The sequence below is a fragment of the Schistocerca piceifrons genome, chromosome 1 (assembly GCF_021461385.2).
Source record: "Schistocerca piceifrons isolate TAMUIC-IGC-003096 chromosome 1, iqSchPice1.1, whole genome shotgun sequence".
In the NCBI taxonomy this organism is placed as follows: domain Eukaryota; kingdom Metazoa; phylum Arthropoda; class Insecta; order Orthoptera; family Acrididae; genus Schistocerca; species Schistocerca piceifrons.
The window spans coordinates 201,916,889-202,061,067 of record NC_060138.1 but is presented as its reverse complement, the minus strand read 5'-3'; the positions used below and the strand labels follow the sequence as shown (position 1 = coordinate 202,061,067).

The window sequence follows — 144,179 nt, the reverse complement described above, 5'->3', positions numbered from 1 at the left end:
ACAGTTCGAGCGAATCATTTGGCCACCCAGATCGCCCGACATGAATTCCATCAACCATTTAAGGTACATAATCGAGAGGGCAGTTCGTGCACAAAATCTAGCACCGGCAAGACCTTCGTAATTATGGACGGCAACAGAGACACATGGCTCAGTATTTCCTGCAGCGGACTTGTTGAGTCCAAGCGATGTTGGGCTGCCGCAATACGCCGAGCGAAAGGCAACCCATCACTTTTCTCCTCAGTGTAATACATGCTGTAAGCAGTAAAGTCCCTATAGCAATTCCTTGGAATACTTCTGAAGTTATATTTACATCTGTCGATTTTGTTTCGTCGGGAATGATATGTTGTTTTTCCCCTCCAACAATGTCCTGAATCCAGTCACAGACATGGTCCCATGGTCCAATACCCGGTGAAGTATTTTGTCAGTAAACGACAGTGCGGAACAGTTTCGAATGCCTCTCTTATGCTCGGCTAATCTACTCATCTCTTCAGCTACTTCACACTCAAAATCCTTTACAATCTTTGCTGCATATTTACATTTCTTTTTCTCCACAGGTTGAGTAGTTCAAGACGTAACATGCTTTCTGTTTCCTAAGTAGTATACGGTGTACGAGGGAGCAATCAAATTAAAACGAGACAGATGGAAGCAAAGTAACTGTTTATTACCTCAGAAGTAATCGCCATATCTGTCAACACATTTATCCCACTGTGAGGCAAGACGCTCAGTCTCTTCGTGGAAAACTGTTTGCGTTTGCCTGCAGAACCATGATCGTAACCAGGCGTGTACCTCTTCATCCGCAGCAAATCGACGGCCACGAATGTGGGCTCCAAAAATATGGAAATCGCATTGGCAAAGATGAGGACTGTACGGAGGATGTGTCAGGGCTTCCCAGCGATACGTCTGCAGTGCAGTCGAAACAACCTTGGCAACATGTGGGCAGGCATTACCCTGCAGCAGAATCGAGACGTCCGTCAACATGCCGGGGCGTTTTCACTTGACGGCGCGTTTTTGTGAAGTGTCCAATTACCGCTATGGTTCAAATGGCTCTGAGTACTAAGGGACTTAACATCTGAGCTCATCAGTCCCCTAGACTTAGAACTACTTAAACCTAACTAACCTAAGGACATCACACACATCCATGCTTGAGGCAGGGTCCGAACCTGCGACCGTAGCGGTCGCGCGATTCCAGGCTGAAGCGCCTAGAACCGCTCGGCCACCTCGGCCGGCCCACTTACCGCTGTGCTTTAGTTGAATAACGATAAGCAACAGTAATACAAGCGACAAAACGAAAAAGTGACATTATCACTGAGCCGTGTGCGGCTCGCATTGATGCTGTTCATAGCTTGGCATCTTGTCATAGCGATAGTGGCGTCTCGTTTTCTGAGTGTGTTCACTGGCGCCACTGCCTTTGCTCGCCTTGTCTGTCCGTGAGTAGCAGCAGCAGCAGCGCTTATCGATAGCGCGTACTGTGGTACCATCTTTGGAGCGGTGTCTAGTATTTCCGGATCGTGGTGTGTCGAGCAAGGGGAGTTGGGACGGAGTAACAGTTAGGTCCGGACAGCCAGTACTCGCCCGACCGCTGGCGACACACAGGCACTGTCCGACGGAAGGATGTGGTCGCGAGGGTGCACGACCACGTCAAGGACCGGATTAGGCGAGTTTTAGTTGAATGGACAGTGATATTCGAGTAGTACAACTTTCACCTGTGTGTGTGTGTGTGTGTGTGTGTGTGTGTGTGTGTGTCCGCCTGTCGAAGCGACCTCTTGGCAGTAAGTTGTCAGTCGACGATTCATACTGGGATCTTTCCCGTGCCTGACTTGAGTGGGGATGACCGTTGGTTGGTCGTTCGGTCGGTCGTCGCAGCGGACGACGGGCATTTGGTCTTCCGACCGCTTCTGGCGTCTCTGTGTTTGGGCCGACTTACAATTCGTCCGTGTTGTTTCACAGTGACTGGTTTACGAGGGCAGTTCAATAAGTAATGCAACACATTTTTTTCTGAAACAGGGGTTGTTTTATTCAGCATTGAAATACACCAGGTTATTCCCCAATCTTTTAGCTACACAACACTATTTTTCAACGTAATCTCCATTCAATGCTACGGCCTTACGCCACCTTGAAATGAGGGCCTGTATGCCTGCATGGTACCATTCCACTGGTCGATGTCGGAGCCAACGTCGTACTGCATCAATAACTTCTTCATCATCCGAGTAGTGCCTCCCACGGATTGCGTCCTTCATTGGGCCAAACATATGGAAATCCGACGGTGCGAGATCGGGGCTGTAGGGTGCATGAGGAAGAACAGTCCACTGAAGTTTTGTGAGCTCCTCTCGGGTGCGAAGACTCGTGTGAGGTCTTGCGTTGTCATGAAGAAGGAGAAGTTCGTTCAGATTTTTGTGCCTACGAACACGCTGAAGTCGTTTCTTCAATTTCTGAAGAGTAGCACAATACACTTCAGAGTTGATCGTTTGACCATGGGGAAGGACATCGAACAGAATAACCCCTTCAGCGTCCCAGAAGACTGTAACCATGTCTTTACCGGCTGAGGGTATGGCTTTAAACTTTTTCTTGGTAGGGGAGTGGGTGTGGCGCCACTCCATTGATTGCCGTTTTGTTTCAGGTTCGAAGTGATGAACCCATGTTTCATCGCCTGTAACAATCTTTGACAAGAAATTGTTACCCTCAGCCACATGACGAGCAAGCAATTCCGCACAGATGGTTCTCCTTTGCTCTTTATGGTGTTCGGTTAGACAACGAGGGACCCAGCGGGAACAAACCTTTGAATATCCCAACTGGTAAACAATTGTGACAGCACTACCAACAGAGATGTCAAGTTGAGCACTGAGTTGTTTGATGGTGATCCGTCTATCATCTCGAACGAGTGTGTTCGCACGCTCCGCCATTGCAGGAGTCACAGCCGTGCACGGCCGGCCCCCACGCGAGAGATCAGACAGTCTTGCTTGACCTTGCGGCGATGATGACACACGCTTTGCCCAACGACTCACCGTGCTTTTGTCCACTGCCAGATCACCGTAGACATTCTGCAAGCGCCTATGAATATCTGAGATGCCCTGGTTTTCCGCCAAAAGAAACTCGATCACTGCCCGTTGTTTGCAACGCACATCCGTTACAGGCGCCATTTTAACAGCTCCGTACAGCGCTGCCACCTGTCGGAAGTCAATGAAACTATACGAGACAAAGCGGGAATGTTTGAAAATATTCCACAAGAAATTTCCGGTTTTTTCTACCAAAATTGGCCGAGAAAAAAAATGTGTTGCATTACTTATTGAACTGCCCTCGTAGAATTCTGAGTTGTTGGTGGAATTGTTTTCCTGGATCCGTGTGTATCTTGTGGTTTTGAATGAGCAGTTATTTTAATGCTGTTGCGTACTGGATTTGGTGAGAGTTGCGAACGGACATCAGTTCGGCCTCGGATGGAGCAGCGAGGAGGTCCGCAGCGTGAGGGCAGGCCGGGACCACTGGCAGCGTGCAGGCACTGTCAGACCGAGGGGCTGTAGCCGACGACCGAACCCAGGACGTTTGAAGTTGAGTGAACCGTGTTCAGTACTGAAACCTCCACTGTTTGAGATCTCGCTGTTGTTTGAGTGTTGCTGCTCCCAGGGTCAGTGAGACCAACTGCAACAAGTGGAATCTGTCAGGTTGGCGGAAACTATTAGCCGCCTTCTATCCCTTGATGTCAGTTTGGATTTAGTATTATTCTTATTAGCGAAGTGCAACCAGCGGTATTTTCTGCCTTGGGCCGCTAGTGCCCCAGTTACCTGCCCTGGAGGTTAGCGTACTTTTCCGACAGTGTACCTTTCCTCGTCGTGTTGATGCTGTCCGACACGGCGTGTAGTTCGACAGCCTCTTGAATTGTACTGTGCATATGATTTGGGAGGTCTACCTTGGTTCTAGTGTTTCCTTCAGCCTTGGATGTGTTTCTGAAGACGTGGTGCTGTCCGTCTCTTCTCCCTTGCCTAAAAATATTCCATCGTTGTACCGGTGATAGGATGTTAGGCGGATTTGTTAGTCGGTCGGTCGGCGCCTAAGCTACCCCTAGTCTGAGTTACCGTCCTGTTACGCGTGTACAACTCTTGACTGCCTGTCTCACCGCTTACACAGCAGTAGTCACCTTCCTCATGTCAATCCAGAGAGCACTGTCTGCGGATCACTCCGTCTTATTTGGACAAGTTCTCACACTTGTTTAAAAATTACCCTAGTGTTTGAACATGTTATTGCCTTCCCCACTTTTAATTCCGGTCTTCAGCCGTTAATTGTTTGTAACACCGCTTGTGACCTTCAGCCGACAAATTATTTTCAATTTTCTCTTAATAAGGCCTGCAGCTGTCACTATAGCCTGTTACAGTTCGTTAAGATTGTTGTAAAAAGGTTTTGGTATTTTCACATGCAACTGCCCTCCTTACTTGTAAATAAGGCCTTCAGCCGTTAATTGTTTGTAACATTGCTTGTGGCCTTCAGCCGACAAATAATTTTCAATCGTGTTTTAGTGAGGCCTTCGCTGGCCTGAATGGCCGTGCGGTTCTAGGCGCTACAGTCTGGAACCGGGCGACCGCTACGGTCGCAGGTTTGAATCCTGCCTCGGGCATGGATGTGTGTGATGTCCTTAGGTTAGTTAGGTTTAATTAGCTCTAAGTTCTAGGGGACTGATGACCTCAGAAGTTAAGTCGCATAGGGCTCAGAGCCATTTGAGGCCTTCAGCCATCACTATAGCTTGTTACAACTTATTAAGATTATTAGAAATGGTTTTAGTATTTTTAAAGTGTAATTGTCCACCATATTTGTAATTCAGCCCTTCAGCCCTCGTGTATTCTGAAATTACTTGTGGTCTTCAGCCCACAAATAATTTTCAACCTTGTTAATCTGGCCTTCAGCCGTTGATTGTGTGTAACTTTGTTTGTGGCCTTCAGACGACCAATAATTTGCAATTTTTTTCTTAATAAGGCCTTCAGCCGTTACTATAGCTTGTTGCCGCTTTGACTGTTAAGAAGAAAATATCTTAGTATTTGTTAATGTGTAACTGTCTTCCTCACTTGTAATTCAGGCCTTCAGCCGTTATGTATTCTGAAATTGCTGCTGGCCCTCAGCCATTAATTGTTTGTAATATTGCTTGTGGCTTTCAGCCGACAAATAGTTTTAACTCTGTCTTATTAAGGTCTTTAGCCGTCACTATAACTTGTTACAGTTATTAAGATTGTGAAAAGGGTTTTTGGTATTTTTAATGTGTAACTGTCCACCTTACTGGTAATTCAGGTCTTCAGCCATTGTGTATTTTTTAAATTGCTTCTGGCCTTCAGACGACGAATAATTTTGAACCTTCTTAATTAGGCCTTCAGCTGTTGATTGTGTGTAACATTGCTTGTGGCCTCCAGCCTACAATAGCTTGAAATTCTTCTAATAAGGCTTTCAGCCGCCAGTGTACTAAAACCTTTTAAAATGATTGTTGAGAGATTTGTTTTTTAAAAATATAGTTTATGTGTTTTCTGTGCAACCAACAGTAACTGATTAGGCCCCGTCCACACTTTTCCTGCTTTCCCCAAGTCTCACGTCTCAATCACCTCACTGGTTGCGGATACGTGTATTCTAGTTTAGAAAAAAAGATCCAGGCAACATCTCCAATGTGCTACCATCTAACGGCAATTTCTCCACTCTGTGCTTCCATTTTAGCAAAAGTGAATCAAGAGCCATTTGTTCTGCAATAGCGATACAAATCATTCAAGTGACATCACTTACTGTGGTAAAACACTGTTTTATTGTTTCTATCGTCGTACAGTCTCAAACAATATTTAATCGTAGACCTGGGAAGGAATACAGTTGAGGAGGAATCGAGAAATGGACCAGAATTGCCTAAGATATGCAAAGGGCCGAAAGAAGTTGAAGGATTTGAAACAGTATTGTTCGATCTTGAGAAACATTGCTGTTGCCAAGAATCCCAAACAATATAGCATTTTATAAATGACTGTTGTGGATTTATAGCTGTCTAGTTCACTGTGGTACTAATGGAAAAGGGTTTTGCTTTGTTTGGTCAAAAGCGCCGCATGTCTAGGTGCTCAAGAAGTAGGCTCGTGTCTCGAGAAGTATATAGAGAGCAATGTGTAAGAAAACAGCTTATTTTGTGAGCAGATTCACGCGGTGGACGAAACATCAGAATAACGTTGATGTGGAAGGTTGTTATGGAAAATCAGCCATCTCTTAGCTGTTCAGTTTCTCTAAGGTTCCTAATTCCTAGGCACATATTTCTGCCAAATGATGCCAATGCAGTGATGTTGAACGAGCTTTGAAAATTCGGCAACACATGTAACTACCACGCGACTATCTACATGTTATGAGAACTTGTACGAAAAGAAATCATCTAGTTTTGAGTTTAATAGAGACCAAAGACTTTGTTGGATGTTCCAAAATTAGGAACCGCATTGTGTAATGTTGACACCATGTGGAGCGGCGGGTTAAAAGTAATAATGATTAATATAATTCCTATCTCATAAATCATGGGAGTAAATATGATAAAGTGGAAATATTTGAATTCCTGTAAATATTGAAATATTGTTCGCCGTCTTTTACGTGAGCTTGGAAACTATTTATGTGGTCAGCCAGAAAGCTATGTAGAACATACTAACCATAGTTCCCAGTCTGCAAGTCCACATTCTTGTCCAGCCCACTGAAAGAAATGTTTCTATTCTCTATTTGCTCAGCGGGATCAGGGCTATGATTGTAAATGAAGATTCTGAGTTCTAATTGATAGATATATTTGGTAAAGTTTCACACACTCATCGTAATAATACTCATTGTGTTACTACTGACAGAAAAACTCTCTATCCTAAACAGCACTATGAGCAGTCCAGAGGCGACTACTACGGTAAGTTCCTATTAAACTGTCTCTCGCCCTGACTTCTGATAATCAAAATCATTGCTCGCCTCAAAAGTGGAAAATAATTGTCACAACTTGCCACTCGGAATTTGTTAACATTAGAGAGCACGTAAAAACGGAGGAAAGATGTGCTGTAAAGAGTAACCGCTAAAGCAACAAATGCATTCACACGTAAGTTTGTTCAAGGAACTGAAGTTGGCTCCAAAAGCCTTGGAACAGACGAAATTCTGATGCAGGTGCAAGCGGAGGCGTAGGAGCGTGGTGTGTCATGGGAACATGAATCCCTTCCCAAAATATTTACATTTTTGCGTACACCGGCGTGCAAAACTTACAACGAAACTAGCTTTCACATGGTCACTGTCAAGCAACACAGCTCGATGAAATTTGGACCATACGTAGAAAGAGCCTGCAGCTCGTGGTCTTGCGGTAGAGTTCTCTCTTCCCGCGCACGGGATCCCTGGTTCGACTCCCGGCGGGGTCGAGGATTTCCTCTGCCTCGAAATGATTGGGTGTTGTGTCGTCTTCATCATCATCATTCATCCCCATTACGGTCGGAGGAAGGCAATGGCAAACCACCTCCGCTAGGACCTTGCCTAGTCGGCGGTGCGAATCTCCCTCATCGTCCCCCTACGCTCGTCGGAGTGTGGGACCTCATCATCTACATCTACATCTACATCTACATCCATACTCCGTAAGCCACCTGACGGTGTGTGGCGGAGGGTACCTTGAGTACCTCTATCGGTTCTCCCTTCTAATCCAGTCTCGTATTGTTCGTGGAAAGAAAGACTGTCGGTATGCCTCTGTGTGGGCTCTAATCTCTCTGATTTTATCCTCATGGTCTCTTCGCGAGATACACGTAGGAGGAAGCAATATACTGCTTTACTCCTCGGTGAAGGTATGTTCTCGAAACTTCAACAAAAACACGTACCGAGCTACTGAGCGTATCTCTTGCAGAGTCTTCCACTGGAGTTTATCTATCAACTCCGTAACACTTTCACGATTACTAAATGGTCCAGTAACGAAGAGCGCTGCTCTCCGTTGGATCGTCTCTATCTCTTCTATCAACCCTATCTGGTACGGATCCCACACTGGTGAGCAGTATTCAAGCAGTGGGCGAACAAGTGTACTGTAACCTACTTCCTTTGTTTTCGGATTGCATTTCCTTAGGATTCTTCCAACGAATCTCAGTTTTGCGTCTGCTTTACCGACGATCAACTTTATATGATCATTCCATTTTAAATCACTCCTAATACCTACTCCCAGATAATTTATGAAATTTGTGGTGTCACCGCCAGACACCACACTTGCTAGGTGGTAGCCTTTAAATCGGCCGCGGTCCATTAGTATACGCCGGACCCGCGTGTCGCCACTGTCAGTGATTGCAGACCGAGCGCCACCACACGGCAGGTCTAGAGAGACTTACTAGCACTCGCCCCAGTTGTACAGCCGACTTAGCCAGAGGTGGATCACTGATAACTACGCTCTCATTTGCCGAGACGATAGTTAGCATAGCCTTCAGCTACGTCATTTGCTACGACCTAGCAAGGCGCCATAGCATTTGATATTATTTTATATTGTGGTTATAACATGTACCGCCAAGAGAGATGTTCTACAATTGTGGATTAAAGTTAATTATTACATCAACTACGTACTTTATTTGCTACTATTAATTCCTTTAACTGTTCCAGACCTCACGCCAATCTGCGTGAGCTTAACGCGTGCCTTTCGGCTTCCTCTCATTGTGACTTGGCTGTCTTGCCAAGTCACAACAAAATTAACTGCTTCCAGTTGCTGACCTGCTATATTGTAGCTAAATGATAAGGGATCTTTCTTTCTATGTATTCGCAGCACATTACACATGTCTACATTGAGATTCAGTTGCCATTCCCTGCGCAGTGCGTCAATTCGCTGCAGATCCTCCTGCATTTCAGTACAATTTTCCATTGTTACAACCTCTCGATATACCACAACATCATCCGCAAAAAGCCTCAGTGAACTTCCGATGTCATCCACAAGGTCATTTATGTATATTGTGAATAGCAACGGTGCTACGACACTCCCCTGTGGCACACCTGAAATCACTCTTACTTCGGAAGACTTCTCTCCATTGAGAATAACATGTTGCGTTGTGTTATCTAGGAACTCTTCAATCCAATCACACAACTGGTCTGATAGTCCATATGCTCTTACTTCGTTCATTAAACGACTGTGGGGAACTGTATCGAACGCCTTGCGGAAGTCAAGAAACACGGCATCTACCTGGGAACCCGTGTCTATGGCCCTCTGAGTCTCGTGAACGAATAGCGTGAACTGGGTTTCACAAGATCGCCTTTTTCGAAACCCATGGTGATTCCCACAGAGTAGATTTCTAGGCTCCAGAAAAATCATTATACCCGAACATAATACGTGCTCCAAAATTCTACAACTGATAGACATTAGAGATATAGTTTATAGTTCTGCACATCTGTTCGACGTCCCTTCTTGATAACGGGGATGATCTGTGCCCTTTTTCAATCCTTTGGATTGCTACGCTCTTCTAGAGACCTACGGTACACCGCTGCAAGAAGGGGAGCAAGTTCCTTCGCGTACTCTGTGTAAAATCGAACTGGTATCCCATCAGGTCCAGCGGCCTTTCCTCTTTTGAGCGATTTTAATTGTTTCTCTATCCCTCTGTCGTCTATTTCAATATCTACCATTTTGTCATCTGTGTGACAATCTAGAGAAGGAACTACAGTGCAGTCTTCCTCTGTGAAACAGCTTTGAGAAAAGACATTTAGTATTTCGGCCTTTAGTCTGTCATCCTCTGTTTCAGTACCATTTTGATCACAGAGTGTCTGGACATTTTGTTTTGATCCACCTACCGCTTTGACTTAAGACCAAAATTATTTAGGATTTTCTGCAAAGTCAGTACATAGAACTGCTACAGTATAGTACAGAAGGTAACAAAAAAATACACGACCAGACGAACATAAATGACTCTTATATACAAATACAATAATTACATTGAAGTCATCGCGATTCATGATGGTCCCCTGAGCGTTACGAAAGGTGGGACATAGTGATCACTACAGACAGCAATGCATGTTTTGCAACGTGCTCCACCTGCGCAGTTTGTTGCGGTCGCGAACTGTCAGCCATAAGAATCAAGCCAGGCTGAATGCACTTCCTGAAAAGCCGCAGATGGGGAAGGAGTACAGCGTCGCAATAACATTGCCCAGTGAGTGTACCGTGTTGAAAGATTTTGGTGGTCAAAACGCCCATGCGACATTATGCCTCCCCACATCATAACACCTGGACCACCAAAACGATCATGTTCGCCAGTGCTATAACACCTGGACCACCAAAACGATCATGCTCGCCAGTGCTGGACGTACTCTCATATGGTGAGAGGCGGGAACACGTATGGCATTCAGGAACATTGTCTAACACGATCGTCCAGGAAGTGAATCCACATGAAGGGAAGATAGAAAGGAAAGCACCCACTACTTGTCTGTCATAGTCTTCTGACTGGTCTGATGCGATCCACCACAAATTCCTGGCCGGTGCCAATCTCGTCATCAGAGAGTAGCACTTGCACTCTGCGTCCTCATCATTGTTGGATATATACCATTCTTTGTCTTCCCATACAGTTTTTTTCCACTCCGCAGTTCCCTCAAGCACCGGGAAGTTATTCCTTACTGTTTTAACACATGTCCTTTCTTCTCCTGTCAGTGTTTTACAGACACTTCTGTCCTCGCCGATTCTGCAGAAAACGCCTTTATTATCATTTTACCTAATTTTCAACATCTTTCCACAGCGCCACATCTCATACTTTTCGATTCTTTTCTTTTCCGGATTTCCCACAGTCCACGATTCACTACCATACAGTGATGTGTTCCGGACGTGTATACTCATCAATTTCTTCCTCAGATTATGACCAATGTACGACACTAGTAGACTTCTTCTGACCAGGAATCCCCTCTGCCCATCTCATTTCTGCTACTCTTCATTATTTTCGTCTTTCTTCGATTTACTCTCAGTTCACAGTAAGGGCCCGGAAGATCCTTCGCTCATCATGTTCACTTCCATTGAAGATAACAATTTCAACAGCGAATCTTATCATTGATACCTTTCCACCCTGGAAGTTTATTTTCGCTATTGAACCCTTATTTTAATTTCATAATTGACTCTTCGATGTATAGATTCAAGTAGTCGAAAGACTACATCCCTCTCTTATACCTTCCCTATTCCGAGAACTTCGTAAAGCTTGATATTCCGTTCTTATTTTTCCCTATTGTGTTCTCAGACTTATTGTATATTACCTATCCTTCCCTATAGCTTACACCTACTATCCTGAAAATTGCGATCATCTGCAACATTTTACACTCTCGAACGCTTTTTCTAATTTGACAGATCCTATGAATGTGTCTTGATTTTTTAAAATCTTCTTCCGCATCAAGTGCAACGTAAGAGCTACCTCTCTGAGGCATTCACCTTTCGTAAAACCGAACTGATGGTCATCTAACAGTCGTCGTCCAAAATTTTGTACATGGCTGCACGTTCAGAGACCGTGAATAGTTACAACTGAAAGAGAAACAGCCCTCGGTCACTATTTTTAACAAATTAACTTGGTTTCAACACTGCTAGAAGTGTCTTCCTCAGAATTTAAAACAAAGAACGGTCTATATTCTGTGACCATGTTATAGAATAACAACACTGCTAGGAGTGTCTTCCTCAGAATTTAAAACAAAGAATAATCTATATTCTGTGACCATGTTATAGAATATAGACCGTTCTTTGTTTTAAATTCTGAGGAAGACACTCCTAGCAGTGTTGAAACCAAGTTAATTTGTTAAAAATAGTGACGGAGGGCTGTTTCTCTTTCAATTGTAGTCGTCAGTCTTTTTTTCTGTTCTTCTGTGTGTCACTCTTGTCAGAAACTTGGATATATGAGATGCTAAAGTGATTGTGCTATTGTTGTCGCACTTATTTGCTCTTGCTATCTTTGGGACTGTGTCGATGTTTTTTCTGAAATCTCCAGACTCATAGATCGTAGATTTTATAAATTCTACGTAATCTAATCGCAAGATGTCCAAATCTGTATTAAAGTCTGACTATAATAATGGTTCCCCTATGTCTTCCATATTTATTCCGTTTCTTCTTCTATCTCCAGAGAGTTCTTCCTCCTCGTAGAGGCCATTGGTGTTCTCTTTCCACCTACCCGCCTTTTCCTCTGCGTTTATCACGGCAATTTCTTTTGTTATCCTCAGGTAGAGGCCTCTGCTTTTGATTTCAGCAAGATTGTTTCGACTTTCCTAAATGTTGAAAACGACCATTCTTTTTCGAGTTCTTCGAATTTCTCCTGCAGCCATCCCGCCTTGACTTTCTTACACTCTTCAATGACTCACCTTGCTGTGTTCCCGGTTTTCCCTGAGCATTTTTGTGGATCAATTGAAAAATTTCTCTGTTACTTAAGGTTTCTTCGCAGTTACCTACCTTGCACCTATATTCGTCTGTCCAACTTCTGTGATTAACGATTTCAGTGATATCCATTCCACTCCAAATGTATAGACTACTATGGTTATCTTTATCACAGTATCTACAGCCTTAGAAAACTTCAAACGCATTTCATCAATGCTTCAATACCCCACTACGTTCCACATTCAGTCTTCCGGATGATTCTCTTAAGCCTACTCTTCACTCTTCATCATACCGAGCCTATATCTCCTCCCAGGTACGCCTTACAATCCAATATACAGGGTGGTCGGAAATTCCCGTTACAGACTTCTAGGACTTGTAGAGGGGAGTGAGTACATCGTATTTTGAATAGGAACCCATCTCCGGAAACGTCATCCAACGAGGCTACAGAGCGTCAAAGTTACACTCGCGGGCATCTGTAAATGTACGTATACGTACACGGGTTGATTCCGTGATGATGTTACAGACTTTCTAGGATGATGGAGAATGATAAATGTATTAATTTGAAGTAAGGATCCCTGTACCGGAAACGAACGAGTCGAAAGTTATAAACGAAAACCGTTCTGATACCTCTGACAGATACCTCTGTACCGGTTCTTGTGTTGCGAAGAATTGGTAACTTTCAGTGGTGGTAGTGTGGACAAAAACGAGAAAAAATGTACAATAAACGTGGGCTCTAAAGTGCGTACCTTAACAGCTATGAACACTTGCTCAGTAGAGGAGATGTGTTTCACATTAGCGAAGATGAACGAATGGTCATAGCTCCTGAGGTATGCAATTTAGAGCCCATGTTTACTGGACATTTTTTCTCGTTTTTGTCCACACTGCCACCACTGAAAGTTACCAGCGCTACACTCTTCGCAACAGAAGATCCGGTACATGTATTCAACTGTCAGAGGTATCAGAACGGTTTTCGTTTATAGCTTTCGATTCGTCCGTTTCCGGTACGGGGATACTTACTTCAAATTAATACATTTATCGTTCTCCATCATCCTAGGAAGTCTGTAACATCATCACGGAATCACCCCGTGTATACGTACATTTACAGACGCCCGCACCTATAACTTTGACGCCCTGTAGTCTCGTTGGATGACGTTTCCGGATGCTACGGTCGCAGGTTCGAATCCTGCCTCGGGCATGGATGTGTGTGATGTCCTTAGGTTAGTTAGGTTTAAGTAGTTCTAAGTTCTAGGGGACTGATGACCACAGATGTTAAGTCCCATAGTGCTCAGAGCCATTTGAACCATTTGAACGTTTCCGGACATGGGTTCCTATTCAAAATACGATGTACTCACTCCCCTCTACAAGTCCTAGAAGTCTGTAACGGGAATTTCCAGCCACCCTGTATGATTTCGGATTCTCTTTCTGACCGTGATGCAATCCATCTGGAACCTTCTCGTGTCTCCAATTCTTTGCCAAGTATAGCTCACCCTCTTGTGATTTTTAGACCATGTATTGGCTATTCCTAGTTGAAATTTATGGCAGAACTCAATTAGTCTTTTCCCTTCTCATTCCTACTACCAAGCCCATATTCTCCCGTAACTCCTTTTTTTTATTCCTTCCCTGCAACAGCGTTCCAGTCCACTGTGATTATTATATTATCATCTTCTTTCCTCATATACACTAACTGGTTGGTTAGTTGGTTGATTTGAGTGAGGGAACCAAACAGCGAAGTCATCGGTCCCATAGGATTAGGGAAGGATGGGGAAGCAAGTCTCACGTGCCCTTTCAAAGGAACCATCCCGGATTTGCCTAAAGGGATTTAGGGAAATCACAGAAAACCTAAATCAGGACGGCCGGACGCTCTCGATCTCCCGAATGCGAGTCCAGTGTGCTAACCACTGCGCCACCTCGCTCGGTTACACTATCAGACGTAGAACTGACCACTAGATGTCTCGAGAAGCGGATGTGCCAGTGTAAAAGGAGGAGGAAAGTACTGCATTGCCAGCAGAGAAGCAGTTACAGCAGAATGAGTTGGTCAGGATAGCTAAAGACTTTGGAGACCTTTCAACCATTCTAAAGCTGTGCAGATCGGCAGTTGATGATTTGATCAAAACGAGGCAGACCTCAGGTAGTGGCGGACAGGGACCACCGAGAATGGCCGAGAGGCTCTAGGCGCTTCAGTCTGGAACCGCGCTGCTACTACGGTCGTAGGTTCGAATCCTGTATCGGGCATGGATGTGTGTGATGTCCCTAGGTTAGTTAGGTTTAAGTAGTTCTAAGTCTAGGGGACTGACGACCACAGATGTTAAGTCCCATAGTGCTCAGAGCCATTTGAACCATTTGAACCATCGATCATTGTGAATGGTGGCTGTAAAAAGTCGCATGAAATCAGCCGAAGGAATTACTCGTGAGTTCCTCAAAAGCCACATTTCTGTATTCAGTGCTAAACGACGCTTGAGGTGATGGAAAGAGCGACGCAACTGGACAGTGGATGACCGCAAACGGGTGATTTTGAATGATTGACTCACGCTATACGCTGTGGCAAAACGATGGAGGGTGGTGTTTGAGAAATACCTAGAGTACGTTATGTGCCATCAAGTGTAGTACCAAAAGTGAAGACCAGAGCAGGTGGTGTTACGTTATGGGGGTGTTTTTCGTGATTAGAATTTGATTCCATTTTGAGATTAAGAGACGCTAAATGCGGAAGGATGTGAACATATTTTACAGCATCGTGCACAGCGTACAGTAGAGCAATAGTTCCGAGACGATGATTATTTGTATCTGCACAACAATGCACCCTGTCCTAAAACAGCATCTGTGGGGCAGTTGTTTGTGGACAATATGTAAGGGAAAAATGAACTGAAGTTTGTGTTGGGGAGGGCACTCAGCTTGGGTAGAGCAGCAATCTTGACAATCGCACTGCGCTGGTCAAATGGTTAGCATTTCTGCCTAGCAAGCAAGCAGACCTGGGTTCGAGTCCCGGTCGCAGCACAAATTTTAATTAATTTCGTCTGCTTCGATCTTTATCGTAGACAATAACATTGTTGAAATGGAGACGCCTACCCAGAGTCGGAACTGAACCCAATGGAACACATTTGGGACGAGACAGAATGCCGACATCGCTCCAAACGCCATTGTCAAAAATCATTACCTTTTCCGGTTTCTGGCCGAGCGGTTCTAGGCGCTTCAGTCCGGAACCGCGCGACTGCTACGGTCGCAGGATCGAATCCTGCCTCTGGCATGGATGTGTGTGATGTCCTTAGGTTAGATAGGCTTAAGTAGTTCTAAGTCTAGGGGACTGATGGCCTCAGATTTTAAGTCCCATAGTGCTTAGAGCCATTTGAACCATTTTTTTCCGGTTTCGGGCTGTGAGGAAAATGGGTTGCAGTTCCTACACAGAGATTCAGACACCTCACTGTAAGTGTTGCTAGCAGAGTTCAAGCTGCCATAAAGGCAGAGGGCGGACACATACCTATTGTCTACCAAAATGTGTCTGGATATCTTCGACAAAATAGTACTCTTTCCCTATCACTTTATCCCCTGCTTGCGACGTCTGTATGTACTCGTATACCCGGACTATCGTTGCCGGTGTTGGTTTGCTGTTGATTCTGCTGAAAAGTGCTATCACAGAACTGTTTGCAGTAACTCGCTCTCCTCCTTTTTTCCTGTTCACAATGAATTCTACTCCCTTTATAATCTTTCCTACTGATGGTGATATTACCCTATATTCGTCTGTCTTCTTTCCATTTCCCTTCACTGACCCTCGCTATATCTAGACTGATCTTTTAATTTCCGTTTTTTGGCTATCCTACTACTCTCAGACTTCTGAAATTACAAGCTGTGACTTGTAGGATGCTACCGTTTCGTTGGCTGTTCCATATTTTTTCTCATAGTCACTTCCCTCTTGGTAATCGCCTTGCATGGATTCGAGTGAGGACTAATAGGTAATCTTTTGTCAACGGAGAGGTCAACCTGAAACTTTATGAATTACATGCCACATGTCCTAAGGATACATATTGCATGTTTTTAATTCTGTGGTTTGCATTGCCTTATTAATCCTCATATCACCGATCATTACTGATTCTTCCACTTCCTAGTAGCAGTTTCCCACCTCAAGGGCAAGAGGGTGCCGCGAATCTGTGTCCATTCCTTCGCCCTCTTTAACAGGGCTATTGGTAGAACTACGGTAACTGCATACACCGAAATTTTCGGCTACCATTGCGGTTGATTTTTATTAAAAACTAGCTGTATCCGGCTGCGCTTTGTTGTGGCTCAGTCTGCTTAGATGGAAAAGAAGAGTGGTAAACAAATGGAACGTTCTGTCAAAATTTCAAAGCAATCGGTCAAGAACTTTCGGACATTATTTTGAGCAAACCAATATTTGCATTATTATAACGTTTCCCTCTTTATATAAACCAGATGGCATTCCAGTATGTATATAAAGACACATGACTATTCGAATGCACTGTTATGGCAAAATTTCGAAGCAATCCGTGAAGAAACTTCGGAGATCTGAGTTACTGAAGAAGCGAACTTCTACATTCGTCTTTATTTAGAAACCGTTTGAAAGCTTTTGACTGAACGCTTTGAAATTTTGACACATAGTTGCATTGGAATATGTGTGTGTTTCCATACACCCACTTTTTTTAAATGTGTGTAATATATAATTTTTACAAATTTAGTAATATAGAAGCGCCGCAACACGAAATGCCATGGACTCGACTAAAGTCTGAGGTAGTGCTGGAAGGAATTGACACGACGAAGTCTGCAAGGCTGTCCATAAATCTGTAAGAGTACGAGAGGTTGGAGATCTCTTCTGGACAGAACGTTGCAAAACATCCCAAATATACTCAATAATGTTCATGTGTGGGGAGTTTGGTGGCCAGCGGAAGTGTTAAAATGGTTCAAATGGCTCTGAGCACTATGGGACTCAACATCTTAGGTCATAAATCCCCTAGAACTTAGAACTACTTAAACCTAACTAACCTAAGGACATCACACACACCCATGCCCGAGGCAGGATTCGAACCTGCGACCGTAGCAGTCCCGCGGTTCCGGACTGCAGCGCCAGAGCCGCACGGCCACCGCGGCCGGCGGAAGTGTTAAAACTCTGGTGACCAGCGGAAGTGTTAAAACTCAGAAGTGTGTTCCTGGAGCCACTCTGTAGCAATTCTGGACGTGTGGGGTGTCGCATTGTTGAAAAGAGACTCGTCCGACCAGGCAACATGTTTTCGGTCATCAACAGTCCAATGTCGGTGTTGACTGACCCGGGAGAGGTGTAAAGCTTTGTGTCGTGCGGTCATCAAGGGTAAACGAACGGGCCTTCGGCTCCGAAAGCCCAAATCGATGATGTTTCATTGAATGGTTCGGACACTGACACTTTTTGATGGCCCAGCATTGAAATCTGCAGCAATTTGCGGAACGGTTGTACTTCTGTTACGTTGAACGATTCTCTTCAGTTGTCCTTGGTCCCGTTCTTGTAGGATCTTTTTTCGGGCACAGACATGTCGGAGATTTGATGTTTTACCGGAATCCTGATATTCACGGTATACTCGTGAAATGGTCGTACGGGAAATTCCCCACTTCATCGCTACCTCGGAGATGCTGTGTCCCATCGCTCGTGCGCCGATTGTAACACCACGTTCAAACTCACTCACATCTTGATAACCAGCCATTGTAGCAGCAATATATATATATATCAGGGGCGGATCCAGGGGGGGGGGGCAATTGCCCCCCCACCACGCCCCCCCCCCCCCCCTGCTGCTTGACCGACCTTTTTTTCCGACTGCTTTAGGGGCTGATTACGTCTGCCTATCTAGTACGTTTTACTTGAAGTCGAAGATGTAAGCAATGGCACGCAGTTTGATGTAACAATTCAAAAAGAGACCTTGAAGCCTCTTCCATTTAGCGAATAAACTACAGAAGAAACAACTATACTTACGAATAAAATGATAATATTCGCTGAGGCATGAGCGATGTGTGCCTTTTTTACCACTTTCCCTGCAGTGCGTATGTAAGATTTTGTTTCTAGTGGCAATTTGCAAAGAGGTGGTGTTGGTAATTAAGCGATGAACACCGAAGGAATACTTGAAAATATTCCCATTAGTTGCAAATAGTGAGAACCTTACGACAGTCCCTTTTACTCTGCAATTGCACGTTATCGATCTGAATGAACGCTTCTCTCCCATTTTGGCTTTCTTCTCACTTTTGATGCGGAATGTGAACAAACATTAATTAGCAAAATGTAATAATGTACACGAAAATAACGTCTGTGGATTCATTCACAATCCATTCTCTCATACAGTAAGAATATAAATGTTACGGTCAGCAGATTCAAACAGATATCGAAATCTAGAAAACTCAGATTCATTTCTCTTTCTCCAAAGTGCAGAGGACAACTCTGCCAAAGACTGAGGAAGATGCTTTTTCCTCATCAATATGATTTATTCTGAGGTACTGAGCGTATGCTTCTGCCGCAATCTGAAAAAAAAGCACGCATTTCATAATAGTGTTAGAATTTAGAGTTGAGGCTTTGTTCTAAACTGCTTGCTTATTTAGGAAGTCAAATCTTGAAGAAACGAACTGGTGTTTGCAAATAGCCAAGGAAACTGCTGGAGTAGAAGGAAGAATCTGCTCTCGAGCTTGCTAAACTGTCATAACTGTATGTAAAGAAAAAATTAGTTCCTGTTGCTAGTTCATGAATTTTTATTGTTTACGTCCTGTTTCTGAATCCTATAATGCCATCATTCCCCACCTGCTTTCCTCCCACATGATTTTATTGATAATATACACTCCTGGAAATGGAAAAAAGAACACATTGACACCGGTGTGTCAGACCCTCCATACTTGCTCCGGACACTGCGAGAGGGCTGTACAAGCAATGATCACACGCACGGCACAGCGGACACACCAGGAACCGCGGTGTTGGCCGTCGAATGGCGCTAGCTGCGCAGCATTTGTGCACCGCCGCCGTCAGTGTCAGCCAGTTTGCCGTGGCATACGGAGCTCCATCGCAGTCTTTACCACTGGTAGCATGCCGCGACAGCGTGGACGTGAACCGTATGTGCAGTTGACGGACTTTGAGCGAGGGCGTATAGTGGGCATGCGGGAGGCCGGGTGAACGTACCGCCGAATTGCTCAACACGTGGGGCGTGAGGTCTCCACAGTACATCGATGTTGTCGCCAGTGGTCGGCGGAAGGTGCACGTGCCCGTCGACCTGGGACCTGACCGCAGCGACGCACGGATGCACGCCAAGACCGTAGGATCCTACGCAGTGCCGTAGGGGACCGCACCGCCACTTCCCAGCAAATTAGGGACACTGTTGCTCCTGGGGTATCGGCGAGGACCATTCGCAACCGTCTCCATGAAGCTGGGCTGCGGTCCCGCACACCGTTAGGCCGTCTTCCGCTCACGCCCCAACATCGTGCAGCCCGCCTCCAGTGGTGTCGCGACAGGCGTGAATGGAGGGACGAATGGAGACGTGTCGTCTTCAGCGATGAGAGTCGCTTCTGCCTTGGTGCCAATGATGGTCGTATGCGTGTTTGGCGCCTTGCAGGTGAGCGCCACAATCAGGACTGCATACGACCGAGGCACACAGGGCCAACACCCGGCATCATGGTGTGGGGAGCGATCTCGTACACTGGCCGTACACCACTGGTGATCGTCGATGGGACACTGAATAGTGCACGGTACATCCAAACCGTCATCGAACCCATCGTTCTACCATTCCTAGACCGGCAAGGGAACTTGCTGTTCCAACAGGACAATGCACGTCCGCATGTATCCCGTGCCACCCAACGTGCTCTAGAAGGTGTAAGTCAACTACCCTGGCCAGCAAGATCTCCGGATCTGTCCCCCATTGAGCATGTTTGGGACTGGATGAAGCGTCGTCTCACGCGGTCTGCACGTCCAGCACGAACGCTGGTCCAACTGAGGCGCCAGGTGGAAATGGCATGGCAAGCCGTTCCACAGGACTACATCCAGCATCTCTACGATCGTCTCCATGGGAGAATAGCAGCCTGCATTGCTGCGAAAGGTGGATATACACTGTACTAGTGCCGACATTGTGCATGGTCTGTTGCCTGTGTCTATGTGCCTGTGGTTCTGTCAGTGTGATCATGTGATGTATCTGACCCCAGGAATGTGTCAATAAAGTTTCCCCTTCCTGGGACAATGAATTCACGGTGTTCTTATTTCAATTTCCAGGAGTGTATATTTCGCCACCAGTTCATAAGTATTTCACAGGACTCTGAAAACCCAATGGTCGCTGTAGCGGAACAGCTTTAGGCGTTGTCATGAGCAGCGCGTACGCCAAGACTGTGTTCGTGTCCCCCCTTGGGTATCGGTGTTAGTGATGTCTGTAGATTAAGCTACAATAAGTTAGCACTAAGCTGTCTCAAATGACCACATTGTCAACAGGACGTAAATCAACAACGTAAAAAAACGTAGGCTTCGCATTTTTTGCTTCTCATATTCAGTGAAACACGATAGTGATAATGTAAGTCACCACTGTAGTAGGACTAGAAGCGTGATTTGAGAGAAAAAAAATCATATATTAGAAACTACTGTGAACCGCTGAAGTCAAGAAGGTTGTGTTGAGGTGCGGTTTGACTGTTAAGAAACTGACAGCGTGCGAACGCTTTGGGTGGCCACCGGCATCGAGCTCAGTATCCCTCGCATACCTCGCCACGGTCGACGCCAAGTTTATCGTGACAACCCTCAAACAAATTCGGCAGAAGAATATTACCGAGTAACAGTCTATGCTCCCCTACTGGACTTTATGATAACTGATTTACGAGAAAGATTCTCTGCTGAAACTTTGGATGTGTTCCACCTTTCTGTTTCCAGTCCAGAAAGTATTGTGAAGATCTCTGCAGGTGAAACTGAAAAAATTGCAGAGTCCCTCACCAACCGCTTCGGTTCGTTGCTTGACGAGGACAAAGGCATTGCTTCTCTCATGTTACGGGATGAAACGTTGTTGTGGCGAGAGAAATGGAATCAAGAAAAGGAACGACAAAAAGAGCTTCCAACCATCGCCCCTGATATATTGGCTAGATGTGATAAGGATGCATAGCCTATAATACGCAAGCTTTTATTGGTCCTGGCAACGTTTCCAGTGACAACTGCATCTGCTGAAAGATCGTTTTCGTCGTTGCGGCGCCTGAAAACTTATTTAAGAACATCGATGAATGAAAACTGCCTCCTTTGTCTTTCACTTACGCATATTCATTACCAGATTCCTGTAGATGTAGAAAAAGTAATTACAAGATTTTTAAAAAGTGGGCGCAGAAGGAAATTAGAATTTAATATTTAAGAGCAGTATTTTGAATATACATATTTAATATTAAATTTTATTTTATATATACTATTGCATTTTTATTTTATTTCTTATTTTTTTTACAAGAAGAAAGAAAGAAATTTCTTGTTATTATTTACATTCATGACGAAAAACAGCTTATTATGAGCATAAAATGGCGTAATTAACAATATAAGATGATTTCCTGAACACAGTCAAATATCCTATTGTAACTTTTCGCAGTCGTATCGTCATTGCTCCGTATGAACACATGCGCGAATTCGATGGCAACATTCTGTCAAATGAAAGAAATTGGTGAACTAATTTCGAAGATTTAAGAATGGAAACAAATGAACATTAGCATTTTTATAGATTATTTTACATTAGCAGACAAAAACAGAGTTTTTCAAGTGCACGTGTCGTATTTGAAGAATATTTTATAGTTAATGGAGTAAGTTATTTCATTAAACACACTTAACACATAGCGATACGCAATTAAACTAAAAGCAGAATAATATATATATATATATATATATATATATATATATATATATATATATATGCGCGCGTATAGAGTAGTAATGGTTTTATTTGGAATTAATTTTTTGGAAGGCAGGTACCAAAAAATTTGCCCTCCCCTGGCCGAGACGCTGGATCTGCCCCTCATATATATATATATATATAGTCAAGAGCACATGTTTTGACGGATGGTAGCATTAGTGATTCTGAACAAAAAACTTGATGTGGACATACGCCCTGTTCCGATTGGTTTCCGAGATAGAACACTTTTTATGTGCAATTCTATTATTTTCTTTATTATTCATTGTCATTGTTTACAATGTACCACAGTAGTATAGAGGAAGCTGAGACCGACATTTTGATACAGGACGCTTGTGGTCAATCAAGTCGGAAAACTACCTCAAACTGGCCTACAAGAAGTACCTAACCTATTGCGCACGCGCGTCGCGCGAGACTTTCAATATTCTTGCGAACTCTTCGGGCAAACTGTTAGTCATAGACAAAAAATAAATAGGACCTTTGTGTAGCAAATTTAATTTAGTTTAATTGTGTACTGAGACACGTTTTCGTTGGATGTGGGGCTTTCGAGTTATTGAAGAAAAACGTGTAAAAGTGATAAACGTCTTCTATCTCAGAAACCATTCGCGATAGGGCATACGTCCACATAAAGTTTTTTTTTTTTTCAGAATCATTAATACTATCGCGTCTCAAAGCAAGTACCTTTCCTCCTGACTGACCCTGTATATACTGTTTGCGCACGTAAACTGTACTTGCATCAAAAGTAGTTGCTTTGGCCGTTGGCCCATTTACCCTCACACGAGGTTTTATGTTTCTTCCCTTAACAATGCTATTGATACAACCGGTAATCCTACCATTTACTACGTCATCTATGTACTGTAACAAAACTACCGAACTACATTAAATTATTCGCAGTTGCGAATATTTATAACCATCATCTGTATAATGGAATGACGACAATGAAAATTTGTGCCACACCGGGACTCGAACCCGGATTTCCCGCGCGAGCGGTTACCTTACAATTTCTTTTTTTTTTTTTTAATCTGATTTTGTTCGCTTTCGTTCGTTTCATCTGCTCGGGGCGGACGTCGCAAGACACCCGTTTCAGTTCGTCGTTGATCCGTTAACTCAGTTTTTTTATTACAGAGTGCAGCTAACCCTCTGACCGAACACGCTGAGCTACCGTGCCGGCTGTACCATTAGGCTATTCGACCACGACACACGGTCAAACCCAAACTTCCATAAGTCGTCAGCCATGTACCTACAACCTGTACTCGTACATCCATTATGTATATTCCTGTACACGGTAGACATTTTGCTTGACAGCCGCTTGTCCGGTGTCGGCGGATAAATACGATATTGCAGTGCCTATGTTATTCCGAATTACGATGCAATATTCCTTCGGACATGTATTCATGGAACATTGCATGGTAATTCAGAATAACACAGGCACTTCAAAAATTTTACCTGAAGCATGTCAACCAATTTACAAGGTTCTACATACGAATCACTTGGAGTTAAGAAAAAGCACATGTAATTATACTGCGTCATTTTTGTCGTGTAAGGCGGTTTCTATTTCTTGCATGTGCAGCACCCTCGTCGCTCGATCGTGGGACTCGGGAGACCTCACTTTTAGTCGTATAAACTAAAATGTGTGTAAAGAAACCACGTACATGAATGTTTCCCTGTATGTACAGTGTAATGGATAAAGTAAATGACTAGAGAAAGAGCTATTTTCTAGCTCTAGTCCACATGACACCAAGACAGTTCGTTCTCCTATGTAACAGTGATCCTGAAAATCACGGAAACTACGGGCAACGAACATAAAATTACCTCTAACGCTTGGATGAAGAGGAAGAATTCGAGATTAAGAGCAATTTAGAAGCGCTACGTATCAAAGAAATGGTGTTATTACAGTTGTCGCATTTATCAGGCCGTATTTTCTTCTCCATTCTTATGATAATACTTTCCTTGAAATTTATAGTATTCCGTTCTTCTGCAGGTTTTAAACACCGTATCAGTACAAGCCATAACGTCAGAGAATAGGTGCGGGTGTAAAAGGATTAATATTAAATAATCACTTAATGTGGCAAGTCTTGTGTATAGCTGCCACGCTTATCTCGGGATATCTCTGCGTCGTTCTCGCTTCCGACACGACTTACTTGGAATATTGCTAGTTAAGTAATTACGGGCTTAGATAAAATGAACGAAGAGCGAAAACCTCAATTCAGAGAGGAATTTGGCGGACTACTTACGACGGTTGAGCGGGAAAAATTCGAGAAACTAAGTAGCTCCTGAGTATATCTCGTCGGAAGCAAAAGCGGAACGACAGGTTCTTTTATTGTGAGTGAGCGGACTCAGTAGGGAACGAATAGGATGATTATGGGAGACGGGAAGCTCTTTAGGAAAGCGGAATAAAAAATTTACGAGCACTCCTGCGCGTTATTACGTTATATTTCTGTAGCCATAAAACAGCTTTAAGCTTTTTACGGTTCCGCGCCGTACTGGCAGCGTCGCAGAGTATCTGAATATTCTGAGAAAGGTGTAGCCGTCCTCGAGATTTAAATTTTACACGTCGCTCGAAACGTGCCTGCACTCCGCAAAATCGCATTCGGCATTTCAGGCTGCTTCGTACCGAAAGCGGGAATAATCGCGTCTGCACTTATGAAACTTATCCGAAGATCATAGTCTACCAATGAGCGGAGGTATGGGACTCCATAACCCATTCAAAACCCTAGGTTTATCTTGACATTAAATCTCTTCAACGTGTCTTGTTGACTTTCATTATTTGACATCAATGCTTCTATTCCCTTTGCAGCATCAGAGTGCTGTTCATACAACGCCTAACGCGTTGATAAATAATTCCTCCGCCTCTTCTTTTGATGTGTAGCGCTTTGAGCCAATTATGCTGCAAAGTACCTATTCTGAGAATATGGTACACAAATGAAAAACGAATTAAGAAAAAATTCTTATGCTCTTGGCGGAAGACCCACTCAAATGATCAGCAGTGGTTCAAAAGGCCTGCTGTTTCAATGCTCCCAGTCATACCAACAAAACAGTCAAACTATTAGCGTACATAGACCAAAAGTTGAGCTGGGATACCCACATAGGGGAGTTATGTACCAGACTAGCACGTGTAACCTACCTGCTGCACAAGGTGAAAGACAGCATCAGTGAAGAACAGCGTATTTTATGCATATTTTGCATTCTTGCACTCCCTCCTAATTATGAAATACTGTTATGGGGTAATTCTGCACGCTCAAAATTAGTGTTACAGAGTTTAGCCCAGGCAAATCATGAAGAGGCAATTAAAGGTAGTGATAGCATTATACAGCCTGTATATCTGCATTCCCTGGCAAAAAAGTGAAACACCGATAAGGGAAAGAGAAAAAGGAATGAAGTTTCTCGGACTGAGAGGGTATGTGGTGTTATTTCTGTGATTACAGTATCAAGTCAAATTTATAAAAAAAAATAGGTAACACGATCCCACTTATTGTTATGTTGTTGGGCGCTCTCTGGCCTGGATGCACACACTTATTCAGTTGGGAATAGTGTCATAAGGCCGAGTATCCTCTCCAGTTTCAATCCGGCCCGAAAATGTAGTAAATGATCATTAATGTCCTGGATACTGACACTGAATGGAGTTGACATCCTAACTGGTCCCACACATGTTCTATTAAGGACAGAGCGTGGATCTTGCTGACCACAGCAGAACCTCAACATCGTGCAGACAGTTCACAGAGACATGTGCCATGCGTGTATGAGCATTGTTCTGCTGAAAAACATCACCACAATACTGTCGCATGACGGGTAACACACGAGGGCGCAACGTGTCCATGATATTCACTGTGCCATCAGCGTATGACATACTGTGTAACTATTTTATTATTGTCAATACTATGAAAGAGACAGATTGCTACGCACCACAGAGAGGAGATGTTGAATAGCAGATAGGTGGAACAAAAAGACTGCAACACGTTTAAGCTTTCAATCAGAAAGCCAAATTCTAAAGTAGAGAACACATACACATTGATACAACCACAGCTCACACACGCATTACCACTGTCTCTGGCTACTGAGATCGGACTACGTGCAACAGCAACTGATGGGAGAAGCAATCTGTCAGTAGTGGAGGTTAGGAGGTGGCTGGGGTTTGGAGGTGGAGGGATAATGCTGGTTGTAGGTGCAAAGTAGGGCTGCTAGGTGCAGTTGGGAGGTTGGTCGGGGGGGGGGGGGGGGGGGGGGATGGGGGAAGCATCGGAAGAGGAGGAAAGTAGGAATGGAGAAAAAAAGACTAGTGGGTGCTGTGTAGTGCTGGAGTGGGAGCAGGGAAGGGGATAGGTGTGTGAAGATCAGGGACCAACGAAGGTTGAGTCCATGGTGATAACTGGAGGATATATTTCTCACCTGTGCGATTCAGAAAAGCTGGTGTTGGTGGGAAGAATCCAGATGGCACAGGCTGTGAAGCAGTTGCTGAAGTGAAGACAATTGTCTTGGGGAGCATGTTCAGCAAATGGGTGGTCCAATTGTCTCTTGGCCACAGTTTGTTGGTGACCATTCATGTGGACAGACAGTTTGTGGTTGTCATGCCCATTTAGAAAGCAGCATATTGGTTCCACCTAGTTTGTAGATCACACGACTGCTTTCACACGTAGCCTTGCCTTTGACGGGATAGGTAATGCCTCCGATTGGACTGGAGTGGTTGGTGGTGGAGGAGATGTGGGCATGTCTTGCATCCAGGGCTTTTTCAAGGATATAAGGCATCAGGCAAGATTTTAGGAGCAGGGGTGGACTAGGGATGGACAAGAAAGTTGTGTGGGTTTGATGGGCAGTGGAATACCACTGCAGTATAGGTGGGAAAGGTAGTGGGTAGGATATTCCTCATTAAAGGGTACGATGAGAAGTATTCAAAACCCTGGCAGAGAATGTGATTCAGCTGCTCCAGTCCTCAGTGGTACTGAGTTGCAAGGGAGTGTTCCTTTGTGGCTGGATGGTAGAAATGAGGGAGGTGGTAGGTGAAAGGAGAGATGAGGCATGAGAGATCATGATCTGTACAAGGATGGAAGAGAAATTTTGGTCTTTGAAGGCCTCAGTGAGACCCTCAGTATATTTGGAGAGGAACTGCTCATCTCAACAGATACTAAGGCCACAGGTGGCTGGATTGTATGTATGGGACTTCTTGGTATGGAATGGGTGGCAGCTGGTGAAGTTAAGGTACTGGTGGTGGTTGGTAAATCTGATGCGGATGGAGGTGGTGGAGGTAATGATGTAGCCACCTGTGAGGTGGAGAGCAAAATCAAGAAAGATGGCTTATTGGGTTGAGGAGCACTAGGTAAAGTGAGTGGGGAGATGGTATTGAGATTGTGGAGGAATGGGGATAGGGTATCCTCATCCTCAGTCCAGATCACAAAAATGTCATCAGTGAATCTGAACCAGGTGAGGAGTTTGGAATTATGGGTGGCTAAGAAGGATTCCTCTAGATGGCCCATTAACAGGGTGGTATACCATGATACATGTGGATGCCCATTGATATACCATGGATCTGTTTGTAGATAACACTTCAAAGGTACAGTAATTGTTGGTGAGTATATAGTTTGTCATGGTGACCAGGAAGGAGATTGTAGGTTTGGAGTATGTCAGACATTGGGAAAGGTAATGTTCAATAGTAGCAAGGTGTAATCTCCCCCCTCTTTCCTAATTTCAGTTATCGTCCACAGTAAGCAAAGTCTTTTATGAAAAATTTGAGAGGAGGAAGGATTACAATAAACTTTCTAGTTTGCTTAGCATTTTGCATAAAGTTGGCTCCAGTTCTTCCTGTCTAGGGGTCTGATTCTTGAAACTGAAATTCTCATATTTTAGGCCCTCATTGATCTAAATAAATTTGAAGTGTGTTGTTGCAAAATTTTTTTGTTATGTTAATATATTTTGTCACATTTTAGTATATCATACAGTTTTTTGAATTTTCACATTAACAAAGCTGAAATTACATTGTTCACCCAAAATACAAAAATGTGTCTGATCATGTCTAAGGCAAGCTTACTATTACTTCACTCTGCAGTAATAACCATATTCCAAAGGATTTACAGTTTTTCTTGGCAAACAAATTTCTGTTAATTTCAATTGTTATTTCATAAATGAACCCAGAAATTAACATAGTAAACAGTACTGGATTGTGTAATTAATAACATAAACTTTAAGTGTGCCAAATAATCTGTAATTTCAAATCTTTCTAAAAAAAATAATTTTAACTGCACATTCAGAATTACAACATCAAAACTAAATTAATTCCTTTTCATAAATTTTAACTTGAAATATAACATACTGTGTATAAAATTATATAAAATTTTTCAGAAAAGCAGCTGAGATAATACTGACCTGTCCAAAATTCAAACTATAATACTGGTATCAACAACTAATGTTGAGGAAAAGTAATGCTAGAGGAAGATGTTCTGTTGGGAATGTTAGTAGTTGGTGGACTTGCTATCCAACACTATGTGCTTCACTTAAGTGACTGCTTCACAGCCTGTAGCACCTGGATTCTTCCTACCAACACCAGTTTTTCTGAATTGCACAGGTGAGAAATCTTCTATGTTCCCATAACCCCCATGGCTCAACCTTTGCTAATCCCTAGCCCTGCTCCCACTCCAGCACAATGCCATCTTTTATTCCACCAATGCACCCACTAATCTGTTTCCCCATCCCTACTTCTCTCCTTTTCCACTCCCCTCCCCACTCCTCAAACCTCATGACTGCACCTATCAGCCCTAATCTGTCCCCACCACAACCTTGCATGCCCCAACAAGCAGCACATCACTTTTCCCCACCCTTACCCCACTATCCTTCCCCTTCCCACACAGTCTCCTCCTTACCCCTAACAAGCAGAGATTGATTCTCCCTTCAGGTGTAGTTGCTCGCAGTCCAACCTCAGTGGCCAGAGACAGTGGTTGTGTGGGTGAGAGTTGTGCTTGCATGAATGGTTCAAATGGCACTGAGCACTATGCGACTTAACTTCTGAGGTCATCAGTCGCCTAGAACTTAGAACTAGTTAAACCTAACTAACCTAAGGACATCACACACACCCATGCCCGAGGCAGGATTTGAACCTGCGACTGTAGCGGTCACTCGGTTCCAGACTGTAGCGCCTAGAACCGCACGGCCACTCCGGCCGACCCTTGCATGAAGGTGTGTTTGTTTTCTACTTGAGAATGAGGTCTTTTGGCCAAAAGCTTAAATGTATAGCAGTCTTTTTGTTGTGCCTGTCTGCAACTCATCATCTCCTCTATAGGGTGAGTAGCAATATATCCTTTTTCATAATATTGTCATTATTCCATCATGGATTTTCCATTATTCTATTTTATTACTGTCTAGTACTTATTATCATTTACCTGTTTAATTATTTATTACCTTTGTTATTCACTTAACTATGAAGTGCATTTATTTTAAATTGCTCTATCATGTAATTGTTTATTGTTATTGTCATTTACTTAATTATGCAGTGTATCTATCTTTTATTATTTTCTTTTGATTAGTGACATTTGCCTGAGTATCTTTCTTAACTTTTGATAACACTAGTTGTATGTAAACATGAACAAAGATAAATAAACCATTCGTATTCGTGTTTGCAGAGGAAAAACATAGCTAAGATCTGAGTTGAGGGAGGACAGGTGGGATAATTGGTGTAAGTTTTGGAATGAATGTGAAAATAGTTTGGAGATTTCGCAGTAAATAGCTCTGTAAATATTAAATATCCTACACATGTCCTTGCTTTCGCAAAGTGAGACTGAATGCATATGTCTGTCTGTTTGGCAGGATAGGATGAGAGTTTGGACTGTGAAGATTTTTTTTCTAGTCCATCCTGGCTACACCCCTTGGGGATGCAGCCAGGATGGACTGGACATAGACCGGGGCATTGACTGGGGGCCTTCCGATGTATGAATTTAAAGCTTTGTCCTGTGAACAAAACCTCCAAATGATTTGGTAAAATTTTGATGCCTCGCACTCCATTGACCTGTGTATTTTGTCTCTTCCAACCTAGTGTGTCAATATGCTGCTCCATCTGAGGTTGAGGCTGCTGCTAGTGATGCTGCCAGTCTGCTAGTCTCTTGTGTGGTGCTAGTCTTTGTACAACTGTTCTTGATAATTCCTTATTTCTTCCTATAACTCTGAATTTTCCTGACATAGTAACACTTTCAGCTATTCACCTCGTGTAATATGGCATGAGCCATACACATTGTAGGCTGCACTACTCTTGAGTCTTGTCGACTGTTGCACCAGTAGCACTATGTTGTTGCTGATATGTGAAATTGTAAAGGGAAGAAAATTTGCATGCTGTTGCTCAAAATTTCTGACGAAAGCAACATATGTTCTTCAGTGATGAGCCACTTTTATTTTATGTGATGTGCTCTCTGTGCAAGGCTGAGAACCTTGGGTCAATGTTCTTCTGTCAGGAGGAGCCTTTTGTCGACTTCTGCTAAAGCTCAGTTAATCAGCATTCTGCATTGTCTCTGTGAATCCCATGACCCTTCATATTAGACACTGCCAGTCTCTTTTGTCTTTTGCGTTCATAAGTGTTCATACTTCTCTGGAATCACTCCTGTCCTGCTGCAACAATGTCGCTCCCTGCATAGTATTAGTAATATTTTTTAAGTGTGAATCCGCTTGATTATTGTAATTGCTATATTGCTTGGAGTCTATCAGTCAAGTGTAATTTGACATCTATAGTCTTGTGCTCTCTTCAAATAAGTGTAGCTTGCAGAGACAGTGGAGGCCTGAGGAGCCGTAGTCTCCATAACATGTCATCTGAAAATATATCGAGTCCCACTGTGTGCCTCATGTATCATCATAGTTGCAATGTTGTTTTGCTTCCAATATTCTCTTCATACAAGGCCTTGTGTATTTGTTGTTCAGATGCAACAATAATGCCCTTCTTTAACACATCAAACTTGTTTGAGGTAGGTGGAGCGGCAATAATATCACTAATGATGTGAGTGGCAATTATGTCACTAATGATGTGAGAATGTTCAGCTAAAATGTTCAGCATTGCCATAAATTTATATGTATTGTACACACTCCTTAAATTTGTAAAATGGATTCAGTTGTTTGAAACCAAGTCTGTGGGTGGGTGGGGTCAAATGTCGGTAACTTCGGAATGATTCACACTTGCCATTGTTCAGCACTAACCACTCACTTGAGAGGCATTGTATTGCCAGATTCATATGACGATAAGTATACTCATATTGTGTCCTGAATGACCAATGCATATTTCATGTGACTGTGCAGTTTAAACTGACATCACTCCACTCCAATAGCCACAGAGGATAATGCGAAGTGGGTAGAAATGTCAGATTATGAACCGGTGTGGTAGAATTTGGCATGGTAGAATCAGGCACAGTTGTCTCTTACAATAACACTGGCGGATTGTAAAATTGACCCATCTGTGCATATATGTAAAGTTCACTGTACATAGTGCCCTGGTGTATGGTTGTATCCACACTATAACACAGTGGCTGTCCATTGCTTTGTTCACATATTGTTCCACCATTATCACCATGGACATTGAAGTTAATAGTCACTGACTCTTTCCCACTCTGATCTGAGTCTTCTTGTGTTGATGAAATAATGATGGTGTGAAGATCACAATTTGATTCTTCCATCTGAAGAAGGAACCCTTCCTCCTACTGATGACACAAATGTACCATTGTGAGCAAATGTTCCACGCTGGCCCAGTGTCAAAACACTCAAAGTTATGAAGAATCCACAAAGTCCGAGTCACCACTTTATTCATCAAGCTTAGGCAGTTGAGCCAAGTATGCTCAACACCATTTAAACACATAGTAACTACATTAGTATTTGTAAATCTGAACAAGCACATTAACACAACTAACACAAACCTCAAGAAGTCAAAAGATAGTGAGAGCCAGCAAACACAAGGAGCTCCCAACCTCAGCACATTTATGTTGGAAAGTTTGCCAGTCCAAAAATTCAATGATATTTCCAGTCCAAATTCAACGATACTGCAAGTGTATTTGCCTCTAGTGCTTCACGTAATTATAATATGCAAACAAGTTGCGCCACAATCCATTTGCATCACCTACACACTTGAGACAACTATACATTTGAGGGTATGATACTGATTAGCCTCGTTAGCCAGAGAAGAGATAAACAGGTTTACCTTACTCACTTTGATGTAAAACTATTGACGGAATGGATGCAGATATAGTTTCAGACTGAACTGGTCAGGTGCTAAAATGCTTGTCCTTCTGTTGTACATAAATGTGGCATCAATTTCTACCCATAGGTTTTGCAACTAAACGGTTCAGCCATAGATATTCAAGGACTTTGGTACACACTGATGGCCAATATCAGTTGATGTGCAGTTGACAATAGTGCCAAAGCTACTACAGTACATGCCTGTTGTAATCACCACAACAATGATGTCACAACCCTTGTGGAAGGATGTCTTTATGATGATGGTATGTATATAAGGTGACAGATCACATGTGTAATGTTCACCATTTATCACAAGATGAATTACTTACAGATGACATGTCAACATTTTATAAACAGAGATCACTCAGTTTACAAATGAGCTCCATTTGACCTAGAAAAGACATAACTAAACTAGTTGTCATTCATCAGACATCCATGAAAGGAATGCCTTGGAACAAGGAAGGTCAGGTGAACAGCAACTCATCTTTATGTAAACAAATAATCTTCCATGTTTCTTTTAGATGATATTGCAGGTCTCTTAAGATCACTTCATTGATGGCCTTGTAGTATATGTCCTAATTCCAGTGCTTTTTCTTATGTTGTCAGTCTTTTGCCTGTTTTGATGCTGTCCTCTGTTTTTTCCTACCTTTTGTTGATCTTTTTATCTCTATGTTACTATTACACCCAACATCTAGAATTCCCAGTTCTTTCATCCATAACGGTCTTTCACAGACTTCTTTCCTCACCTTTCCTCTTTAGCACTTCCTCATCTCATATTTTGTCTGTCCATCTAATTTTTAACATTCTTTAAAAACAACACATTTCAAATGCTTTCCTGTTTCTTCTTCCCCCAAATTCCAACAGGCAACATCTCAAATCCAAATAATGCAGTACTCCAGATATACATTTACAGGAACTTCTTACTCAGTTCCACATCAATAGCAGATATCAATAGATCTATTTTATTATTTTATTGAACAATCCTTTCTTTGCCTGTGTCTATCTACTGTTGATATCTCCCTGGTTTTCACCATCCTGTGTAATCTTGCTTCCCAGATAAAACCAGTAAGGCCCCCCATTCCCCCAGTTCTTTATAGAAACAAACTCTCATTCATTATGCTTGATGCTACAGTTTTACTGCAGGAAGAATGAACATTTAGTAAGCAATAAACTGTTTTTCTTTTGGGGTTGTAAACATGGAAAAGCATACAAAAGATTTGAAATTGTATTTAAAGTTCATTGGAAGTCACTAAGTGCTCTTGTTATCAAATGCTGGATGTATAAAATGTAGGTAATTTTGCACTACTTTTTAAGAGAAGTTACTTTTTCAGGCATCTCAAAATTTATGACATCAGAATATTAGAATATGTGTTGTTCAATTAAATAATTTTGCAGGTTTTTTACTCATCTATTGATTCATCCTTCAATCACTGTTTAGAGCAATATTGGATATGTTAGTGTACATTTACAATTTCAGCTGTAGAGCAAATTATAGTCTGAGAACTTATATTATTATTTCAAAATAAATTATATGTCAAATAATTAAAGAAAACACACACCAAATAAAAATTTTAATATTAATTTAATTTACTACATATAGGCAATCAATTTCAATTTATGCTGCAATGAATGAGACATAAGAAGAATTTTCAAGTTTACTGTCTACAAAATGTGTTACAAATAGTTAGTAGTAGAGAAATAATAAATCAAAACATCATGACTGATGCTGAATTTTCATTGTATGAGCAATGAAAATGTAGTAAGTGGTGGTGTTTTTTTCATTTCATTATTTTGAGGGGGGGGGGGGGATGTCATCAAGACAAAGTGTTAAAAACGTCTGAAATTATATGTAAATTTTGTTGGAAGTCACTAATTGCTCTCATTCTCAAAATACTGGCTGACTATAGTCTGCGTAATTTGTGCTCCTTGAGTTATGCTGTCTCAAGTCACGTATATAGTTTTTAACTTAAATACTTGATTTGTTGTGCCAAATGTAAGATTATATCCCTTAATGAGTAGGTTATGACAGGATTTTGATTTTTTTTAGTACAGTCAATAATTGTATGAAGTAATGAAAATCAAATTTATTTCCCCTGGAAGCTATTAGGTGGGCAACTTGTGACTGGGTTCGCAGTGGCCATTTTAACAAGTCAGGAATATAGATTCTATTCTTTCGCTACTGTATCATTCCCAATTTTGATGATAAGTACAAGGGGTGTTCAAAAAGAAACAAGCCAGAGGCATAATTACAGAAATCAGTACCTGTATGTTAGAAGGATTGAACCTGACTATTGAGACACTTGTCCCACTGTGACACAAGGCTGTGAATGGCCATCTCATAAAATTCCCGGGGCTGCGATGTTAACCAGTTCCACAAATACAGCTGGAAATCATCGTCTGAGGTGAATCGTTCACCCCTCAGAGCATTTTTAACATGACCAAAAATGGTGTAATCACAGGGGGAGAGATCCGGACATAGGGACGGTGGCCAAGAACCTCCCATTCGAATTTCTGCAGGAGTGCCATGACTGTGTTGGCGTAAGGAGGGCTATGCATGAAGCATTCAGTGAATTCGAAAGTAAAATTCTATGTACCGACTTTACAGAAAATCCTAGGAAATTCTGGTCTTACATTAAATCAGTAAGTAGATCGAAACAGCATATCTAGACACTCTGGGATGATAATGGCATTGAAACAGAGGATGACACACATAAAGCTGAAACACTAACACCTTTTTCCAAAGCTGTTTCACAGAGGAAGACCGCACTGCAGTTCCTTCTCTAAATCCTCCCACGAACGAAAAAATGGCTGACATCGAAATAAGTGTCCAAGAAATAGAAAGCAACTGAAATCACTCAACAGAGGAAAGTCCACTGGACCTGATGGGATACCAATTCTATTCTACACAGAGTACGTGAAAGAACTTGCCCCCCTTCTAACAGGCATGTACCGCAAGTCCCTAGAGGAACGGAAGGTTCCAAATGATTGGAAAAGAGCACAGGTAGTTCCAGTTTTCAAGAAGGGTCATCGAGCAGATGCACAGAACTATAGGCCTATATCTCTGACATCGATCTGTTGTAGAATTTTAGAACATGTTTTTTGCTCGCGTATCATGTCATTTCTGGAAACCCAGAATCTACTCTGTAGGAATCAACATGGATTCCAGAAACAGCGATCGTGTGAGACCCAACTCGCTTTATTTGTTCATGAGACCCAGAAAATATTAGATACAGGCTCCCAGGTAGATGCCATTTTCCTTGACTTCTGGAAGGCATTCGATACAGTTCCGCACTGTCGCCTGATAAACAAAGTAAGAGCCTACGGAATGTCAGACCAGCTGTGTGGCTGGATTGAAGAGTTTTTAGCAAACAGAACAGAGCATGTTGTTCTCAATGGAGAGATGTCTACAGATGTTAAAGTAACCTCTGGTGTGCCACAGGGGAGTGTTATGGGACCATTGCTTTTCACAATATATACAAACGACCTAGTAGATAGTGTCGGAAGTTCCATGCGGCTTCTCGTGGATGATGCTGTAGTATACAGAGAAGTTGCAGCATTAGAAAATTGCAGCGAAATGCAGGAAGATCTGGGTGCAGGGAGTGGCAACTGACCCTTAACATAGACAAATGTAATGTATTGTGAATACATAGAAAGAAGGATCCTTTATTTTATGATTATATGATAGTGGAACAAACACTGATAGCAGTTACTTCTGTAAAATATCTGGGAGTATGCGTACGGAACAATTTGAAGTGGAATGATCATATAAAATTGATTGTTGGTAAGGCAGGTGACAGGTTGAGATTCATTGGGAGAGTCCTTAGAAAACGTAGTCCATCAACAAAGGAGGTGGCTAACAAAACACTCGTTCGACCTATACTTGAGTATTGCTCATTAGTGTGGGATCTGTACCAGGTCAGGTTGATGGAGGAGATAGAGAAGATCCAAAGAAGAGCGGCGCGTTTCGTCACAGGGTTATTTGGTAACCGTGATAGCGTTACGGAGATGTTTTAGCAAACTCAAGTGGCAGACTCTGCAAGAGAGGCACTCTGCATCACAGTGTAGCTTGCTGGCCAGGTTTCGAGAGGGTGCGTTTCTGGATGAGGTATCAAATATATTTCTTCCCCCTACTTATACCTCCCGAGGAGATCACGAATGTAAAATTAGAGAGATTTGAGGGCACATGGAGGTGTTCCAGCAGTCGTTCTTCCCACAAACCATACGCCAGTGGAACAGGAAAGGGAGGTAATGACAGTGGCACGTAAAGTGCCCTCCACCACACACTGTTGGGTGGCTTGTGGAGTATAAATTTAGATGTAGATTAGGCTTTACATTGTCATGGAGCAGAATGACCCCACAGATGAGATTGCCTGGTCGTTTTAATTTGTTTACTTGGCAAAGGGTGGTCAAGGTTTGCGAGTAACACTGGGCATTCGCTGTTGCCCCATGCTGCAGGATCAGAAGAGGACTATCTTGGTCAAAGAAGAATGTCAGCATAACCTTTCCTGCATTCGTGTGGATGGCATTGGCTTTTTTTAGTGATGGTGATGCTGGATGCTTCCACTGGAGACTTTGTCATTTTGTTTCTGGTTCGAAGTCATGACAGCACGACTAATCTCCAGCCACCACTTGTGCCCAGAACACATTCCATTCCTGAGCATAGTGCTGCAGATGAGCTAGATTGTGGGCCATTTGACATCTTTCTTGGTGTGGGTGAAAACTGTGGGGTACCCAATGGACATACACTTTGCGCATGTACAGTAGTTCCTTCATGATGGTGTCAACACTTCTGATGCTCAATCTGACCACGGAAGCTACGGCTTTCACTGCCACTCGGTGATCCTGGGTAATGAGTCCATCCACCAGCTGGACGATGTCGTGAGTAATGCAGTGTGGTGCTCCAGACCGTGCAACATCAGCTAACAGCTCCCGTCCTTCCCTGAAGCACTTGTGCCATGCCTTGATCCTTGCAAGGGACATGCAGTGTTCGCCGTACACTTGTGACATTCGTCGATGAATGTCCATTCTACCTACTCCTTCTGCTGTCAGAAAACAAACAACACCTCTTTGCTCTTCTGTTGATGCCTCCATGTCACTGTTTGCAGTGCGACTGGCAGTGTTGGATGATTGATGCATGCTGGTGCTAGCTCTGTATAGTCATGTGAAGTGCATGCGTACCCTCTAGTGACAGGCTATGAACTTCCACACTCTGGTCAGAACCACACCTCATTACACATGCCACAATATTACGCTCCTGTCACCGATTTGCACATTCTAGACCCCAGCTCATTTCTTTTTGAATGCCCCTTATAAGTTGTTATAGATGCGGAACACTGACCACTAAGGAAGAGTTCCAGTTATGGTAAGATATGGAGGTCTGAGTAACTCAAAGTTGGGGAATAGAGTAGATGTTCCAACACTTCATTCTTGAATTTTCCCATTGCCAAGTCATTTTGAGGTGTAGTCAGGTGCACTGTCTAGGTGAAACATGATTGTTTCTTCTGGAATAGACTAATATTACTCAGTTATTGTTTAACCTTTTTGAAGATAGTCAATTAACAGAGTTTGTCACATTCCACACAATCAGTGTGATATTTTTTGTAGGTCATGACATCATCTTCCCCTTCTTTAGAACTGAAGAACAAGCTTCTGTCTACTATTTCAGTTGTTGTTTTGATTTGGCACAATTCCACCTGTAAAATTTAAATGACATATTCTTGTAAAATGTGGTACCTACAATCTTGGCAATTTCAAGTATACTTGGAGGCAGATCTTCCAAGATATTGCGCACATTTTTGAGAATTTCTGGTTGATTGCACATTTCATACATCTTCCATGTGGATCATTGCACACACTTTTGAGAATTTCTGGTTGGTTGTACTTTTCATACATCTTTCATGTGGATCATCTTAGACACTTTCATGGCCTCATTTAAATTCAGCAGCTCAAGGGAGTTCTTGTCACTGCAGGTTCACCAGCTCCAGGTGACAAGACTGCATGGGAGGGATTTTTTGGTGTTGAAAGCATGGCAGCTGCTGAAATGTAGGTATTGTTATTCATTGGTAGCTTTAATGTGGACAGTGGTTTGAGGGACCCATCAAAGAAGAGGTTGTTAATGTACAGGAAGGTGGCACATTGGGTTGAGTAGGACCAGGTGAAGCCCTTCCTATTCCAGGGCTGTCATAGTTGTATCCTGTCCCATCAGAGACCAAGCCACCTGAGAAAGCAACTACATCATAAACAAGATCTGCTGCAATCATTACACTGGTTTTATACTGTTACAACTACCAACAGCTGTCCACCAGAATGAATGGCCACTGCCAAACTGTGGCCAAAAGCAAAGTGGACCACCCTGTGGCACAACATGCAGCTGAACATAATATGCTTGATTTCAGTGGCTGCTTCACAACCCAGGCCATCTGGATCCTCTCTTACACGACCAGCTTTTCTGAACTGCACAGATGGGAATTCAGTAGTTTGCATACCATTTTTACATTTTATTCTGATTTTAAATATAGATTTTGATTCATTTGAAACTAGTGGTGATGCTGGAGTGTTATGTTACCTCATCCCCAACATCATCTGCCAGCTATAGTTCACATTTACATAAGTATAGGACACCATTAGGCTATCACTAGCACTTTTTAACATACCTGCATGTGCAAAGCATTTGATGTTGGTATATTAGAATACTCTTAATGGTATGTTATGGTCCTCAGCCATGTTATCCATATTGTGTACTCTTGGATTTTTTTTCAGCAGACTTGGCTTTCACTGAATTGAACCTATTATGGTACAATAGCATTTTTTCCCATTTTGTTGTAATAGATCTGATGATAGCAGTAAACCAAGACCAGTCATAATGTGACCCACAGGGAGTGCCACCCCTGTGATCAAGATGGACAGTTACGAATACTTTTAGCTAACATGACCTTACTGTACTGGTATTGCGAACAGCTGAAGGGAAGGGGAAACTACAGCCATTCTCTTTCCTGAGGGCGTGCTCTGCTGTGTGGTTAAATGATAATGGCATTCTTATGCCTAAAATATTCCAGAGGTAAAATAGACCCCCAATTCAGATCTCCAGATCTCAGGAGGATATCACCAAAATGAAAACCTGCACTCCATGGGTTGAAGGGTGAAATGTTAGATCAGCAGTTGAGTAAGCAGATTACAGAATTTAAAAATGGATATGGATAGTTTGAAATAAGATATAGTGGGAATTGGTGAAGTGTTCTGACAAGAAGAACAGGTCTTCGGGTCAAGTGAGTACGGGATTATAAACATTAAATCAAATAGGGGTAATGCAAAAGTAGGTCTAGTATGTTGTTGTTGTTGTTGTTGTTGTGGTCTTCAGTCGAGAGACTGGTTTGATGCAGCTCTCCATACTACTCTATCCTATGCAAGCTTCTTCATCTCCCAGCACCTACTTGCAACCTACATACTTCTTAATCTGCTTAGTGTATTCATCTCTTGGTCTCCCTCTACGATTTTTACCCTCCACGCTGCCCTCCAATACTAAATTGGTAGTTGGCCACTGTGGCCGAGTGGTTCTAGGTGCTTCAGTCCAGAACTGTGCTGATGCTCCGGTCGCGGGTTCGAATCCTGCCTCGGGCATGGATGTGTGTGATGTCCTTAGGTTAGTTAGGTTTAAGTAGTTCTAAGTCTAGGGGACTGATGACCTCAGATGTTAAGTCCCCTAGAGCTTAGAGACATTTGAACCACTTGATTAGCACTAAATCTGATGCCTCAGAACATGTCCTACCAACCAATCCCTTCTTCTAGTCAAGTTGTGCCACAAATTTCTCTTCTCCCCAATTCTATTCAATGCCTACTCATTAGTTATGTGATATAATCTTCAGCATTCTTCTGTAGCACCACATTTTGAAAGTTTCTATTCTCTTCTTGTCCAAACTATTTGTCAACCATGTTTCACTTCCATACAGGGCTACACTCCATACAAATACTTTCAGAAATGACTTCGTAACACTTAAATCTATACTCAATGCTAACAAATTTCTCTTCTTCAGAAACGCTTCCCTTGCCATTGCCAGTCTACATTTTATATCCTCTCTACTTAAACCATCATCACTTATTTTGCTCCCCAAATAGCAAAACTCCTTTACTACTTTAAGTGTCTCATTTCCTAAACTAATTCCCTCAGTGTCACCCGACGTAATTCGACTACATTCCATTATCCTCATTTTGCTTTTGTTGATGTTCATCTTATATCCTCCTTTCAAGACAATGTCCATTCCGTTCAACTGCTCTTCCAAGTCCTTTGTTGTCTCTGACAGAATTACAATGTCATCAGCGAACCTCAAAGTTTTTATTTCTTCTCCATGGATTTTAATACCTACTCCGAATTTTTCTTTTGTTTCCTTTACTGCTTGCTCAATATACAGATTGAATAACATCGGGGATAGGCTACAACCCTGTCTCACTCCCTTTCCAACCACTGCTTCCCTTCCATGCCCCTCAACTCTTATAACTGGCATCTGGTTTCTGTACAAATTGTAAATAGCTTTTCGCTCCCTGTATTTCACCCCTGCCACCTTCAGAATTTGAAAGAGAGTATTCCAGTCAACATTTCAAAAGCTTTCTCTAAGTCTACAAATGCTAGAAACATAGGTTTGCCTTTCCTTAATCTAAGTCGTAGGGTCAGTATTGCCTCGCGCATTCCATTATTTCTACGGAATCCAAGCTGATCTTACCAGAGGTTGGCTTCTACAGTTTTTCCATTCATCTGTAAAGAATTCGCGTTAGTATTTTGCAGCTGTGACTTATTAACCTGATAGTTCGGTAATTTTCACATCTGTCAACACCTGCTTTCTTGGATTTGGAATTATTATATTCTTCTTGAAGTCTGAGGGTATTTCACCTGTGTCATACATCTCGCTCACCAGATGGTGGAGTTTTGTCGGACTGGCTTTCCCAAGGCTGTCAGTAATTCTAATGGAATGTTGTCTACTCCTGGGGCCTTGTTTCGACTTAGGTCCTTCAGTGTACTGTCGAACTCTTCATGCAGTATCATATCTCCCATTTCATCTTCATCTACATCCTCTTCCATTTCCATAGTATTGTCCTCAAGTACATCACCCTAGTATAGACCCTCTATATACTCCTTCCACCTTTCTGCTTTCCCTTCTTTGTTTAGAACTGGGCTTCCAACTGAGCTCTTGATACTCGTACAAGTGGTTCTCTTTTCTCCAAAGGTCTCTTTAATTTTCCTGTAGGCAGTATCTATCTTACCCCTGGTGAGAGATGCCTCTACATCCTTACATTTGTCCTCTAGCCATCCCTGCTTAGCCATTTTGCACTTCCTGTCAATCTCATTTTCGAGATGTTTGTATTCCTTTCTGCCTGCTTCATTTACTGCATTTTTATGTTTTCTCCTTTCATCAATTAAATTCAATATTTCTTCTGTTACCCCAGGATTTCTACTGGCTCTCGTCTTTTGACCTACTTGGTCCTCTGCTGCCTTCACTGTTTCATCCCTCAAAGCTACCCATTTTTCTTCTACTGCATTTCTTTCCCCATTCCTGTCAATCGTTCCCTAATGCTCTCCCTGAAACTCACTACAACATCTGGTTCTGTCAGTTCATCCAGGTACCATCTCCTCAAATTCCCACCTTTTTGCAGTTTCTTCCGTTTTACTCTACAGTTCATAACCAATAGATTGTGGTCAGAGTCCATATCTGCCCCTGGAAATTTCTTACAATTTAAAACCTGGTTCCTAGATCTCTGTCTTACTATTATATAATCTATTTAAAACCTTCCAGTATCTCCAGGCCTCTTCCATGTACACAACCTTATTTCATGATTCCTGACCCAAGTGTAAGCTATGATTAAGTTATAATCTGTGCAAAATTCTACCTGGCGGCTTCCTCTTTCATTTCTTACCCCCATTCCATATTCACCTACTACATTTCCTACTATCGAATTCCAGTCACCCATGACTATTAAATTTTCATCTCCCTTCACTATCTGAATAATTTCTTGTATCTCATCATAAATTTCATCAATCTCTTCGTCATCTGCAGAGTTAGTTTGCATATAAACTTGTACTACTGTGGTAGGTGTAGGCTTAATGTCTATGTTTGACACAATAATGCATTCACTATGCTGTTTGTAGTAGTTTACCCGCATTCTGATTTTTGTATTCATTACTAAACCTACTCCAGCATTACCCCTATTTGATTTTGTATTTATAACCCTGTATTTGCCTGACCAGAAGTCTTGTTCCTCCTGCCACCAAACTTCACTAATTCCCACTATATCTAACTTTAACCTATCCATTTCCCTTTTTAAATTTTCTAACCTACCTGCCCGATTAAGGGACTGACATTCCTTGCTCCGATCTGTAGAACGCCAATTTGTCTTTCTCCTGATATCATCATCATCCTGAGTAGTCCCCGCCCGGAGGTCTGAATGGGGGACTATTTTACCTCCGGAATATTTTACCAATGTGGACGCCATCATCATTCAACCATACAGTAAAGCTGCATGCCCTCAGGAAAAATTATAGCTGTAGTTTCCCCTTGCTTTCAGCTGTTCGCAGTACCAGCACAGCAAGGCCGTTTTGGTTAGTGTTACAAGGCCAGATCAGTCAATCATCCAGACTTGTCCCTGCAACTACTGAAAAGGCTGCTTCCCCTCTTCAGGAATCACACATTTGTCTGGCCTCTCAACAGATACCCCTCCGTTGTGGTTGCACCTACAGTACAGCTATCTGCATCACTGAGGCACGCAAGCCTCCCCACCAATGGCAAGGTCCATCATAGGGGGGGGGGGGGGGGGGGTCTAGTGACGAATAAGAAAACACAAATGAGGGTAAGCTGCTTCTATGAACAGCATAGTGAATGCATTATCATAGCCAAGACAGACATGAAGCCAAACCCACCACAGTAATACAAGTTTATATGATAATTAATTGAATAGAGTGACATCAATGATACCTGTTCTTTCGAGAACAGTTACTATCTTCATATATAGATAGTTAAAGGCTACCCGGCCATTGACCTTTGTCTGTGCGAATGCACACAGGTTGCACGAACTCTTACGGGAATCATCACCTTAGTGTGCATGAGTAATGAGTGGATGGGCAAATATCTATTAGGAACATCACGTATGTAGATTGTGGACAGTTGGGAATGTGAGTCTCACGGGAAGCGTGCAAGGGATAAGTCCCTGCAGTCGCGCTATTCATCTGTGTCCTCAGTGGCTCAGATGGATAGAGCATCTGCCATAAGCAGGAGATCCTGGGTTCGCATCCTGGTCAGGGCACACATTTTCAGCTGCCCCATCGAGGTATATCAGCAACACCTGTCGGCAGCTGAAGGTTTCAATTACTTATCATTTATTCTAGAGAAGCTGCATGGTCATCAATGGTACCTGTTCTTTCGAGAACAGTTACTTTCTTCATACAAGTTTATATGCCAAATAGTTCTGCAGATGATGTAGAGATTAAAAGAATTTATGAAGAAATAAAATAAATTATTCTGAAAGGTGGGGGAGATGAAAATTTCATTGTAATATGGGGCTGGAATTCTATAGTAGGGAAAGGAAATAATGACAAATGGTAATAGAATATGGACTGGATGAAAGTAATGAAAGGAGAAGCAACCAGATAGAATTTTACACAGAGCATAATTCAGTCATCACAAACACTTGCTTAAAAATCATGTGCAAAGGTTGTGTACATGGAAGAGACCTGGAGACACTGTATGATTTGTCCTGTAGTCTGCATAAGTTAAAATGTCAAGATAAATTGTTAGTTTGCTCACTACTGAACAAATTACAACAGTTGATTTAGGAGTGAAAATGGCTGATGAAAGATTTTTTAAAAGAAGAACATGATAATTGTTTGTACCCAATTCTCCCCACAGCTGGTTCTGCACTTCCTCTTGTTATCTTTTGTGTCTGAAGATTTGTATGCAGGTACAGTGTACACTGTTGGACAGTAATAAATCAAGTGATGCACATGTAAAATTGCAGCACAATATGATGAGATAAATCTTTAGATTTCATTTTAAAAACAAATAAGACAACAGGTTATAAAATGAGTGCAGCAATGATTCATGTAAAGGTATGCAGATGGCACGTAGTCACCACATCACCAAACTAATGCTTCACAGCAGAAAAATAAGTCTGAAACAGAAATTAATTCATGAAATCCATGGAAAGAAAGATGAGGATGAAGAAGGCTTCTTACACTTATTTGTTTTAAAAAATGTAAAACCTAATTACACCACAGACTACACTTACAAGAAAAATATATAAGATATTCTGTAACTGGAAGGTTCCAGATTGATCACGTCATCGTAAGACAAGAGATTTCAAAACCGGATGTTAAACTGTAAGACATTTTCAGGGAAAGACGTGGACTCTGAACATAATTTGTTTTTTATGAAATGCAGATTAAATTGTAAGAAATTGCAAAAAGGTGGGAAATTAAGCAGATAGAACCTGGATAAATTGAAAGAACCAGAGGGAAAAGAAATACAATAGAAGACAATTGGGTACCTTTGAGAAATGAAATAGTGAAGGCAGCAAAGAAGCAAACAGGTAAAAAGACAGGGCCTAGTAGAAATCCTTAAACAACACAGGAGAAATTGAATTTAATTGACAAAAAGGGACAATATAAAATGCGAAAACTAAGCTGGTGAAAGGGAGTACAGATGTATAAAAATGAGACTGACAGCATTTGCAATATGGTTAAACAGGAATGGCTACACGACAAATGTAATGCTGTAGAAGCATGCAGAAGTAGGACAAAGATAGATGTCACCTATAGGAAAATTAAAGAGCCTTTTGCCTTTTGGAGAAAAGAGAAGAACTTGTATGAATATCAAGAGCTCAGATGGCAAGCCACTACTAAGCAAAGAAACAAAAGCTTTTTAAAAAAAAAAAAAAAAAAAAAAAAAAAAAAAAAAAAAAAAAAAAAAAAAAAACCCACTGCTCAGAATGATGTTAAATTTAAATGGGATATTATTGAAGAAGATAGAAATGTTGTGTAAACAAAAAGAAAAAATTAATGGCAACTTTCTCATTAGATGGTGCTGTAAGAGTTATAACATAAACTGGTTTGGCTACAAATGACAGATGAATCAAAATGCAATGGCTATTGTGCGAGAAGCACATTAAGCCAATCATACTGTGCAATGTGTATGTTTGCATGAGTCTGACACTCAACAGTTGTGGCACTTTTTGTAAGGTAAGCTCATCCACCAAGGCAAAGTTGTAGCACATCAGATCACAAAATTGTGTTTTGATTGTCCTGAGGCAAAAGTCCACTTCAAAAGCAAGAATGACATCAGTTTTTAATTTTCCTGAGCCCAAAAACCACATAAAAAGCAACAATGACATTGATGTTTAATTGTAATAAGCACCCATATAACGTAAGGAAAAACAAGTACTAAACAAAACAAATCCAATCAAGCAACTTTAAAAGAGAAGCAGCTAAGGACTAGGATGTTCCTAGGAAAAATTTCCCAAAACAGCATTGAGTTGGTGGAGGACCCCACTGGGTTATTGAATTTGCTTCACCATGCTGCTGCGGCAAATAAAAAGTAAGACGTGATCGACATCGACAGAACACATGTCATCTGCTAAAACATCTGACAGAGTAGACGGCAAACATAGACATAAACATACACAGTTAAAAAATGGGCTCTGGATCAGAAAGTGCAGAAAGTGGTGCACTGTCAAGGATTGAGAGCAGCAGGCACAGAGAGAGAGAGAGAGAGAGAGAGAGAGAGAGAGGGGGGGGGGGGGGGGGGGGGGTTGGTTGGTTGGTTGGTTGGTTGGGGAAGGAGACCAGACAGCGAGGTCATCGGTCTATTCGAATTAGGGAAGGGCGGGGAAGGAAGTCGGCCGTGCCCTTTGAAAGGAACCATCCCGACATTTGCCTGGAGCGATTTAGGGAAATCACGGAAAACCTAAATCAGGATGGCCGGACGCGGGATTGAACCGTCGTCCTCCCGAATGCGAGTCCAGTGTCCTACCACTGCGCCACCTCGCTCGGTAGGGGGGGGGGGGGGGGAGGCAGAGTTGCCACTTAATAAATGATGGTGACTAAACTGACAGTGTCCTACATACACCAGGGCTAAAATGATCTCCTCACGATGTGAGGGCTGAGAGGAAGTTGACCAAGTTATAGGGAGAGGTTTAATGTCCCAGAGTTTGTTCCCCTGGAGAGAAGACCATTGTGCACTTCAAAGTGATACTGCATGCCAAGAGCAAGAGAAAGCAATGAGAAGATCATACAAGGGAACAGAATGACTAGAGAGCTGAAGCCTTCACAGAAGCATCAGCAGCCTCATTCCCTGGCGCACTGTTGAGACCAGGAACTCACAGGAACACCATGTTGGCTCCCCCTACAGTAAGCAAGTAGGGGCATTCTTGGCTCCATTGTAATAATGGATGGACTGAATACAGCATGCAAAGGCTCTGAAGAACACTGAGACAATCTGTACAGATACAATTTGGAAGCCCATGTCATGTACTGTGTGGCCTGATAAAAGGCATAGAGCTCCATGGTAAAAATTGAACACTGGTCAAGAAGCCAATATTGAAAAGGATCACTACCAAGTACAAAGGCACACCCAACACCATGGTTGACCTTGGAACAATTAGTGCAGATGAAGACACTGTCCCCAAGTCACGTGCGAAGTGCGAGAAACTTACTGCAATATACCAGGCCAGGAGTAGTGTCCTTAGGAAATGAATGGAGTCTGAAATGAACACGTACTTAGGCACAAAGCCATGGCAGTGAGGAGCTCACACCCAGAAGGGACATAGCAATGAGCATAAAGCAAAGCTATCGAAGCAGCAAACAAAAGTGAACTCTGGGAGGCAACAGAGGAGATGGGCGCAGCCCACATTCATTGGTGGCCAAGGAAATCACCAAAACAGAGGGCATAGGAGACAGATGGCTTGTGTAATGACTGAGGAGAACATCCTGCAAATAGGACAATGGTAACTCAGCAGCCTCAGCATAAAGACTCAACAGGGCTAGCATAGAAGGCACCAGTGGCTAAATGTATCCTGCAATGATGGTTGGTGTTAAGACAACGTAAGATGGATGGACGTGTGGATGAATATACAATATGTCCATAATCCAGTTTCAAACGGACAAGGAACCAGTATAAATGGAGGAGCATGGTCCAATTGCTGCCCATGAGGTACCACATAAAACACATAGAACATTGAGGGAGCTAGTAAAACAAACTGCCAGGTAGTAGATGTGAGAAGACCAACAGAGTTTCCTACCAAATGTGAGTCCAAGAATTTCTTTGTCAGTGAACAGAAGAAAAAGTAGGCTGAGATGTAGATATGGGGGAAGAAACTCCTGGCACCACCAGAAGTTCATACAGACAGTCTTGTCAGCCGAAAAGCAGAAGCCACTGTTGATGCTCCACAAGTAAAGATGACTAAGACTTTCCTGAAGACACTGCTCAAAGTAGGTTCACTGAAAGCTGCATCAGATTGCAAATTCATCAACAAAAAGTGAGCCTGAGATACCTGGCGGGAGACAATGCATAATAGGATTAATGGCTATGGCAAACAAGATAATGCTGAGCACAGAACCCTGAGGCACTCCTTTCTCTTGAATAAAAGTGTCCGACAGAGCCGAGCCCGAATGTACCTTAGAAACACAGTCTGTTAAAAATTCCCAGATAAAAAGGGGCAAGTAACTCCAGAAGCCCCACTTGTACATAATATGGAGGCCACCTGTCTTCCAGCAGGTGTCATATGCCTTCTCTGAATCAAAAAGCATGGCCATAGTTTCACACTTCCGCAAAAAATTGTTCATGATATGAGTTGACAAGGTGACAAGATGAGCAGTATCTACAGAATCCACATTGGACATTAGTGAGGAGATTTCAAGACTTGAGCCACCACACCAGCTGACCATTAATCATACATCCCACCACCTTGCAGATGCTACTTGTGAGTGTTTGGACCAGCAATGGCATCTGCACCCTTCTGAATTACTTGTGAAATTGTGACCATCTTCTGTGCGTGACACAATGAAGTATTGGAGTGCAGCTGGGAGAGGTGTCGATTCTTTCACCTCAACCCATTTATGCTTTTGAGATGAGGAGCTCATTGTGGAAAAATCCCTCGTGATTGTCAACATCGCTAATGGCATGCTCCTTCCTGGTGCCACCCCCCCCCCCTCCCCCCAGTAGGGGGTCTCACCCATCTTAGGTAATTGTCCCACCTCCTGGACTACAGACAGAGGTATCATTCGGCTTAGAGGAAGGTACCACCTCAGGCAGTCACCCCTCCCTGGGCCTGGGCTTTACCAGGGGTACGTACGAGCCCTACTTGTCAACCCGGGCTGTGAATTACAAGTTACTCAGTCACCTTTCACATGTCAAACACATGGACTGGCCTTCAGGAACACACAGGGTGGAAGAAGAAGAAGATAGGAAAAAGAGAGACCTCAAATGCCAAAGTGGAGGAAGGACAGGGAAAGAAAGATGGATGGACATGACAAATCCATACACAGTTTTGCCAAGAACTTCAGTTTTCCAAAGAAGGCATCTGATTCTTTCCTCAAGGCAGGCAAACGGAATAGCAGAAGGAGGACAGGCAGCATGGAAAGGAAAGTAGCATTGCAAAGGCTGAGGCCCCATGGTAGTCAAATGCGTACTCACCAAAGAGTACTGAGCCCCTGGGCAGACAGTAGACAAGAAACTCAAATCTACTGAAATAGAAATTGAAGCTGCATGCAAGACTGTTCCAGCAAACCTCAGTATCAGCAGTGGCCGTTAAATTAAAATTGGATCCTTCTAATGACCACCAGACTCACCTTTTGATGCAAACAAAAGATTAGAGAAAAACTCAGTTTGTTAGTGCGTAAGATTTCCAGTCATACTGTAATCATCAAAGGAGGCTTCAATCATCCACCAATCAGTTGGGGTAATTACAGATTTGTAAGAGATGGGTATGGCAAGACATCCTGTGAAACATTACAAACTGCCTACTCTAAAAACTACCTAGAAAAGATGGTTCAGAACACCACTCCTGATGGAAATATATTGTATCAAATAACAAATAGACCTGGCTGGTCTCCTTGAGGTTGTTCACATCAAAACTGGTATCGGTGACCTTGAGGCAGTTGTAATAATAATTATTACCAAAGTACAAAGGGTAACTAGAGAAAGCAGAAAGATTTATATGTGCAGTAAAGTAGATAAAGATGCAGTAGTATCATAGCTCGGTGAGGAAATTGAAACTTTTAGTTCAGTACAGGCAAATGTAGATGGACTAAGGTTCAAGTTTAAAAGAATAGTTGACCAAGTGCTGGACAGAGGGGGACCCTCCATGGTATACAGTCTGTGTAGAGAAACAGAAAGTACTACACAGTAAGTGTAAAACAAAAGTATACAGCTAATAATAGAAAGATGTTGAATCAAATGCATTTGGCTATTGAGAGAGCAATGTGTGAAGCCTTCAATGACTGTCATAGCAGAATACTCTCAAAAGCTCTTCCATAACACACATAGAAATTCTGGTTAGTATTCAGTCACTCACAGATGAGACAGGAACTGAAAATTAGGATTGAAAAGTAAAAGCAGAAACATTCAACTCCATTTTCAAATCTTCGTACGTCCATATTTAAATTGGATGAAGGTGGGCCACAGTTGGTATTATTTTTTTTTAATTAAAAATGAAACTCCTCCAGCTGCACTTAAGATTTTATATTTACTTGGCTACGAGTTTCGACATTGCAGCAACGCCATCTTCAGGCCCGTACACTTTGATGAAATCAATTGTGTGTGGCTCAGTACTAGAAGTCTGTGGTGAGACCAATGTATGCTCCACATGGATGGCGGGCAGTAACTAGTGTGAACATTTTCAAATGTTGTTCTATCAAGGAAAACACGGCAGTATGGCCCCAGTTTAATTCTTGTCCTGCTGAAAAGATTAGTGAAACAGGTATAAGCATCAGTGGCAATGAGACACTGCTGAAATCACTAAAATTAAATAACACTCGAGGGTCCAATGAAATCTCTATCAGATTCTATACTGAATTTGCAGCTGACTTGCCCCTTCTATTAACACTAATCTACTGTAGATCCCTTGAACAACAAACTTTGCCCAGTAGCTGGAAGAATGCATATGTCATGGCAGTCTACAAGGAGGGTAGCAGGGGAGACCCATAAAACTATTGTCTTTGATATCTATTTCTTGTAGTCTTATTACCATATTCTGATCTCAAACATAATGAGATCTTGAACAGAATGACTCCCTCTGTGTCAGTTAGCATGTACTCTGAAAACATTGACCATGTGGAATCCAACTCCCCTTTTCTCATGATATCCTGAAAGTTAAGGACCTAGAAAGCATCATCAAATATTTCAACTGGGCATTGAACTGTATTTGAGTCCAAGGTGTTTCCCCTCTCAATGGAGGGACAGTATTGTGGTTCCTATGTTCTGCCCAGTAAGGATCTGTTGTCCCTTGATTAGTCCAACCAACATCCTCCATGAGTTATTCGAATGGATGGTTGCTCATCAGCTCAGTTGGATCCCCAAATCTCTAGATCTTTTGTCTCCTTACCAGTGCGGCTTTTCGGAGGAATGTTCTCTGATCAATCACCTGCTTTGTTTGGAAACTGCAGTTCAGCAGGCTTTTTCTCAGTGCTGCCATCTTGTCACACCACTTTCCTTTGAAAGGCCTACAACATGGCTTGGCAACATCACATCTTTCTTACATTCCATGAATGGGGTCTTGAGGACACCCTCCCAATATTTATTTTCCAGTTCATGTTCCACCAGTCATTCTCAGTCTGGCCTGGCACCATTCTCAGCTCTCCATGGAGCCAGAAGAATGGCATTCCACAAGGTACCTTATTAAGCGGCCAGCCACCTACACTCCATTCTCCGTGACCCCTCTTGGGTGAGGGTGGGGGTCGGGGGGGAGCAGATTTGTAGCTTAACATCAAATTCCTTTTTGTTCAGTCATGGGCCATCTCTTGGGGGAGCATCCCCTGTCTAATAAACTTTGTGAGATTCAAGGGACTCCTGCCATGTGGCATTCTCCCTTCCAGCTCTCCCGGCAGGAATCTAAGACCCTCTGCCCTCTTCATACGAGCCAAGCTATACCAGGTTGACCCATGGCCTTTTATGCCATAATGAGCCCTGGGTAGTTACAGGATTCTTCCTCATCATGATCCATATTTCTGGACTGCCCTCACCTTTTGGACCTTTACACTAAAAACGCACTCCCACTCTGCTTGTCATTTGTTTTAACACACACTTCTCACATCTGTCCTTGGTTTTCTTTGCAAAAGTGGTTTTTCCTCCCACATTTAAGTGCCTGAATTATCTTGCAATACTGGACTCCCTTGGTTAGTGCTGGCATCAGTTTTGGAGGTCTTCAGCCTTTCCTCCATGCCAGCCAGGTTTCCTCTGCCACCGTTGTTTTGTTTGGAGTTTTGTACAATTTTGTTTCCTCTTTTCTTGTGTCTTCTTCCCCTGGTGTTGTCCTCATTATGTCATGATCACGGTGTAGTGTTGGGATTGGATTGAAGATAGGTCAGTGGCATTGCAGAGCACCGTCGTGCATAGCGTCTCTGGGTGCCCCGTTCTTGCCCCTCCCTACCCTCTTCTGATTTTTATTCTTCTTGCCACCCCGATATTCCTTCTGTCTCTTTGTTTACCAGTTTTCCATTCCCACTGACTGGACCGAACTATTGGTGATGTTCCTCCCTTAGTTTCTGCCACCTTGGATCAAGCAACCGATGACCTCCATGTTTCACATTTAAGCAATCGCTCACACAGGAGAATCTCACCTACTGTTTGATCACTGAACAGATTCCTGTATGAAAGACATAGTAATAGGCATTCCTGCCTTAGAGAAACTGAAAGAGTTGAACACAAAAAAGTCACCAGTCCACATGGAACCCCAATTTTTACAAAGAGTGTTCTGCGGCTTTGGCTACTTACTTAGCTTGTATTTATCATGAATCTCTTACCCAGCACAAAGTTCCAAGTGAATGGAGGAAGGTGCAGGTGACGCCTGTGTATAAGAAAGGTAAAAGAATGGATCTTCAAAATCACAGACCAATACCCTTAACAACAGTTTGTTTCAGAATTCTTGAAAATATTCTGAGTTCAAATATAATAATATTCCTTGAGACCAAAAACCTTCTGCCCAAGAATCAGCAAGGTTTTAGAAAAAACTGCTCATGCGAAACACGGCTTGCCCTTTCCTCACATGATGTACTGTGAATTATGGATGAAGGGCATCAGGCAGATCCCATTTTTCTCGATTTGTCATCACATGCTATACATTAAATAAGTTTCTTAATAATAAACTTAAATCGGCTTATATTTTTGATAGTTACTTTGGTGTCAAAAACAGTTCCAAGCTAGCAAATGCAGTCAAGGAGATATAAATATATACAAACTAATGTCACATTAGCATCCTTGGATGTAAAAAGACCTTTACAGTAATGTCCCAATAAAATAACAATTGAAATTATTAGACAATCTCCTGTTCCATAACAAGATCAGTACTGTAGAGTGTACAGAACTGTTTGAATTTCTAGATTTTGTTTTAGCTTACAATTTTTTTACCTTCAATGACAAAATATATTATCGAAAAGATGGGCTTGGGGTGGGTAATAGTCTAATACTTTAGGAGATATTTTTGAGAACGATTTACAATGTAAATATTTTTGCCAAGTTTCCACAGATAAAAGATTTATTATAAATGGTATGTTGATGACATTTTATTACTGATAGAGGGTGACATCAGAGAGGCCAACACATTTGCCCAAGCGATAGGTAGCATGCATCCAAAAGTAACTTTCACTGCAGAAGTTGAAAAAGAGAGTTCCATTAACTACTTTGACCTTTCTCTTAAGAAAACTGACAATAAACGCAAGTTTTCGATTTTCAGAAAAACTACTTGTACAGATATAACAATGAAAACAATCAATTACTGACAAAATTATTTAATTGGAGAGAGAGAAAAAATCTACTCACCAAGTGGCGGCAGAACACACACATACAAGAATGCCGTAATCAGCAAGCTTTTGGAGCCAGTGGCTCCTTCTTCAGGCAGAAGGATTTAAGGGGAAGGAAGAAGGGTGAGGGAAAAGGACTGGAGGAGAGGTCTAGGAAAAAGTGTAGATCTCAGGAAAGTCACCCAGAGTTGCGGGTCAGTGGAGACTTCCTGTACAGGATGAGAAGGGAAGATGGATTGCTGGAGACTGCATTGGAGAGCCAGCATTTGAAACTGACTGCACAATGATTCTACAGCTGGCAATGCACATTTAATGTAAGGGCCATGAAGATAAGATATGAGAAATCAGGGGTCACACGAAGGCATATAGACAGTCATTTTCCTTTGCTCTATTTGCAAGTGGAATAGGAAAGGAAATGACTAGTAGTGACAAAGTGTACCCTTCACTGCACACCATACATTGGCTTGTGGGGTATGTATGTTGATGTTGATGTTGATGTAGAACGTCAGGGCCAGGCTTGCTGGCTTGCTTGCTTGCTTCCTTCACTCGCCCGGCAGAAATCTGCCAATTTACAATTAACACCCTGTAATTCTGCAAATACACACATATAAAAGTAAAATGTGACACACTATCTAGCTTCTGGAACTAAGTGTGCCTACATTAGGACTGAAAAATTGTACTGACCCAAAGTAAGCCTCTCTAGTTACAGATAGTTAGTTATGCCCCATCCTCAACGTATACAATATCTGCAGCACCAAGTTAGAGCAAGAGGACAATGTAGCCAGCTAGGGCATTGGAGACACACGAGTGTATAAAAGTCTGACAACATAAATTGAAAATATTACACCTGATTGCAAAAGAAAACATTTATTGTATATACATAAATATTAACATTTATATAATATATGATTAAATACAATACACATAAACAAAAAAGGGAATCACAGCTGTTTCAGCAGATGCTGGCTTTAGGCAGGAAGAATCATATCTTGTATAGCTTATGGGAATCCATATACAACTGGCAGGTGCAAACTGAAAGAAAGTTATGCACTAGTTTTTGACTGTTGTCTAATGTCTTCAAGAGCTTTCTGTACCAGCAACTGGAGCTGTGGAGGCAGACAGTCTTCCAAAGACCCTGAGGTATTTTCATCCATTGAACCTGAGGAAAAACATTACTACGGATAATTATCATTGTATTGTTAAGACCAAGTACAGATGAATGATCCAAAGCAGTACACAAATCAACAGTTTTCAGATAATGGTGCAGCAACTGATCAATGTTCTTACATATTATCATTTGGCTTAGTTGACTGTACATAATGAAGCATGTGTGTTCATCTACATCTACATGGATACTCTGCAAATCACATTTAAGTGCCTGGCAGAGGGTTCCATTATCTACACAATACTGTGGACTGATCCTCAGCTTTCTTCTATAGCTGTTTCCATAAAACTGTTACTGAACCCAAGGTTCACACTTTATACTGGAAATAAGATCAATCACAATTAGAAAAATATCCAATCAAAATTTGTCTGGAAACAAATACTTGTTAGGAGATGACCCATTCTGCCCTGTGGTACCCAGTCATCTGCTGACACTAGAGATGATGCTCAATATGGCACTCAGTATGGTGTCAACTCTTACATATAGCTCCCTCCTCATTTAATCACAAAACTGTGCAAACACACCTGGCTGCTCTCAAATTTGGTAACATACACAGTACACACACTACTGTAGAATATACCCAGTGTTGATTGGTGTGGAACACATCAATGCCTTTAAATGTCCCCACAGCCAGAAATCCAAGGGATAAAGGCAAAGAATGGGAAGTTCATACTATGAGACCATCTCTATCAATTCACTGTTTAGTAATTTTTGTGTTAGGTACTGTAAAACAAGATGAAGAAAGAGGGGTGGGGTGTTGTCCCACTGTGCATAAGTCACATCCATAGTCTTATTGCGAGGGTGAAGTTCTCCAATAGTATGGGTAATTTCTCACATAGAAACTTGTATTAAATGGCATCTGCTAATCTGGCTGATAAAGTGTATGATCCTATGAATCTACCACCCTCAGTTCCTACCCAAACTGATACTAAAGGTTATACAATGCCTTACTTCCATCTGCCCACATGTGATTATTGCAGTAATTTATTGTCCCACTTTGTGGTGGATCCTACTTCACACATAAATAAAATGAGAGCCTGAACTGCAGATCATCACTACTACTACTTCTTAGAATCCACTGGTAGAACTGTAATTTGGCATGGCAATCCTGAGGTCTGAGATCTGGTACAGCCTGTAAACGACATGATAAAGTAACTACTCATGAAGAGTTGGTCATGCAAGATTGTGGTTTATGCCTTCAGCAACTCTAAATCTTTGCACACTTTCTACAATATCATCTCTACTCAGTGCACCAATCATTTCTCCACATCAAGCATGCTAACTGTACAAGGCCTTGTCTTTGTTGCAATGACCTTCCATGTCCATCTCCAGATGGAGTGCGGCATTGAGGATGTCTTTTGGTGTGACTTATTGATACTGCTGGCTAAACTGTGGCAGTACATCTGCTTGTACTGCTACCACAAATGCAGAGTACATATTTGGCATCGCCAGTGAGAGACCAAAATAATAGTGCCTATTTCACTTGCTGCTAGGGCTGCCAACGTCTGCATGCCACCAGCGTGGACCTGCTCTCTCTTGCGTCATTCACACTCCTTACAGATTCAACCTGCTGATTAGGGCAGTTCCGCGATACGATTTTGCTACAGCAAACTTTGCCTGTTACCATACTCAGCTTGGACTGTTCTTTCTCAGTTAACATTCGAGTGCATGTGTAACACTAGTGCTAAGTCACTGCAGTTGTGTTTTCCCGTGTACTTGGTTGTTGTTATAAAAACTGTAGATACTGCGTAAACCATAGCCACATACCACATTTGCATAATCTTCACAGAATATTAGGACTCTATTTCACTGTTTAGTAGTTCACAGCCCACAGAATCATTAATAGGGACTTTTCCCTTCTATTTTTAACCAGCACAGCATGAGTATGGGACATTTTTTCTAAAACACTCTAAACAAATACGCAAAAGTGGGCTGTCTAGATTCTATCATAAATATCATGCTTTGACATGTAGTTCATAAAACAGTAATGCCTATAATGAGGATGCACTTATTTCAGCAAACCATCACTGAATGGCAAAGGAATTTCAAAAGAAGATACAGTTAGTCACTTGCATACCTCACACACATGATGACAAGTATCATACTAAACCCAGCAGCAAACAGAGCAACCTCAACTCTTACAACAGACATTCTGCCACCACATCCCATAACAGGCATTGAAGACATTCTTAAAGCAAGAATCCTTTCTTATGACCGACAAAAATCTGCACAACTACTACTGAACCACATAATTGCTATTTAAAATATTATTCTTCTCCCATACACTGTGCATTCTCCCTAGTCTCGAGATATGATTGTCTCTTGTCCCTCTAGTAATGCAGTCAATTCCATATAACTTTTTCTTTATCCTACTTGCAATCAATTTCTCAAAACAGGAGCAGTTAAATGTTATTTTTGGTTCTGTTGCAGGTTCAGTGATTAGTAAGCTGATCTGTTAGGTATCAATCATATAGCACATAGTGTCAGTTGGCTCTGAGCACTATGGGCCTTAACACATAGTGTCAGTTCTGGAACTGTTTGAACAGACCCTGTATGTGTACTAAGCTTCTTAGACTTGCTAATATGAAATATGCAAACATTAACACCACATAGACTGGAGGTAGGAAACATTGAAAGTGCAAAAAAGAAATCAGGAAAAAACCACAAAGATTCACAGTACAAATCATTTTATTCAAAGGAATGAAAGTTAGAACAGTTTCACTTCATTTTTAAAGTGACAGAAAAAAGTTGCAAAAGTGTGATAAGTTCAGAATTAAAAAGATATGTAAAAATGAAAATTTAAGTAAACATTTAAGTGCCATGCTTCAATTCATAGGAATCACTGACTGTGCATTGCATCACATCATTTATTTCTGAGCATTAACAAATAATACAATATTGACATCACTGACAATGAGAAATAATTTTCCCTGTATTTCAATTATAGAAAATCAACCATGGCTAATAGGTCCTATTTTTCAGCACTTAAATTGTTGGTCAATGGAACACGAGTAATATTCCTAAGACGAGAAAATCATGCAGTTTGAACACAGAAATTACACGATATTTGGTTTTATTTCATTATACTACACAATCTGCAGTTAAATTATCATGATTTATGCTTACATCATGTTGCATTGGTTATTTCTGAAGAACAGATGTCCATTTGTTTATTACATATGGCTTTTCCTGAATTCTTAGCTCAGTATTCTTCTTTAAGTTTCTAATCTTGCCTTTCCTTTGCTTAATAAAGCACTAGACAGAAAAGGTTAATGTTTTAAATAACTCAAATGAAGTAAAATGTACTGTTTCTTGTTGGTAGTACGAAAGTGAGCAAGAAACAGGTTATAACATGATTACCACTACGGTCAGGTACGCTTGGCACATTCAGCATTCCTCATGTCACAAACAAAGGTACTTACATACTGCTGAATCTAGTGAAGGTACTGTAAAGCACAAGGTGGCTTCTCTGGTACTTTCAACTTATCTCAAGTTATTGGCCATGGTATATTTAGCATTTTACAGGAAAAAAAGAAAATACCCAAATCTGGCAGTTTCAGTGTTTCCCATTTCTAGTATTTAATTGTTCTCGATAATGCTCCCAGCCACTGTGGTATAGCCATTAAGGTACCTACCAAGGCAAAGGAAAAGGAGAAAATAAATGTTTGTCTTCAACATCACAATGTTGAAGAATGAGATTTAAAAAAAAAATAATAATAAAATAACAGGATTTCCAAGGGCAAAACTGAAGAGCTGGCATACTTAAGTCTAAAAAGATGGAGCTTATGGAATTAATGTATTTTTAGGGACCATGATTCCCCAGGTGTGAAACTGAAGAGCTTGGCATACACTTATTACCTGCCACTTTATCACAGAACAGAACTGATACGGGCCAAAGTTAAAGATTACGTAAGGGGGGGAAAAAATCTGTCCCCAGTCAAAGCACTCACTACTGACGCTGACAGAAAGACATCTCTGAAAATAAGATTAAAGCCATAAATCACACATTACACAACATGGAAGAAAAATGGCACAATTAAGCAATTTTGTAAAATTCAGTACAGGAAATGATGACACCATTAAACTATGAAACTGGCAATGTTGGTGATAGCAACAACAGTAATGTCAGGAGAGTTTTTCCACTGTCAGCACAAAGTAGGTGGACAGGCAGATTCAGCAGAGCATTTGGAGCAAGTGGTTTAAACACCTGCAGGGAAAAAGTCTATTTTCACAAGTTTTGACTAATAAGAAAGTTATTCTCAGCAACTGAGTCTGAATGAGATCATATCAGGAACTCAGTCTGTACTACACACGAGAATTCTCTCTCACTGTTTGCAATATAAATGAGGGGACCTATTTTGTGTCGCCATTCTTCTTTATTCTGAATCAATATGATAAGTTTTCTCACCCCACTTAACAAGAATAACTAGGTTTTACTTTTTGTTTTTTATTTTGCTACATTAGGAATAAGTAGAAAGTGTGATCAAAAACCATAATAATAGGTCATTTATAAACCTAGCAAAACAGCTTCTCATAATGAAACCGCACGGACAATAACTTAATTATTGATGTGTAAGTGTGAAGAATAATTAATCTCATGTTGGAGATGTTTGACACAGTTCTGGTTTGGAGCAGCTGAAAATATAATGGATTCTTAAGCTTTTGTTCACATCATGTATTTACCTACATTCACACATAAAGATGCTTCTTGTATGCCAAAAATTTTGCAGTGCCATCAGGAAATGCATTTTTGTAAACTTTCAGTACTGGTAACCATATTAAAAATTGTTTGTATAAATAAAACTAAAATGTTAACATAGTGAAGCTCTTTCAGCACACACTGACGCCAGTTCCATCTTTGCATGCTGAACAGTTTCTGAGTCTGAGTGAGTTGAAGGAAATGTGTGATCATGCACACATTTCAGGCAGGACAGGGCAATTCTGCTCCTTGCCTGCATGTGCTTCTGCTGAAGTATCAACACTGAAAAATTCTGAACAGAGTATGGTCTAACACCTGCAAACAACTTTATTTCTGCATAGGTACTGCAACCAACATATATTTCAACCAGATTACTGTACCCAAGTCTTGGTCTACCTCTACAATTTTTATCGCCACACTTCCCTCCATTACCAATTTAACTATTCTTTGATGCTTCAGAATGTGCCCTATCAACTGACTCCTCCTTTAGTCTATGTTGTGCAATAAACTTTTCTCCCCAATTTGATTCAATGCTTCTTCATAAGTTATCTGACCTATCCGTTTAATCTTCAGTGTTTTTCAGTTTTCAAAAGCTTCTCTCGTCCTCTTCTTGTCTCACTTTTCACTTTTCAGTTCCATATGATGGTAGTCTAGACAAACATTTTCAGAAAAAACTTCTTAATACTTAAATTTATATTTGACGTTAACAAAGTTCTCTTTCAGAAAAGCTCCTAACACTATTGCAATACTGCATTAAATATTCTCTCTACTTCTGGTATTTTAAGTTAGATTAGATTAATACTAGTTCCATGGATCATGAATACGATATTTCGTAATGATGTGGAACGAGTCGAATTTTCCAATACATGACATAATTAGGTTAATTTAACAACATACTTAAGTTAATGTAACAACTTTTTTTTTTGTGTTTTTTTATTTTTTTTTTTATTTTTTTTTTATTTTTTAATATTTTTTTCTTAATTTATATCTAAAAATTCCTCTATGGAGTAGAAGGAGTTGTCATTCAGAAATTCTTTTAATTTCTTCTTAAATACTTGTTGGTTATCTGTCAGACTGTTGATACTATTTGGTAAGTGACCAAAGACTTTAGTGCCAGTATAATTCACCCCTTTCTGTGCCAAAGTTAGATTTAATCTTGAATAGTGAAGATCGTCCTTTCTCCTAGTATTGTAGTTATGCACACTGCTATTACTTTTGAATTGGGTTTGGTTGTTAATAACAAATTTCATAAGAGAGTATATATACTGAGAAGCTACTGTGAATATCCCTAGATCCTTAAATAAATGTCTGCAGGATGATCTTGGGTGGACTCCAGCTATTATTCTGATTACACGCTTCTGTGCAATGAATACTTTATTCCTCAGTGATGAATTACCCCAAAATATGATGCCATATGAAAGCAGTGAGTGAAAATAGGCGTAGTAAGCTAATTTACTAAGATGTTTATCACCAAAATTTGCAATGACCCTTATTGCATAAGTAGCTGAACTCAAACGTTTCAGCAGATCATCAATGTGTTTCTTCCAATTTAATCTCTCATCAATGACATACCTAAAAATTTGGAATACTCTACCTTAGCTATATGCTTCTGATTAAGGTCTATATTTATTAATGGCGTCATACCATTCACTGTACGGAACTGTATGTACTGTGTCTTATCAAAATTCAGTGAGAGTCCGTTTACAAGGAACCACTTAGTAATTTTCTGAAAGACAGTATTGACAATTTCATCAGTTAATTCTTGTTTCTCAGGTGTGATTACTATACTTGTATCATCAGCAAAGAGAACTAACTTTCCCTCTTCATGAATATAGAATGGCAAGTCATTAATATATAATAAGAACAACAAAGGACCCAAGACTGACCCTTGTGGAACCCCATTCTTGATAGTTCCCCAGTTTGAGGAATGTGCTGATCTTTGCATGTTACGAGAACTACTTATTTCAACTTTCTGCACTCTTCCAGTTAGGTACGAATTAAACCATTTGTGCACTGTCCCACTCATGCCACAATACTTGAGCTTGTCTAGCAGAATTTCATGATTTACACAATCAAAAGCCTTTGAGAGATCACAAAAAATCCCAATGGGAGGTGTTCGGTTATTCAGATCATTCAAAATTTGACTTGTGAAAGCATATATGGCATTTTCTGTGATCTCCACATAGTAAAACTTTTCTTCTGCTTTAGAATGTAAGTTTCGTAATCTACTTCCAACCGCACCTGATTTAATTCAACTACACTCCATTACCCTGACTTTATTTCTGTTACTGTTAATCTTACAATATCTTTCCACAGGACCATCTATTCCAATCAACTGATGTTCCAAGTCCTTTGCCAATTCACACAGAATCGCAAAGTTGTCTGCAAACAGCAAAGTTTTTATTTATTCTGAAGTGTAATTCTTTTTTCAAACTTTTCCTTGCTTCAGTGCAAGTTCAAGATAGCCTTTCATAGTGTCTGGTAATCAACACTTTCTCTAAATCTATAAATGTGGGTTTGCCTTTTTTTCGACATATCTTCTAAGACAAATCGTAAGGTCAGTATAGGCTCAAGTGTTCCTATATTTCTCCAGAACACAAATTGATCATTCTCCAGAGAAGCTTCTACCAAACATTCCATTCTTCTGAAATAATTGAGTTATTATTTCATGATGACTTATGAAACTTATAGTTCAATAATAGTAACACCTGGCAGCAACTGCCTTCTTTGGTACTGGGATTTGGACAATCTTCTTAAAGTCTCAGGCTATTTCACCTGCCTCATATATTCTTCATACAAAATGGGATGACAATATCATAGTTGATTCTCCCTCTTCTGAGGGAATGTTGTCTCCTCCAGGTGCCTTCTTCAGACTTAGGTGTTTCAGTGCTCTGTCGAACTGTCTTCACAGTATACATCACCCATGTCATCTTCACAAATTCTCTCTTCACTTTTCATAATAGTGCCTTCAAAGTTTGTTTTCCTTTAATAGTCATTCTATATATTCTTTCCATCTACCAGCCTTCCCTTATTTGCTTAGTACTGGGTTGCAATCTGAGCTCTTGAGTTCCATACAGCTGTTTCTCTTTTCTCCAGTGGTTTATTGAATTTTTCTGTACACAACATAAATCTTTCTCACACTCATAAATATATATCCACAAATTCTTCATTTTGTAATTTCTGAAGAAAGAACATTTTACAATATCAATTTAGAAATTCACAACTCATGGTCACAATGTCCTCTGCTTGCTTCTACACATTTCCACTCGTCAGATCGTGGACTGCCACATCATTTCATATATGCCTAGATGTATCAAGAAGCCACAATGATGTAGAGCAGGGCTAGCATGCCAAACTTCACATGTGCAGCTTGTGTGGGTCACAGGCAGGCCACAGGTGGGCCAAAGCCCAGCCTGTCACTCAGTTTTGCTCTGCCCTTCTTGAAAGTAGCCGAAATGGCACAACGATTCATTTAGGGTTGCAGTGCGGCATTATTCAGTCAGCACAACTACCCGAGTTCAGAAGAATCGTGGTGTCAGTCCTGTTTACTCTTCGATATTTGTTTGTGGTATGAATGTCATTCACAGGTCCTGTGACTGTTTGCCACAAAAAAGGCAGTCTAGCAATCTATCAAATCCTTTAAAATGAATGGGAATAACAGAAGAAGAGATGAATACGAATTGTCATTTCCTATAAGCAACGGGTACTGCATACCTGCTACAAAACTACATTAGAGTACCACACAGAAAGAATTTAAAGATTTAATTGACAGTAAAAGAGCAAAAAATAACAATGATTGCCAGACGGGATTCATTTTACGTACATCAAGAAACAGTTTGTGCTAAATTTGCAGGCATAGAGCAGGTGCAGAAATTGATGATATAAATAGTAAAATTTCTGAATCCACACACATTATTCCATTGGCAGTTGCAACGATTTTCATGGAACTTAACAAAGAGTATGGAGACTTCATAAGTTACTGCAAAGTACATTGGTTGGGTCAAGGGGCATTCCTGGAATGATTTTTCAATTTAAAACTCACTATTGCTGAATTTATGAAGGAAAAAGGAGTGCAGGAATGAAAAATAGCACATATGAAATAGATTGCAGACTTCACATTTTACATGGAGTTTCCTGCACAGTGCCCACAAAAAGACACTGCACGGTACCTTCTTTCTGATTAGTTGGGGTACATTTAACAAGAAAATCATGTTGTTAGAGCGAAACATTCTGACAAAGACAGTCCAGCTGCCTAAGGTCACAGGCATTAAAGAAAATAGGAGATTTGAAGAATTCATTATGGTCTTGAACAAATTACAAGGATAGTTTTATAAAGGTTTTGAGGACACTGTCCATCTCACATCTGTCTGCAAGTTGTTTTTGAGACCTTTTGCCATTTCACTTGAAAGTGCCTCCATGCAGGTGCAGATGTAACTGACTGACCTGCAAGGTAAATCCAGTTATAATGACAAATCTCTTTACTTTAAAACTGTACAGAACATTTACACTGCTTTCCTCAGGCAAAGTTTCCAAGTTTCCATTATGGGGTCACAAAAGTGCTAAAATATTTGCATCCACATATTTATGTCAAAGACCTTTTTTCCAAAATGAAACTAAATAAGCCATGATTGTGAGACAACTTTGTGAAACTTAATGAAACTGTCTGTCTCTGTCCATATGCTGACAGTTTGAAGCAGATAAAAATAGTAATATGTATTTAGCGTACCAAAATTAATTAAATCATACTGAAAACTTGTTTTGTTTGTGAGCTATGTTGTTGACAACTGTTAAATATAAAATCAAGTTGTATGCAACTGCATTGCCATTTAAATGTGGCACATTCACTGTTTTCCCCTCTTCCCCTTCCTTGCACTCACACAGTGTGTTAACGCACTAGGGGAAATGTATGGTGAGGTCAAGCACTTTGGCACTCGGGTGCAGGCACAAGCCGAAATCTTGACCACCCCTGATGTAGAGCCTATGGATCTGGAATTTTCTGCTGATAAAATCAATTGTTTTAGTTCCCTACCCTACCCCTAATTAATAATACAAAGGGTTGAGATCTGGGGAATGTACAGGACACAGAATTGATCCAACCCTACCTATTTGACTGACATGATAGGAATCATCCAGAGGATCTTGAACAACATGAATGTAATTTGCAGGATACTCATCAAGAATAACCAGACACTTCCTCTTTATTTGTAGGGACATATCCTGTATAAAGTTTGGAAGAGTGTTCTTAATTAAGTCATTCTAGCAAGATGTGCTAAGTTGTAGAGCTCTCAAGTTCCACCCACATCGAGTCATTAAGTTCTCCGTGATATTTCGGCAAACAGCCTCATTGGCATCTTTGTGCGGCTCCTGATGACTACTGCTCTGTTCATGTCAATGTCCCAAATATCTTAGTGATTACCCTACCCATCACTCTGTTCCTTGTCACTAAACACCTGGCAGCAAACTGTGGTCTTCAGCAACAGCATTATCACCACTGGGTGCACACCTCACTGTACACTTAACGCTTTTCTTTTTCTTGGCTCTGTGAAGGGTTCCTTGCCTAATTCAGTTGTAGGCCACTATCTTTGTTAATTAGACTGTCTTGGATCCTAATTTCAGTGGCCTCTCATCACACATTCCAAGCAGGAGGAAGACTGCCTCAGTATCTTGGTTTTATTGTAATCTGCAATATGGCGACACTCTATATTATTGTCAGCCACAGCTGATTTGGTGGTCTGGCATAATTCAGTGTGGTGTTTATATTCACAGCGCCTTTCTTCTACAGTGTTTACAGTTCCCCAAATATGTATGTCGCAAAATTGGCAGGGGATTTGGTTGACAACTGGTTTGAAAAATCCTAGATCATACTGTACAGAATCTTAAGGATGGGTAAATACACATTTAATACTATGTTGCTCCAAGATTCTGTTGACTTTTCTTGTGTATTGCCTACAAATGAGATGCACACTAGAAATTTATCTCCTCTTTTCTTCCTGCTGTTGCATAGCTAGAATCTGTCCAAGCGTACACTTTATCTGCTTGCTGTTATATCCATTTCTTAGTAATGTTGTCTTCAGGTGGGTCAGCTCGGTTGGAAGGCTGTTTTGGTTGCACACGGATTGTACCCTGCGTACACATGTGAACATGTACATACAAATCAGTGTGTGCAGGCTTCCAATTAGTTTTCATTTCACCAGGACATCAAAAAACAGGACAGCACCATCCTGTTCCACCTCCATGGTTAACTGTATGTTGGGCGAAGCAAGTTGTGGTTATGGAGAAACTCACCTAAGCTGTGTCATGCGTGTGGCCACACAACAAACATACCACCCAAGTAATGGAAGAGAGATGTTGGTTTTAGTTGGGCTTGCTCCAGAGCCTACTGTTACATGAACAACATGTTTGTCATTTGGCCACATGGACCGCTTAAGTGAATTTCTCCATAATGTCAACTCACTTCACCCCAACCAACAATTTACCGTGGAGGTGGAACAGGATGCAACACTCCCATTTCTTGACATCCTGATGAAATGGAAACCAGATGGAAAGTTTGGACACGGTGTGCACAGCACGCCTACACACACTGTTATGTACTCTTGCATAGTAGATTAGTAAATAAGGACAAGAATAAAATTTTGTTAAGAACCAATGGAGACTGCTAAGTGGAGTGCATCTGCCAGCTAGGCAACGGTGTCCTAACTGAGTGCGAATATAGGGACCTAAAGTACAAACAAGCTTTGAGCACATCTCATCAGTCTATGTGAGAGGGAAGCCAAGAACAACTGATTTAACACACTGAAAACAGTGCAGAACAGATGAAATATGCACCCAAAACAAGATTAAATGTAGTAACTTCACTTACAGATGTCGTCAGGAAATACCTTTCAGGATGCATAAATGAACGCTCTGAAACTCTGAAGTTAAATACTAGAGCAGTCAAGAGCACTGACAGATTCAGAAAATGAGAGCACAGTCGATCACCAGTGTGGGGGGCACCACATCATCGCCTACTATAAGACCTCTGCCCTCCTCAAGCTCACTCTGAGCTAGGCCATTCAACCTGCATTGTAGATATCAATGGAAACCAGGATGTTCTGGTGAATCAATTAGCACCTACAAGCTGCTGCCAATTTGGAAGTCCACTGCTTAAAATCCACAACAATTCAGCTGTGGAGGGGACTTCTGATCTGCAGGTCACATACCTGATGATCACAATGGTGACTGAGGAGGGGAGCTGGGCCGATCCTCTTTGGATGAAGAACCAACCTACCTGTTTGCATGCTATTCAAACACAGGTGCTTGGGTGCCTATGCCGTTGCTACTGGGGCAGTACAAGTACCCTCATACCAGCCGTACACTGGTACCACAACCTGGGCCGTCCTTCATGTTGCTCCTGGGACTTTCCCTACATGCCAGTTTGACAACCGACAACAGGGGCATGCAATTTCCAGAGCTGAGCCTAAGTGCAGCTTCACTCATCGAGAGCACTGAGGCTCTGATGGACAGCCACAGCCAAGTCAGGCTGCAAAGATGCACAGCCTCCTGTCACGATGCTGCAGCACTGACCATGGGCAATGCAGGATCTGAGCTTGGAAAGTCACATGCTTTCAACCACCACAGACTCCCCAGTTGCTGCTAGGCAGCACCAGGAATAAGGTGGAATGACTGTAAAACTCTTGCCATAAATTATTGTTAATTGAATTATGTTTCATTAGCACTCCCGCACTCTACAGGATCACTCACCCCTGCTCTCTGCTCGACCTCCTGATAACAAAAATGACCCCAGCTTGGATCATATCAGTATGTACATGCCTCGATCAGATACCACAACTCCTCACATGAAGGTGTTTTGCACACACTTTTTCACAGGTGTGATCCATCAGCGACCAAGACATCCTTACAGTTGAGTTGAGACACCTGGAGGCAACATTCCAAGGAAATGGGGATAGCAGCAAGCATATACAGCGTGTGCTTACACAGGTTGTACCTACACAAACACAGGAAGAAAAAGAGGAGCACAAATCATTAGTGTGCATCTCACTTGTTAGCAGTAGCTGCAAAAACACAATGTTAAAAGTGTATTTTGCCAATCCCCTAACATTACTAGGATCAGTCAAGGATGATTTAAGCCTTTGCCAACTAGGGGTTTACCAAATCCCCTACTAACGCAGCAGAGCATACATTGGGGGAACTATACAAATGGTAGAAGAGGGGCTGCTGTGAACATGTATGCCATAATGAATTATGCCAAAGCACCAAAGCAGCTCTAGCCAACCATAGTGTAAAAAGTGGCCATAGTACAGATTACAACAAAACCAAGATACTTAGGCAGTCTTCCTCTTCTGTGGTTGTGTTATTAAAGAGGCTGTTGAAATTAGGGTCCAAGAAGATATAATTAACAAAGGTAGTGGTCTACTAAGCCAATAAAAAGAAAAGGATCCCTACAAAAGTGAGGTCCACAGCTGACACTGATAGCACAACAATGGAGACCATAGTTCGCAGTCAGGCACCACCACCTCCACCACTGCCTCCACCAACAACCGCTGTTGCTGCCTGGATAGCAAGAGGAGTTGAGTGATGGAGGTGATAATGGGTAATGTATACAGGACACTAACACAGTAGTTGTCAGGAACCACCTGAAGATGATAACACAAGTGTTTCCGAAATATGATGTAGAACGTACGACATGACCTGGGCAGGCACCCAAATATTTTACATCAGATCACACACAAAATGTGCTGGGATCTACAAGGCAGTAGCCTACAACTGCACTCCACATGTTGAACTTCAAATGTTACTGGTGTTGAACTTGACTTGTACAGTAAGGTTTTCATCAGCCAGCAAAGTTTTGTTGTAAGAATTTGTATTCTACTTCTTCCAAATTTTGCCTCATCTGTAAACAAGACTGAAGATATAAACAGTGGATTAGCAGTTGTGCTGACATGTTATTGGCAAAGAAGATTGGAGTTTGACATACTGCTGACTACAGTGTCACTTCAGACAGAGCACAAACTCAGATATGTGCCATGCTCTTTCTAAAGGCATTTGCTGTAAGTAATTTAGGGGAACCACGAAATAACTAAATCTGGATGGCAGATGTTGATTTAGCTGCCTTCCACTGAAATGTGTGTCTAAACCACTGCACCATCTTGCTTGAAAATTGGCGAAAGTTATCACATGGTTGGTGATTTGTGGTTGAAATGTTAAAGAGGATACAGATAATGGAGTCACCATGAGGTACCATCTGTGCAGTGCTACAAGATGTATCAAATGCTATGGTGACATGAATGCAGATACTTCAATTTCTTTAACAACCAGCAGAAAGCACTCTTCCTGGTTAATTATATGCATGATAATTGGCCAGCCCCTAAATGCTATTTGTGATATATGCAATCAATCCTTTCTTAGCAAGGCAGCAATAAACTGCACAAATCTTTAGATGACTCCATTGTTGTTACCTGATGACACATTTTGATACACCAATGCAAACTCTTGTCCCTTACAATGTGTACTCACAAATCAAATATCCAGTTATTGTTAAGCAGAAAACTACTACTATGCATGTGAACAAGTTCAAGATCAAGTAACCTAAAATGTACACCAATTTCGAATGAAAATATGTCTTCACAGTAACATAATCCCATAGGGGACACAATAAGTGCATCATCAGATTAACTTCTAGCAATAACATTTCTTGATGATACAAGAAAATGATTGAACTATTGGTTCACTATCTAAGAAAATTATTGAACTGTTGGTTCAGCTGCCAGATTTCATGTCAACACACACTGAAAGCAAAACTATGAAATTTTGGATGAACGATTATATATACAAGACTGTGTTTCCTTGTTTTGGCATTAGGAAGTCACACCAAAAGATGGTAAAAGTATTGCTAATGCACACTCTACATTGTCCTGCTACAGCAATAGAACCAGAGATGCAGTTTTAAACAGTTACCTAAAATGGTAATTCTGCTTTTACATTTGCTTTCCATTACAGTAACTTACCAGTTCTGCATCCACTGCCAAACGATAGATGTGCAATAGCTGAAAGATTACACGTATCACCTGGCATCTTGCTACACTGTTCCATCTGATGACTTGGTTCCATGCTATCATCAACACATTCTTCTTGAACTTCTGGAACATTCAAATGCACTGGTGAGTTTAACAGTACTAGAATGGAGCAGTCAAAATAGGATACCTGCAAGCAATAAAATTAAATTCTTTGGAAAATAATTAATACTTTCTTTTCATGTCTCATGCAGAGATGCTCTGCACACAAAAATTCACTGAAATTCGCAGGAACAAAATCAAATTTTGTTAATATTTTCAAGAATTTATAAATTACATAAACTGTTAGCAAAGTAAGGAAGCCAAAATTTGCTTTTCAATAAAAACAATGATTCTATTCGCTGTCACCTAATCATTGTCAACAGGATTATGAATCTGATAGAATTTTATTAGCTGTAATGAATAGCAGGTTGCTCTAGATCTGGGAGAAGCAAAGTAAGAAAACTATCCCAAAGTGTCCAAATACAGTATTAGTGGTGTAACTGATTGACAGTCACATCACTTAAATATCTACCTGTAACGTTCCAAAGTAATATAAAATGGAACAAATATGTAAGGTGAGTTGTAGAAAAGGTGAATGGTTGATGTCAGTTTATTGGGAGCATTCTCGAAAGTGCAGCTCATCGATAAAGGAGCCCACATACAGAACACTTGTGCAGCCCATTTTCGAGTTATGCTCGAGTGTTTGGGATCCCCATCATGTTGGATTAATGGAAGACATTGAAGCAGTTCAGATCTGTGCTGCTAGATTTGTTACCAGTAGGTCCAGTCAGCAAGTGAGGATTACGGAAATGCTCCAAGAACTAAAAAGGGAATCCCTGGAGGGATGAAGATGTTCTTTTTGCAAAATAGTTGAGAAAGTTTAGAGAACCAGCACTTGCAACAGACTGCAATGATTTTACTGCCACCAACATACATTTTGTGTAAGGAAACGAAGACCAAATGAAAGACATCAGGTCTTTTACAGAAACATACAGACAGTCATTTTTCTCTCACTCCATTTGCAAGTGGGACAGGAAAGGGAATGACTAACAGTGGTATGGGGCACCCTCTGCTATCAAACTGTATAGTGGCTTGCGGAGAATTTGTATCGTTGTAGATGTAGATTAACTGCACAATTCATACAGCCTCCAACATGGTTTATCATGTTCTTAATTTTCTACCACCATTCACCACTGCATTTATGTCTGTTGCATACTGTATTTAAAATGAGATTCTATATAATAGAAAAAATATGACGACAACAAAACCAAACTACAGAGCAGAAATTAAAAGCACTCTAAAAAAAATAGGGAGGAATTTGGTGCACAAGTCAGTTAAAAAGTAGAAATATCACACAAAGTAATAAAGCTAGTTACCGATTTCCCACGAGTGAAAAAAAAAAAAAAACAGGTGTATGGAAACAAATGGAAATTATAAGATTCACACAATTTTTGGAACATGCACATAAAAATATGCCAGTACATATTGTCCCGCAAGTAGGCTCGATCACACAGATCATTAGTTTCAATAGTATTTCTAAATATTGTTTCCTGAAATTATTAAGCATTATATTCATAAAAATAAATTCTAATTAGTTTTAAAAATGTTTCAATTTCATAAAGCATATCTGGAAAGCGTTTGTTACAAATATTAATCACCACTGATCTGGAGCATATGAAACACATAATATTGCTTAAATTTATTATTTTACTGCAAACATAACAATTTACTATCTCATTCCAACTTATTTCCATAGTATGTCTTACATAGTGTGGGCAAACTAAAACTGTCTGGGAAAATATCCATAATGCTGACACAGGATTGGGCCTTGTTATTGAATAAGAGAACTGCCCACCACAGAAAATTCTGGGACCCATGATTTCTACGCATCAATCAGTTGCTGTCAAGTGTCCACACTTCTGCATCTCCGACATGCTCTGCCCAAGTACTTCACTGTGTCATTATTTGAATGCAGTCTTAAGAATCAAACAGCGTGTATATGCAGACAAGAAAAACAAATTCCCAGAGTTTTCCCAGATTTACCAGTTAAAAACACACTTTTTCTCGGGTGAAAATACACTCTGTCCCTGGTGAACACACATTTTTTGCTTGTTAAGTGACAATATGCTTTCCCTCACAGCTGTCAAACTTATCATTCCTTTGAAGGTTTCATTCACCAGTACAGACCTTCCCTGCACTTCAGGGAATGAAAGCCAGCAAAAATCAACACTATTTGGAAAGATCTTTGATGTGCAGGAACATTTGCACTGCATATTTTGGTATTACGGAAGTATAAATGAGAATTCCACCAAATACAGCATGGTAGCTTCCAAAGCATTGAAAGCTAGATTGTGATATGCTTTTGTCAGCCAATGATAGCTGATGTCATGTGATCTCCCCAGTCAATGATAGCAGATATTCACTTGATGTAATCAGCCAACAGCAACATCGCTGCTAAGCAGCATGAACACACACACACAGGAATAGTTAATTAATAAAAATACAGTACAGCTACAAGAAAAGCTAAGCTCTGACCTACAATATCATTCATTAAATACTTTCTGCCTTTTTTCCCCCCAAGGTGGTGGGTCATAAGAGCACAGCTTAAATTGCAGCAACTGAATATTTCTGACAAGCATGATTATAAATTTCACTGTTATGCACCGAACATTTTGTGGGTTACCTGGCTGAATACGTGTTCTGTTGGGCACTTAGACTTTTCAATAGAAAAAAGCTAATAAGTGTCAAACTGCTGAAACACTAATTTCGCACTTTTTTTGGAGGATAATTACACTTTTTGGTCATTGTTACTGCATAATTTGTAATCTATTAAACAACTAAAATAAATATGGAAAACTAACCCTGAGACTTGGTCTTCTTTAGTGTTTGTTAGCCTTTGAGATAAATCAAACACAAATGTGCCAATGGCATAAATGGTTGGTCTTCCGAGTCTGAAATTTTTCTAAGTGTCTGGTCCCCAGAGTTAAGTTTTGAATGAGAGTCTAACACACTGTGATTTGAAAAGTTCAAACACATTCTCACACATATTTCATGTTGCGTAAAAGGGAAATTACTTAAAAGAAATGCTTCTCAAACCACTATTTACAATATTTTCCTGCAACGTGTTGGAAATGTTGTGACATCATGCTCATCAAAACAAGGCCCACAACAAAGACATGTCCAATGCAATTTGTTACAAGGTATTACACAGTCTTTGACACATTTTGTTCTTGGCAGATTCTTGTGTGTGCACTGTGTTTTGTTGTTGTAAATAGAACACTTTCTTTGCAACTAAAATTTTATTTTGCTTCTATTCTCTTGTGTGTGTTTTATTGCTGCAGTATTGTTCTGCAGTAGTAGGCTGAAGTAAAATTCTTTGTTAAAGCATCAGTTCTTACCAGTCAAAATTGACAAAAAATTTAAATAAAGACAAAAATTCCCAGAATACTTAAAAATTCCCAGGCTTTCTGTGGATTTCCCAGGTTATATATTCCCTGACCAAAGGACATGAAGCAGTAGTTGACATCTGAGACAAAGTTGTAACATACTCCTCATGTTATTCAATTGCACATAAATCAAGCAAGAAAGGATACCTAGATGAAATTTGGAAAAGAAATTAGACCTCAGGAAAGAGAAATAAAAACTATGATAAACCTTAATGACGTTATAATTTTTTCAAAGATGAGAAATGACTTGCAAGATCAGCTGAATGGAATGAACAGTGCCTTAAAAAGATGTTAAGAGATGAAAACAAATAAAAGCAAAACATGAGTAATGGAGTGCAGTCGAATTAAGTTAGGGAACTATGGAGAAGTTAGATTAGGAAATGAGATGCCAAATATAATAGGCATGTTTTGATATTTGGGGAGCATAACAACTGATGGCAACAGCAGTAAAGAGAATTCATGTGAAGACAGCAACAGAAAGAAAAGCTTTTCTGGAAAAAAATGGTAACAAAAAACATAAATTTAAGTGTTCAGTGGTCTCTTTGGAAAGCATTTGTCTAGAGTGTAACCTTAAATGGAAGCAAAACTTGGATGACAGAGCAGATAAATAATGAAGTGACACTAAATAACATTTGGGTGAAGAGAGATCTGTGGCACAACTTGATACAATGATGAGATAAGTTGATAGAACACATCTTTTTGTATCAAAGAATAGTTAATTTGGTAATGAGAGAGCAAAGAATTTAGAAGACGACTAAGTTTTGAATGTAGTAAATACATTCAAATATATATAGGTAGCAGTAAATACACAGAGGGAAAAAAAGAAAGATTTGCACAGAACAGATTAGCATGATGCGCTGTATCAAACTTATCTTCAGACTGAAGGCTAAATGACAACAACAACCCAACACTTTGTAATTATGACTAAAATCTATTAGATACCTACAAAAGATCCTGCTAATAGGATTAATATCAATATAAAAAAACTATGAACTTGAAGCGGAATAAGACACTGTAAATTCTGCGCAATGACTCCTGTTTTTGCCACTGGAGGGCAGCACCAGATGACTAAGTAAAATGATTGGCCACTGACTATCAAGAGGTCAGACTATTGAGAGAGGAGAAGAGAAAGTGGGAGTTGTTGACTTAAACTACAAGGGAATGCTGGTGAAGAATGATAACATGATCTGTTGTTTTATTCATAATTTGACTTCACATGTGGCTATTTGTTTTTATTTCTAAGGCAGTAAACTTTAGGTAAAATTAACTTCTGTACATTAAATATTTTGCTGCATGCAGCAACATCTAGTGGTAAAATTTTTGTTAATCTTTTTTTGTTTCCATAACATTTCCCCCTTCCTCTACAATGTTCTGTTCAAATTTGATGTCATTCTGAGTGGGGTTTTGTTTTTACAGCGTTTTGAAACTGGAACTTTAATTATAGCCATCCTGTACATGCATGGTGCAATAAAGGTCATCTTGCATAATAGAATTTGACAGTCCATGGTGTTTTTTAGTTTTTCATCATTTGGAAAAGAAAAAAATAAGTATTCAGAGATGGGGGGAGGGAGAGGGAGAGCAGTGCTTTATTATCATGGCCCTATTGCAAGAAGTATACCCTTGCATTTCTCTAACTCCTGAAGTGAATTACTTAGAGCGATATCCAGTCAAATGTGAAATTGAAACCACTGAGCAGCTTGGCATTTCTCATACCTAGAAAGCAGATTTCAAATGTGAAACAAACACCATGTGACAGAAAAGATGTGAGGCCAACTGGAGATCAAAGCTTTCATTTTTGTGGTTCCAGTCCACCATCCACTTAGCTACAGATATAATGTGATAAAGAGAGCAGTAAAGTACAGCCCTTTTTTTTTTTTTTTTTTTTTGCTAAGAGCCTGAAAGTACTTTTAAATGTAATATAGTTTGCAAGGGAATCCAATAATTATTTTTAAGTGAAGGATTTAAAAAAAGCAAGAAACTGGGAATTACCTTTGAGACTGCTATCTCCTTCTGAACTAGAATCATTGTTGAACAGGCATTCCACTTCACGGTCTACAGTTGCACTGCTGTAGCCTTCAAGAAGTATCTGGGATGGAAATGCTGCAACCCGTCCTCCTTCTATCCTTTCTAATCGATACTCCAGTTCTTTAATGCGCCCTGCCAGAATCCTTTAAAAAATTACACAAAAGGAACTGTTAGATAAAAGTTTGTTACCTTCAAACATATTTAGATAACTGAAATATAAGCTTCATCACAAAGATACTTCTAATCTACACCCACACCAGCAACATTTATGTCACACACTTGTTGTTGTCATGCCGGCAGAGGTCGCGTCTGAATTCTCGCGTGCCCTCTGGTGGACGGGACTCTACTTGCGGCAACTACCGTCCGTGATGCACCGTGCCAATGTGCGCCTCCCGCGATCTTTCTGGTGGCTACTACACTCCTCCTCCTTCGGGGGGTGAAGCCACTGTGATCCACTGCGTCGGAAGGTGGAGTGTCGGGCAGGAGCGATGACCTCCACATCCATTGGATGGCCGGAGTCGAGGGGATCTGCCAACCCTCGAGCCGGAACCTTCGCATACGGCTGGAAGTGACCCACACGAAGAGGCCCCCGTCGTCCCACAACCGGAGCCCGGAACAGAACGGGCGACAAGCTGTCGAACTCCGGATCCTGTTCCACCCCGGGAGGGGCAAGACCCAGTGGCAGGGACGAAGGGGAAGGGACGACCACAGGTGAACCAACCACCTGAGAAACCGGGCCTGCTACGGGGACCGGCTCTCGCTGGGGCATCTCGAACGATGACGATGCCGGTGCTGGAGCTACTGGAGGCTGCCAAGGCTGAGAACCATCGCAGTGCGGCAGAGGCACAGCGGGGAGAGGAGGCAACGTCCCCTGTGAAACCAACACAGGTGCCGGCAATGGGGAAGCCGGTGTCCTAGAGGGCAGAGGGTGGGTGCCCGAATGTGGACGTAGCTGATTTAGGTGACGACGTACCACCCGGTCCCCCGCCTGCAAGGTATAGAGCCGGTGGCCATTTCGGCGCAGGACCACCGCTGGTATCCAATGTGGATTGCGACCAAACCCACGGGCCCAGACCGACATACCCAGTGGAAAGCCAGGTACTCCGTTTTGTGAAGACTGGCGAGGACCAGGCCGGAGGAGGTGCAGCAAAGTCCTAGGTTGACGCCCATGGAGGAGCTCCGCGGGGCTGCGTTCTCCCATTGGTGTGGTCTGGTATGCCGTCAAGAAAAACGTCAATGCTTCCTCCGCAGGAAATTCGTGCACATACTTTTTCATCTGCGTCTTAAATGTGCGCACCATGCGCTCAGCTTCCCCATTCGATTGTGGATGGAAGGGGGGAGAGCAAACATGCCGAATACCGAAGCGCCTACAAAAATCCTGGAAGGTCTGCGAAATAAACTGCGGGCCATTGTCCGAGACCAGGGTGATTGGCAGACCTTCCACAGAAAAGATTTTTGCTAGTGCCTGGATTGCAACTTCTGAAGTGGTAGAGGAGCAGCGAACCACATATGGGAATCGGGAATAAGCATCAATGACAATGAGCCAAAAACTGTTGAGAAGCGGGCCCGCAAAATCGATGTGAACACGTTCCCATGCTTGGGTTGCCGGCGGCCATGAAGAGAACGCTGCCCTGGGAGATGCTTGTTGGCTCGCACACTGGGAACAGGCAGCCACCAAGTGCTCAATTTCTCTGTCAATACCGGGCCAGTACACATGTCTGCGAGCCAAGGTTTTAGTACGGGAAACACCCCAGTGCCCCGCATGTAATAACGTGAAGACCTCCCGTCGTAAACTTGCAGGAACAACCACGCGAGGAGCTGTATCATCGGTAGCCAGAAGGAGAACGCCTTCCAAGACCGAGAGGCGGTCCCTTAGAAGAAAATAATTACGAAGAGGGTCCGAGGACCGGCCCGGAGGGCGGGATGACCACCCCTGCTGAATGAGGCGAACTACTTGCCGAAGAACCGGGTCAGCTGCCGTTTCCCTGGCGACTCGAGAACTAGTGATCGGGAAGCCATCAACCGCTTGGCGGGACGCCTCATCCAAATGAAAACACATAACCTCCTCTCGATCGAACGTATGATCCGGGCCCACCGGAAGACAGGAAAGAGCGTCGGCGTTGGCATGCTGTCCTGTAGGGCGAAAATGAATGTCATAATGGTACTTAGAGAGGAACAAGGCCCAGCGCTGTAGTCTGTGGGCCGCCCTATCCGGAATCTGAGAGGCGGGGCCAAATAACGATATTAACGGCTTATGGTCAGTGATTAACTGAAACTTCGTGCCATACAAGAAAGGGTGAAACTTGGTAACAGCGTAGACAATGGCCAAAGCCTCTTTTTCCACCTGGGAGTAATGGGCCTGCGCGGGACTAAGCGTTTTAGACGCAAACGCCAGTGGTTGCTCGGAACCATCTGCGTTGCGATGGGCCAGGACCGCCCCCACCCCATACTGGGGAGCATCTGTAGCCAGGACCAACGGCTTATGGGGATCAAAAGTAGCCAAACAAGGGGCTGACGTGAGGAGGCCCTTCAACGAGGTGAATGCTCGCTTGCATGCAGGCGACCAAGCAAAAGGAACACCCTTGTGCAGGAGGCAGTACAGGGGGTGGGCTATAGTGGAAGAGCTGGGAATGAACCGCTGGCTATCTTGCCTAAAAAAGCTTGTAACTCTTTCAGCGAAGCGGGCCGAGGAAGGTTGACGATACCTTGGACCAAACTGCCTAGTGGCTGAATACCGTGCCGAGAGATGGTGTAGCCCACATACTCAATGGACGGTTGAAAGAAGGTTGACTTATGCAGGTTGCAACGCAAGCCCCCAGACCTGAATTTGAGAAAGAGGGTGCGGAGGTTGTGCAAGTGTTCCTTCATTCTGCGGCCTGTGACAATTGTGTCATCCAGGTAATTAATACAATGAGGGATTGTCGACGTGACGTGCTCAAGATAATGCTGGAATATTGCCGGGGCACTGAATATTCCAAAGGCCAACCGCTGGTATTGGTAAAGGCCAAATTGGGTGTTGACGACCGCCAACCGTTTGGAGTCCTCATCAAGTGGTATCTGATGATAAGCCTCCGACAGATCGATTTTCAAAAAATATTGGCCTCCCACCACGGAGGAGAACAATTCATCAGCACGAGGCAAAGGATAGGTGTCCACCACCAATTGGGAATTAATGGTGGCCTTGAAATCGCCACAAAGACGTAATTTTCCCGAGGGCTTCCTTACAATAACGAGGGGCGAAGCCCACTCACTGGAAGAAATGGGAAGAACAACCCCTAGGGCTGTCAGCCGGTCTAGCTCTTCCTTTACCTGAGGGCGGAGAGCCAAGGGGATCTGCCTCGCGCGTAGAAAACGTGGGCGAGCCGACGCCTTCAACGTTAAGTGAGCTTCAAAATCTGAAACACGCCCCAGACCCTCCTCAAAAATATCTGGAAAGTCGGAGATCAAAGATTCCAATGATTGATAGGGAACGTCTTCGGAGACCAACTGCATCGTGTCCGTGATAGAAAAACCGAAAGCTTGAAAGGCATCCAGGCCAAAAAGGTTAGCTGTGCTCGCATCACTGACAACAATAAAAGTAATAGGCCGAGTGACTGCTTTGTAAGTCACGTCTGTAGTGAATTAACCCAGTAGGGGAATGAACTGTTTACCATAACCGCGTAGATGCCGGTAAACTGGCGCCAACGGGGGCGATCCAAGGTCGGAATAAGTTTGTGCATTCAACAACGAAACTGCCGCGCCCATATAGACTTGCAGTTGTAACCGGCGCGACCAAACCGACACCTCGATAAAGAGTTTGCGTGCCGATGCGTCGGGAGCCTGGCCCAATGAAACTTCCTGAATGTCAACGTCCATGTCCTCTGTACCTGCTTCCTTCGATTCTTTTGAGGCTGAGCGGCAAACTTTAGCAATGTGACCTTTTCTATTACATTTGCGACAAACGGCCCAACGCTGGGGGCACTCTGACCGATCATGATGTATATAGCACGATGCACAGGACGGCAACAGGGGCCGGCGGCCGGAATTCTGTTTACGCGCCGTGCGGGAGCGGCCGTAACGGCCGGATTGTACCGCTCGCACGTCGTCCACCCCTGACACAGTGGACGCGGCCGTGCAGCCCTGAACCTTCGCGACGTCGCACCACGCTTCCAGATGTTGACCTGCGGCGTGAGAGACTTCATACGATTGAGCAATGGACAGGACTTCCTCAAGGGAAGGGTTTTCTAACTGCAGGGCCCGTTGCCGGACCTCCCTATCAGGGGCCGAACGAACAATGACGTCGCGTACCATAACGTGGGCGTACGACTCTTGCGACTGCTCCGTGACAAAATGACACTTGCGACTAAGACCGTGCAGGGTAGCGGCCCACGCCCGGTAAGACTGATGGTGCTGTTTCTTGCATTGATAGAACTCGACCCTAGCCGCCACAACATGCCTGCGGCGGCGATAATATGAAGACAGCAATGAACACAATGCGTCAAAAGACAAGGACGAGGGTTCCTGCAACGGCGCTAGCTGCCGCAAAACTTGATGCAGCAAGGGAGATATCCAAGACAAGAAGAGAGCATGACATACCTCCACATCGGCAACATGAAACGCCTCGAAATGCTGCCGAAGGCGATGTTCATATGCGTCCCAATCCTCCGCCGTCTCATCATACGGGGGAAAGGGACGGTGTGGAGAGCAACGCCGGAAGCACTTGTTTCATGGTGGCCATGAGTTCCGTCTGCTGCGCAACCAAAACTCGCACCAAATCCTCCATACCGTGGAGAAGCTGCGAAACCGGAACAACGACGCAACACGCGAAAGAACAACCCTACTCGTCGCCAATTGTGTAGTAACACTGTTCACGTTTACGTCGCACTTCACTTAGCGTAGACCGGGACTGTGTCCTAGGCATGCCCGATGCTAACTGACTGGGCACGGCCCGTGCTGCCGGAGTTGTTGTTGTTGTTGTTGTTGTTGTTGTCATGCCGGCAGAGGTCGCGTCCGAATTCTCGCGTGCCCTCTGGTTGACGGGACTCTACTTACGGCAACTACCGTCCGTGACACGCCGTGCCAATGTGCGCCTCCCGCGATCTTTCTGGTGGCTACTACAGTAAGGAACTTAATTCATAAGCAAATTCATTCATAAATCCTCAACTAACGTGAACATGATGCACAGGTTCAAAAACAAAGGAAGGAAGGATGACTACGATTTAACATCACGTCGACTATACAGTCATTAGGGTCAGAGCACAAGCTCAGAATGAGGGCACCGATATAATAGTTTGGAGGGGAGGGGGCCTAGACCTGGGGGTGCGGTATATTTTTAATATTTTGGAAGATGAGTGGTGACTTGTAAGCAGAGATAAAAAAAGTTACAGTTCCGGTCCTGTCAAAAAGCTGCATAATACTGGCTTTTAAATCATTTTATTGAAAGGAAAATACCTAATAAACTATATTTTTTCCTTTCCCTAAGAGATAGGGGCTGGTGGGTGACCCCCACCCCTCCCGTTGTCCCCAGGTATGAGCACCCTTGGCTTGAAATGTTACAAGGATGAGGGCGGAAATTGCCTATGCCCTCTGAATGACCCAGTGGGTGGAGCTGGAGTGATTTAGGGAAATCTTGGAAAACTTACATCAGGACAGAAAGATGTGGATTTGAACTGTCATCCTCTCGAATGCCAGTCTAGTGTGCTAACCACTGCGCCACCTTGCTTGGTAGTACTGGTTCAATCAATAACAACTTCTTTTAGTGTTATGTGGTCTGATGATAATGTAGAACAGTACACCTTTTGATCCATGTTCTGAGAATGCAGCTGTAACAATTCTTCTCCATTTCTGATATTTTGGCTCAAAATGCCCTGTTGTCTTTGGAGCGAACCATAAGACACACATGTGGCTGCAGACAATAGCAGCTAAAGAAATATCAATCAGGTTGCAGAGCTATGAACTAACTGGATGCAGTCTGCAACAGATATCATTGGTGGAGGACTCTAGTTATAGAATTAGGCCATATTGATAAGGGGATATTATCATTGCTTCTGACAGCGGACTGCTGAAAGGACTATATTCCATACTCTACTGAAACTGGAGCCGCCATTGTGATTAAGTCCTTTGATGGCTTCAACAGTTTCCTTGATGATCAAATCCTTGAAGAATGATGTGGAGGCAAGTATTCAGCAGGAAGGTTTATCATTAATATTTACAAGCATTGTTCTTGAATGGTTTGTGTCATTTGTCCAATACGTGAGAGTCCACACACACACACACACACACACACACACACACACACACACACAGGATCTTACACACACCTGAGTTATGAATCGTCAGATCATAGACATAATCCCAATGGTGGCCTCAATTTAAGCAAGTATGGAACCCAGAACTTTCAGTAGCCAGTTATCAGACCATGATACAGTGTCCCCATCAATATAGGCCAATGCTTCAGACTCAAGTTCTTACAAAATATGTTCACTGTAGAGTGAATGCAGGCAGTGCACAGCTCTGCTGTCCAAGTTGTATTTCTTCAGCTGCTACTGTCCATGGCAATATGCACATTGCTGCACTCCACAAGTTTAGAAGCCAGAGGAAGGCTGTAGTGTCCATCACACAGCTTTCTCAGAATATGGCTAGCTGTTCCAAAGCTGAAATATCACAAGAGGAGAAGAACTAGTAACAGGTACATTCTTACAACTTCATGGATCAAGAAATACGCTGCAAAGACATGATGAAATATGCACATCATTTAATTATAAACACAAAACTAAGTCATATTATAATAATGACAGAAAAATTTGCATGCACAGATGTGAAACTACCGTTAAAAAAGGTAAAGTCTATGATGCACAACCCATGAAGTGGAGTGCAGCTTTTAGTCCTCCACAGCAATAAGAGGGGAGGGTGGTGAGCCCACTGCCCTAGCCACCTTTAACCCTCAGGAAAGATCCCCAGTACTGATTTCGGTAGCAGGCAGTATGGACCTGAGGCCATCCTTGAGGGACTGGAATGAGGAAACATCCCTGCTCATATTCAAGATCCAGGACTTCCTGGCCCAGAGCCTAGCTCTCTACCTGCTAGACCACCATGGCCATTAAAACTACAGTATTGTTGTTAAAAGACCTGAGAAGAGCAGACATCTGACCATTCAAGGTGAGCTTATGCATCACTCATATTTCATATATAAATGAGTGATTGGTTGCCCTCAAGTTTTATTTTTGTTGTTTCCAGCAATGTGTTCAGCTGCTGACCTCACAAAAAGGAACAGTTAAATATGCAGTTTTAAAGAGCAAACTGTTTTGTCAGTGGAAAAGCGAAAGCCATTGTCAATGCTCCTGGAGTAAAGGCGATCAAGACATTGCTGAAATGTTGCCCAGTGAGACAGGTCCAAGGAGAATTACAATAGATGGCAAAATCGTCAAAAAAGGGAGCTGGAGATGCTCGGTGGGAGACAGGCCACGATAGGCTTAATGGCGATAGCAAAGAGGATGACACTCAAGATGGAATTCTGAGGCACACCGTTTTCCTGGATAAAGATGTCCGACAAAGCAGAACCCACATGCACCCTGAAAACTCGATTTTTTAATGATGCCTAAAGCCACGGAAGCCCCACGTGTAAAGAGTACGGAGGATACCAATTCTCCACCAGGTGTCTTAGACCTTGTCCAAATCAAAAAACACGGCCACAGTCTGGGATTTCTGCAGAAAACCATTCATGACATGGGTGGACAAAGAAATGAGATGGTCAACTTCAGAATGCCGTGCTCAATTTCCACACTGTGCATTCGTCAGTAAATTGAGAGACTTGAGCCATCATGTAAACCGGGCATGAATCATGCATTCCATCAACTCGCAAACGCATCTGGTAAGAGAGATGGGGTGGTAGCTAGAAGGAAAGTTTTTGTCCTTACTGGGCTTAGGTACAGGTATGACAGTGGCTTCACGCCAGTGTCTGGGAAATGTGCCCTCTGCCCAGATGCGGTTGTACATGTTTAAGCAGAAAGTGCTTGTCCGTAAGAGAAAGACGCTGCAACATCTGAATGGGAATGGCGTCCAGCCCTGGGGTAGAGAATTGGGATGAACTGAGAGCGTGATCGAACTCCCTCAGGGTAAAGATGGCTTTGTAGCACTCATGAGTCGGAGAACAGAAGGGTATCACCCAAGCCTCCTCCGCTCGTTTCTGATGGAGGAAGGCAGGGTGATAGTGGGAAGAGCTCGAAACTTCCACAAAATGGTGGCCCAAGGTGTTGGAGATAGCAATAGGGTCCACGATAACATCGTCTGCTACTTTGCGGCTGGAAATCGGGGAATGGATCTTGGTACCAGAGAGCCATCGTAGGTTGGCCCACAAGACAGAGGAAGGGGTGGAACTGTTAAAAGAACTAGTGAATGAAATCCAGATAGCTCGTTTGCTATCCTGAAGAATGTGATGACACTTTGCACACATCTGTTTATAATGAATGCAGTCTGCCATCATAGGATGATGGTTAAAAATGCGGGGAGCATGTCTCCATGTGTGAATTGCATTGTGGCATGCTTCAGTCCATCAAGGGACAGGGACACAACGTGGCAAAGAGGAAGTGCAAGAAATGGAATGTTCTGCAGCAGTAATGATAACATTGGTTAGACAGTCCACCTGGTCATCACAACTGGGGAAAATCTTGTTTTTCGAAGGTCACCAGGGAGGAGTACAGCTGCCAGTCAGTCTTAGTAAGCTGCCATTTGGGCATGCACACGGATGGGGTAGGAGTCAGCAAACAGGGAGCACACAGGAAATGGTCGCTCGAGTAGGTGTCTGAAAGAACGAACCACTCGAGACAGTGGGCAAGCTGGGTAGTGCAAAAGGATAGGTCCAAATGGGAATAGGTATGTGAGGAGTCGGAAAGGAAAGTGGGTGCTCCAATGCTAAGGCAGAAGAGGTTCAGTTAGTTAAGAAGGTCAGCCAAGAAGGCAGGTCCTGGGAGAACCTCAAACGTGATGTTGCACATTAAAGTCACCGGGTAGCAAAAATGGGGGAGGTACCTGCCCAATAAGCTGAAGGAAGTCTGCCCTAGTGACATTGAATGACAGAGGTACATAAATGGTACGTACACAGGGAAAAAGTCAGGCGGGAAAAAAAAGGTGAACTGCAACAGCTTGAAGACGGAGAGCCAGGGAGAGGGGTTGACTATGAATGTCATCCCGTATGAGCACCATGAAACCCCCATGAGATGGAATGCCGACCTCAGGGGGAAGGTCAAAACAAATTGGTAAGTAATGTGAAAGTTCAAAGCGGCCGTGAGAGCACAATTTCGTTTCCTGAAGGCAGAGTACAAGGGGATGCCACGAAGCTAAAATCAGCCGTAAATCCTCTTTGTGGGACCAAAGGCCGCGAATGTTCCATTGGAGGACAGTCATGAGGAGGAAGAGATGTAGGGGTGTCAACTCAGCGGCCACGAAATGACAGTCGGTGTAGAGTTGCAACTACAGGGCACAGAAGCAGAAGGATCCTGCCCCATGGGGTCCAGAAAAGCATCGGCTTGCTTGTGCTATCATTCCGTGGACTCAAACACCGAAAAACTTCGAGTTGGCGAAGGTGAAGACCATTTGCCTTCGGTGGACTTATTTGAGCCTTTCTGGTTAGAGGAAGACTCTGGTGTTGTTTGGCTGGAGGGATGGAGGAAGTCTTCACGGAAGTACTACTCCTGTCCTTTCCTGCCTACTGGTTGTGTAGCTGGTGGCTTCACCCCTTGCGGCGAGAGTTGGACGGTTTGTTGTACAGCGGGACAGGAGGATGGCAATGCTACCTTGACACTGGGCAATTTCACAACCTCAGAGCTGAATTTGAGGTCGCATGTCTGCGTGGCCACACCCTTCATGGAGGGAGGGGTAACAAGAACAAAACTATAGGTGCCAGACAGGAGAATACAGGGTTTGCGAGTAGCCTGTAACTTGCGAGCTACTCGGTAAGGCACTTTTTCCTTTACCTGAATCTCTTGGACAGCCTACTCATCAAGATACATGGGACAATCCCAAGACGAGGCAGCATGGCCACCATCGCAGTTGATACAGCGGAGAGAAGGAGGTGGACAATCGCCCTTGTGTGCATCCCTACCACAGGTTACACATTTGGCTGGGTGTCGACAAGATGTTCTACTGTGGTTGAAATGATGACACTGGTAGCAATGCATCAGGTTGGAATGTATGGCCAGACTGTGATAATTTCGTAGCTTGATCTTTGATGGCAGCACCACTCTATCAAAGGTGAGGAAAAGAGTGAGGGTGGGCACTAAGGAGGAATCTACCTTTTTCATTACATGATGGACGCTAATGAAACACTGATTAGAGGGGTAAGATTGGATTTCTGCCTCAGTTAGACCGTCGAGCAGCCTGGTGTAAATTACACCACAGGAAGAATTCAAAGTTCTATGGGCCTCGACACAAACAGGGTAGCCATAGAGAAGTGAGGCAGCAAGCAGTTGTGCTGGAGAATCAGAAGCAGTCTCCAAAAGCAAAGTGACAGTCTGTAAATGAGAGCAGGATTTCACAGGGCCAGCAATTGCAACAACACCTTTCTGAATAATAAACAGATTTACTGTGGGGAAGGACTGACCAAAGTCAGTATGTGAGACCACAAGGAACCATGGTGCAGCAGGAAGGGTCTTCGAATCATTAGCCTCATTACGTTTACGTTTTGCAGACGTTGATTGGGAAGCTGATTGACTCACTGTGAGAAAATCCCCCATGATTGCCAACGTCTCTGATGATGCGCTCCTTCCAACTGGGGGCTCCCTTCAAGGGGGCACACCCGCCTTAGGTGATTGTTCACATCTCAGGTCACACCTCCCAAACATCTGACAGAGGGACCAATCGGCAATTTGGGAAGGTTGCAACTCATTCAACCACCCCTCCCTGGGCCTGTCCGATACCAAGGGGTACGTGCAAACCCTACCTGTTGACCCAGGGCTGGGAATTACACGTTACCCAGTCACCTGTTATGTGTCAGATGCATGGGCCGGCCTTCAGGAGTACTCAGGGAGGAAGAAGAAAAAGAGGAACCTCAAATGCCAAAGTGGAGGAATAAGAGGAGAAAGGAAATGAAGAAAGGAAAAGGGAGCAAAGAACAAAGGTGAGACTGTTCTTACATCAGCAACAGACAATGCACAACATTCCCAATAACATCCTAACATGTTCCCCAAGGGACGCGAAAAAGAATAGCAAGAGGACAGACATGTAGCACGGATGGGAAAAAGCGCTGCAAAGGCTAGTGTCCCGTGCCCTTGGTAGCCAAGCACGAACCCGCCAAAGAGTGGCGAGCCCCTGGGGGCCACAGTTATTGTCACAGTTTCCAGCAGTTTTCATAAGATGCGTGTCTGAATGCCTTCCTTATCTGAATGTAGCTGCAATTACTGATGTCTGATGCTAATGAAACTTGGCAGACATGTTTGTATGTTGTTCTAATATTCTCAAAGGGTGTGATACCTCTGGAAACACATCTTTATGTTACGGTACTTTACAAAACTGGCAGTAATATCTTGTTTCATTTCTTTTACAACGCACTGCACAAACTCTGCATGGCCGTGCTAGATATTTCCTTTTTCCACTTCTCACAAAAGTATGAATAGTATGTTCTTTCACGTTCCCTGACAACCCCAGGTGGATCCTTAACAGGTACTCATTTTGTAGGTCGCATTGCTTCAGTTTCCTCCACAGTTGCTGCACCAACTTGATGGTCACTTGTCTAGACTCTTTCAACTTCTTTTAGGAACATTTTATATTTTTTTTGTATATCTGGATTTAGGTTTCTGTACCCTTTGTATGTGTTAATCAAAGCACAATTTATTAGAAACTGTTATAGCCGTGAGTGACAGTGAGCGATGCATGGCAGAGAATGGACACAAAGCCACCAGGCAAGGGAGCTGCTGGAGGTATTACTAACAATTAACAGACAGGACAGACAAACAAGTAGATGATGACAAACACTGCGACCGATCAGGCCACAATACGAGACAAGCAAGCAAGAACTGAGATGATAAACATGGCGAGACAACAACAACACGGGAACACTCCAAACAACGACAGTATGTATCTCAACACACAGAATTGGAATGCAGTACAGCTGAGATGCACACGCGAACTACGGTGAGTAACAGACTGCAGGGGTAATGCTGCGCAGCTACCTAAATACATGACCGCAGGAAACACAATTCGCCACGGACTTCACGTGGTACAGAGAGTGGCACACTTGCACAGTGAGGCTCGCAGAGAAACAATACTACTTTCTTTGTCCATTGACTGATTTTCCACATTGTTCCACAACACAAAAGATATCGATCAGCTCTATACACACCTTTCATAAATTTTGTTGTACATCACAATACATTTTGGTTTCTGTATGATTTCCCATTGTATTTTTTTCCTGTTGCAACAATGGCTGCATCGTGAATTATTGTTATCGTTATCAACTCCCTTTCATCTTTCCACACCTGCGGAAAAAGTCACCTTCTCTTCAAAATGTAGTGTCACCTTTCTTTAGAGATTTGACTTCTGTTTGTAGACACTGACGGAGACCTCTATTGATGCGAATTGCATGACAAACTCTTGTTTTCCTTTCTAGAAGTGTTTCGGCAATAGCTCTACTGTCTTGATAAACGTGGTGCCACATGCCACAGTGAGGTGAAAGTACAGAGAGAAATAGTGTCTTGAAGATTTTTTCCTTCCCCACTGGATATTTCTAGACTGGAGATATATCCACTTATGCTTTTGCAAACTATATGAACAAGCAAACAAAATCTGATAAGTTTTCCAGGATTATATGACTGGAAACAAAGCAGTCCTCTCCATGATATCATTGCTTCATCAAGAGAATGCTCCTGTTCAGGTTCATACACAGTCTGAAATTTATCTAGGAGGTATTTTAGCATAAGTTCAATTATGTAAAGAGTCTTTTTCTACCCACTCCGTAAGGAATTGTCATTGAAATGCCATGAATTCCATATATGCGCGAATTGATTGCTGCTCATTAGCTTGTCAAATATTGGTGTCTCTGTTAGAGGATCTGTTGACCAATAATCCTTCAAATAATCTTTTTTTATTTGCCCATTAAGATTATCATGCCCAGAGATTTTTTCAGTTCAACAGCAGAGATATTTGTAAATTTGGGACACTTGAGAGATTCATTATAATGGTTTTTGTTTGTATTGTTTGTGATACTATTCTGATTGTGATGACATCTGATCGAACAATTCAGCCCTACAAATAATATCACAGTGCTTATAATGCTATGCATCTCATTGGGAAGCATTTTTAAACCTGGAATTCCTCTACATGTTTCTAGAATAATGATCTTGTTGTTCTTCAGACAACTTCCACTGTCAGAAGCTTTGTCAGCTAAATCATTCACAATTATTTCACTTTGGTTGATTACAGCCATGTGGTTTTCTTCTTCACTTCTACTACCACTATCAGTTACATCATCTGAATCACTCGGAACATCAGAACAATTGTCTGAAAACAGTTCAGCAAGAATCTCACTTTCCATCAACCGTTTTCACTTCATACAGCACAAGGCATCAACGACAACACTGACTATTTCGAGGTACTGATTATTGGCAGTAAAATGAACGATAAAAGTAAGTTAATACAGTTGTTCACTGCACTGAACCCTCCAACTCATGTACAACCTTTTGTTAAATTGAAATAGTTACTGGCATGAGCAACAGGTCTCAGAAAATGCTTGCAGAATGAAAAACAAATTTATGTGACCCATTCATGACAGTTGGATGTGGAAAAACATAAATCTACATGAACCATAAGCAATGCATTGATAATCAGTGATATCTCCATCCCCTGCAATGCAGACTCTGCTATTCATAGAGGAAAAATGAACAGGACCTTTTTTGTAGGAAATTTAATGTAGTTTAATTTTGTATTGGGAAACATTACTGCTAGAAGCTGCGGTTTTGGAGTTACTCATGGAAAACAAACAAAAAAGTGACCTTTAAACACTCCCTACACCACGGTGAGGCCGTTTTTAGTATGTTGTACATTACACTTCCTGTTACCACTACACAAAAATTTGCAATTATATTGTTTTTCGACTGAGCTAAACAATCTAGCATCCTTCAGAAAAGGAGTAGGATAAAAAAGGCAGAAGCTAGCTTTAATAACTACACAAAGAACATTTATAATAACTTTCAGAACAATTAGTACAACAAAGAGAAATGTCTATAACATGGCTTCTAATTAACAAACTTAGAAATTTTGCAAATGTTAAAAGTGTATCTCGAGAGTGACTATTTTCACTTCACCTGTTAGCTTTTTTCTGATGTGACAATGCCAGAGTCTTGTCACCCAGCGCCTCAAGAAGTGCAAGGCAGAGACTTTTCAGATCTGCCACAGTGGCTGCAGTATTTGGTAGCTGTGTAGCAGTGCCATTTTCAAGAAGTTGTTGCACTGAAAGAGAAAAGTCAGGCTTTTAATGACAGTTGGTGACTAAACCAATTTCTTCTTCTTGTCTCTTAGTTGTGGTCATAACAACAGAATACCTGTCACATTTTACAATGATGAATTTAAGAATAATTAAAAATTGCATTTTTTTAGTGAGATGCAAAAAGGAGGGTCAAAATGAAAAAAACTAATATTTATAAGACCTATAATCTGTTTGGAGCACAATGTGGAGGTAAAATATTTAAGAAATGTATTTCTATACCATTTAGCTAATATAATATCTGTGTTAAAACTGCACTGTCGAAGATGAGATACTTATGTGTACTATCTTTTTCAGATTTATTGACAAGAACTCTGTCTTCTGTGATGATAATAGTTGGTTACTGTCCAATGATGGCCTTCTAAGCCAAAGGCCAGTAAATGAACACTATACAGTATCCGCAGTTTCTGTTTTTCATTGATACTTGTCTGTCTAGTTGTGTGTCAAATTCTTCAGTGCGCAAAAAATGACACCTAACAATTTTGTGCAACAAGATTCAGATATTTTCGGGACATGGCTGTTGAGTTTCACAATTGTGAAGTACCTGATCAACAAGGTTGTCTCTGATGAGAGCCATCTACTAGATCCCATACCATGCACGTTTTGACAACCTTTGGAAAATTAGCTGCGCGAATAAACTGCCATTGTCTTGCTCATGCATTCCCGAAGACTGATGATTAATTCTGATCTGCCATGCTTTGGCAGTGCAAAAACCTGAACAGAGACTGTTTTGCTCAACAGGATGCAGTTCTAGAACCCTGACTCTTTTCTGTACTTGAAAGTAATTTACTGATGGCAACAACTGAATTTGAAGTTAAATTCAAAATGCAGTGAATCAACAGCAATGAGAGAACCACAAAATTAAAAGTTTTCAAGATCGTAATTTCCTAACATCCAGACAGTTTCACACTACAAAATAAACTGAACACATTCAGTTGTTACAAAACACTGATTGACAATAATTCTGAGAAAGAATGTTTTCGAGATGCATTAATGAGCTATCACTAAAACTAGAGGTTCAAACTGTTCTGTGTCAAATCATACAAAAGAGATCCCCACTAACACAATTTTATACAAAATAATGATTACTTGAATGATCAGTAGAAGTATAGTAGTAATTTTCTGAACAGGGTCTGTTAGTTGTTTCAACATGACAGCCCATGTTAGCGACAACTACTACCTTTAGTTGCTATTGGGGCCTATCCACATCTCATCTGTCTATCCAGTGCCATCTGTAACTTCTAAACCCAAGGATACTGAACCCACTTTATGATATTTTTTATTTCTGTACTTAAGAGGATAATCATTTCTCATATAATGCACACTGTTTGTCCCTCATTTTTGTATAGAATTGATGCTCCATACTCAACAGCCTCAGCCTTGGCAGAATTATCAGACAAAATAAGTGGCAACACACCAATTTACAGAAAATGATGGGACACACTCTATCCTTCTAAACAACGTAATACGATTATGGTATCTACTAATTTTTTATATCAACAGTTAAGTTTCAGACAGCATATTATGGGAGAAATGATCTCTTAATATGTGCAGGTAATACTAGGTACATGGATGCATCGTATCTGGAAGACAGGAAGATGAATTTAGCATCTCCACCTGATGAAGGGCACATATGGCTTGGAAGTGTGTTGTGGCCATGGAAGAACAGCATTCACAATAACAATAAGTGTTTCATAAAAATGAAACACAGCAAGTTTTTTAAGTGTCATTCTGATAGTGATTCTCTGATGTTTGATCCATCTAAATGTATTCACATTGTACAGTCTAACGAGACAAGAGCTCTGTAAGCAATCAAGCACTTGTAATATGATTATGGTATACACACTGATGGGAGTTATCTGATTTGACGAGGATTATAGCTATCTTTTGGCCTCAAGCACTGAAGACACTGCAAAGGAAAAGAAGGCCACTTAGAACAACAGAGCACGGTTATTCAGAGTAGATTAACAGGTCTGAACCTTAATTAATTCATGACACAAGTGACTTTAGAAAGTTTATTATGTGCCAATTATTGATCAGCACCACAGACAGGATACAATCTAAAAAATAACATGAAAACTCTGTTGCTTGATAAGTTTCCTTCCCGTTAGCTCTAAGGCAAGATCTGCTTGGATAATCAGTTAGCTAGTGGTAGTACGAAAGGAAAGAATATAGCACTCAAACCACATACTTATGAAACAGAAAAATCTTTAGTTACCTTGCTTATGAGACATTATCATTCCAGTGCTGCTGTTACTTCCCAGTTTCACAGCTCCCTTATTGCGTTTCTTATCCAACATGCTCTGTTAAGGTAAATAATGTCAACATTACATGTTAGCAAAGGTTAGTAGGAAAATGACTACAAGCACTAAACATTAGAAGTTATAAATGTCATGCAAACCTATGAAAACATGTTTTACTGTCCTATTTTCCAATGCTCATTGTTAGTCATACAAAAAATATAGCAAATTGATTAAGTTTCTTTTAAAACTCCAACATGAAGCTTTACTACATGGAATTTTATCAATCTGTAAAACATTTGAAAATAAAAGTGAAATATTTTTCAGCCCTAACCACTATAAGTAGCCTGAGAATTTCTGAATGACTTACAAATTCTCATGTTTATATTTCATGTTTCTCTTTTATTCTTTCACCAAGCAGCAACAATATGGATTACATGTGACAAATTAAAAATGTATGCTAAACTGGGACTTGGAACAAAACACTCCATTTTATGGGCAGTGAGTCAACATTTACTCCATGTGAGCACAGCCCCCACAGACTGACTCAAAGCTTAATCTCATCACAATCTTCTCCCTTTTCCTTCCAAATTCCGCACAGGGTGTGATATAGTGCTATAAGACATCTCAACACGGTTACACTTGTTATAAGCAATCAAAAGAACTTTGTCTCATTAACCATATTGCTTGTGTACACTAACTGCGTCCCAATTTCTCCTCCCTCCCACTACCACCCCTCCTGAACTCTCTCTCTCTCTCTCTCTCTCTCTCTCTCTCTCTCTCTCTCTCTGTCTGTCTCTCATTTAGAGAGAGAGAGAGAGAGAGAGAGAAAGAGAGAGAGAAAGGGGACCGGGGAGAAGTAACGAGTACAATATGGATAACAACAATTCCCAATAAAGCTTTGTAAGCCTTACCTTATACTTCACGACTGTCTGATTTGACAATTCTTTTTCTTCTTCACACTGTTGCAGTCGGTCTTGTAAATATCTATGGAATTGAAACAATATTTTGTAACACAATTACACAAGAAATGGAATAAATAATCAGTTACTAGAACACAAGATCATTTTTGTCTAAAGTATTACCATAAACAAATTATCTATCATCATCTTTACCCATGCGTGCGCACACACACACACACACACACACACACACACACACACACACAAAAACCATTACTACGACAATACTCACGTACGCTCAGAATAGAACAAGTGTGTGTGTGTGTGTGTGTGTGTGTGTGTGTGTGTGTGTGTGTGTGTGTGTGTGTGGGCGCGCACGCACGTGCGTACATGCATGTGCACGTGCCGATGCACGGCAGTTCCAATGACAAGCAGTCAGCCTCCATTTTTGTATGTCCGCCCATCAGTAAGAACATCATCAAAATGAATGAATTCTGGTCTTTCCCTCAATTGTCACTCAACCTTTTTTCAACAAGTACTTTCTATCATCATAAAGATTTGTACCCTTTGAAGATTCTTTTACAACTAACAATATAAAGCACTTACATTATAAATTTTAACATAAAATAAATGATCCTATTTCATTGTCTAGTTTTTTACTGACATTTGTTTAAGTGCAAATTTATGCCTTTCACTTTAGCCCACATCGACATATGCATTAACAAATGACAAGATGTGGAAACTTTCACTACACTATTAGCAAAACTTTAACCTCCACATCTAACACACAATAAACTGAAAGCAATTGATTTAGGCACTTAATACAGCCCCTTTTGCTCTCACGAACACACAGCACAGCGTGGCATGGACACCACTAGAGACCAAAATCAAAGGGAGGCCTTCGTGGTCCATTATCTTGCCGAAGGCACAGATTGTTTTTGGGATGTGAAGATGAAGAAATGGATGCACAAAATCAAACAGTAGTTACTGCATCTTTCACTGGTGAGAATAAAATGAGACATATGTGTTGGTTGGCCCATTTCACCCTATGTAAACATCACCCAGAAAAGAGTACTCCCACGGCCAGCAACAACAGTGTCCTGCTGGTAAACAGGATACGTCACCATACACAGTTCTGGATCAACATGTACCAATGTCATCAGATCATGTACCAACATGTACCATGACTCAATAATCTAGGTGACACTTCCACACTTTGAATGTCCAATGGCAGTGTTCCAGCATCCACTCTAATCTCTATACCCTGAGATGTGCATTGAAAAGGGTACACATCTGGAGCAGAAACCTCCATATCCTATAACAAGGAGGTAGCTCTGAATTATACAGGTACTTGAGGCACATTCTGAATAAGACAGAATTTGAGGTTTTGAAGCTACTTGGGTTTTAAGTTGGTTGAGGAGTTAAAATTAACATGTGGCCAAAAAAAAGAATTAAACTGAATTTTTTCTGCGTGCTTGGAAGGAAAGAGCAAGAAGGATATTCAGGTGACATTTTTAATTTTAAAATACGAAAATTACAAACAATAATTCAGATTTTTAAGTAATTTCCAGCGTAAAAGGATGAGTTGGTTTAAAAAAAAAAGATATTCTATAGAAATCGTTTGAGTCTGTGCACAAATATGCTCAAATTCTGGAAACAGAAACCTTCTTGCAGTGTTACAGAAGTTGATAAATCATAGTAATCTCACTAAAAGGCAATAAAGGGTGATTTTAATCAAGAAAGTATAGCAGAAAAAAATATTGATTGTGTAGCAGAAAACTCTGGGTACAGTACTAGAAATAATGAAGGTTATACGTTAATAGAAATTGTGTTGAACAACGCGTTTGTCCTTCATCCATTCTCCCAGAAGAAAACAAATCCCATAGCAACTTGATAAGGACCCAATGAAAATAAAATTTCCTCCATTATATCAAACAATGAAGAAATTTTACAGGCTGTTATAGTTTTAAACCACTTTTGAGCCACAAATAATCACAAATCTGTAAGATGCAGAGTAAAAATACATAAAAAGCTAGAAATGAACAGACTCATTAGGCAGGAGAGAATATCTAGACTACGAGGATTTGTATTAGAATACATAGAGGCAATGATTGGAAGTTCTGATGGTGTGTAAATAATTTAAAGAGCAAGATTAAATTAAGTATGCAATTAAGCTCATTATTTTAGAAAATGAAGATTATATGAGCATACACAAAAGGGACAATTGTTATACATGCAAATGTTCAGTAAAAAAAACTCACTCACTCACTCTCTCTCTCTCTCTCTCTCTCTCTCTCTCTCTCTCTCTCTCTCTCTCTCTCTCAGAACTTCAGCACAGTAGCTGACAAAGTCTTTTCTAAATGGTACCTTCTTTCCCCCCACCTCCATTTCAAAATTCTCTCATTGTGTGATGATTTTGTCATTACAAGACTTGCTCTCCAGCTTACACTGGCATTTATTTTCATGGAAACTATTTAGAATAATTTCTATCCCTTTTAACTGTGGAGATATAGCAGTATCTCTTGATACATCCTATAAGGTGAAATCACTCAGAATTGTTACTACAGTTCATCACCTACACACGATTAAGGTCACTACACTGGACGTCAGTTTGCACAGCATATGAAATACTGGGAACATTATGAACATTGCTTCCAATACCAAATCTATAGTCTGATACAGAATAAACTTAACACAATTTATCTCATATGAAAAATGCAGAAAACATTTCAACAGAAGGATTTTTTTTCTTTTTACACACACACACACACACACACACAAGTTAATCTCAATTGTATTGCATGATCAAAGCACCAAGACAATTTACTATTGCTGCTACCCTTCACAATTATGAGTTTAGGGTTTATTCATGAAATTAATAAAACATAATGTGTCTCACCTATTTTCCATGACCAAAGCATCAACGTCCATAACTTTGTTACTGTCACCCTTCAAAACTACATGGAGTTCGTGGTTCAGTCGGTGAACTTTACACTTGTATGCATCTCGTTCTGTCACTAAATCCTCCTTTTCATCCAGAACAGCCTGAAGATCAAGAGCCATCTGTGTGCACTGTGGGGATTGCTAGCATTAATATCACACACTCTCAATAAAACATTACTGTTGTGTTGATTTTACACTAAACATATTCCAATGGTTTGTAACTTAACCATATCAACAAAATTCAAATGTTTACAAATTTTTGAGAAACACACTCTCCTTTTTGATTTCCTGATGGAAATAAAATGAGAGGCAAAGAGGTGGGAGATGAGTCACTCACAATCAGATCAAGACATGTTCATACAACGCAAAGCAACAAATATGTGCAAAATTATAGTCATAGGTGTACGGGGCAATGACAAAGAGACAGTAAGAGACCTTCTGCAGGTTGTAGTGAATGGGTGGGTAGTGTTACTGCTCAAATCCACAAAGAATGGGGGAAATAGATGATATCATCACAACACAATAGAAACTGACAGTCACGAAGTATGCTCAATGAAGGAGATAAATATTTAAGAACTTTCTAGCAAAATTCGAATTTCAGATCCTCTAAGAGGAAGAAACATAGATTAGGTACAACAGCAAATAAAAGTTAGTATTTTAGCTATTTAATAATAAAAAATAGTATTGTAACCACAGAGTTTTAACTATGTTGTGTTATTAATGAGCCTGTAAAAAATAATAAGTAAAAATGAATGGATCAAAACCCTTTGATTCAGTGTCTCCAACTGCTGAACTAATTCTTCCCTCTGGTGGGAAGGAAATGCTTCATTATCTCTGACAATCGGAGCATTACGCTGCTGATTTAAGTGCTCTCTGAGTACCTAAAAAAGAACATCAATCTTATGTATTGGAGAAGACTTGGATTAATACAGAGATGAAAAAGTTCAATACTGAAATATTTATTAGGTTTTAGCACAGTGTAACTCCAAGGCTTTTCATAATAGTGTAAAATTTTTCTGTACATTGAGTATAAATATTAATCTATCTTAAAGTCTCTAGGGCTGACAGATAATCTTCTACAGTATATGCATCAAACTATCTTTTGTTTCTTATTCAAGACCTATCATCTGTAACACAATTTAGAAGTCATTTCGTCATGAAACCATTGTTAAAATTTCTTGTCATATGTAGTATGGCAACACAGAATCTATTAGCTTTAGACATGTTCTGTTTGTAAACTGCCATAGTTAATGTTACAATTTATAGTCAAGCATGTACACAATTTACTTACAGCGGTACACATGCAGCCTGAAGACTCGACAATTTTATTTCTTTAGTTCAACTCTCAACCTATTTGTATTGAGTTTGCAATTTTTAATCCTCACTTGCTTTACCAATCCATGTAAGCTAATCTGACAACAGCTGACATTTAAAGAAGTCTAAGAGTTCACAAGAAATTAAAATTTGTACCAATTTAAGTCTTGGATTGGATACTCTTAGACATTATTTATACTCCCCAGAAACAACTTTCTTCATCAACATAAGCCCTTAATATTTGTACGCTAGGAGCTGTTTTGGAGTTCAGAAATACAATACAATTTAAATATTTAGTATTTCAATATTAATTAACCCCAGCAAGTTTGATGAAATGTATTTTGGATAACCTGTCACTTAAATTTTCCAATGAGATATAAATTCTTAAAAAGGTAATTACTTTGTGTAATAAGTAATTTTGCAAATTATGTATTTCATCAATTTATGTTCTGCTTCTATCTTGCAGTAATTTATATAGTCATATAAACTTTGCAGTTATTACCATACAATATTGAGTACTACTGTGATTCAAATTGCTTCGCAATCTATAGTGTCTGGATTACTGCATATTTTCAAACTAAGCTACCATTACAGCTCGTCATCAAACTTTGTTATCTTTGCTAAACATAGGAATATAAGTCAACTGTTACGATATTAAGTAAGTATGAGTATCACAGATAACTGATCAAAGATTGCCATTTCAGTTACAAGTATTATTCACTGAAATAGAGCATGGAAACTCCAACTGAAGTGACTGGTGCCCAGCAACACATGATTCAATGCTCAACAACTGATTACATTACTTAGTGAATCGACCGATACCCAGCCTAAAGATTCCAAGCACCTTCCTTTCTTTCTTCTTCTTTTTTTTTTTTTTTTTTTTTTTTTTTTTTTTTTTTTTTTTTTTTTTGGGTGGGGGGGGGGGGGGGAGTAGCTTTAGGGCACAAAACAGGTTAGGTTATAAGCACCCATAGCCCTGAGTTAAAATGGGTTGTTTTCTAGGATAAGCATTCTGTGGCTCTTGAAATTAGTCGAGACATAACAACATAATCAGCATTGGTAGGCCAGTAAAGCCATGAAGCATAACGACAGTGATCCTGAAATGCTCATTAAGAAGTATGCAAAGAATGAAGGTAAAATGTACAATTACAACAACTATCCTTTTTTTAAGAGGCTGCTCAGAAAGAGTTTCTAGGACAACCAGTGTTCACAGTCAAAAATTACATCACTATGCTTGGGTGAGTAAAGCGTAGAGAACATTCCACAGCCTGTGCAGTCTCTACTTAAAACTAGGATAGTTTTGATAACAAACGTGAAGTGTAAAGGATTAAAAAATTGACACTACATTGGAAAGTGGTGCACTGTCAGTGGTTCATTACAATGAGAGCAGAATGGTATGAGGTCACCGCGTAACCGATGAGGATGGGGGAGGGGGGGGGGGGGGGGGGGGGGGGGGGGAAGAACCGATATGTAACCTAGAACCTAGTTAAAATGATCTCCTTGCAACAGGAGGAAGTCACCTAGGCATTAGGGACAGCCAATGTTCATGCCAGAGTGATAGATGCACAGCAACACTGAAGGTATTCAAGGAGACAGAACAGCTAAAAGCCATGGGTAGTTGAGCTGCTGTCTTGGCAGCAGCATCAACAGCCTCAATCCTCAGTCCAGGAATCCAAACAAATGACACATTACTGCCAGCTTCAGTGAGTAAGTGAGGGAACTCCTGGATTCGTAGTACTAAAGAGTGGTACTTACTTGCTCATTGCACAGAGGCTCTGGAGAACGTGGCAGAATCAGAGCATACAACAGATTTAGAGAATTTGTGTTACCAGACGTAAAAGGTGATCTGGTACAAGGCAAACAACTCTGCAGTAAAAATCAAGCATTTACCTACAAGGTGATATTTAAAGATCTTTTCACCACCAACAAAGGTGCACCCTATCCCCTGGTCATCCTTAGTGCTGTTGGTGCAAATTAAGATGGTCTCCCCAAATGGCATAAGAAGCTCCAGAAAAGCCAAGCCAATGTTTCAAGATAGACTAGTGTTTGTCTGGAAGTCCAGGTTCAGTACTGACCTCTGCACAGAGCCAAGGAGATGGGAGACAGGGCAGGGGTGGGGGGAACACATTCACCTCTCACGAATATAGCAGGTAATGCGAGATAACGCTTTCGATATAGGATATGATAGCAAACTCCAAGAGGCACCATGTATCAAAATCTGCTATTCTCTTTTTGTCTGTACTGCTTGTTTTTCTTTTACTGATGTTCATTTTACAACCTCTTTTCAAGACAATATCCATTCAACTGCTATTCCAAGTTCTTTGCCATCTCTGGTGAATTACAATGTCAAAGCCACACCACAAAGCTTCTCTTTCTTTCCCCTGAACTTTTTCCTTTTCAAATGTCTCTTTAGTTTTCTTTACTGCTTGCTCAATGTACAGATCGAAAAACATCAGGGACAGGTTACAACCCTGCGGTGTCACCGCCAGACACCACACTTGCTAGGTGGTAGCCTTTAAATCGGCCGCAGTCCGGTAGTACACGTGGGACCCGCATGTTGCCACTATCAGTGATCGCAGACTGAGCGCCGCCACACAGCAGGTCTAGAGAGACTTCCTAGCACTCGCCCCAGTGGTACAGCCTACTTTACTAGCAATGGTTCACTGCCTACGTATGTTCTCATTTGCCGAGACGATAGTTTAGCATAGCCTTCAGCCACGTCATTTGCTACGACCTAGCAAGGCGCCATTATCAGTTACTATTGATATTGTGAATCATGTACCGTCAAAACCGATGTTCATCATTAATGGATTAAAGTTAAGTATTCCACCAGCTATGTCTGTTTTTCTAAATTCTAATTTCCTTGTCATGTTCCAGACCTCACGCCAGCCTGCGTGAGCTAAAACGCGTGCCTTTCGGCCTCCTCTAGTAACACGGTGTTGGCTCTCCTGCCAACCACAACAAACCCTTTCCTACTTGCTTCCCAACTACTGCAAATACATTTCTCAAGTCTCCCACCAGATCATATTGTGCAAATGCCACAACATTTCATCGATACAAGTGTTCAACATCTTCAGGTGGTGGTAGTTGCTATTGCCAGTGCTGCAAGACGTGACAGATCATAATCACACGGCGGCATTGAAATTTACTAGGCCGGGAGCAGGAAATACACACGCACAGGAAGACAGTCACAGTTGGAAGAAAGAGGCGCTCATAGTGCCCTCTGCCAGGAGCCACAGAAAGGCCTCCCGTGCTTTGCTCTGTGGTCAATGACTGTGCTGCCGGAAGCTCCTGTGGTCAAAAGCTGAATAAAATCTCAGCAGTTTGCTATGTTGATCATGAATTGTAAACTCTTGTTTCTCCTGTTTTAATTCAAATGAAGACAGTGCTGGATTCCAGGCAGCACTTCATTGAAAACCTGCATCCCTACTAATAAGACTGTCTGCCATATGGATATGTATGGCCTCCTTAAGAAAACAGTCACCAAAAGACGACGCTGAGGATAAAACTTCAGTCTTCTCGTAAAACATATGATGCCCCACAGCTAGGAAATGCCCGCTACCAATGATTTATCAGGTTTCCCCAGGTGTGTATGTTGATGACGTTCAACAAAACATTTTTGCACGGTTCGGCATGTCTGCCCAATATAAGATTTCCCACATTGGCATGGGGTCTTACATACGCCACATTTCATAATGCTAAGACCACCTTTGATCAAAGACAACAAATTCCTCAATTTTGCTGGTGGCCGAAAAATATGGTTGATGTCTTGTTCCTTGAGGATTCTTTCTATTCTTCACGACATGCTTCCAAAATATGGCAAGAACAGTGATGCCCCTGCATCTTCATTTACATCCCTGCTTTGAACTTGCTTCAAACAGAATTCATGGTATATGTATCAAAATAGCCATTCTGATGGAACGCCGTTCTTAGATGATGTAGATCACCAGGCAGACTGTCAGTATCTAAGACAACATGTGCTCGATGTACCAAAGAGTGTAAGATTCTACCATTTTGTGCAATATGATGACAGCTTGTGGTCTGCAAATACAACACTGTGTGAGTCAGTTTGCAGTAGATACTATGTCCCAATGAACCATCGTCTTTTTTCTGACTATGACATCCAGGAATGGTAAGACGCTATCTTTTTCCATTTTCATGGTGAAGTGTAAGCTAAGAGAGGATCCAACAGACAAGAGTAAGAGAAAAACATCAGACCTTCTCACAAAGAGTTCTATTCCAACTAAAGTCATTAAAGGTCTGTGCCAACAGGCAGCAGACCCCCCAAGACTGTACAGCCTGCTGATGATACACAAGGATAGATCTTCTCTTCGCCCAACAGTGAGCAACAATGGCACTCTTAACTATTTCCTTGCTAAACATCTTACTTTGCTGCTGGGACCCCATGTACGCAAATAAATGTGAGCATCATATCTGGAAATCAACGGCTTCATAGGACACTTGAAGGCGCTTAAGCTACAACCACTGGATCATGTGTAAGAAAATGACACACTTAGAGCCATCCTTATGTTGTCATTTAATGTGTAGCTACCAGGTTCAGCACTTCAGTACACCATCTTCAGGCCATAGTTGATGCTGAAGGGCTTATAATCCATACATATGATGCATCAGTGGCCAACAACTGGTTTACACTGACTACCTGTAACTACACTGACTACCTGTAACTGTGATGTCATCTCTCCAACCATCAACTGTCAACCATCAGTTGACAGTTGATGGTTGGAGAGACATCACAATTACAGGTTGTCTGCGTAAACCAGTTGTTAGTCACCAATTCATTGTATATATGGATCGTGACAACCCCTTCAGCATTAATTAAGGCTCGAAGATGGTGCACTGAAGCACCGAAACTGCTGCTACACAATAAATAACAACATGAGGACGGTGTAGGTGTTTCACTTTCTTACAATAATGAACGGCCGCAGTCCCCCCAGACCTCCTGGCACAAGATGAACATACAAAAAGTTGGATCTTTTGGTTAGCTTTGATGTAGTATCTTTATTTATGAAAGTACCTCTGCAGGACTCGTTGGAGTTTATCAGCAGCCAGTCTGAAAAAGACATTGTGGCATTCTTTGAAGATGTGCTTAATTTATTTCTTATTCAATAACCAATATTTAGAAAAATGAGTAGTGTTGCCATGGGAAGTCCTCTGTCTCCCATGGCAGACAACTATTTTATGGAAGACTGAGGAAAAAGCACTGCAGTCGGCAAGTCTCCAACCTTCCTGCTTCTGGCAGAATGTAGGCGATACATTTGTGGTGTGGCCCCATAGAATAGACACACAACCTAATTTGTCTCTGGCAACAGAACTCCGCCCATCTGAATATACAGTTCACCATGGAAGTGGAAATAGATGGTATCTTACCATTCATGGATGTCTTGGTCAGAAGAAAAGACGATGGTATATTGGGACACAGTGTCTACTGCAAACCAACTCACACTGAGTTATATTTGTAAGCCACAAGCCATCACCATTCTACATGATGCAGTACTGTCTTACACTCTTTGGCACACTGAGCACATGTCGTCTCAGATACTGACAGTCTGCCTGGTGAGCTACAACATCCCAGAGTGGTGTTCCATTTCAATGGCTCTTGAGATAGACATGCCATGCATTCCATTCTAAGCAATTTCAAAGCTGGGATGTCAATGAAGATGTGGAGGCATCCATTGCAATGCTGTTCCTGCCATACTTTGGTGGCATGTTTTCAAGAACAGAAAGAATCCTCAAGAGACATGACACTAAGTGTGTTGTTTGGCAACCAGCAGAATTTAAGGATTTGTTGTGTTTGGTCAAAGACGATCTTGACCTTTGGAAACATGGCATATATATGTTCCCATGCCAATTTGGGAAACCATATATTCGGCAAACAAGCGGAACCATGCAAAAACATTGTGTCGAACACCATCATCATATATGGCTGGGGCAACCTGATAAATCAGTGGTAACAGAGCATTGCCTGGACATGGGGCACTGCACGTTTTCAAAAAGACTTAAGTTTTATCCTCAGTGTCATCTTTCTGTGACTATGCTCTTATGGGGGCCATACATATCTGTATGAGGGGGAGGGGGGGGAGACAATTTTATCAACTGCGATGCAGGTTTTCAGTTAAGTGCCACCTAGGATCCAGCACTGGCTACCATTAAAATAAACAGGAGACACACAAACTTCCAATTCACAGTTTGACACAGCACTTCTGCTGGGATTTAATTTAGCTATTAATCACAGGCACGTCCAGCTGCAGAGTCATTGCCCACAGTGCATGTGCAGAAGGCCTTTCTGCAGTTCCTGGCAGGGGACACTATGAGCAATGCTTTCCTCTACTGCAAGCCTCTTCTTGTGCACGTGTATTGCCTGCTCCTGGCCTGATAAATTTTGACACCGCCACACAATTAGCATCGATCATATCTTGCAGTACTGACAACAATTACCACCACATAAAGATGTTGAATAGTTGTACGGATGAAAAACTGTGGTATCTGCACAATATGATACGGTGGCCAACCTGAGAAGTGTATTTGCAACAGATCCATCATGAGAGCCTGAAAAGTCACTTCGCAATTACTGTTTCCCTTTCATTTTCTCATGACTCAAAACTGCTGTCTCGTTTATGTGCATGTTGTAGATAAACTTTCACTCCCTGTATTTTATCCTTTACCTTCAGCATAGTAAATACTATGCAAGTGTGGAACAATTCTGTAACGTAGGGGCAACGAAGCAGACAATCGTCATATTGCTAAAGTCACCAAACCCTACAGTTTCAGAACAATGACTTTTGTAATTGCTACTGTCTCTAGCATTTTGCTTCTGTTGACTATTCTGACATAGCTCAGCTCTCTCTCTCTCTCTCTCTCTCTCTCTCTCTCTCTCTCTTTCCCTCCTTGCATAATACCTTCATTTCTTTTTCCAGCAACTTTTTCCCTAATCACAAGATCTTTGTGCTGCTTTATTTATTTCTCTAATCCTCTTCGTTCTCATTCAGTATTTTTTGACAGCTGCATCACTGTGCCCATTATATTTAACCTTATCACTATAGCATATCACAAACATTTTATGTCCACAGTTGTTAAAAATGCCTAAAAATCCACATCACAATACCAGCTTTAAAATATGATGATACGTACCTTTATATCACCTTGAGCATCTCTAAGTTTTTGTTTCAGATCTTCTGCTTCCATTTTGAGTGCTTTATTTTGTTCTTTGGTCTCCCCTAGTACCTGTAGTATGCTTGGAGCATTAGCACCATATGAATCCATTCCATCATAATATAAAGACATCTTACTCAAACCCTAAAATAAAACAAATTTCTGATCAAACTTACATAGCATTAACATCTACTTGATGCATAATACAAGAACAAAGTATGAAACAAAAACTACAAGCTATGCAAAAGCAAAATCTTAATCAGCAAAGTGAAGAAACCAGAGGCAGAAATGGCAGTATATTATACTTCAAAAGACAAGAAATCTATATCTACTGGATGAAAAATTGTCACTGACAAGTAAAAAAGGGCATTATGCAAACATTAGATAAATTAGATGGGGGACATTGTTCATTCTGTAGACTTATAGTGAGGAGTTCCTTGAGGAGTATAATATCCAAAACAAACAAACTCTAAAACATTTAAAAAAAAATCAATTAAGGCATAAATAAAACTTATCAGGCAGATGAGAAATGATAGCAGTTATAATCCGAGACTTTCATCTTTCAGGCGAAAGGAACCCTGACTCTTTCAGAATTAAGTGTGAAAATCACTTTAAAGCCAAATTAATGGAAGGCATAATAGCACAGAAAAAGTGAGATATCAACCATTACTGCAAATTGCCAATAAGATATGAGCATCTGAAGTGGTATTCTACAACTCAAAAGTAGAGAAACAACACAGAGAAAATAAAAAGTAGAAAGGTTATGGGTTAAGTTTCCATCAATGATGCGGTAATTAAAAACAGAGCACAAGTTCAGATTAGAAAAATGGAAACAGCTATGTCCTTTTCGAAGGAATCATCTTGGCATTATTTTTAAGTTATTTAGGGAGATTTCAATGAGGGAACGCACACTAAGTGAAAAATCAATGCAACGACAATAACTAAATTTAAAAATAAGGTTTTAAGTGACTGAAGGCCCACAATTGATTTACATAAAACCAAGTTAAAATTTTTTATAAAGCATTGTCTATAATACTAACATACCATTAAACACCCATGAAAAGGACAGTATAGACAACGGCACTTAGAAGCCTCCAGGGGGTTGGTGGGGGTGGTGGAGGGGGGTTGTCCTGCACTCAAAACATTAACGTTCACTTAGGTGAGACAGGTGGTGGGCCCAACTACACTTGATCCATCTGTAACCCAACCAAGAGACGGTCACGGTACAAACGACCAAACAACTTGCTAGCCACCAATCGGTACATAAAAATTCAAAAACCAAACTGTTATGGATGTGATTATCCACAATGAAATATGTATTAAGCTGTCAAAACTACACACCATACTGGACAGCACCAACAGGTGAGGAAAGGACACTGCCTGAAATTACATTAGGGGCCAGGGCAGGTACTCGGAACACTAATGGCCACAAGGCAGAAAATTCCGCTGGTGCACTTGAATTGTAGTGAACCAACATAGTTAATTCCACTGCACGGCAGCTTGATTTCACCACTACAAACACTCGGTGTTGCTCACTGGAAAAGTTCCCCAACAGCGAACCACTGAAACAAACGACACAACATGAACGCACGTGGCTTGGGTACTTAACACACCACTCAACTTTGACATCATGGGTCGGTCAGCCATGAAGCTCGCAGCAATCGGACAGCTCCAGACATGCTCCAACACTGCGCAGGGACCGCCAGCGGACCCAGCCGACTGTACCACATGGAGATATCCTCCCTGGTCCACACCAACCGACCGACTCCCCTCAGAATGCGAACAACATCTAAAATAGTCGTCAGTGGAAATAACGCCAACTACACACACAATCGGACCAACACTTCCATGAAGACCAGAACGATACCCAACAGTAACTAAGAACGCATTAAGACAAATCGGGAGATGATGCGAGCGCACACACACACATGACCCACGAATGATTGGCGAGCCAAAACGCATCGTCCGGTAGGACGACCGACCGACGATCCACCAAGACCATGGCCCATCTCAAGTGATGAGTGGCGGCAATAGTCGGGCGAGCCATGTTGACTTGATGCCGACCTCACAGCTCCAACCTAACTGCACTAGTGCCGCATTGCAAATCCCCGACTGGCAGGTCCAGACTGTGCTCCAGAGGCATTCCAACTGACTGGCAGCCCGAGCTCACGACCCGAACTGGCTTACGACAGACAATGACCGGGAAGTAATAGCAGTCCAGTAAAGATACTACGGGAGGGGATATATTGATACGTGGTGCTAGCACCACTCACAGTCACGCAAAGCAGCAACTCAGTGATACCAGTAATTTAAATTAATGTAGTGAGGTGGAAGTACATTAAAAACAGGGTGTAAAATACGTGATGGCGAGAACATGAGCCACGCACAGCTCAGTCACATTTGGTAAAAGAGCACTATGGTATCAGCAGTTTTTCTATTGCGTGTTGCTGCTGTTAACAGTTCCCGTAACTGGTGATGGAAAGTAAACACAATGAATCTTTAATCGGATGTGTGTAGCCAATCAAATTGCTTGTTCATACATTCCTATGCTTCGCAAATGAAGTTAGCTGGTATTTTGTTTTGGCTACAGCAATTTAGGCTATGCTGATCTGGCCTTCTAATGTTAGCCAGTGTGGCCTTCCTGTGACAGTACTGCAAATGGCTCAAAACAAGGGGAAATTAATGCACTTATTTTTTCCAAGGGCATGTAGCTGTTCTGTCAGAGATGCCAAAAGACTTGGAGGAGCAGATGAACAGAATGGGCAATGTTTTGAAAAGAGGTTATAAGATTAGTATCAATAAAATTAAAACAAGGGTAATGGAATGTGGTTTAACTGAATCGGATGATGCTGTTGAATTAGATTAGCATATGAGACACTAAGAGTAGTGGATTAGTTCTGCTATTTGGGTAGCAAGTTGACTGATGATGGCCGAATTAGAGAGGATATAAAATAAAGATTGGCTGTAGCAACCAAACATTTCTCAAAAAGAGGAACCTGTTAACACTGAATATAAAATTAAGTGTTGGGTTTCTGAACATATTTGTTTGGAGTGTAGCCTCACACAGAAGTGAAAGGTAGATGATAAGCATTTGTGACAAGAAAAGAATAGAGGCTTCTGAAATATGATTCTATAGTAGAATGCTGAAGACTTGATGGGTAGATCATGTAACAAATGAGGAGGTACTGAAATGAATTGGGGAGAAAAGAAATTCATGGCACAACCTGACTAAAAGAAGGGAAATTTTGATAGGACAAATTCTGAGGCGCCAAGGATTTGTGAGTTTTGTATTGGATGGAAATAACGGGGTACAAACTGTTGAAGGAAACCATGGGCTGATACAGTAAACATGTTCAAATAGATGTAAGTTGCAGTAGTTATTCAGAGATGAAGAGGCTTGGACAGGGTAGGTCAGCATTGAGGGATGCACCAAAACGGTCTTTCGACTGAAGACCACAACAGTAAATTCCACCCTAACAACCACCTCAGCAAATGTGATACACTATGGAAAAAACAGCCAAACATTGGCAACAACGAAGATTATGAATATCTATCAGGTCCCAACCTAACAACAACCTAAGGAATCTTGACATACTAAAAAAAAATGTTATTGATTGGGCAATTGTCACGGGCTATTCTATACTATCATCTGACTAGCTATGACCAACAACAACAAATTGCAAACAGCACCATGCAACTGGTGAGTTGCAGACATCATAAGTGCACCTTAGTTTTATATCTATACATCAGTCAATGGAATTCATCTTATATCCAAAAGATTAAATAGCAGTTTAATTTCAGAGCAAATTATTGTACTTGCAGCATTCTTCAACTTTCTTTTGGTGTTGAGGAGGAAGAAAAGAAAATATTGTATGCTGATGACATGACAATACTAAATAGTGACCAAAATATGGAACAGCTTGAGAGAAGAGCATACATATCTGCAAATGTCACAGCTCAATGGTTGTTGGAAAATGAACTGGTTATAAATCTAAAAAAGACTATGTATGCAGTGTTTAAAAACAAGGAAAAGTCTGTAGACATGGATTTAGAGGTTGATGGAACATGGCTGGAAGAAGTACAATCTGCTAGATTCTTAGGTATTCTTGTGGATAATGAACTGAAATGGAAAAAACATTAATAATGTCTGTAAAAAACTGAGCTCTGTCATATTCTTAATGATGCAGCTATCACAGTATTCAGACAAGAACCTTCTGTGTACAATGTACTTTTCGAACCATATTTACAGTATGGAGTGACTGTGTGGGGAAACTCAAACAAACAAGAGACAAAACAAGTGTTCACATTAAAAAAATTAGGACCATTTTAAGAAGAAAGACCTCTGAAAGGTGCAGAAACTGTTTCAAGAATTTAGGTATCTTAACTTTTTCATCGTTGTATATATAAAAAACAATAATGTGCATCACAAAAGGTACTGAGGACTGGATTACAAATGCTAGTGTACACACCCACAATACAAGAAGGAAGAATGAAGTACGGAGCATACCCCACCGACAGGCAATGCTAGAAAAAGGACCCCGGAACTCTGGTATCAGACTACTAAGAAGTCTGATAAGATTTTTACAGTGTTGCAGAATACTTATGCGATTAAATTTGTATATATTGTTATTCATTATCAGTGATGTAAAAATGTAAGCTAAAGGTGTAGAAATATAAGTGATAATGAATGTTAATGTTAATGAATGTCCTATATTACACGTACATTTACTGTACACAATGTAATCTTACAAGATCAAATAAAATTCAATTCAATTTTTCCTCAGTAAATGAATTACATTTGTTGGCACTTACCATGTTGTGTACATATGATCTGTTGTTAGTTCTTATGTGGTCTGAAAATACTTACACACATTATTTAATCATCAGGTGTACCAATTAAGTGATAAGTTATTGGTGTTATGCTGTGTATGGCAAATGCCCAAACAGAAAATAAAAACATCACAAACCCCCTTTTTTTCATTCACAGCTGATTTTCCTCTCAACTAATCTCTTCATTAACATCAACAGCTTAGTGATCCTCACTGTTCAGCTGGTTGGTTGTTTGTATATGGATACACAACATCTACATCATGAATTGCCAAGAATTTGCAAAATGAAGACCAGTATGATTAGATAAAACATTTAAAAATTATTTAACACAACTGAAATCAGTGACCAATGCTTTAAAAACTTTCACTTAATCACGCTGGCCCACAGTGCAGTTGTAAAAATGGCTATTTTTACATTTCTTACACAGTAGATGCCTTTTGCGACTGCTGCTGAGCTGCGAGAGTGAAAAATATCATGCAGAGTTTGGAAGAACAGTTACGAATCGACTTTGAGGGTCAAGTTCAACTGTCTCAACTGACAAGCGGTATGTTGGGTTCAAGATTCAGTATAGAGTTATGTCAAGATTTGCCACTGTTATTACCAACACTGCCACTTTATTGCAACCTGACATTTTCTTAACTGTGTTTCTCTAAATGAATTTTACATATAGGACCAGCACAAAGCAGCTTTGAGTAAGTGGTAGCCTATAGTAGAGTATGAGGGAAGAATGGCAGCAAGGAAGGAAGGGAAGAAGGAAGGAAAAAAGACAGAAAGAAAGATAGTTACCATCGGGTCGACAGAAGCGTCCGATCCCACCCGTCGGCTTTGACCCGTGATGTAAGGGTGTTGTGACATCATTACGGCGCGGAGTTTGGTTTGAGTGTGGCTGTCTCCAGTTCTGTTTTATCTTATGTTATTTACTTTTCTGATCTGTTCGTTCTATCTCGTGAGATTTTTTTTTTAAAGACAAAAAACACTAATCAGCTACTGAAGCATCTTTATCTTCTATGGGTTGCAGGGGTTATGACCCCTGGGGGGATGGGTGGGTATTCATGCATGGCTGCCTTCACTTACACGTTGTAGCTACGCAAGGCATCTAAATTTGTTTATATTTAGTTTGCCCCCCACCCAAAACACCCCATTTCCCGCGCTTGTCCCGTTAGTGTCATTAGGCTTCTTGTGGAAAGTGTGTGTGTTTGTTTTTGTTTCCGCCATATTTGTGACGTCATGGGTCAAAGCAGACGGGCGGGATCGGACGCTTCCGTATTTCCGTTACCATCTCGTGAGATTTTTTCTTGAGAGCAGAATATCGATCTTGAAGCTGCTCCGCCATCAACTTAAACTGGTCTCTCTCTGTTCGGCATTGGTCTAATTCCTTGCTAAGAATTAACAATGCTTCAGCCTTACTCTGCAGCTTTCTTCTTAATGCAGAATTCTGTACAAAGAAAAAACATTTTAGCAATTTCCATAAAGCAAAGCACTTCTTGCTCAATATTTATTTTGCTAAAATTGATATCGTACAGCCTCTGTCACAATCATGTGTGTATATGCCAAATAAACTTCCTTCAGATCTACAAGCCATTTCAGAAAATAAACATTTATATTTAATTTATCAGCGGAATTTACAAACCACTTGAAACACCAACTGACAGCAACAGCTCATTCTGTCTGATATCTTATAGAGCTATCCTTTTCTGCAAAACTGCTGGATGCTAGTATATGAGAAACTGTCACAAATATCTTACGTGCTCTAAATTTACAGAAACAGAATAAGATGAAACTAAGAATGAATAAAAGGCTTACACTGACATCGTTAACAAAATGCAATCAAACAGCAAGTCTAATACTCTTTGGCCAAAGCAGTAAAATTAGTTAGGCTCAGAAATGGATGATGAGTAAACTTAGATTACAAATGTAAGAACCATAAGATGAAAAGACATTACAATAGAAATGGCACTTCAAAAGGTCAGAAAGGGATTTGAGAAAACTCAAAGAACGCCATATTGAATATAGTAGAGTTCAGTAAACTTAAAAAAAAGGGGGGGGGGGGGCAATAAAGAAAGAAAGAAAAAAAAACTGGTCAATTAAGTGGGGATTAATCGAAATCGTTGACACCACCTGTCAGCTTTGACCAATGATGACATTGAAGTGACTGACAAATAATAACTGAAATACAGTATTTGTAACATACATACGACAACAATAATTGCCGTCACATTCATGACATAACATTCGTTGCCATCACCATCTCGCAACCAGCCTGTATGCTTTCAACCTAACGTAGACCTTGGACTACACAACAACATGTCATCACAATTAAGACTTTGTATTAAAATTCATATTGGCTTTGCAAACCCTCAACCAAACTGTCAACTTTTGGCTTCTGCTAAATCCCAGACTATGCTACACATCAGTCTGTCACCACAATCCACATTAAAAAAAATTATATAGTCAAAAAGCAAATGTTATTAGTATTCTGTTCTCTTACTGTTAGCATGAATTGTTGAACTGTGTTTTATTCAACTCACGACATACATTTGCAATCCATTTGGTTTGCGTACAGGAGATATGTCAAAAATTTATTACACAATTACAATGCCCAGTATTGATAGGGTCAGTTCACTCTTCTGTGGAGAAGAAGAGTTAAAAATCTGTTTTACATTGTAAGGGTAGCAATTGCAATAAAAAATAAATACAGCCCCTATTGATAGCACAATAAAAGAAATCAAATACTTTCACAATAAAAGAGAACATGGGACTGTCACACGAAAACAAAGAAAAAAATCAAAGTCATTATAATGTCATCTCTGAAACAGGAAATCAACATGCAATCAAATTTAAGTTTCCAAACAGCATCAAAAGAGGTCTTCTTCCGATGTAATGCTCGCAGGCAGATCACATTTGAAAAAACAGAGCATACTCTTACATTTTCAAGAAATTGTACGAAAAACTATTTTCTCACCCTTCCCACACAAAATGTCTATATAACTTACACATAATACAAAGATGATTGTGATATGATTACGTATTAGCCAACTCAAGTAAATTTCAATTTATAAATGGAATGCAACAGGGCCATGTGACAGTAGTGGAAAAATGTTCTGAAAAGTACATAATTATGGTAGGGATTAACTAGGTAGAGCATACGGTAAGAAAACATGCGATTTCTACCTCTTTTGAGCATTATTTTAACTAGTGATGAAGTGTCTTAGTTGTTGTTAATGGTGCTGCAGATAAAGGATTTTACATTTAGTGACTAATTAGTCTTTAATTACAGGATTTACAACTCTAAAACGTAAGATGTATACGAATGTTTTGCACAGCTGACCGGCAACCTATATGTACCGAACAACTGTCAAATGATGCAACTTACCTCGGCTAAGAAATTTTCAACATATTCTTCTACGGCTACTTTCCCACCACCTTCCATTGTGTGAAAATAATGGTGTACAAAAAGGTAACACCAATATAATTACTGCCTTTAACGCTTGATAAACATTCTGCCATAACAACTGCTGTCACGTCAAGTTTGTGATCACACAGTCCACAGTGTGACCAACTATCAGCGAACTCAGGAAATTATATGATTCGGTCAGCCACCAGGTCTATGTGTTTGTAACGTTGGCGAAACTGTGAAAACATAATGTTTATTTTATTATATTACTAGCTGAGCACCCGGCATTGCACGAGTATGTATTTCAGTTCTAACATAGTCATTTGCATTAACAGTCAAACTTGATCACACCAATCACTTATGGTTGCTTCAAGTCCATCCCGTACGTAATTTCTGTTGACTTGCCCTTTACCTGCACAAGATCTCACACAATGTTTTAGTGTTTCATCCCACACGCTCCATTTGAGCGGCGTGGTGGACTGTCAGCTGTACGATACTCTGCTCTTCAGCGAAGAGTATTCATAAAAACATAACAAAGATGATAGAAAAATAAAAATGAGGGCTGTTTTCATTTTAAATTAAAATATTAATGATGGACAGCTAAAAAACGAGGAATATATACAATTTAAAAGCATAGTTGCGATGAGGTGAAACCTTTTATGAAAAACACTTGAGCACTTCACTTTTCCATGACTTCGGAATGACCCGCATTGGCTAAAAAAGTGTTTTGGTAGAGGAGTGCGTATGTTCCATAGAGGTCTGGAGGGTGTGGGTAAAGTAATAGGGGTCTGTTAGGTGGGGCAACTACGGAGATGATAGGAGGTGAAGCAGATTCTCGGACGGAGGGAAGGACGGGGTCTGAGGAGCAGTAATGGTGCGTACTGTGTGGCGAGGCTGGTGGTAAAAGAGGAAAGGCATACGGGTGGGTGCTGAGACGGAAGGAAAGAGGAGCCCTGATGTTGAGTGGGACAGGTGAGGAAGGATTAAAATTGATAGAATGGATAAATATCGAGGCGGATCTCATTGTCTGGAAGAGGGATTAGGTTGAAGTTGCGCTGAGAGAGGATATGGAGTATGTGTAGGGATGCGTTTGTGAAGGCGCGGCAGTATACCGGGTTGGCGGCCAGAGGCGGTACAATCGGGTTATCGAAATCTACTTTACGGTAAGTTTATGGAATGCGGAGGTGTTCGATGTGAGTGAAAAGGAGGAGGAGGGGGGGGGGGGGGGATGTCACAGAATGGAAATATAGTAGATGATAAATAATACATCATTGTGAGATGATACCTGGATGAATTTATAAAACCACTTGCCACATTTTTCTTTGTGTTTCTTACCACGGGAATTATATGCAGAGAAGGAGGCAAACAAATACTGCACAGTTTAGTTTAAATCTGGGTGGCTAGGACGACACTTGTACCGTCGTCCTGTTGAGTGGAACGCTAAACTCTGTGATCTCGCCCTGTTACATTGGCCGCAATAGCTCCTTTTGAAATCCCAATATATTGAATACAGAAGTATTTACATACTGGAACGCAAACTGTGCGCTTTTTGGCGGCCAAATGAGTAAAAGAATTATGAAGCTCCGCTGCATGAATAACGAAAATAACTGATTTTCCTATTAGCTTCTTTCTTATTATTTATAGCTATATCAATTAACAGATAATGAAAGATTAACAAAAATACTGTTCGACAGTGTAGCAGGGATCTCAAGCAACCGACGTCTGAAGAGAATTATTTATTTTGAGCTGTTGGCTGCCGTGTAAACAAGTGAAGCGTGCAAGCACAAAGTAAACATACTTTGCATGAGTGACGGGTATTTGTAAATATTGCGGATTTCGACATTTCTGTTACGGTTTTGTTCGTCCTGTCGTTGTACTGTAATGTCAGGCAGGGATGGTTAGCCTTACCAGAAGTTTTAACACATCGACTAGCGTAAGTTTCAGTACTGCCGTTATTTCTGTTACGTAGCCCAAATGTCTAACACAAATCTATTTTTATTGTAGGGAGGAATATTTTTCAATGACAACTCAGTGTCAGAAGATGACGCTCAGCTGCTGCAGCCAGCTGCCGGTTCTAATAGGCGCGACAACTTCGCACCCCTAAACACAGTTCTGCTCTCTGCGTTTCATCTGTCCGTTGCTGTACGTATATGTTCACATGCATCTTTCGTTGACTGGTACGGAGGTCAGGTATCTATTGAAGTAGTAATTTTTTTCAGGTTGGCGTGTTTTTGGTGTCAGTGGTGCTTAGTGCAGTGAATGATGCCAGCAATCGACAGTGCTTGTCATATTTTATTGTGCTGTATTTGCATGCACTGTTTTGGTGTATATCATGGGTACGTACTTCCGCAAATTATAACCTTTTGTGACCATGAGAGGAAGTGCAGAAATATTTATGTTTTCCCTACGCCTCCTTGTTTTATTTTAGTCTATTTCTGTTGTTGGCAAAAGAATCATTGCCTCCTACATCACTGAGATTATTTGGATACTTCCCACATGCTAATAGTTTTCCTGAACTGTGAAGATGGGAGCTTGCTGACCAACACTCCTTGTGTCCCAAAACTCTCCTGACCTCTGACTCTGATGCCTTACCCTTAATTTTTACCTCTTTGTTCCCTTACTGTCCCTACGGATGGGTCCCTCTCGTCCTGGGGTCTGAGTGATCTGCCTTTCCTTTCTAATCTTCCACACTCTGTTCCTTTCTCCTCAATGAAGTAGTAACTGATAGTTCAGAAAGCTAGGATGGTCTCACAATGTTTACTTTTATATGTGTTTATTTCAGTACTAAACATTTAATCTCATGAAGGTAAGTATTGGCCAGCACTTATGCCTCATATTTGTTAATTTTGTTGGTAGAATTTTCATTTGATACAGCACAAAGATTGGATGGACTTGGAAATTGGCCTGTATTCCATGTGATCTAGGAACCGATTGCAGTAGGAGATATACATTACTTCTCATGAAATTCAAGATTGCATTAAAATGTATACATGAATGATGGTGTTACATCTTATTGACAGCATGGCCACATCCCATCAAAACCCATTGCAGGAAATCTGATTCCTAGGATTGAACTATAGATGAAGGGTAACGGCATATTCCATGTATGATATTTCTGGAAAGCGTTTGACACTGTGCCCCACTGCAGACTGTTAATGAAGGTACATGCATATAGAGTATGTTGCTGGGTATTTGATCTGACAAACTGTGTGTGCAGCAATCTGTAACTGTTTGCTGATGATGCTGTGGTGTATGGGAAAGTGTCATCATTAAGTGACTACAAGAGGATACAAGATTACATAGTCAAAATTTCTAGTTGTGTGTTGAGTGGCAGCTTGCTGTAAATGTAGAAAATGTAAGTTAATGCAGGTGAGTAGGAAAAACAATCCTATAATGTTTGAATACACCATTAGTAGTGTGCTGCTTGACTCAGCCGTATCAGTTAAATATCAATGCTTAACATTGCCAAGTGATATGAAATAAAATAAGCATGTAGGGGTGATAGTAAGGAAGGCGTATGATCTACTTTGGTTTATTGGGAGAATTTTAGGAAAGTGTGCATCATCTGTGAAGGAGACCACATACAGAACACTTGTGTGACCCATTCTTAAGCACTGCTCAAGTGCTTTCGATCTCCAACAGGTTAGATTAAAGGATGGCATCAATGCAATTCAGAAGTGGGCTGCTATATTTTGTGTAAGGACATGAAAATAAGATAACAGAAATTAGGGCTCATGCAGAGGCATATAGACATTCATTTTTCCACCCCTCTGTTTGCTAGTGGAACAGGAAAGGAAATGACTTGTAATTGTAGAAGGTACACTTCACCATACTCCATACAGTGGCTTGCATAGTATGTATGTACATGTAGATTGTACTGGAAAAGAGATCTGATGTGGTGAGATGGAGTTAAGGATGGAACAGTAGCAATATAAACCTATACTGTTTCAGTAGCTCTGTGCGCACATGGTTTTTTCATTGTGTAACATCTTGTCCACAAGCCTTTGGGATCAACAATTGATTGTTTCTACCGAATGTGTGAAGTGCATGATAAATAACTCAGCCCTTGCCACCCTATCCCTGGCAACTGCAGTCACATTCCAGAGGTCATCTTGGATTCTTAATGTAAAGTCAGGCAAGTTTTTTTCCTATATTCATTTCATTTTTGACTCCCCCCCCCCCCCCTGCCCCCTTCCTCTCTCCCTCCCTCCAACTGCGATCTGTGGCAAGATATGACCAGCTAAGAGCAACAGGCTGTTTTTTTCCGTAACCTGCACATGAGCTACCATACACTTGTATTTTGAAAGCTGGTCTGGGAACAGATTGTTTTTTTTAGTCTTTAGTTGTTCCATTCATTGAAAAATTACCATATTCTGTGAGAATCTAGCTGACCATCCATAATGAGAGACATTCCAAGTACATGGGAAAACATCAGCCACGTACTGGCACAGTGTTGCACAGGTACTGTGAAGTGCCCCATGGATATTTTTGCCAACTTTCAGCCTTTCACTTCTTCCATATAATTGTTCACAGAAGAAACCCTTGATTCATAAGAAAAATTTTTGTCTGTTGGAACCAATACTCTCCTTCCTTGTAACTCAGTAACTAGTGGAACAGAATGCACCAACCCAGGGAAAGAATATTCCAATTGGAATGTGCTCCATAAAGGATTTTAATGTGATGTGCTTTTTAACTCATTTTTGCACGGCCATTATTCTAATGTGCCAGAGTTCTGTTCCCGCATGTCTACAGATTTTTCAATTCTAGGATACTGTTCTATTCATTATCATGAAGTATATGCAGGAATTCATTCACCACATTCCTGGCTTCAGTGCTGTCGCTTGTTTCACAGGACCAATCACACTGCCAGTGGTAATCTGTCAATTATGAGGCATGACATGAGTAAAGTGAGATGTTGCAAGTATCTTGCTTAGATTTTTGTGCTGTCAAAGCCGACCATAAGAATGAAAGATATGCTTATGGACATAACTGACTATTTACAGCAAATACTGCCACACAAGTGAGACAGTTTCTAGGAAATACGGAAGCGTCCGATCCCGCCCGTCTGCTTTGACCCATGACGTCACAAATATGGCTGAAATGACCATAAACCACGATTCCAATGTGGCACATATAAAGTCAGTACGTACTCATTATGAGGACGAAAATACATCGAGAAACAAACACACACACTTTCCACAAAAAGCCTAATGACACTAACCGGACAAGCGCGGGAAATGGGGTGTTTTTGGGTGGCGGTAAACTAAATATAAACAAATTTAGACACCACTCCCATACAAAGCCACACAAAACAACGAAAAGAACCATCACAAAACTCCCCAGATATCAGTAAACACGATATCATCTGGAATCGGACACTTCCCTTGACCTATATAGCTCAACAGCAGCTCCCGATCCCATACATTAGGGTCAAACACTTCCCTTGGCCTATATTGCTCAAAAAGATCTCCCGATACCAATATCAACATACACAGCCACACATTGGGATCGGACACTTCCTTGACCTGCGCACTGTTAATTTTATCCATCATATCCATTCCTGAACAAAAACAACAACCCATTAATTTTACTAAAATTACCATACGATGTACAGCGAACAACACTAAATTACCCTTCACACAAAATCGTTAACTCACTGAAACGAATTCCACTATAAAGCACAGCCGACACTCGAACAATTCTGGATAATGAGCAAAAGCAAACTGAGCCCATTACACCACAGAAACGAAAACCCTGAACATACCACCAGAGAGCACAACAAACCACAACACGACAACATCTACAAACATGCCACACTCACAAACCAAACTCCGCGCCGTCATAACGCCACACACGACAACACCCTTAAGTCACGGGTCAAAGCCGACGCATGGGATCGGACGCTTCTGTCGACCCCAGTTTCTATTGTGAACAATATTCTACAAGATAAACTGTACCATAATCACATTTCAGGTGAGGTTCAATGACCCTAAAAATGTAAAGCATCCTCAGCTCTCCATTTTAGCCTTTTAGACCACATTTGCAATAATGAGACTGACAGATATAGTGCACTGATGTGCTCTGCCTCTTGTATCTTGTAACTTGTTGGACCTGGGTGTAATACAGCAGATAGTATCGGATGTAAATCATGATGTTTATATCATAGGAGGAAAATATTTTAATCTTCAGAGTGAACAAGAAACTCGCAAAGTCAGATCAGTCACCACATAAGAAACTTGGTGAAATATTAAAAATTTTGAACAGTGAGGGCTCCAGATTTGGGCTACACAATGTATGGACAAAGCCTGTGCTTTAGGAGCTAAGAATATGTCAATTTGTACAGCTGTTATTCTAGTTCTGTGTCTGTTATTACCGTAGAATATAGCATTATTATACAGTGGTACAATTTACTGGTGTAATACTAATTTACTTTACCATCTCACTAACATTTATAATTTGCTTTATCACCTACCATGTTTGTCTTACTTTCACTTATTTTAGACACTTTATTATAACATTGGTATCCTTATCATATCATCATTACCATCATTATCATTTAACAGCTTCATTTTGCCTATGCTGTGTACAAGCTTTCTCCGTATATTCTGATCATGTTAAATCCTATTATTCATGGCACCATAGTGTTCTTCCTCTTGCTGCAGTGGTCATCTAACATGTTCTTGGTTTTCCTACCCACTGAGTTTCTTCAACTTTTCTCTTAGATTTACTCAATGTTGCTTTCCCTGGCATCCTTGGATCCCATAAAAGTGATCTAACATGTTGGTAGAAACATAAGCTGACTGACCCTATTTACAGTTGCTTTCCTGGCGAGATTGCCTCAACAAATTACGCTTTCAAAGTAGTCATCGATTTCCACAATTCCCAGGGGTAACTACCTATCTTAATGTTTTCTGCATCCACCCAACCCCCTCCTCCCCCCCCCCCCCCCCAATTGCACCCTGTCCATCTCCCTCTCTTACAGTGACATTACTACTGCTCTGACACCACTTATTTGGACATTGTATTTCTGGAATTCATCCATCCACCAGTCCAGTCTCAGTTGTGCAGCCACCTCTGTTTCTCCCCAGTTCACATCATCAGCAGCAAAAGCCAAGGCATTACACTGCACATGGGATTTCTTGATGTTCTTCATTGTCACCCATGAAAGTGATAAACAGCAGTAGCAGTGGAGCACTACCTGGCTGGACTCCACTTCTTGTCTAAAGCCAGGATGAAATGACTTATGCCAAATTGCATAAAGCAGTGCATTGTTCATACTAGATCTTAGTTGTTCTTGCCAAATTTTCAGGCATATTTCTGTTTCTCAGGCACTTCCAGAATTATTCTTTTTTCGTGTTGTCATATGCCTTTCTGATATCAAGGGACACTGTGATCAGCTCTTTACCTTTACCTAACATTAGTGCCACTGTTATTACTCTTTCCATTTTTCATTTTGCTTTTAATGCTATTGTGTTCAGATTATTTTTGCTCTATTTAGCAAGATTCATTTTCCTGTTGCCCCTTTCTTGCCCCACATCTGCTGCAACCCCTTTTTTCTCTTTTTCACACACCATTTTTTATCTGCTCCTGCCTAATCAGCTTTTCCTCCATTCCTCCCCTTCCAAGTATCCCTCCCTCCCTTGGTGCATTCTGCAAGACATGTCATGCTCTGTCACTGGGTGTGGGCAGACCCAAAGCTGGCCATCATTTCAACCAAGAGTATCCTCAAACTGCACCCAAATGCATGGTGCTCCATGCCACATGAGCAAATCTTGGTTCCTTGCCAGCTCACTCAGTTAAGTTCTGTCACATATTTCAAGATATAGACATCAATGTAATACATTCACTGGAGATTTGGCTAAAGCCAAGCATTCCTTCCAGTTCCATAAATGTGGATGGCTTTGTTTTTAAAAGACATGACAGATGTAGCAGACGAGGGGAACAATAAGTGGATACGTACACTCTGACTGATTACATACTGCAGTACACACATCCAATTGTAATGAACTCAAATAAAATATATGTTCATAGAGATCAAATCACTTAAGTGAAAGTTCTTTATCTGTGATCCCACCAAACCAAAAATAGGTGGGATGATCTTTTGAAACAGCCCTTTCAGGTCTCAAATTGTCAAGTGAGTATTATTATTGCTGATGACATTAGTATAAATTTTCTTTTTGCATGTAAATTCAAGTGCATGCTTTCATCAAGTGTAATGCTACTTCAACTTGCTCCTACCCAGCAAATAACCAATAGTCACAGACTCATAAATAAATTTGTAATGAAATCGTCCAATTGAGTAATTCATACCAGTTAGACATCAGACCTGACATACCTGTCCAGGACATAATTTTCACAAGTCACTCAATTAACTACATACAGAGGCTTTAATGTGACTGAATGTGCAGATGAGTTGCAAGAGAGAGATTTGGCGAGGACTTGTTCCATTCCTAGGCATAAATGACAAACTTAATGGATTTATTAACAAACTTATGCGGGATGAAAGCAGAGCTCACCATCTGCAGCATCGTCGACAGGACTGACTGCGGACCTTTGGTACAGAGCCGAGTAGAGGGTCTGAATCAGAGGCTGAGACGTTCTGCGACCGTGTGGGCTGCAGATTCCTCGACTTGCACCATAGGGTGGTGGGGTTTCAGGTTCCGCTGGATAGGTCAGGAGTCCACTACATGCAGCAAGCGGCTACACGGGTAGCAGGGGTTGTGTGACGTGGACTGGGCGGTTTTTTAGGTTAGATGGCCTAGGGCAAGTACAGAAAGGGCAGCAGCCTCAACGGGTGCGGGGCAAAGTCAGGACATGTGGGGGCCAAGCAGCAATGGGTATTGTAATTGTAAAGTGTCAAAGCTGCATTGGTAAAGTACCGGAACTTCAAGCGCTGATAGAAAGCACCGAAGCTGAAATCGTTATAGGTACAGAAAGCTGGCTGAAGCCAGAGATAAATTCTGCCGAAATTTTTACAAAGGCACAGACGGTGTTTAGAAAGGATAGATTGCATGCAACCGGTGGTGGCATGTTTGTCGCTGTTAGTAGTAGTTTATCCTGTAGTGAAGTAGAAGTGGATAGTTCCTGTGAATTATTACAGGTGGAGGTTACACTCAACAACCGAGCTAGGTTAATAGTTGGCTCCTTTTACCGACCTCCTGACTCAGCAGCATTAGTGGCAGAACAACTGAGAGAAAATTTGGAATACATTTCACATAAATTTTCTCAGCATGTTATAGTCTTAGGTGGAGATTTCAATTTACCAGATATAGACTGGGACACTCACATGTTTAGGACGGGTGGTAGGGACAGAGCATCGAGTGACATTATACTGAGTGCACTATCCGAAAATTACCTCGAGCAATTAAACAGAGAACCGACTCATGGAGATAACATCTTGGACCTACTAATAACAAACAGACCCAAACTTTTCGACTCTGTAAGTGCAGAACAGGGAATCAGTGATCATAAGGCCATTGCAGCATCCCTGAATATGGAAGTTAAAAGGAATATAAAAAAAGGAGGAAGGTTTATCTGTTTAGCAGATTTCAGACTACCTAACAGATCAAAACGAAAATTTCTGTTCCTACACTGACAATGTTGAGTGTTTATGGAAAAAGTTCAAGGCAATCATAAAATGCGTTTTAGACAGGTACGTGCCAAGTAAAACTGTGAGGGACGGGAAAAACCCACCGTGGTTCAACGACAAAGTTAGGAAACTACTGCGAAAGCAAAGAGAGCTTCACTCCAAGTGTAAATGCAGCCAAAACCTCTCAGACAAACAGAAGCTAAACGATGTCAAAGTTAGCGTAAGGAGGGCTATGCGTGAAGCATTCAGTGAATTCGAAAGTAAAATTCTATGTACCGACTTTACAGAAAATCCTAGGAAGTTCTGGTCTTACATTAAATCAGTAAGTAGATCGAAACAGCATATCCAGACACTCTGGGATGATGATGGCATTGAAACAGAGAATGACACGCATGAAGCTGAAATACTAAACACCTTTTTCCAAAGCTGTTGCACAGAGGAAGACCATACTGCAGTTCCTTCTCTAAATCCTGGCACAAACGAAAAAATGGCTGACATCAAAATAAGTGTCCAAGGAATAGAAAAGTAACTGGAATCACTTCACAGAGGAAAGTCCACTGGACCTGACGAGATTCCAATTCGATTCTACACAGAGTACACGAAAGAACTTGCCCCCCTTCTAACAGCCGTGTACCGCAAGTCTCTAGAGGAACGGAAAGTTCCAAATGATTGGAAAAGAGCACAGGTAGTCCCAGTCTTCAAGAAGGGTCGTCGAGCAGATGCGCAAAACTATAGACCTATATCTCTGACGTCGATCTGTTGTAGAATTTTAGAACATGTTTTTTGCTCGCATATCATGTTGTTTTTGGAAACCCAGAAGCTACTCTGTAGGAATCAACATGGATTCCGGAAACAGCGATCGTGTGAGACCCACTTTATTTGTTCATGAGACACAGAAAATATTAGATACAGGCTCCCAGGTAGGTGCCATTTTCCTTGACTTCTGGAAAGCGTTCGATACAGTTCCGCACTGTCGCCTGATAAACAAAGTAAGAGCCTACGGAATATCAGACCAGCTGTGTGGCTGGATTGAAGAGTTTATAGCAAACAGAACACAGCATGTTGTTATCAATGGAGAGATGTCTGCAGGCGTTAAAGTAACCTCTGGCGTGCCACAGGGGAGTGTTATGGGACCATTGCTTATCACTATATATATAAATGACCTAGTAGATAGTGTCAGAAGTTCCATGCGGCTTTTCGCGGATGATGCTGTAGTATACAGAGAAGTTGCAGCATTGGAAAATTGTAGCGAAATGCAGGAAGATCTATAGCGGATAGGCACTTGGTGCAGGGAGTGGCAACTGACCCTTAACATAGACAAATGTAATCTATTGCGAATACATAGAAAGAAGGATCCTTTATTGTATGATTATATGATAGCGGAACAAACACTGGTAGCAGTTACTTCTGTAAAATATCTTGGAGTATGCGTGTGGAACGATTTGAAGTGGAATGTTCATATAAAATTAATTGTTGGTAAGGCGGGTACCAGGTTGAGATTCATTGGGAGAGTCCTTAGAAAATGTAGTCCATCAACGCAGGAGGTGGCTTACAAAACACTCGTTCGACCTATACTTGAGTATTGCTCATCAGTGTGTGATCCATACCAAATCGGGTTGATGGAGGAGATAGAGAAGATCCAAAGAAGAGCGGCGCGTTTCGTCACAGGGTTATTTGGTAACCATGATAGCGTTACAGAGATGTTTAGCAAACTCAAGTGGCAGACTCTGCAAGAGAGGCGCTCTGCATCGCGGTGTAGCTTGCTCGCCAGGTTTCGAGAGGGTGCGTTTCTGGATGAGGTATCGAATATATTGCTTCCCCCTACTTATACCTCCTGAGGAGATTACGAATGTAAAATTAGAGAGATTCGAGCGTGCACGGAGGCTTTCAGACAGTCATTCTTCCCGCAAACCATACGCGACTGGAACAGAAAAGGGAGGTAATGACAGTGGCACGTAAAGTGCCCTCCGCCACACACCGTTGGGTGGCTTGCGGAGTATAGATGTAGATGTAGATGTACTCAACTATATGACAAGTATCTTCCCCATAAGACCATAAAAATGAGAAGGAAACCTGAACTTTGCCTAATGGTTGATGTAAAACAACTAATGAATCTCAGAAACACTGCACATTGGGACAAGCAACTCTCCATGTCAGAAAATCACGTTGCCTACAGTGAGAAGCAGAACAAAGTCAGTCAATCTGTCAGAAATGTCAAACATTAAGAAACAACAGACAGAGATCAGCTACCATGTATGATAATATGTGTGGTCTAAGTACAGCCAAAGTAAAAGCTACATCTGATCCCATTGGTTCGACCAAGGAATTAAACCGGTATTTCACTTTGCCAACAACTATCATCGAAATGCAAATAAAACAGAGAATTATTAATTATTTCATGGGAGTCATAAAACACAATAGCCCCAAAAGATTCTATCTTAAACTTATTACAGGCAATATCATAAAAAATCTGATGCACATATCAGATCAGCATCTACGGGATGTGTTAGTATTGTAGTCCTAAAGGAGTTAAGGAACACCCTGACTGGTCAGGAAAATAGGTACAAGGTAAGAGTGATGGTGGAGGGAGGAACATATAGTTAAAAAGACAAGTAGGTCCTTTTGCAAGAGAATAGTCATGGGAGCAGAACATCTGATATGTCACCTTTTATTTAGCCTCTCTGGGGAAAGATCTTGGTGGTTGCTGTGGGTATCAGGAACAGTTTGGACCATAACCTCAACCACACAGTTGAGGATGATCTGACCCATCACAGGGAATTTTCAAAATAAAATTTATGTTGTCTTGGTTACAAATTTATACAAGAATGACCAGCTTTGATTGTCCAGGCCATCATCTTCAGATCATCAAAACCTTATTACCGTAACTAACTCAGCAAATATCATATGAAAGTACTCATCCTTGTATAAATTTATGATCGAGACAAAATCAATTTTATGTTTCACAAATGATTTACCAGAGAAATTGGTGGACTTTTCGAAAACTCTAATATTTTCTGATGATAGAATTATATTGATTATTGTCCCAAACACTTCTACAAAGGAGACAGCTTACAAAACACTTGTGTATCCTATCTTGCAATATTGCTAAATTGTGTGGGACTCGAAGAAAGGCAGCATGAATGAATGGCCACAGGTTTGTTTGACTTACAGCAGAGCATCATAGAAATGGTAAAAACCTGAGCTGGCAGACACTTGAAGATGGACATCAATTATCCCCTGAGAGCCCACTTATAGAGATTCAAGAAATAGTATTAAATGAAGAATGCAGAAGTGTACTTCAGCCCCCTACATAGTTCACCTGTAGATATGGCAGAGACAAGATTAGACTAAGTGCTGCAAGTATGAAGGTTTTTAAGGAGTCATTCTTCCCACACTCCATACACATATGGAACAAAAAGAAACTCCATGCACAGTTGGAACAAACAGAAACTCTAAATGCTAAGTGTCCTCTGCCATGCACTTCACAGTGATTTTAGAGTTTGTATACCGATGTATCTTTAGACTGTACCTGGTTTGGTGTAGTAGATAGTCTGAAGGCCCCAACCTGATCAGGGTAAATAAGACGAAAATGTTACCTTGAATTCTGAGCATTCATCTATAGATGTGACCAGCAGAAGCTTTCCTTCACTTCCAGTTGTTCAGTTATATTTTGCCTTTGAATGGTGATTAGCCACTATATATACCTAAACATAAAAGTTTAGTCAAATAAATGTCTTGTCTAAGACTAACTGTAACATTTTTAAGACAGATGTGAAATTCAAGCCATTTTTGTGGTGGCATTATTTACAAATGTGCCTATCAAAGATTCTTTGTACCTAGTATCCTATTTCTTTGTAAGTGACATGGTCAAGCTATTTAAGCACACTCTTATATCTTCTCATTTTCTGTACAATGGCCATACAGATAGTGTTGCAATGGGAATCCCATTAGCTCTTGATGTTACAAACTTTTTCATGGAGAATTTCAGGGATATTGTCCTACACATGGCACTATTAAGGCCTAGTTGTTTCTTCCAATATGTTGGCAACACATTAATCATTTGGCCCCACGGATGTGAGAAACTTGAGTTCTTCTAACTTCTTGATGGCATAAACAACAACATCCACTTCACCATGGAGGTAGGAAAAAAAGAAGACATTGCATTGCCCTTCATCAGCTTTCTCGAACATCGCAAATAGAATGGATGACTTGGCCACAGTGAGTATAGAAAACCTACTCACACCAGTTAATAAGTGCACACCATCAATCACCACCACCTGGCACAGAAGTGCACTGTCTTACAAACACTGGTGCATCGTGCAAGAACAATATCAGACACCAATAACTGTTAGTGAATACGTATCAGTTGTTCCTGAAGCAACAGTGTTCACCAAATAAATAAAGTGATCTCAGGCAATAAGACCACTGACACAGAGCAGGAAAAGAAACTTGCTTTCTTGGTGCTCTGTGGCTTTGTGTAGGGTAAGATAAGCTGCCTACTGAAAAGACCCAAATTCAAACTGACACTGACAAAATCTGGCATCTACTGAAGGTCTCAGAACACTTGGGGTCTCTCAGATGACGTTCGAATGTGGCCAGTCTTGTGTCGGAACAAAGTGTAGAAAAATGCAGGTACAAACATGAGAGATTTTATCACTTGTGCTAGCTTAAGAAATCCACTTTAGTTCAACATCCTCTAGAAAATGGTCACTGGACCACATTCGATGGAACCTCTGTTGTAACTCGCACTAATGACTTCTAGGACTGTGTAGTTAAAGAAACCATGAACATAAAGATCATTGATAGAGATGGCGGCCTGCAGCTTAATGCAGCGGGGCATCCAGTGACAGCAAAGCTGAAACGGACACCTAGAATGCCGAGACAATGTATGCCCATATATGGCGACGGCGCAAGCACCAGAGATGTCACAGCTACCAGCTAGTGTATGTAAGAGCATACCAGCTGGCCATTCCACTGACAGTCTTACCACTTGACCATGGGCAAAAAGTGCTTGGTCAAAAGCTCTTGGAATTTTAACCACTTGATGCAGCTAGACACCAGATAAGTCTTTTCATGTGTATGTCTGATAGTTATATTTTGCGTGGCTTTAATTTTGGAAATTGCACCACATGTGCCATCATCACTACTACGAGCTCACATACAATTCTTCTCTCAAATGTCACAGAGAAACTTATATCACATGAATAGTTGTTTCTTGGTAATTTTTCTGAGAATGGGGCATAGCGGTAAGACACTGCACTTGAATTTTGAAGGACAGAGATCAAATCAGTGTAGCCATCAAGGTGTAGGTTTTCTGTGGTTTCCCGAAATCTCTTAATGCAGACACCAGGATAGTTGCTTGTAAATAAACACGTCCAGCCTCTTTCCGTATCCTTCCCCAATCCGAGATTAAGCTGTGTTTCTTATGACCTTATCATCAATAGGAAATTTGACACTAATCTTTCCTCCTTAGTGTTTAATTTTCTTAATTCTACATCACTGAGCATGGTTTGTTTGGGTGAAAAATTTGTGATGATGTATAACTGAGTGATTATTGCTATTTCAGTGTATTCAATTGACATGCTCGTAAACAATTTCATGTACTGACACCCCAGTAATGTAAGAATCAGATGGCAATAACATTTGCATAACATTTTGCAATTTGTTCCAGATTTTGCATCACTTACTTAAAAAGAAACACGATAGCCTAAAGATCTATGGCTACCTTGATTTTTATAAGGAAACAGAAGATCAATTCAGACTTCCTCATCATGTGGTTTCTGCATGTATGTAAATCTATTGTTAGTGTATATAAATGTTTATGTGTTAAATAGTCAAAACGCATGCTGGAACAGCTGAATTTCACAAGACTAAGTTTCACTCTTAGGAACATATTATTATAGGTCTGATATAACTAAATTTGAGTCACGTTAATATCCATAAGTGGTTAATTATTTATACTTTATCGGACAGATTATTATGATTGATTTTTACTCACACAGGAATTTTTAGCCTAAAGCTAACATCACAGTATTAATGTGTGAAAAGAGGAATTTAAACTATTAAATGCTTTTGTCACAGAATAAGTCTCATTTATTAACTATTTTGGCAAAATAATCAGATTTAGAAATCACAGAATCATTATTTTTTACTAAACAAATATATTAACAGAATGACCTTTTTACCACAAATAGGGAAAAATGTCAAAACTGATGCAGATTTGCCAGAAAGGGAAATCAGTTCTACAGACACCTAGATGGAAAGGAATGTGACATACGGTTGAAAGAATATCATCTGTTGGGGGGAGGGGGGGGGGGGAGACTGGCTACTGCCAACCAGAGTTTTCACTTCATGAGCATAGTAAAGGGTAACAAGAGTCACTGGAAACAGCTCAGTGCATAGTTTGAACAGCTTGCATGTGACTAACCTAAATGTTACCAGATGGTATGCAAGAAAATGGAAGCATACGAAGCCTCCTCCTTATGCGTTTTCAGAAATCCACTGGATCATTTTCATTATATGAAATGTCTTCTATGTGTGAGAACAAAACATATATCTTGGGACAAATTATATATCTTAGAATAGCTACAATAGGTTATTGCAGATTTTTTTTTCTTGTACATTGATTTATGACACTGTAAAAGTCTGATTAAGGGTTTTGGCTGAAAGTGATAATGTATTTTGTTGTGGAGAACTGTTATTTGTTGTGGCCACCCTGTCATCTGAGTGTATGCAAAGACATGTGAACAGATAGATAACAAAATCTTTGTAAAATTGTTGTGCCACAAGTGAGTATGATTTCATTTATCTTTTTTCTAGGGAGTGTGCTGCTGCTCGTCGTTGATTCACTGCTTCATCAACTGTATCCAGACATGGCAGCTCACTGTGAATCAGGAGGACTTGTCCGACCCATTGTATACCTCGTTATACTCTTATCACTGGAGACCATTGTACTGGTTATCTGCATTGGCAGTTACATAAGTAAGTAGAAAAATCTTATTTCCTTGTACAGTCTGTCTCAATTGCTTGTGTCTTTTTTACACCTTCAAGCCATCTAATTTAGTATGTGGTATTGATTTGATTTAATGTGGAAGATAAATCAAGTGTTGCCCACATTGAAATTAATTTTATTATTCAATATGTCTCCCTGCCATTCAAGTAAAATCAACCAGTACCCTTGGAGAGTAGTAGGATTCCGTTTATTAGGTCTGTGTTAGACACAATTTCTTCAGGGATTAGTGGCTGAAATGTTTTGTGTCCTTTCGGGCTCCATACTCTGCATTGGAATATTAAATCTGTAGCTTCATCCCTCATAGTCTACATTTAGGGACTTCTTTATCTGTTCCCATCGTGTATAGATGTTTTTTGAGTTTTCATGGCCAGACACTAAACTTATTATGCCACTTGTTGACTGCATGATCCCGACAATACAGTGCTCCATATTCACTCATCAGCAGTAAGATTGGCAATAATGATACCAACATTTTAATCTCTGTTGATTCAACACTACAGACAAAAGTCCAAAATAAAATTACAGAGACTGAATAATTAGTGTAGTTATGTTTAGCATTATCATTATGTACTTCACATAGATCACTTGTTAAATATTTTATTTACATTTTTGTGGTGCTGGATTCATACTCAGAATTAAAGACAAAACACCACCAAAATAATTGCAAGATACTTTCTTGGACAGGTGCAGAGGTGGAAGAAAAATCACACACACACACACACACACACACACACACACACACACACACACACACACACAAAATAAACTAAGGGCTGGGTTACAGGAAAATTTTGTTAGACTGCAGAACGAGGCAATGTTGAAGAGAGAAATGATTTGTTCATTTATTTATGTATTTTTAATCATTTTACATGTATTCATGGCTAAAGTGCATAATTTGATTATTTATATACAAAGTTCACATATACATGGTGAACATAAAATCCAGGAACACTTTCAATTATTTATTGCACAAGAACCAAACATTGTACAGATATCATACATATGTCATTTTGAAGAGAAACCCTGAAACTGAGCGAGCATTCTGTGTGTTGGAGTTCAACAAAAACAAGTGTGCTACAGCTGTTCAGTGGATGTTTAGAACCAAGTATGGTAAGAAGCCACCAACAAGGAAGGCCATTTACCACTGGCACAACAAATTCATTACGACCGGTTGCTTGTGCCCAGCAAAGAGAAGTGGACGTTGAAAACTGTACGGACCATTCTTCTTCGCCGAGAGCACTCACTGTCACTGGATATTCCTACTCAGACATGTTGCAGCAATGGCTGATGCCTCAAATGCAATCGGACTCTCCATTCATCTTTCAGTAGGATGGGGCTTCACCCCATTTTCATTGTGAAGTTTGTGGGTACCTGAACACAGAGCTGCTGCATCAATGGATCAGCCATGCTACAGAACAGGACAGCTGTTTCATGAAATGGCCTCCCCGACCACAAGATCTCACTCCGTGTGACTTTTTTTTCTGCGGGGACACATTAAAGATCTGGTGTATGAACCATTTCTACCATGTGATGTAGCAGAGCTCCGGGAGAGAATACGGGAAGCGGCTGCCACAGTCAACGATGCCATGCTGGGATGGGTATGGCACGAATTCGATTACCATATTGATGTCTGCGTGTCACTCATGGATCACATATCAAATGTTTGTAAAAAACTTTCAGAGTTTCTCTTCAAAATGCAGTATGTATGACATTTGTACAATGTTTAATTCTTGTGCAATAAATAATTGAAAGTGTTCCCAGACATTATGTACACACTGTATTAATATTTATATAAGTATAGCTAATTTTGAAAAACTAGAAGAGCATCAATAGGTAATTGTTTTTATGCTTAATCAAACAATGGAAAAATTCAAGATGGAATAATGACAGTATGAAAAGCATAGACTGCTACTCACTATAAAGCGACTCACCATTTCCACTATATGGCGAGTAGCGATCTATCTGTTTCATAATACTGTTTTTATACTGAGATACAGTAATCTATGTGTGCTAGTAACTTACAATTTCTGTGATTCAACAATTATTCATGGTCTGTTGCTGAAACTGTTAAAAATTGAGACTTCCTTTGACGAATATGTCCCTTTGGTTATGAGAAATGTTTTTTAATTTAGCTTTAAGTAATTCCTCATTGTGTGTGTATATGTAATCCAATAATTTCTTGTACCATATTGAGACTCCAAGTTATGGATTTTGGTAGAATGCCTCAGTTTGAAATAGCTGTGTTTTTTTCTTATGTCATAGTAATCTATTTCACAGAGGTTCGCAAAAATTTTTTAAAAACATTTTATGGTTTTTAAATACAAAATTCTTTTATTGCATTTTCAGTCTTATGTCATGGAAACGGTACCATAACTAATTTCAACTACTTCAAAAGACAACAGATAGTTGTTTATAAGGTGAACACGTGCTGTGATCCTTTTCCTACTCATGGAAGGAATAATACCTACTTAAATTTTTTCGTGAATCAAAACAGTTATGGTGAAGGTATTATGAACAGAACAAGTGTGTTTGAGCGGTATAATGAGTGAAGTGAAGTCAAAAACATTTTCATGATGAACAGAGGAGTGGAAGGCCTTTCATTTTGATTGATGAGTTTGTGCCAAAAATAGAGGAAACTGTTCGTGAAGACAGCCGATTGACAGTGGGTGAAATTTCTGCACTGTTTCCACAACTCTACAGAACTCTATTATATGGCACACTCATAGAAACGCTGGGTTACTGGGAACTGTGTGCAAGATAGATCTGGATACAGCTGACAGAACAGCACAAGAAAAATTACTGTGGGTTAGTAGCGCTGGCGAATTACATGAGCAACTTGAAATAGAAGGTGAGGATTTTCTGAGCTCTATTGAGACTGGAGATGAAACATGGGTGGCTCATTACATGCTTGAGACAAAAAGACAGACATCACAGTGGCATCATGCCAATTCCACATCTGCTAAAAAATTCAAAACCACAATTTTGGCCAAAAAATTCATGACGTCAGTGTTTTGCGACTGAAAGGGCATCATTTCGGTCAAATTTCTGGCTCAGGGGGAGACTGTCACTGCACAAAAATATTGTGAGACCCTAAAAAAGCTGAAAAAGAGCATTTGAAACAAAAGGGGGGGGGGGGTTACTTTGTGAACATGCCTCATACATGAGAAATAGAATTGATACAAAAATCAAGGCCTGTGGGACACTGTGCAGTGCTGCTTCAATTATGGGCTGAATATTAATTTTCTTCTGATTGCATTGATAGTTCATATTTTTACGATTTCACAATTGTCTTGATATGCAAACATGAGGTAATTGTTATTAGATGCCATTAGTTTCTTCCAAAACAGTACATAGCTGACCAGATAAAATGTCTTTGTGAAGTCTGAAAATATATTCTCTTCATTCTTCCCTCTGTCAAAATAGAGTGCAGAAGTGCCATAAGAACCTTATATTTGTTGTGGTGTTTTCCAAAAATATTCTGGGTTCTACTTGAAAATTGTTTCATGGGAGAAGGCATTAATCTGAGCTAGCCTCACAAACTCAAATATCTTGCCAACTCTGAGAATTAAAGCTATTGGTCTTTAGTTCAAAATTTCCTCCTTTGCTTCCATTTTGCTTGTTGTTCTCACTGATGCATCCCTGCATGCCTGTTGATAAGGTTGTCCGCCATATGGATATCGATGGCCTCCTTAACAACACAGTCCCAGAAAGATGACGCTGGGAATAAAATTTCTGCCTGTTCATAAAGCATATGATGTCCCATGTCCAGGCAATGCTCCGCTACCACTGATTTATCAGGTTGCCCCAGGCATGTATGACAATGGTGTTCAACGCAACGTTCTTGCATGGTTCGCCATGTCTGTTCAGTATAAGATTTTCCACATTGACATGGGATTTTATACACACAGTGTTTCCTGATGCCAAGGTCATCTTTGACCGAGCACAATAAATTCCTAAATTTTGCTGGTGGCCAAAAAACATACTTGATGTCATGCTTTTTGAGGATTCTTTCTGTTCTCGAATACATGCCACCAAAATAGGGCAAGAATGCTGTTGCAGTGGGTGCCTCCACATCTTCATTTACATCCCTGCTTTGAGTTTGCTTGGATCGGAATGCATGGCATATCTGCCTATCGGAATAGCCATTCTGTTGGAATACCATTCTCAGGTGTTGTAGCTCACCAGGGAGACTGTCAGCATCTGCGTATTCTATGCACCAAAGAGTGTAGGACACTACCGTGTTGCGCAGGATGATGGCAACATGTGACCTGCAAATATAGCTCCATATGAGTTGATTTGTGATAGACGCTGTGTCCCAGTGTACCATCAGCTTTTCTGCTGACTAAGACATCCAGGAATGGTAAGATGCCATCCTTTTCCACTTCCATTGTGTACTGTAGATTGAGATGGAGTGAGTTCAGATGCCGGAGAAACACCGATAATGTCTATTCCATGGGGCCACACCTACAAGAGTATCATCTACATACCACCAGAAAGAAGGAGGTTTGAGACTTTGGTGGACCTTAGCCTGTTGTTTTGACCAGTCAGCTGGCGCCCATGTAGTGCTATCCATACAATCCCAGAATAATGCTGAGAGTTTTGAAAAGATCTTCAGATGCAGTGATAGCAATTTTGTGGATACCATGTGCAGTTCTCGTCTTGTATAACGTACCCTCTCTCTCACTAGGGCTACACTCGCATGTCATTTAATTCTAACAGTGGCCGCAGATTCAATATGATGTTTAAATTTAGCAAATGTTGGAACAGTTTACTTGTCAAGGAATCTCAATAAAAAATGCCATAGTGCACAGTAATCTACCTCTCTTATTACATAACTCGTCAAACTCGTGTATGCTGTTGGCCATGTCTCAGCAGCTCACAGCAGGGGGCACCAGGAGCACCACTTTCCCCCAACTACGAGCGTCTTCCTACGCACGCGTATTTCCTGCACCCGGCATGACGTATTCCGATGCTGCCATGCAATTATCATCAGTCACACCCTGCAGCAGTGACAGCAGCAGTTACCACCACCTGATGATGTCGAGCAGTTGCATCGATGAAATATTGTGCGAGTTACACAATACGATCTGGCGGCAAACCCGAGAACCATATTTGCAGATCTAAAATTGTTAGTAGTGTTTCATACAGACAGTATTTGGAAATGCTTAATTTAGTTTCATATCTGTTTGTATCATCTTTGTCATCTACTTTTATTTTGAAATTTCCCAGTAGATTGAAACTGTGTATCGGATCGGAACTCGAATCTGGGATCATTGCCTTTCATGGACAAGTACTCTACTGACAGCTCTCCAACTATGACTCATGACCCATAAGTAAAACTGTGATGGCAGCACATGAGTTGTGCTTGGATAGCTGTTAGCATAGCAATTGCTCAGAAAAACAAAGATCCCAGGCTCGAATCTTGTTCCAGCACACAGTTTTACTCTGCAAGGAAGTTTCAAATCAGTGCACACTCTGCTGCAAAGTGAAAATTCATACTGGATACTTTTGTTTTGTTAACTTTCCTCAATTACTTGGTTTAACCTACTCTCAAAATACCTCAATCTCCAATCCGTCTTTGCTTGTGTCTGCTTTGTTACAAGTTGAGTTTTCCTCTCTCAACATGTTATTCTTTCTTTAGAATTGCATTGCATATGGTTACTACATTGTTCATCATTACTTGTGAGACTATGACTACAGTCCCATTAATTCCCCGCTCCCTTGTTCCCCACACATATTTGTTGTCCCTCTTGTATCACAGTATCCTAGCTTACTTACTCATATTTGCTTATGCAGTTTTTTCCTAATTAGCATCCAAAACAAATCTTCGTTTCCTTAGTCTTTTTCCTAGCATTCACTTTTGGATTTTTCTGCCCGGATAAGATTCAAAAGTAATGTATATAGCTGAATTATTGTTTTATCTGCTTTGCAAACTTGGAGCCAGTTTTTATTATGAAAATTAAGTAGTTATAATGGGGTTCAGAATGACCTCATATTGATTTGCTTTCTCTCTGCTTTGAAACATTGAAAAGTAAAAGCATTTATACATTCATTTGTATTATTACGCATACTGTAATGGCATAATATCTCTGCGCGCACTAGGAAAGGTGTACAACTTTAACAAGAAATGTCCTCTACCTGATGCGCAACGTGATGAATGGCTGTTACAAAGAGAAACAGAAGGACAACGTAGTGCTTCAGAAGTTGGTTACAGGTATGTACATGACTTTTTTTACTTAGTATTCTCTGTGTATTTATAAATAGTCCTATTCATTATCTGTCAAGTGGGCTCTTACAGAAATGTGATTCATAAAGCTTTAATGAGCTGCAGAATATTGTTCCACTCCTTTCTGACAAAAAATTCTTGTTGTCGAGAATTTTTTCTTTGCTAATTATGTTCCAGATTTTAATATCTTCCATCTAATGTCCATTTTATGAACAGGGTGTTTGTAAAAAGTAATGAGTCCAAATTTGGGGAAAACTGTATACTGAAGATGTTGCTACAAACAATTAAAATTCTTCAAAGCAGGGCTCCTCAGCATCAACACACTTCTGACAAGTTGAAAGGTGCCCAGAAGAACTTTTGCAAAATGTCCCTCAAGCAGCACATCAAAACTTTAGTCTCATGGTATTGTCCTTTAGTGGCTGCATCCAATTGGGAATAGTGTCTAGCATCTCTCAGTTCACCCTTCCCTTCAGTTTTTGCAGCACTTCCATGTGTAAAGCAGCTATGATGTTCTGTCCCTCATATACAGATTCATGATGGACCACGCCTTTCGCATCAAAGAAGACCATGATTGTGGCCTTTGAACTGCTCATTCGAGTCTTTGTTTAGTGAGAGGATGCTAGTGCATGCTATTTGGAGGTTGTATTCAGAAACCCACATTTATAGCAGTTATCACATTATCAAAAAAATTGTAGTTTTCTTTGAAGGCGCTGTAAAAGAACTCCACAAAGAAGCACACAGTTTTGCCTTCAGTCGTGTCAATTATTTTGGGATGAGCTTGACACAGATTTTTTTCATATGCAAATCCTAGGTAAAGATGATGTGCATAGTCATTTTATCAATTCCTTTGTGGTCTGTGATCATTTGAAGGCTTACCACTGGGCTGAGTTCAATATATTACACGCATGTTGCACATTGTCCCTGTTCCTGCTGATGGATGGTGCATCCTGTATGGAGTTCACATCCCGCACTCCCTTAATCATCTTTGAAGTACTTGTGTCATCTCAAAGCAGCAGTTTTTATAGGCTTTCACTTGTATACACTTTCTGAATCATGAACTATGTCTTTGTAGCTAATGTTTTGAGTCCCACACAGACTCTGACGGCATAGTACTTTTCAATAGTACGTTGCATTTTTCAAGGTTTGACTCAACCTATGAATATGAGCACACGAAAATGATGATGCAAAACACAGGAAAAGTCATAAGCGAATGATAACAAGTATGTATCGAAGACTACTTCCCACCACCTCAAAATCCCTTTGTTTTTATCCCTTTTTTATTATGCCATTTTAACAGCAATAGAAATTCTTTTGCTTTTACTAGTAAGCTACAATTTGAAATCTGTAGCCCGCATCTCGTGGTCGTGCGGTAGCGTTCTCGCTTCCCACACCCGGGTTCCCGGGTTCGATTCCCGGCGGGGTCAGGGATTTTCTCTGCCTCGTGATGGCTGGGTGTTGTGTGCTGTCCTTAGGTTAGTTAGGTTTAAGTAGTTCTAAGTTCTAGGGGACTTATGACCACAGCAGTTGAGTCCCACAGTGCTCAGAGCCATTTGAACCATTTTTTTGAAATCTGTATCTTAAACTGTTTTTAAAATTCAACATATTTACAGATGCAATGTTTGTTCCATGGCATATGCTTCTTAGGAGTAGAAAATTAAGTTACAGTTTACACCTATATGAATTTTTCTGACACACCACCACCTTTATTTTCATTTCATACAAGCATCATAGTACAGTATATTTATAGTTTTTGGGCCTCAGTATTATGCCCCTGAGTATTGTGGGGCATTGGTTTTGACACAGTATGCACATTTGGAAGTAGTGGGGTCCAAAACCCCATCCATCCGCCCAGACTTAGGTTTCCTGTCATTTATCTGAATCAGTGAAGTCAAATGCCAGGATGTTTCCTTTGAAATGAGCACAGCTGATTGCCTTTTATATTGTTATCCACTATGAGTTGGTGCTCTGTCTTTAATGAGCATTTCACGAACAAGTCATTAAACATTAACCTTCTGTCCTTTCAGTGACCAGTCATATTCTCATGATTCATTTCATCAGTGTGTACATTATGATAAAACTACTGTACATTAATGATTAAATCACAGTGGAAATCTTCTAAAACACAAACTGTGATTTTTCCATGACAGCAAGTTGCTGTGATCCTTGTAGTAACCCACAGACAAGTAAATACGCACTTAAGAGTCCTAACAGTTTTAATTATAACACAAATTCGATATTCCATACAAGTTCCCGAGTGCAGCCCAGGCTGAGTCCACAATACAATTCACAGTTAGTTCCTGAGAGCACAGTCCAAGTAAATACTTTGAAGTACAATAACGAAATGAAAGATAGAGCTCTTCGCTCTTGTGTTATATGTTGTTTGTTTGTGTGTTGGTGAGCCATGGTTGTGTTGATTGGCAGTGGCACACACAGGTTGGAAGACAGTGCTCTGTCCTCTGACGTTTGATAATGCCAGCTCCTGGCAGCTGGCCCTCTGTCACTTGGCACTGGCACAGGCAAGTTCAGTAGCGATGGCTTGCACTGGCAGCTCATGCAGTTGTGGTAGCAGTGGAACCAGTACATGACAAGTGGTATCATGGAGGGTTACCACAGTCCTTTTCCCATTGGGGGGGGGGGGCAAGGAAGACATTGTGTCAGTGCTGACCAGGCATCCCACCCTCCCCTCCCCCTTCACTCCCCCACTGCACCATTTACTGTGGTGAAGAAAGTGCTGTCCATTGCCTCTCGGGTATCAAGAGGCCACCAACCAATGCACAGACAGAATCTCTCTGTTGGCAGCAACTGGAGAGTAGGGCTGGAAGTGTTTCTGACATTGATGAGTCTGCAATGGGCAAACTCCACACTTACAGCCACCAGGGCCCCCACTGCTGGAGTGGAAATCATGTGAACATCCAGTTCCTCAGAATCAGGAGCAGGAATGTGCTGAGATGCCTTGAGCGGTCCACTCAGTGTCTCCTCTCATGGAAGGACATCTTTGCCACCAGTCCCCTCCTGCGGAGGGTTGGGAAAAAACAGCAGGTGAAGTGCTGGGAGCAAAGGGCAGCATAATGCAAGGGACCAGTCAAGAGAGGGAGGGTATGCCCAAGAGGCAGAGGAGACAACAGAAAATCAGGATCCAACAAGTGGAGTGATGTGGGAGGTATGAGATGGACTGGGCTGTGTGCATCCCCCACCCAAAGATGTAATTGATTGCGATGGCTGGCCACCAGGCTGCCTTCCATCTGTAGTATAAAGACATGCTGACTCCATTTCCCATGGACCAGTGCTGAAATACATCACTGATGACAAGCGAAGGCACAAACCCAGACAGGGGTCCCAGTGACGCAGGAGGTGCGCAAGGGGTCACCAGCAGGAGGTGCAGCAAGGTGTGTGGCTGGCATCCATGCAGCAGCTCCAGCTTTAGAAACTAAGAAAGAGTGTGAGTGCCTCTTCCATTGGAGTACCCCTGATGTATTTCTTTATCTGTGTTTTAAAGGTCAGTATGAGACACTGTCTCCCCAATGAACACAGGTGCAATGGAGGTGCAGGCCCTGCTGCCCACAAGTCTTGAAAGGTCTGAGAGATTAACTGCGGATTGTTAACTGTCACCAGTGTGTGGAGAAGAACTTCAATGGAAAAGATATGGGACTCTGTCATCATGGGGCAGCAGTTGATGATGTATGGGAAGCAGGAGTATGCATCCATTACAATCGATCAAAATACTTCCAAGAAGTGGCTAGCATTATCTAAGTGAACTTGTTTCCGTGGCTGCATGGGTGCCAGCCACAGCAAATAACACCACTGGAGAGTGTCTATTTGGAACACACAACTGTGTTCATTTTGTCATTCGACATCTGGCTAATAGACATAGCAGCGAGCAAGTATCTTCATGGGTGATGCTCCCCAGTGGCTGTGATGCAAGAACTGAAGGATGTCACTCTGGAGGGATGTGAGATTGACCAACAAGATCACACTGTTAATAAGAATCAGTCTGTGGATCAGCACAAAATAATTACGGACAGGGTCCTATGTCCATGCTGGAGGCCATTCTGGCCACCCTACCTGGATATGCTGCCTCGCTTGGTGAAAAAGAATCTGTGCTAATGATGTCAGCAATATGGGAGTTCTTTAAAGGAAAGCCATCCACTGCCTGCACAGCTTCCTCATCGAAATAAGAATAAAGGATTTCTTTCTGGTCAAAGCAGGGGTCAGAACCCATAGGAAACAAGAGAGGGCATCTGCGTTGAAGTGCTGAGCTATCAGGTAGAAGTGAATCTCGTAACTGTAACAGCTGAGGAACAGGGCCCATCATTGCAGCTTGTGGTCTGTCATGTCCAGTAGATACGCCAAGTGGCTAAAGAGGGTGAAGAGCAGCTCGTTATCCATGACAAGTTGAAACTCCACAATATATATATAAAAACATAAAATTTCTTGATCATATAAATAATGATGGCCTCCTCCTCAGTTTGGAAATAATTTTGCTGTGTCACACTGAGCATCTTTAAGGTGAAACCTATCAGTTGCTCTGAACTGTTAAAACTGTGATGAAAAACAGCCCCAAGCCCAAACTGGGATGCATCCATAGCCAAGAAGACTTGTTAACCCAGCTGAAACATGGCTAAGTAAGAGGCTGGATGAAGACTGTCTTTTAGTATAGCGCATGCTTGGTCATAGGCAGCTGTTCAGATAAGTCATCACTAATGATCATGCCTTGACAAATATTGTCTCTAAAAGTGATTTGAATGACATCATGAATAAGTTTTACAAAAAAAAATATTTTGTTCCATACCTTGTTCTCTCTCTCTCGCCAAGCGAGATGGCACAGTGGTTAGTACACTGGACTCGCATTCGGGAGGACGACGGTTCAATCCCGTGTCCAGCCATCCTGATTTAGATTTTCTGTGATTTCCCTAAATCGCTTCAGGCAAATACCAGGATGGTTCCTTTGAAAGGGCACGGCTGACTTCTTTCATCATCCTTCCCTAATCCGATGAGACCGATGACCTCACAGTTTGGTCTCTTCCCCCAACCCCCCCCCCCCCTCCCCCGACCCTCTCTCTCTCTCTCTCTCTCTCTCTCTCTCTCTCTCTCTCTCTCTCTCTCTGTGTATTGGTCTTCAAAATATTGAAGAGACACTCCTTAACAGGGGAACTATTTCAACCAGACTACTTGCAGACTTGTGGCTGGAAAAGCAGCAACTATTTGAAAAGTGGTGCCTTCTCTGTGTGTTCAGTAAGTTTTATATTTACAGCCATTTTATATATGTCCAGAGTGGAGAAAATTGGCTCTATACAGGGTGATTTTCCCACTGTGTACAAACTATAAGGATTGATCAATGAGAGGATACAGAACAAGAAAGGTCTCTTGAACTGATGCCTGGAAATGCATGGTTGCCATTCTAGAGACCATGTATTCAATCATGTTGCAGAGACTGTGGTCTAATATGTGCTGTACCATGCAGCCACAGTTACAGTATGCAATGGTTTCCTCCTAGAGAATGGTACTGTTCCTCATACAGCATGTCCTAGCATCCTCTCCTGCCATAATAATTGGTGGTGATGTGTCTGATTCAGTTCTTTTGCTGACTCACCTTATAGTGGATGTGATACAGCATTGCGCTCAACGATTCCATATTCAAATCGAGAACTTGCTGACGTGGTGTTTACTTAGGGAAAGGCAAATGGCAATGGACGGCAACCAGCAAGATTGTATCAGGAGACCTGTCCCCGCCAACAACAGCCACAGCATTAAATGTTTGCAACAGTGTTTTGCTGCTTGTCTGAGACAGGGTTGCTTCAGGAAGCTGGAAATTGAGAAGGACGTACCCGAAAGGAAAATGTGATTAACACTGTGGAAGGCGACCGCCATGTCAGCACCAGACAGTTGGCCTGCCAGTACAGGGTAAGCCAGACGACCTTGTGGAACATTCTCCACAATAACTGTTACTATCCTTATCACTTACACCTTATGCAGGTCCTACTAGTGACAGACTTTCCACATTGGGAGCAGTTTTGTCATTGGTTTCTTCATCAAGTAACCATGATTCCAGGATTTGTGTCATCCATCCTATTCAGAGATAAGGCCACCTTTATGCAGAGTGATATCTTCAGTTTTAATAACAGTCATCTGTGGAATAGTATGCAGAACCCCCATGACATGATGAAGCGAATCATCAGCATCAGTGCAGCCAGAATATATAGGCCGGAACAATTAGCGACCATAATTTGGTACTGGTCTTCCTTCCATGTCGCCTAACAGGCTAGAACTATTGACATTTCTTGTGGGTTATTTTGCCATCCCTGCTGGAAGATGCCCCATTGATAATTCGAAAGGTTATGTGGCCGTTACGTGATGGTGCTCCAGCCCACTTCACCATTAATGTCCAGACGCATCTCCATTGTGTCTTCCGTGGTCAGTGGATTGGACAAGGGGGCCCAGTTGCATGGCCTGCTCGTTCACCGGATCTCAACCCGTATGATTTCTGGTTATGGGGCCATCTCAAAAGTATTGTGTATGTAGAGCCCATTATGCTGCCTTTGACACTTTTCAGATGCAACCTGGCCGATGTGAACGCGTCAGATAGAACATGCTACGGTGTATACACACATGCATTGAGGAACATGGAAACTGTTTTCAACACATACTGTAACTGTGACTGCGTGGTACAGCATATATTAGACCATGGTCTCTGTAACAATTTATGACTGAATGAATGGTCTCTAGCACGGAAACTGTGCATTTCCAGGCATAAGTTCATTAGACCTTTTTTTTGTTCCATATCCTCTCATCGATCAGTTCCTAGAGTTTGTACACGGTGGAACAAATCACCCTACATACACAAATATATCGTCATTGCAACCAACAGTTGCATAACATATGCTTCTTCCTACTCTCATATCAGTAGTTTGCAAAATATGGCTATAGATATATTTTTAAACATGTTCAGCATCATTCTGGTATTGATACAATATTGTAATGTGAGTGAGTGAGGACAGTGCATGAGAAAGAGCTTGAGCCATAGCATGGCATGATACTTCTTGTCCAGCCTCTTTTTTACCCTCTTTAAAGGGAAGTCTTGCAATAGGCGGCACTGACACTAACTTCATTGTGTTGAAACTGAAATTCCTGCTGGATTCTGAAAGGACACAGAAAAAAAGAATGAAAGAAGGTTGAAACAGTTGTCTTTAGGGACGTATAATGTAATACATTGGACCAAATAATGTTAATGAATGAGGGAGCAGTATTTAGGCAGATATAATGAAATATACTGAACTAAATAATTCCAGTTAAGTAGGGACTCTAATTCCTTAAGTACAGGTTCTTCTGCCTTTTTTTCTGGATGGCTTGCACTTAAGCTTAGAGAAGTATGTGAAGATACACTTGTGTAAAGCAAAATGGAATTTAATAAATCAAGAGATAGATAGAACAACTGAAAGGTAAGGAGTCCAAGATGTAATTTTAATACATCCATAAGAAACTTCCTTCTTTTTTGGGGGAAGGGGAGGGTATGGGATGCATTATAGGATGGAATCTTTGTAACTAAAAATTGTATTCAAATGATTGATGTACATTCCTTGCTTCAACATCTTCTGTATTGAAATTGATTTAGATTCTTTTGACCTGCAGGATACACAGTGATCATCTGCAAGATCTTCTAGAACGCCAGGCAGATGTAATAACACATCTTCGTGAGCACAATGCTCGCTTAAGCCGCAAAGTGATGGCTCTCTCGTCACGAGCAAATACCAGTCATGATTAGTTACTCTCATTTTTTCTCCTATTTTTTAAACTGTAAAATATTAGCCTACAATTTTGTATGACTAAAGTATATTTTAGTAGAGAAATCTGTATGACTGTTTACATTGACTGACTTAAATATTTATGACTTATGTGTTTGGTTTTAGATTTTTGTAAATACAAGAAAGCAATTTATTATCAGATATTAACTTTGGGAAATGATGATGTTCCTATTTTATAGTTAGACACTTTGAACACATCAAATGTGTAAATAATAAAGGACAGAAATTTTGTAATAATAAATATTTTGTGGTAAGAAATTTTGGATATGAAGAATTTGCCTTCATTGTTCCACTAGTGAAGAAATTATTGCAAGCTTGCAGCTGCATGGCTGCTACATTTTGTTAGGTTACATGTCAACCAAGCAGTTTCTTTATGTTTTCATATATATTTTATTAACATGTAATATAATACCATTAATAACCAGAAGATATTTAAGTAACATAACATTTAGTGTGTTCTACACACATATCAGATCAAAACCCCATCCGCTGGAAAATATGAAACTGAGATTCTTACTGCTGAGCACACTTTTCAAGAGACAAGTGGCTTGACATATTTATGTCAGCATTGCCCACAGATTGATTTAGTTACCTTCTATATTCAAAACAGCCCCTTAATCTGTTGACAGCAAAACATTTTCAATATTGGATAAAACTTTTTGACTTTAAAACCCCACTGAACATTTGTGTCAGAACAGTCAGTAGATAGGTAATTTTATTTTCTTCTCTTCAGCCTGTTTGTGACTTAAGCATTATAGAGTAATGGGCTAGTGCATTTTATATGTTTTAACTGGATTTATTCATGGATACAATTGTGTGTGTAAGTGAGACTTCAATATTTTGTCATATGGAAAGTTTTTGTGGCCAACAAATGTGTCTTGGAAAGCAAGAAATGGTTGTTACAATTGCTTTCCAAACATTGAAAACTATCTTCAAATTAATAGGTGACACATGTTTAAATGTATGATGGGAATGTAGTTTGTTTTCTGTTTCAGCTTTAATGTCTCTTCTTTTCTTTTATTATAGTCTACCTCCTCCATTTCTGTGTTGCTTTTTACAAATCTGATAATAATTCCATCAATTTCTCACTATCTTCTCTGCATACATATTTTCTTCTTATTAGTTCTTTCCATCTACTGCTAGATTGTCTCTTGTTCCAAATTGAGTGATTTCACTTTCTAATGTTGCCAGCAGTCGATACCTGGAGTAATTCGTTAAATTGAGCCTCTTTTAGAGTAATAATCAAATCTCTTGCTCTCTTGTGAAGTCCACAGTCAAGTCTTGTTCAACATTGTCAGTAAATGTAGTGGAAAAAAATAACTGTTTCCAGCAAGGTCTTCTTGAGCTCTGTTTCACTACATCATTAATCTCATTCAGCAATCGTCCAATAAGAGATCATCTTAATTAAGTTACACCTATTTTTTATGTGAGTGTCTTATGCTATTGGTTAGGGATGTTCAAGCAAGTTTGGCTTGATTGGAGTACTCACTTCATACCTGTTTGCTAACACCTGACAGTGAATGGAAAAATAGTAACTACCATGCATTATTTCTTCGCAAAAATAAAGCAATATTCTTTGATATAAATACATTTTCAAAGAAAGATAA

General features: G+C 41.1%; 2 protein-coding genes across 2 annotated transcripts; one reads left to right on the top strand and one right to left on the bottom strand.

Annotated features, from left to right (window-relative positions):
* Nucleotides 1–54,165: 54,165 nt before the first annotated feature.
* LOC124800105 (coiled-coil domain-containing protein 149) lies at nucleotides 54,166–112,433 on the bottom strand. The gene is made up of 12 exons (XM_047262970.1): nucleotides 112,359–112,433; nucleotides 111,926–112,182; nucleotides 109,829–109,987; nucleotides 103,702–103,866; nucleotides 96,003–96,119; nucleotides 95,195–95,367; nucleotides 92,308–92,380; nucleotides 91,372–91,456; nucleotides 88,975–89,119; nucleotides 74,666–74,844; nucleotides 69,183–69,314; nucleotides 54,166–54,473 (listed from the first exon to the last, which is right to left on the bottom strand). Exons 2-12 carry the CDS (start codon nucleotides 111,980–111,982, stop codon nucleotides 54,358–54,360), a joined length of 1,401 nt encoding a protein of 466 aa, XP_047118926.1. The 5' UTR covers nucleotides 111,983–112,182; nucleotides 112,359–112,433; the 3' UTR covers nucleotides 54,166–54,357.
* Nucleotides 112,434–113,729: 1,296 nt separating this feature from the next.
* On the top strand, nucleotides 113,730–142,788 carry LOC124802609 (transmembrane protein 192). Its single transcript, XM_047263496.1, has 7 exons — nucleotides 113,730–113,879; nucleotides 113,951–114,088; nucleotides 114,166–114,282; nucleotides 127,207–127,321; nucleotides 128,355–128,516; nucleotides 134,650–134,761; nucleotides 142,400–142,788. Exons 1-7 carry the CDS (start codon nucleotides 113,841–113,843, stop codon nucleotides 142,530–142,532), a joined length of 816 nt encoding a protein of 271 aa, XP_047119452.1. The 5' UTR covers nucleotides 113,730–113,840; the 3' UTR covers nucleotides 142,533–142,788.
* The last annotated feature ends 1,391 nt before the right edge of the window (nucleotides 142,789–144,179 follow it).

Coding starts and splice junctions, on each gene's coding strand:
- LOC124800105 (XM_047262970.1), bottom strand. CDS start 111,982: ATGGAAGGTGGTGGGAAAGTAGCCGTAGAAGAATATGTTGAAAATTTC. Junction 96,120..103,701: donor ATGCTCAAGGTGATATAAAG/GTACGTATCATC, acceptor GTTCTTTTTTAG/GTACTCAGAGAGCACTTAAA. Junction 54,474..69,182: donor TGGCAGTGGATGCAGAACTG/GTAAGTTACTGT, acceptor GTTTTTCCTCAG/GTTCAATGGATGAAAATACC.
- LOC124802609 (XM_047263496.1), top strand. CDS start 113,841: ATGGTTAGCCTTACCAGAAGTTTTAACACATCGACTAGC. Junction 114,089..114,165: donor CGTTTCATCTGTCCGTTGCT/GTACGTATATGT, acceptor AATTTTTTTCAG/GTTGGCGTGTTTTTGGTGTC. Junction 134,762..142,399: donor GCTTCAGAAGTTGGTTACAG/GTATGTACATGA, acceptor TTTGACCTGCAG/GATACACAGTGATCATCTGC.